Source organism: Neovison vison, chromosome X, assembly GCF_020171115.1.
Source record: "Neovison vison isolate M4711 chromosome X, ASM_NN_V1, whole genome shotgun sequence".
Taxonomy (NCBI): Eukaryota; Metazoa; Chordata; class Mammalia; order Carnivora; family Mustelidae; genus Neogale; species Neogale vison.
The window spans coordinates 105,789,647-105,921,051 of NC_058105.1; the positions used below are offsets into that span (position 1 = coordinate 105,789,647).

The following is a 131,405-nucleotide window of genomic DNA, read 5'->3' on the forward strand; positions in this document are numbered from 1 at the left end:
CAATAAATATCTGGGTTGGTTTTTCTTTTTAATATTTTATTTATTTGTCAGAGAGAGAGAGAGAGAGAGAGAGAGAGAGAGAGAGGCAGAGAGAAAGCACAAGCAGAGGGAGCTGCAGGCAGAGGGAGAAGCAAAGAGCTTCTTCAGCTGAACAAGGAGCCTGATGCAGGACTTGATCCCAGGACTGGGATCATGACCTGAGCCAAAGGCAGACACTTAACCTACTAAGCCACCCAGGCGTCCCTAAATATCTCTTTTTATAAATGAAATGATTGCCCTAAGATATGAACTATTTTAAATATGGCTTTTATCAAAGCTATTTTCCATTTTACTTTCTTTTTCTTCTACTTTTGAAATTTATCAAAAGAGCAAAGTAAAATTAGCTGAAATCCCATGCGTGAGAGAAGCACTCAACATCTCAGACTCTGGTTCACCCTTGTTTTCTGTGAATATTTTACTATAGGTTTCAATCTTCTTAACAACTTTTAAGTTAAAATGTCTTCGGACAAGAGCAAATGAATTTAACTATTCCCCACTTTAAAACCTTATTAACATTTGTGTGTTGAAATAAAAACAAACTTACCGACATACCATTTAATTTTTGTTAATAGGGCTCCAGGTATGGTGACAGAGATCATCAGGAGACAGAAAAAACATACTTGGTTGGCAACAAACAAGAAGTCACAGCCATAAAATGCATAGTTACAAGTTATATGTAAGTATGCCCCATTTTCTTCCTTTAAAAAATTCCTCATATAATCAAAAACATTTCCTTTACTTGACTCATTACAAGGGCATTTAGCCAAGAGCACCTCTTGCATTCAAAGAGTGAAAAGCAGCTTCACTTTTTATGAGATGGAAAAAAAAAAAAACACAAAACAGGCTATATTATAGTTTTTCAGCAATTTTAGTTTTTTTCAATTGCACCTTAGTTCAGCTCTTGATTGCCCTGATCAATTTCCAGTGCACTTTTCTTGTTGAATTATTACCAAGTGTATCAGTCTGTCCTTGGGGTCTTTCGCATTTAAAATTGCTACAAATACACACGAGCCACACAAATCCAATTCAAATGGTCTCAGTTTACCAGATTTCTACTTCATTACAGAGACTTTATGCATGGTTAAAAAAAAGTTCTATGGGCAAAAAGAACTTCAATTACAAATCTATCACTGAGGTAGTCACCCACTACTTATCTAGCAAGATGATAGCAGAGGCATACATTTGTTACTAACTTTTGGGAAGAGAAGATTTAAAAAAAAACACTATTTATTTGTCAGAGAGAAAGACAGCAACAGGCAGAGAGAGAAGCAGGCTCCCAGCTGAGCAAGGAGCCCGATGTGGGACCGAGCCCCAGGCCTCTGGGATGACCTGAGCAGCAGGCAGATACTTAACCAACTGAGCCACCCAGGCGTCCTGGAAGAAGGGAAGATTTAATGAAGGGAGGAAAAGAGAAGGAAGGACTAGTAAGTGAATTCTAACCTTTGTATCATGAAAGTTCAGGTCATCTATCTACATTGTCTGTGTCAATAAGCATCTTTTTGCTTTCAGTTCTCAAAGGTAAGCCAGTAAGCGAAGAATACTTAATTTCAGTGTAATAAATCATGATAGAATGAGTCCAAGGAGTTCAGACAGGCTAAGGTGTAGGATCATAGGTCAAGATTGATTTTAGAAGGCATGGAGAAGAAATTGGGGGGAAAGGGGGTGGCTACCATATGTATTATTTGGATGGGGCAAAGTTAGGCATAAACTTCCATAACACAAAGACATTTGCCAAATAGTCAACAAATCTTGGCTTCAAGTTAATCGATTTCCCCCAAAGTATCTGTGAATAAGTGAGGACCATTACCCAAAACAAGTTTTTGTGCATTGCTGTTTTTAAAAACCAGTTTGAAGTGAAAAACCTAAAGCTATTTCCTTCCTCCAAGTTTTAATCCCATCCAAAATATACCTGGTTTGGTTCACTCTCTGGAGCTTTTTGGTAGGCTTTCCCCCCCACAATTTTGCCCTGAGCTTTTAGTGCTCTGTTAAAGGGTCACTTTCTGAGGGGCCTCCTTAGTGACAGGAGACGTGAACTCCTGCTCAACTACACTTGCTCAAAAACCAGGACTTGCAGGATACTGATTTTGCAGGTATGTTGATATTTATTTTATGGACCAATTTTCTTCGGACCAATTTTTATAAATTTTGTGTTTTAAAAAAATATGTACTTTATCCCTACTGAGTGTGCATTGTTTCTATTAGATCAGATGTGATGGCATGGTTCAAATGGTCTGTATCCTTAATGATTTTTATCTTCTTCATACATTAAACTAGAATAAGTTAGTATCTTCCACTATGCACGTGGATTTGGCTATGAGTCTTTCATTTCTGTGAATTTTTGCTTTATGCATTTGGATTCTATTAATAAATGTGTATAAATTATAGCAATGATTTCTTACCATACTAAAACTTATAAAGATCATTAGGAAAAAAAAATTTGCAGAGTAGAGGGCTGGCTTAGTTGGTTGACCGTGTGACTCTTGATCTCAAGGTCAAGAGTTCAAGCTCCACCTTGGGTATGGAGCCCACTTAAGAAAAAATAAAAACAGATCTTTGGAAATTGTTTTTTTGGATTATACTCTGTTCTGTGTGTTTAGATCTGTTGGCTCACAACCAGACCGTAGTAAATAAATATTCTCCAGATCAAATCTATATTGCTAAAATAAGGATCTTTTTGAGGAGCTGCTCCTCCTTCAGTAAATTCAGGTGTTTCTCAAACTGCCAACTGTAGTGTCTCCTTCCGCTTGTCCGCACTTGGGGTAAAGGGGAAAGGTCCTCTCCACACTTCTTGGAAGAGGAAGTTTCCTTCCTTGTTAGTCAGAACACTGGACAGATGGGTGCCTAGGGCTTCCAGGTGGGGTCGTTCCTTCTGTGGAGACCTCATTCTTAGAGCAGAGAACAAGACAAGCCGGCAGAGAGCAGGAATGTTATGGTGTGCATGTGCGCATGTGCGCGGCAGTGGGACGGCCCACCTCCATTGTGTCTACATGTCTATGAATCTAGCTCCACTATTCGTTGGTTACAGGAGACACATTCTTGCTCCCCGTCCCCATCTGACCCCCCCCCAACAATAAGGTAGTTTGTGGGGCTCCACGCTCAGTGCACAGTCAGCTTGGGATTCTTTTCCTTCCTCTCTGTCTGTACTACCCCCGCCCCAAGCTAAAGCATAAACACACTCCCTCTAGATCAATAAATAACATATTTTTAAAAAAGATTTTTCTTTTAAACACACAATAACGAAATCAAGAGTAAGTTCCTAAAGGGAGTAAAGAAGACTCCTTGGAAATATGTGGTAAAGACATTTTCTTCTTATCTATCGTCATGTTACATGATCACAGATTTGCGAGCTTGGTTTTAATATTCTAATGATTCTTGCTTATAATCCCTTTCTCTCCATCCTTTTCTGAGGAGCCTTCTATTTTATCTCAATGCAAGAGAAAGGGGATCAAGAGAAGCAAGTTGTCAGACTAGAGCTGTAGTGGAGTACTGCTTTGAACTTAATCAAATATGTGACCTGGAACGGCTTCTACCTGGTCATTTCCGTCTGTTTAGTTTGCGCATCATGAGTCCTTTGAAGTAAACTCAAGCCACTGAAATACGTAATTTGTTATTTATAGCCCATTTAAAGCAACACCTGCATTAAGTTATTCAAATCTCGAACATAATGAAATCAAACTTCATTTTCTTTCTCTTTTTGTGAGCTTTCAGATACAGGCACACTTTCTTTTTTTTTTAAGTAAGCTCTATGCCCAGCAAGGGGCTTGAACCCATAACCCCAAGATCAAGAGTCACATGCTAGACCAACTGAGCCAACCAGGCACCCCAGCTACACCTTGTTTTATTGTGTTTCACTTTATTTCATTTTGCAGAAACCGCTTTTTTTCCCCTACAACCTGCAATTTTGTGGCAACCCTCCATGAATCAAGCTTATCAGTACCATTTTTCCAACAGTATTTTTCTGTTTGTGTCAGTTACATTTTGGTAATTGTATCAGTATTTTTAACTTCCACAATTAGTTTTTTGTTATGGTAGTCTGTCATGAGTAATTACAAATTTCAGATAATTATAGCTAAAAAATGCTGGACATTAAGTATGCAGATAGTTAATTTTAGGCCTAATGCTATTACACACGTAACAGATGACCACGTAGTATAAATTTAACTTTCATATGCACTGAGAAACCAAAAAAAATTCACCTAGATCTATTCTAGTATTTGCTTTATTACAGAGGTCTATAAATAAACCCACAGTACCTGAGGTATGCCTATACTGTGTTTTTTAATAGGTGAGAAAATGGTCTAGAAATAGTATCCTACAACCAACAAGAAAACTCACTTTCCACAAGAGGTCATTTTTCCTTTTAGCAGGTTTTAGCTAATTCTACTTGTGTGTTTGCTATTGACGGCACTGAGATCAGTAAGAAAGCAAGCTTTGAAATAATTGTTTTTTGGCCTAAGTTCTCTTTTCCAAACCTGCTCATGCACTTCTATCATCAAAGGCTAAGGAGAGGGCGCCTGGGTGGCTCAGTGGGTTAAGTCGCTGCCTTTGGCTCAGGTCATGATCTCAGGGTCCTGGGATCAAGTCCCACATTGGGCTCTCTGCTTGGCGGAAAGCCTGCTTCCCCTTCTCTCTTTCTGCCTGCTTGTGATCTCTTTCTCTGTCAAATAAATAAATAAAATCTTTAAAAAAAAAAAGGCTAAGGAGAGGATCTACAAAGGCTGCGAATCTCAAAGGTATTACGAGCAATTATGGCTTAGGTTATGACGTGCTGACAACACCTATGCTGTCAACACAACCCAAATTTACTTCCGGCCTCTACTCCCAGTGGCCACCTCTGGGGCTGAGGCTGAGGTACATTTCTTCAGGACACTTGGTTCTACGATCACTAGAGCAGGGGGAAAGAGTGATTCATTTAATGGCCGGTGGTAGACACCGTAACATAAAACCTGGGCAGTGTTGGTTGTTCTTATTTATACCCCATGAATTAGAAACAATGACACAGAATATATCCTTTGACTACAGCGGTATGAAAGAGCAACCATCTGCTTAGGGTGATCCAGATTGGGCGATGATATAATCCTAAGGCTGAAGTCACTTCCAGTCCTTGGGGTCAAAGATAAAACTTAAGGTTTATTCAATAAATACAATTTTCCCCTTTGCCAACAGCCTGTTTCTATTGCTTAAAACCAAAAGCTTTCACACCGAGTCCAAGGGTCTCCTAATCTGCTACCCCAGGTCCAGGCGGGTCAGTTACTAAGGTATACACGGTCATTTCACTCCAAAGGAAGTAAGTCACATAGAGATGTAGATACCTTTTTCTCCAAAACACTTTAATGTATATTCTTGTAGACAAGGAGGTTTTTCTGCCACTTAATTTTGAAGACTAAATCTTCCTTTATTAATGCCCTAGTTACAATAGTAGCTCAATGTTCTGAGTATCTACTATTTCAGGCCTTCTGCCAAGTGAGCCTATAGCTAGTTAAGTACAAGGCCCAGCGTCACAGAATTTGACAGTGGCATAGGTGATCTTCAGCCTTACCAGACTTAGAACCTAAACTTGAATTATGGTTTTCTAAATCTCAACCTAACCTAGACTTGTCTATCTCAAAACTAAAGACAAATGCCTTTTCTTCAGATTTTACTTTTAAGTCCTCTCTGTACCCAAAGTGGGACTCAAACCTCCCTGGTGGTCTAGTGGTTAGGGTTCAGCGCTCCCAAAGTGGGGCTCAAACGTACAACCCCCAGATCAAGAGTCGCATGCTCTAGGGACTGAGCCAGGCAGGTGCCTGACAGATGCAATTCTCTTTTCTCCCTGGGAAGACTAATTTTACTAAAAGATTTCAAAGCATGACAACTAGCTAAGATGTTCCCCCTTTCCAAGAAGTCAATGTGTATCCACAGACACACTGTGCCATTGTGCAAGCTGCGCGATCTGGCACCACACACCACAGGGCTGAGGCCAAGTCTCCCCCACCTGAACATCCGGGAGTGGGAGACACACCTCAGTACTGGCTGAAGAACAAGGGGAGCAGCCAAGTTGCCACAATTCCTGTCATTGCAGTTCAGAAAAGAACACGGAGAATGCTGACCTAGGCAGGCTCCTACAGGCAAGAGAGGACTTGTTTAAGTCTAGTCTTCCCAGAGAGAGATTCCAGCCACTGGGAAGGAAAACACACACAATACCAGTCTGGATGCAGGGAAACAGTAAGAGCTTTACCAGACCCATCCCTCCCCATAGACCTCCTGCTGCTCCAAGGCAACACTCCACAGGCTGAACTAGGAGGCAAAGCCTTCCTCCCCTAACCTCTCTCATGGTGGAGGAGAATGGTGATGGAATACCCTGCTATTCCAGAGGAACAAGGTGGGCGGTAAATGGAGAAACCAGTTGCTCTCCAGCAGTACTGAGGGTACACAAGTGGAACCCCCCTGATTGACAGCAAGGTAAGTAGAGAAAAGCAGCAGCTAAGAGGGGTGCCTGGGTGGCTCAGTGGGTTAAGTATCTGCCTTTGGCTCAGGTCATGATCCTAGAGTCCTGGGATCAAGCCCCACATTGAGCTCCCTGCTCAGTGGGGAATCTGCTTCTCCCTCTGCCTATTGCTCCCCTGCTTGTGCTCTCTCTGTGTCAAATAAATAAAATCTTTTTTTAAAAGCAGATAAGAGTATCCAAAATTATGAAAGTGACTCTGTTTACAGACTACATTCATCAAAAGTCCACTATTGAGCCTCTGGGGTTATCACACCTGGGGGTCTCCCTACCAGGTCAGAATACCCCCAATGTCCTGAGAACCAAACACACACTTGCACGCACTCTGCAACTGGCTTTGTGTACAGTCCTGAGTGCAGTAGCGCAAGAGAGCTGGGGTAGATACGGAGTGGCCTCGGGAAAACAGGCCCGCATCAATGGGTAAGGGAGACACCACGAACCTGAACTATAATGCCACCTTCTGGGAAACGAGAGACATTACTAACAGCCAGCCCAGGGAGTTCTCAGAACCGAACAGAGAAAATCTTAACAATTCTGCTGTAAAAAGGAACAAGGATAGATCAGGTAGATGCCTATCAAAGCAGAGAAAATGCCAGGTAACAGCACCAGCAGACAGAATAACCCATCCAAAGGCAACTAGCAAGGATTTAAGGTATCTGCTACTTCAAATGTGAAAACAGGGATATAAAACTACAGTAAGCATCAAGAGATTAAGAAAACAGGTCCTTGCCACAAGGTAATTGTTCAATAGTAAAGTTTTAGCGCAAGGGATTTAATCATCTAGATGATCAGGAACGCACAATGGCTGCTTGTGAAGAGACTCATGCTACAAGAAAACTCAGACAATGAAATCACAAAAATAAACATGTTCAAAATGAAGTATTTACCAGATAGAAATCATAAGGAAAGAACAATCAAAAATTCTGGGATCGAGTCCCGCGTCGGGCTCTTTGCTCAGCAGGGAGCCTGTTTCCTCCTCTCTCTCTGCCTGCCTCTCTGCCTACTTGTGATCTCTGTCAAATAAATAAAAAAAAACTTTAAAAAAAAATTCTGGAGCTGAAGAACTTAATGAATTAAGTAAAAGACACAATGTAAAACGTCTGCAGTAGAGTACAGCAAATTCAAGACAGAATAGTGGAGAAAATGGGATTTTTGAAGTAACAAAAACAATTTTATCAATTTTAAAAGATATTTATTTATTTGAGATAGAGCTAGAGTGAGAGAGAGAGAGACAGACAGAGAGAGAACACAAGCAGGGGGAGCAGCAGGCAGAGGGAGAAGCAAGTTCCCCACTGAGCAGGGAGCCTGACACAGAGCTCTATCCAAGGTCTCTGGCATCACGACCTGAGCCAAAGGCAGACATTTAACCCACTGAGCCACCCAGAAAAATCTTGAAAGGGAGGGGGGGGAAGCCTATGTAATCTGTGGAATTCCATCAAAAAAACATATGAGAGTAATCAGAGTTTGAGAAGGAGTAGAGAGGGAGAAAAGAAGGCACAAAGTTTAAAGAAATGGTAGCTGAGAACTTTCCAAAGCTAGGATGAGAACGGACATTCAAGTTTATGAAGCTAATAGGTGACCCCTTTATCTCAATGCAAAAGACTTCTCCTAATATATTGTAATGAAATTGTTAAAAATCAAAGATAGGGAATCCTAAAAGCAGCCAGGGAAAAGCAGATTGTCATCTCCAGAGGAACTCCCACTAGGCTACCAGTGAATGTCTCGGAAGAAAACCCTCCAGAACTGAAGAAGATATAACGATATATTGAAAGTGTTCAAAGGAAAAATAATCAGCTGAGAATACTCTACCTTGCAAAGTTATTCTTCAGATATATAAGAGAAATAACCAGTCTCCTAGACAAACAAAAGCCAAGGGAGTTCATCACCACTAACCATGCCTTGCAAGAAATGTTGAAAGGAGTTGTTCAAGGTGCAATGAAGACACTCATCAGTGACATTAGAACATATGGAAGTATCTAACACACTGGTAAGACTTAAAAACCTCTACATAAAAGGACGGTGTACTTAATGGTATTAAAAGGTCTAAGTATTAAAATTTAAAAGGATTAAAATTTGTTTATGGGGGTACCTGGGTGGCTCAGTCTATGAAGCATCTACCTTTGGTTTGGAACATGATCCCAGGGTCCTGGAATTGAGCCCCACATAGGGCTCTCTGCTCAGCCGGGAGCCTGCTTCTCCTTCTCTCTCTGCCCCATGCCCCCGCTCATGCTCTCTGTCAAATAAATAAAATCTTTTAAAAAATTGTTAATGAATAAACACTATAGAAGAGATGAACAAGGACATCAAGAATATAAAGAAGGGGAGCAAAAGAGTGAAACTTTTGTAGAAAGTTGCTGTCAGCTTGAGATGAACTGTTTTATTTATATGTTCTGTAAGCCTCAAGGTAAGCACAAAGACTTAGAGTAGATTCATACAAGATAAAGAGCAAACAACCTTACCACCAAAGGGGAAAAACATCACTTATTTACAAATGTAGACAGAAGTGAAAAAACAAAAAACAATAGAAATATGACATAACCAGAAAACACTTAGAGCACTATTAAAATTTTTATGAATCACTAATTATGGAATTCACCAATTAAAAGGCAGAGTGGCTAGATATATTATTAAAAAAAAAACAAAGACCCAACTATATGCTGCCTACTAGAAAATCCCTTCCGCTTTAAGGACATACAAAGGCCCAAAGGAAGAGATAAAAAGGATATTCCATTCAAGTAGAAACTAAAAATCAGAGTACAAATGACTATACTTTTATCAGCCAGAAATGCTAAAAAAGAGACAAAGAAAGGGTCAATCCCCCCCCCAAAAAAACGAGAGAGAGAGAGAGATCTGAAGTATATAGACATCCAACATCAGACCACAGAAGTCTATTACACAAATACTAACACATCTGAAGGGAGAAATAAATGTACAGTACTAGTAGGGGATTTCAATAGGCTATTTTCAGCAATGGATAGATCATCTAGACAGAAAACAAAATGAATACTAGACCCGAATGATCCATTAGGCCAAATTAATGTGACATTTACAGAACATTACATCCAACAGCAGAATACATTCTTCCCAAGTACATACATAATCTCCACGATAAACTGTAGAATGTCAAAAACAAGTGTACCAAATTTAAGTAGAGTCAAGTCATACAGGCTATCTCTCCCAACCACAATGGTATGAAGCTAGAAATCATGAAAGGAAAGCTAGAAAAAAAAATCGACCAGTATGAGCAAATTAACCACACTTAACAGCAAAGCCATGGAGAGCAAAGAATACTTTTAAAAACTTATACATTTAAACAAAACAAATCCAAACAGAAGCAAAGCATAACAAAAATGAGATGTTGCAAAAACTGTTTTCAGAGCAAAGTTAATAGGGCTAAATGTTCATATTAAGAAAATAGGAAGACCTTGAAAAACCTAACTTTATACCTCAAGGAACTAGATAAAGAACAAAGACCAAAGTTAGCAGAAGGAAGGAAATAACAAAGATCAGAGTGGAAATACAAGACACTTAAAGAAAAGGAAAAGACTCTTTCCTTTGCTAAGCAGAAGCTTTTGATCTTGATGAAGTCCCAAAAGTTCATTTTCGCTTTTGTTTCCTTTGCCTTTGGAGACATATCTTGAAAGAAGTTGCTGTGGCCAATTTCGAAGAGGTTACTGCCTATGATCTCCTCCTCCTCTATGATTCTGATGGATTCCTGCCTCATGTTGAGGTCTTTTATCCATTTTGAGTTTATAGTTTTTACTTTGCATATGGTTTAAGAGGAAACCCACAGAATGGGAAAAGATATTTCCAAGTGACACTACAGACAAAGGCTGATATCTAAAATCTATAAAGATCTCCTCAAACTCAACACATACAAAACAGATAATCATGTCAAAAAATGGGCAGAAGACATGAACAGACACTTCTCCAAAGAAGACATCCAAATGCCTAACAGACACATGAAAAAATGTTCATCATCATTAGCCATCAGAGAGATTCAAATCAAAACCACATTGAGATACCATCTTACACCACTTAGAATGGTCAAAATTAACAAGAGAGTAAACAATGTGTGCTGGAGAGGATGTGGAGAAAGGGGAACCCTCTTACACTGTTGGTGGGAATGCAAGTTGGTGCAGTCACTTTGGAAAACAGTGTGGAGATTCCTTAAGAAATTAAAAATAGAGCTTCCCTATGACCCTGTCATTACACTACTGGGTATTTACCACAAAGATACAGATGTAGTGAAAAGAAGGGCCATCTGTACCCCAATGTTTATAGCAGCAATGGCCACGGTCGCCAAACTGTGGAAAGAACCAAGATGCCCTTCAACGGACGAATGGATAAGGAAGATGTGGTCCATATACACTATGGAGTATTATGCCTCCATCAGAAAGGACGAATACCCAACTTTTGTAGCAACATGGACGGGACTGGAAGAGATTATGCTGAGTGAAATCAGTCAAGCAGAGAGAGTCAATTATCATATGGTTTCACTTCTTTGTGGAGCATAACAAATAGCATGGAGGACAAGGGGAGATGGAGAGGAGAAGGGAGTTGGGGGAAATCAGAGGGGGAGATGAACCATGAGAGACTATGGACTCTGAGAAACAAACAGAGGGTTCTGGAGGGGAGGGGGTGGGAGGTTGGTTGAGCCCGGTGGTGGGTATTCTGGAGGGCAGGTATTGCATGGAGCACTGGGCGTGGTGCATAAACAATGAATTATGGAACACTGAAAAGAAATTTTAAAAAACAAATAAAATATTTTAAAAAGGAAAAAAGAAAGAGATCAGAAAGATAGAAAAAAGTTAAACTGGTTTTTTGAAAACTGACTACCCTTTAGCTAAACTAAAAAAAGATTCAATTAAAATTACAAGTAAAAGAAGAGACATTATAACTGATACCACAGAAATATAAAGGATCTTAATATTATGAGCAATTATCTGCCTACAAATAGGACAAACTACAAGAAATGGATACATTCATAGTAACATACTACCTACAAAGACTAAATCAGCAAGAAGCAAAGTTTGAGCACATCAATTTCCAGGAAGAAGGTTGCATCAGTAGTCAGAGATCTCCCAGCACAGAAAACCTCAGGACCAGAGGGCTTTACTGGTAAATGCTACCTGATATTTAAAGCGTTCATACTAAACCTCAAACTGTACCAAAAAATTCAGTGAGAAAACTTCCTAACTCATTTACCAGGTAAATGAGTAACTTCCTAACTCATTTACCAGGTAAATGAGTGACAGCAAAGCCAGGTAAGGACACTAGAAATAGAGACCAACATCCCTGCTCAACACAGATGCGAAAATTCTCAACAAGATATCCATAACATTTACACACGTAAAAAGGAATATAGAGCACAAGCAAGGGGGCTTCATCGGTGAGATGAGACGCTGGTTCACCATACACAAATAAACATGATTCAGCACAATGAACCATAAAAATTCAGTCATTTTATTTAAATTTTTTAAGATTTATTTCTTTATTTGGCAGAGAGAGATCACAAATAGGCAGATAAGCAGGCAGAGAGAGAGGGGGAAGCAGGCTCCCAGCTGAGCAGAGACCCCGATGTGGGGCTCAATCCCAGGACCCTGAGACCATGACCTGAGCCAAAGGCAAAGGCTTAACCCACTGAGCCACCCACGCACCCCAAAATTCAGTCATTTAATACCGACATAAACCATTTCACAAAGTACACTGTCTTTTCATTGTAAAAACCCTCAATGGAATGTTATAGGAGAAACATAAAGGACATGAAAGACAAAACCCACAGTTACCATTATACTCCGAGGGTGAGGAGCTAAAAGTTTTGCCTCTGAGATCCGGAACACAACAGGGATGCCCCTTCTCACCCTCACCCTTACTGCATGCGGTACTGCAAGTTTTAGACTGAGTAACTAGTCAAGACAGGGAAATAAAAGTGAGGCAGGGGAGACAGCAGAAGAATCCTGAGCACACCTCCCCCCATAGAGGCAGCAATTCCATGTAATTCAGCTCCTTGAGCAGATGGCTGAAGACCACAAGAACAGCTCTCCTACAGCTGAAGACATCAAGAGAAGGCCACGGTGATAAGGGCAGAAGGGGCAGAGATGCATGAGGGAACCAAACCCTTGGCAGAGCAACCTACCAGCAGGGGAGCAGGGCGGGGGTTATCCCAAGCACTGAGGACCGAGGGGATCAGGCCTGCATACCCTTGGCCTAGTGGGTGGTGGTGGGGGGGCATCCTATACCAGAAAGATATGGCCCTGTCGGGTCTGGCTTTGCAAATCACTAGGGCTGAACTACGGGAGAGCTGCAAAGCTGGGAGGAAACGGCATGTGCGCACTTACAGAACCAGTACGCTGTGGGATCTGGTCCAAGAGCCAGCACAGAAGGAGAGTCTGAAGAACACATGGTTTCTGGGTGAAGGAGACTTAGGGACACATTTTAGGATGTTTGCTGGAGGAACAGGGATGTGCAGGAGCTTTATCTAGGAATGGAAGTGCTGACAGATGGCCTTTTTCTTGCCTGACCTCAGCCTCCCTGGCCAGACACAAGAACAAGGTGACAACTTGTCTCCACCTTGCTCACACTGTTTGCCCAATCCCGGCATGCTCCCCACCCCAACCAGCCCCCCACTCTCTGAAGCAGCTTCTGCACCACCACGCCTGGGCTCAGTCAGGCCACGGTCTCCTCCTCTTCCATCAGTGCCTACCACCACACCACATGTAGCAGGTGTTGGGTTATTAGGTTGTACACCCAGAACTAATATCACATGGTAGGTTAATTATATTTCACTATAGGAAAAAAAAGTGATAGGTTTAGGAACTGAGTAGAATTTTTTCTTCCCAAAGACGATATACAGATGGCCAGAATAGGTACATGAAAAAATGCTCAATATTATCAGAAAAAGGTAAACCAAAATCACCAAGGGGTACCTGGGTGGCTCAGTCAGTTAAGCATCTGTCTTTGGCTCAGATCATGGTCCTGAGGTCCTGGGATCAAGCTCTGTGCCAGGATCCTTGCTCAGTGGGGAGCCTGCTTCTCCCTTACCCTTTGCCAGGCACTCCCCCTGCTTATGTTCCCACTCTGTCAAGTAAATGAATAAAAAGTCTTAAAAAAAAAAAAGAAAAAGAAAAGAAAAATGTAAACCAAAATCACCACAGGGCGCCTAGGTGGCACAGTCAATTGAGTGTCTAGTTCTCGATTTTGACTCAGGTCATGACCTCAGCCCCATATCAGTCTGCTCACTCAGCGGGGAGTCTGCTTGGGATTCTCTCTTCCCCTCTGCCCCCCAGATGCATGCATGTGCACTCTCTCTCAAATAAATAAATCTTTTAAAAACTCATGATGAGGAGAAGGGAGTTGAGGGAAATCGGAGGGGGAGATGAACCATGAGAAACTGTGGACTCTGAAAAACAAACTGAGGGTTTTGGAGGGGAAGGGGGCGGGGGGTTGGTGAGCCCGGTGGCGGGTATAATGGAGGGCACATATTGCATGGAGCACTGGGTGTGGTGCATAAACAATGAATTCTGAAACACTGAAAAGAAATTTAAAAAATAAATAAAAATTTAAAAATCATGATAAGGGATCACCATATATCCATCAAAATGGCTACTATCAAAGAGACAAGAAATAACAAGGGCAATAAGGATATAGACAAAAGGGAGCGCTCATGCCCTGTTGGTGGGAATGTAAACTGCTATGGCCACTGTGGAAAACAGTATGGACCATCTCAAAAGTTAAAAATATAAATACAACATAACTCAGCAATTCCACTTCTAGGTATTTACCTAAAATAAACCTAACAATTTGAAAAGAATTATGGACCCTTATTTTAACAGCAGAACTATTGACAATAGCCAAGATTATGGAAGCAACCCAAGTGTTTATCAACAGACGAGTAAAGATGTAGTATTTATACAGAATGTGGGATTACTCAAACATAAAAAATAAGAATGGAATCTTGTCATGTGCTACAACATAGGTGGACTTGGAGAGTATTATACTAAACAAAGTAAGCCAGAGAAAGACAAATACTGGATGATTTAACTTCTCTGTGAGATCTAAAACACACACATACATACGCACACACCCACACAGAAACACAGAAACAGAGTCCAACACAGAGGACAAACTGATGGTTTTTCAGAGGGTGGAGGGTGGGGGAATAGGTCAGATAGGTGAAGGAGAATAAGAGGTACAAGCTTCCAGTTATAAAGTCAGTCACAGGGATGAAAAATACAGCGTAGAGAATACAGTTGATAATGTTGTTCCAACTGCACGGTAACAGGATAGCAGTCCTTACCATGATCAGTACTTCATAATGTATAGCAAAGTTCAACTACTATGACATACAGCCAAAACTAATTGAACTATACTTCAATTATAAAAAGAAATTTTTAAAAAATTGTTTAAATAGCAAAGTAAAATGGTCATGATTGCAGATGAGAGACCAGAAAACCTTCAAGATGCAACAGAAAATGGTTGGAACTAATCAATGATTTCAGCAGAACTACACAACACATCTATATAATATTATGTGATATATATTATTTATCTATATCATTTTAAAAATCAGTCATGTTTCCATAGACTAACAATGAAACCTCTGAAAATAAAACTAACCTATTTATAATAGCATCAAAAACAATACTTAGGAATACACCCCACAAAGGAAGTTAAAGATCTGTGCAACGTTAAGACTTTGAACAAAGAAACCGAAGATAAGCGAATGCCAAGAAAGATACCAGAAGTTCATGGATTGGAAATATATTACCACAGTGTCACTACCGCAAGCCACCTATAAATTCAGTATAATCCCTATTAAAATTCCAGTGGCATTTTTCAAAAAACAGAGTTAACTTAGCTAAAATTTGCCAAGAGCCACAAAAGACCCCGAGTAGTAAAGCAATCATGCCAAAGAACCCAACTGCAGACATCATATGTCCTCATTTCTTCCTATACTATAAAGCTAGAGTTGTTTTAACAGCATTAAAAAAAAGAAGATACAGGGGTGGGGCAAAAAAAAAAAAGATACATGATAAACGAGGGGGTTTATTTCTGGGTTCTATTTATCAGCCAACTAATACTTCACAAGGAAGCCAAGAACACTCGGTGGTTTCTTCAACAAACAGTATTAGGAAAACCAGATAACCACATGTTGGAAGTTTAAGTTGGACGCCTATCTTACACTAGTCATGAAAATTAACTCAAAATGGATTAAGAACTCAAAACTAAGACTAGATACGTAAAACTACTATAAGAAAACAGGGAAGATGCTTCTCAACACGGGTTTTGGCAGTGTTTTTTTCAGGTAAGGCGCCAAAAGTCATTAAGGACTACTACCACCAAGTGGGACTTTAGCAAATTAAAACATTTCAGCAAAGCAAAAATAACAAAAAAATGGAAAGGCAAACTATGCTTAGCATTATATCCTCAATGTCCATCCACTTTGTGGCAAATGGCAAGATTTAATGTTTTATGGCTTAGTAATATTTCATTGTGTGTGTATATATATGTCCATTATTATATACACACACAAAATATACACACAGCATGTTATATATATATACACAGTATATGTTATATATATATACACACACACAGTATGTATGTTATATATACACACACACACACACAATAAATCTTAATCCATTCATCTTTTTTAAACGTTTTATTTATTTTTAACAATTTTTTATTTTTTATAAACATCTAATGTATTATTATCCCCAGGGGTACAGGTCTGTGAATTGCCAGGTTTACACACTTCACAGCACTCACCATAGCATATACCCTCCCCAATGTCCATAACCCCACCACCCTCTCCCTACCCCCCTCTCCCTGGCAACCCTCAGTTTGTTTTGTGAGATTAAGAGTCTCTTATGGTTTCTCTCCCTAATCCATTCATCTTGATAGACACTTGAGTGGCTTCGTATCTTGGCTACTGAGCTAGAGATTATTAGGCTGAGTGAAATAAATCAGTCAGAGAAAGATAAATACCATGTGATTTCACTCATTGTGAAATTGAGCAAAGAAAGACAAACCCATTAAGAGATTTTTTAAAGATTATTAATTTGTTTGTCAGAAAGAGAGAGAGCACAAGCAGGCAAAGTGGCAGGCAGAGATAGAGGGAGAAGCAGGCTTCTCCTACTGAGCAAGGAGCCTGACGTGGGACTTGATCCCAGAACCCTGGGAACATGACCTGAGCCAAAGGCAGATGCTTAACCGAGTGAGCCACCTGGGTGTCCCAAGAGATTTTTTAAAAGATTTTATTTATTTATCTATTTGAGAGACAGAATGAAAGAGAGCAAGTAAGAGAGGACGAGCAGGGAGAGCAGCAAATGGAGAGGGAGAAGCAGACTTCCCGCTGAGCAGGGACGCCCCCCAACCTTAGGCTCCATCCCAGGACCCTGGGATCATGACCTGAGCCAAAGGCAGACACTTAACTGACTGAGCCACCCAGGTGCCACAAGAGATTTTTAAATACAGAAAATAAACTGGTGGTTGCCAGAGGGGAGGTAGATAGAAGGGTGGTTGAGATAAGTAAAGGGGATAAAGAGTACATTTATTTTGATGAGAAATGTATGGAATTGCTGAATTCTTATACTGTATACCTGAAACTAACAATACTTTATGTTAATTACACTTGAACAACAAAACAAGGTAACTTACTGAATGGTAGAAAATATTTGCAAACCATTTATCAGATTAGGATTGGATATCCAAAATGCATCCAGAACTCATATAACTGAACACCACCACCCCCAAAAAAATTTGATTTCAAAAATGGAGGGGTGCCTGGGTGGCTCAATCAGGTAAGGGTCTGACTCTTGTTATTAGCTCAGGTCCTGAGGTCGGTGTCTTGAATTCACACCCTGCTGGTTGTACAGCCTACTTAAAAAAATAATTAAAATACAAAATTTTTAAAATGGGTAGAGGACCTAAAGAGACATTTTTCCAAAGATGTACAGGTGGCCAACAGATACATGAAAGAATATCACCCATCATCAGGGAAATGCAAACCAAACCACAATGAGCTTTCACCTCACACCTGCTGGAATGGTGATCATCGAAAAGAAACAGATGTTGGCAAACATTTGCAGAAAAGGGAAGCCTTGCACACAATTGCTAGAAGCATAAACTGGTGCAACCGTTGCAGAAAACCATATGGTAATTCCTCACAAAGTTAAAAATACAACTAACACACTATCTAGCCATCCCACTCCTGAGTAAAAATCCAAGGAAAATGAAAATGTCTTGCTCAGAGACTAGAACTGTTCTGACCACTAAAATGAAAAAGTATGTAATGTGACAGAAGTGCTCATTATTGCTACAATTAGAGTCTAATTTCAATATATAAATTTATCAAATTACCATGTTTACACGTTAAATATACACATTGATGTAGGTCAAATATATTTAGTAGAAATGAAGAACATCGAAGGGATGCCCAGCTAGCTTAGTCAGTAGAGCATATAATTCTTGATCACAGGGTCCAGAGTTCAAGCCCCATGTTTCTCACAGAGTTTACCAGCCCCCATTGTTCAAAATGGAGGCAAAGTAAATACACTTTTTCTTAAGGAAAAAAAAAAGACATGAAGACAGCATCTAAGAATTATCTGTATTGACGTTCATTGCAGCACTATTCAAGATAACCAAAACTTGGCTACACCTTATCTTTCTATAATGGGATGAACACATAAAGATGATGTGATGTATACATACACAACAGCTTATTCAGCCATGACAAATGAAGAAATCCTACCATTTATGACAACACAGACAGACTTTGAGGACGTTATACAGAGTAAGTCAGATAAAAACAAATGATGTATACTATCACTTGTGTAAGAATCTAAAAAAGCCTACCTTGTAAAACCAGAGTAGAATAGTATTTATTAGGGGTAGGGGTCGGGGAGTGGAATCTGGGGAGATGGTATTTAAGGGTCCAAGGCAACTGATAGGTAAGTGGGTCCTATGCACAGCATAGTGAATACAAGTCACCCACGTCATTTTCTAAACTTCTAGACTAGCTCTCCGTTGTTCCCACCATCAAGAACAGTTATGTGACATGATCAAGAGGTTAGCTAATATTATGGTATTTTTCATACTGTAATATATAAACATATGAAATCAATATGTTGTATACCTTAAACACACACTGCTGTATATATCTCAATAAAAATATATTTTAAAAATACAGAAGTCCTCACTCTTCATATTTATTCATTTCTTATTAGGTTTTATTTTTCCATTCTGACACAGTGCTGGAAAGGGTAATACGTTTTTTTTAGCCTATGTGGCACGTGTAGTGATTGATATCTAGTAAAGAAGATCCAGAGGAAACATTCTGATGGACCAACAGCTTCTGCAGCTACTACCCATTTGCCTTTGATGAAAGCCCAGACTAGCATCAGGACTCCAGGGTGGTTAAAGTTGCAAATGCTTGCTTGCTATTTCTCAGGCAGTCCCTGCATTAAAGCAAAGTGTTTCTTTCACTGTAGCGAAGCAGTACATGTTTTTAAAGATTTTATTTATTTATTTATTTATTTATTTATTTGAAAGCAAGCATGAGCCAGGTGGGGAGAGGGAGAAGCAAACTCCCTGCTGAGCAGGGAACCTGGGGAGGGGCTGGACTCAGGGCTGGATCCCAGGATGCTGAGATCAGGAGCTAAGCCTCTGAGCTTAATGGACTGAATCACCCAGACACCCCAGGCAGGAAATGTTTTTAAAGTTGGATTTGGAATTCTATTTAGGTGAACACTGGACAGGTTTTTTAAAAATTAATATTGCTCACTAGCTACATGCACCTTTAAAAGTTCTCTTCATCCCAGATGGCGATCAGTTTTATTTAGTGCTCATGTTCAAGTCCTTGGTACGGGTTGCTCCTGAGGTTCAAGTTTATCTTGTCCTTTCCTCCACTTCCTTCAGCCGCAAAACATACAAGGGTCTTCCAATCAATCTTCTGTTTTGGCTGAAGCTATGTAGCAGTTAGTTTTTACTGCTTAACTTCTATAAAAGTCAGCAGCTAAAACCCAGCATATATTTAGCTCCCAGGACTGCGGGTCAGTGGGCAGATTCTGGGCAAGGCTACTTGTGTTGATTTCACTTGCTTCGCGCATGGCCAACTCCTGCTGCCAGCTGGATGATGTAGACGATGACCCCTTATGCCTGGCAGGTTGGTGGCTGTTGGCTGGGGTGCTGTTAGTGACAGGGCCACGTGGCTCCTTGTCCTCTGCAGGACAGCCGGGGGTTCTTCACAAGGCGTTCACTGGAGAGGCGCAAGAGAGGGCAAACCCACACTGTACAAACACTTCTCAAACCTGTGGTTGCATCACATTTTTGGTGTCCCATTGACCAAAGCAAGTCACACGGCCAATTGCCAGTCGAGGCGGATAGATCAACCACACTGGGAATGAAGGCAAAGATTTTGGCCATGTTTGCCATCTCTCGAGGCTAGCTCCCATTGTTTCCAGCATCTAAACTGGGTTCCCAGCGATCACTGGTGATCAAGTACTAGTAGCAGCTCATTTTTATTAAGTGTTAATGTGAAATAAGGGTTACAATCTTATCTCCTTGATGCAACCATCACGTAACTAATCTGACAACCTTTGGAGGAAGTGTATTTGAAGTTAAAGAACCAACAATGACTTCTAAGCAATCACCTCCTAGCATTTTATCCAGGTAATTGCACTTTCAAAATCTTTCATGAAGCTATTTAATCATCTTAGAGACCTAGAGATACATAGTCCTGAAACTACTTCTTTTGTAAATTTAGTCAATAATATTCCCAAGTGCTTTTCTACTAGGAGGCAGGGAGGGAGTTAAAATTGTTTGTGGAACAGACACAGCTCACTCTTCCTGTTGCAAAAGAGAGCAGTTTTGATTACTTGGTTACACTACATGTGTGCGTTTCACCAGAAATGCCTGCGGCTTCAATTTAAAACCCCTCCCAAAGTGGTAGAAGTGGCTCAGCTCGTATTATTTAATCTTCCAGCTCAATAAAACATTCTTATTTCCTCAAGCACGGATAAGGCCATCTGGAGCCCAGAATGACCAGACAAATGGCAACACTGGTTACTATTACTTCTCCTCAAGGAACATTAACTAAAACGTCCTTTTAACGTAAAGCATCTGGACCTATTTATCACTGTTTAACAATGTCAAGAGGGTTGCATCCCAGCCAGAGTACTGCATTAAGACGATGAGTATGCACTAGAAATTCAATGGGAAATCACTGCTGACATCTCTCCTTCCCTAACACTTAGAGCCCTAAGTCAGTGTCATGTGTGGCCAAAGATCCCCTATGAATGATTCCTAATTTTAGAGCCTGAAATTTCAAAATACACTGAGAAGTGGCTCCTAGATTAGACTCTACAGAAGCATATGTAATTCCATGGACACTGGGCCTTTTTCAGACCCATTGAAAGTTAAACACACACACCCACTCCTGAATTTTTGTTTTAAAGATTTTATTTTTTTATTTGATAGCAAGCGATCAAGCATGCACCTGAGTTGAGGTGAGGGGCAGAGGGAAAGGGAGGAACAGATTTCCTAATGAGCAGGGAGCTTGATGTGGAAATACACCCCAGGACCCTGGGATCATGACCTGAGCCGAAGGCAGACACTTAACCAACTGAGCCAGCCAGGCGTCCCTGAAATTTTTTTTTAAGTTTTATTTAAGTTCTCTCTGTACCCAGCATGGGGCTCCAACTCATGACCCTGAGATCAAGAGCAGCCTGCTCGTCCAACTGAGCCATCCAGGTGCCCTAAGGCCACTTCTGAATCTTGAAGGCCTGTAAGTAATGGACTCAGAGATCAGGTTTATGTTTAGAAAACTGGTAGAGTAGCCAGACTGGGGCCACTAGCTTTAGCTGGGTAAAAAAATAAAATAAAATAACCTCCTAACACAGGCCTAAATAAGCCATCATTTTATACTCATCATTCTGTAGGCAAGGCAAGTTACATAGCCAAGCACTCACTCAGTGCACCCCTCCCGAAGTGGCTCCCAGGAATCACAGGTGTGGATACAGAAAGGTGTGAGTAGCTCGGGGACCACTCCTGCAGCAATGCACTGCAGGACGTCTGTGAGCTACTTCCGAACGTGTGGCTTTTCTAGGACACCACTTTTTTTTAATACTTGTATACATTTGAGAGATGAAGAGGCTTTCAAGAAGGTTAATAATGAGGATGATCAGGGGTCAAAATAATATTTATCTTCTGTTCTGATTGCTACTTAGGCTTAAGAAAAGGGGACTTGAATTTATGCTCATTTCTCTACTGGTAAGAGTTTAGTGTTGCCCAAACCGAGAGAGATCTTTTTGTGGACTGTAGAGATATTCAGTAATTACGATCACAAGGTATTATCCCACAGAACTTCACCACTGTTCACAGATGGATAGCCATGAAAGTACTCATCTAAATTTTGTTTACAAATTATACAAAGGAAACCACGTAATTGATCATTGCAAGAATAAAGGAAATGTTGTTGGTTTTTTATACACAGTCTTATTTATCCCTTCAAAATCCTCTAATTAAATTACTCGTTCATTCCAGAAATACTTAGTGTATAACGTGCAAAAAATGCAGTGCAATTCAGATATGAATTTTTCATTCACTATCCCCTTCCTATCCCAGGCTTATGCATTCAGCAGTTCTTAACTCAGGAACTCTCTGTTGAATTTATTTCGCATGCAAGTGCAATCATAATTCTGCCCATCAAAGTTATCCAGTCATATTCTGGGTATCGGTTTTGTGTCAGGTACTATGCTAAGGGATTAGGGTGCCAAGGGGGAGCAAAGTTCCATACTTCTTACCCTCCAGAGTGTATAGTATAGCTGGGAAGACAGACATTCATCCTAGGCACCGCACCAACATGAGCACACTCAACCGTTGAACGAGACAGGACGTCAGTACAGTCCAAGAGGCTAGAACCTGCCCTAGGTCATCAGGAAAGGCTTCCCTCAGCAGGCGATGCCAGGGGGTACAGAAGAAGGTTGGAAAAAAAAAGTCCGTGGGGGCAAAACAGAAAAATTGGGGACACCTGGATGGCTCAGTCGGTTAAGCGCCTGCCTTCGGCTCCGGTCATGATCCCCATGTCCTGGGATCAAGTCCCACATCAGGCTCCCTGCACGGCAGTGGGCCTGCTTCTCCCTCTGCCTCTCTGCCTGTCTCTGTGCTCTCTCTTTGACAAATAAATAAAAATAAAATCTTTAAGAAAAAAAAAACAGAAAAATTCATGGTCAAAGCGACAGCATGCCACAAAAGGCTCTGTGGCTGTGGCACAGCCCATTAGCCGACCCGAAGGAAGAGCTCGGGCAGAGAGAGAGGCCTGTGGACGTGAGGCCAGAAGTGGGGGATGGGGCGGCAAAGGCCGGGAAAGGGAAAACCAGGGACTTTTCTGTTTGGGTCAATGTGAGCGACTGAAGGAGTGGACACAGAAGGGGGTCCTGTGCATGGTCACATTTGCCTGAAAATGCTCATTCTGTTACACCCGTCAGCAGATCCGAATGGGGCCAGGGGTGATGCCGGGAGAGGAGAAAGAGCAATCCCCGTTCACTCTCAGAGCAAGCCTGGACTAGGATGCTGCCTCTATAAATGAAAAACAAGGGAGGCATTTCGGATTTCTAGGAAGTAAAAACAGGAGAGTTTGGTGATGGATATGTGCAGGCTGACGGAGAGGAAGGCATCAAAGCTTTGCTCTGAGAGCAAATCCCCCATTTGGCTCCCCAAATGGCTCCATAATACCTATAATAAGGATTCTATCTGTGATCCTGCACCCAGTTGCCATGCACGGGTTACCTCCCGCCCCAACACACCACCAAGCAGCTCGGCAAAACCAGCCCGGCGTCCTACAATTCAACTGGATTCCGACACCATTTACGTGCAGACAGCGTGACATACCCCAGGTAAAGGGCTCAATCCCACTGGACTGCCACCCCCTCTACTCCAACCCCCCCTTCACATGCCAGTCACAAATCCAAGTCATCACCGAGCTTCTCACAGATCAGCTATAGACCAGAAGTTTCTAGAATCCCCTCCTCAGGTTCAATTCATTTGCTGGAGCAGCTCACAAAACACACAGAAACCATTTACTTACCAGGTCCCTGGTGAAACAGAAGAGGCTGTAACTCGGGAAGAGCCATATGTAAGAGACAGACAGGCCTGGCTATGTGGGAAGGGGCACAGGGCCGCCAAGCTCTTGGAGCCCTCAGAGCCCTCCCGTCTCCCTGCACCTCCAGCGCTCCACTATCTCAGAAGCTCTCTGAACTCCTTCCTTTTGGGTTTTTGTGGAGGCTTCAGGACCCAGGTGTGACTGATTAAATCATTGACCATTGATGACTGAGCGTGATCTCGTCTCCAGCCCTAAGAACATGATTGGTTCCACGGGCAACTCCATCTTCAAGTGTTTTCCCCAAACTCACCTCATTAACATAACAAAAGACCCCTTTACCACTCTCCTCACAGGAAATTCCAAGGGTTTTAGAAGCTCTGTGCCAAGGACCAAATATATTTGTCTTATTATAAATCACAATACCACACTACTGACTTGTGAGAGAGGGAAACGAGATTCTTTTATAAAAGACAATCCCGGAGGCGGCTGACATGGTGTATCAGTTTCTACTGGGTCATATCCTTCCCCCCAGTCATAATGGCTTAAAACAACAATCATTCATGGACTCACAATTCTGAACTTTGGCAGTCTGGGCTATGCTCAGATGGGTGCTTCCTCTGCTGCTGGCATCTGGGCTTTCGTGCACTGGTCAGCGATCTATGAGCCCTCAGCTGAGGGGACTTCCTAACTCTTCCACGGGCTCTCCTCTTCTGCAGGTGAGCTGGCCTTGTTGACATGGTAGTCTCAGGGCATCAGGCAAAAATAAAAGACGATATCCCAACGTGCTACGACTTTGGAAGCTTTTGCTTGCTTCCCATTTACTGTTGTCTTATTGGTAAAAGAAGTCACATAATCAAGCCCAGAGTCATCGTCCAAGAGGATCACTCAGGGGCAGGATAGAGCGAGCTGGAATCAAGCCAGCAGCAATTAATCAAGCAGCCAGCCACACATGGTTTTGAAGGGAATGAGAAATTCTTTTCAAGGCCTTCCAGCTGCAGTATGAATTAAATTTACATGACTCATTCACAGGGGAAGAAACCCAAAGTTTTATTAAGTGTGCATGGAGGTCCAATAATGAAATTGAGACCTGAATAAATGACCAAGGCACACAGTTTTTAATCCTTTGTAGAGAAAGACATAATAAATCTGTGAGAAATTGACAGAACAAAGAAAACTTAACTTTGGTACTGTGAATTAGCCAGGAATTCTAGACAGAATTTGGATTGTGGTAGTAAATTAGTAAAAAGTAACCAGGGTTGTTCAGAAAGCCTCTGGCCTCTAAATTCCCTACATCTGGCGATAACGATGTCTCTTTACTTCCTGGTACAGGGGCAGCTCCTTCCACATGGGAGACTTATTTCCTGCTTTCCTGGGATAGGGGAGGCTCTGAGCGTCCTTTCTGTATAGGTTGTCTCTTCAGTAAGTTTTACTAAAAATAACCAAGGGGTGCTGGGTGACTCGGTCAGTTAAGCGCCTGCCTCTGGCTTGGGTTATGGTCCAGGGTCCTGAGGTCAAGTCCATGTTGGTCTCCCTGCTCAGTGGGAAGACTGCTTCTCCTTCTCCCCCTGCCTCTTCACCTGCTCTGTCTCTCTCTCTCTCTCTGAAATAAAATAAAATCTTAAAAAAAAAAAGAGTCAGATGCTCAGCTGACAGCCTCTCAGGTGCCCCTTCTTGTTTTTTCATTTGCTTCTCTATCCCCCACTTTCTTTCTCAATCTCTGTCTCTCCTTCCCCTGCGTTCCCTCTCTCCCCTTCTGTGTTGAAAATGTGGTATTTAAAATCTTAAGACACAGTTTACTGTGTACAGTTTAAAGTTTACTGTGTCTTTAATAAATAATAATTTATTATTTCTTTGGCTTTTTATTTTCAATTTTTTCCCTGAATGATTTTTGTTTATCTGAGCCTTTTTTGATCCATTCTTTTGTTTGTGAAATTAATAGAGATACTTTAGCTTATTATTTCCACACTCATCACTGCCAGAGAGGTGGGTAAAGAATTTGTATGCCTAGGGGTACCTGGGTGGTTCAGTTAAGTGTCTGCCTTCGACTCGGGTCATGATCCCAGGGTCCTAGGATGGAACCCCAGATCGGGATCCTTGTTCGGCGAGGAGACTGCTTCTCCTTCTCCCTTTGCTTGCTGCTCCCCCTACCTTTGTGTGCTCGTGCTCTTTCTCTCTCTCTCTGCATCAAATAAATAAATAAAATCTTCAAAGTGCAAAATAACCAACAACAAAAAAGAAATTTGTATACCAAATTAAGTTATCAAGTGTATCACTCGCTGTGCCCTTTTTATCCTGGGTATATCAAGACAGTCTTTCCTTTTCTGATATTATTCACAGAGGAATGATCACCTTCTGTCCTTAAATTTAAATGAAAGTTCTGGACATTTATCAAATATACAGCACTTTCAAAGTCTGCTCAGGCTATTTTGTCAGTTATCTGAGAATCAGTGGCCATGAAGAGAGGCTCTGAAATCCCCCCAGAGAATCAGTGATTTTAAAAAAATGAATTACTCCTGGAACCAATAAATCTTCTGCAGTTGATGGGCTAGGACTTTGCTAATTTAGGGTCACCTACTTAGATCCAATTATGTGTGCTTTATGGATTAATAATAAATATTAATGGCAGAGGTTACTGAAGTAGAAAATAAGGGCTTGCAAGTAAATACACTTGCAAATAGTCATCATGGCGACTTCATAGAGTGAAAGTGGAAATAAGCCTGTGTCATAGACTAGAATGTGGAATCAAAGCTAACCCAGTAGGATTTCAGGGCAGTTAAATGACTGTCTCCTGTCCCACTACCATTTCTTGGTACCATTTCTGAATGTATATATTAACCAGTTTTGGGGTCCAGAAATGTATATGGCAGGACAACAGTTCATCATGACTGGAAGAGAGTCAGTGATGCTAAGAAGTCTGGTACAGTGGTGAAGAGCTTCACCTTGGCAGTCTGACACATTTGGCCTTGAATCTCAGTTCTTTTTTTTCTTTTTTTAGAAGTGAATGCATTTCTTTTAAATTTTATTTATTTATCAAAGACAGAGAGAGAAAGAGCACGAGCAGGGGGAGCGGGAGGGGCAGAGGGAAAAGCAGTGTCCCCGCTGAGGAAGCAGTCTGATGCAGGACTCGATCCCAGAACTCTGGGATCACGACCTGAGCAGAAGGCAAACGCCTAGTGTCCCCTGAATCTCAGTTCTGTTACATACTTGCTCTTTGACCTTGGGCAAAGCATTCAACATCTCTGGCTACCCCTAGGGATTTGAGATGCTTGTCTCTTCCGGAGGAAGATTCTAGTCACAGGCTCAGCGTCCCTGAGCACCATCTCACTACCTGTTCCTTGCCACACCTGTTCTCCTACAAGGCTTCTCAAGTTTTCTCCCCACTCCCTAATTCTTGGTAGGGAGAAGAGCCTAAAGCCCTCCAATCATTAAAAGGAAAAAAGTATACAGCAGGGAGAAAACATACTCCACCATTGAGGCAACGTATGCAGTCTTTCTACAGACCTGTGTGTCTCCCAGATTGCTTTCTTTCTTCCTTCTTTACAGTTCTTGCCTGGCCTCTGAGGACATTTGACATTTTGAGATGGGCATAGGGCATGAAGGGACCCTCTTCTTTTGTAGATCCTTTTGCTTTTATAACATTGTATCATTACTATTTTCCCTACAGACGTTTATTGTGCAGTTGTTCTGACACCCTTGTTCTGAGCAATGTGTATGTATTATTTAATTTACTCCTCATAACTCTAAGTAAAGGGGGGATTGTTATCTTTATGTTCTAGATGAGGGACTGAGGCAAACAAGCTAAACAATCAGACGGAGCCCGCACGACTCATTACTGTGCGTCAAATCCAGGCAAGGAGCCCAAGACTTTAGGTGCTATGTTCTTTCCCCCATTGCTTTCCTCCAATGTTTTCAAATGTATTTTCATTTTGAATTTGCTTTCAATTTGTTCTCTGTAGTTGCAATTCATTACTAAACTTTTTTTAAAAGTCAAACTATATATATATATATATATATATATATATATATATATCCAGGAGAAGTTAAAAAGTCCCCAACCCCATAGTCCAGTAGGAAAGCACTGTTAATAGTGTAGCGTAGGGGACCTGGGTGGCTCAGTCCTTAAGCATCTGCCTTCAGATTAGGTCATGATCCCGGGGTCCTGGCATCAAGTCCCATTCGGGCTCCCTGATCAGCAGGAAGTCTGCTTCTTCTTCTGGCTCCACCTCTGCTCATGCTTCCTTCCTCAAAAATAAATTAACAAACTCCTTAAAAATTTATTTTAAAAAATTGTTTAGTATAGACCTTTCTTAGGAACCTCAATAGTTTTCTCTGACCTAACATGGTCACAGCAGGAGAAATTCAGTATCATGGAGTTTATAACAGGATGACTGTAATATGCAGGAGCTATGTCGCAGAATTGCTCTGAGTTGTGGTAATTTCTGTTAACCTTTCTCACTTTACCTCAACTTTAAGGAAAATCCATAAGCTTAAAAGTGACAGAAAAGGCAACTCCTAGAAGATAAAATGGCCAATGGGCCTTCCTTCCCACCAAACTCTGTGGGAAGCTCAACACTCCAGTGACTGATCACCAGATACATGATGGAAAATCATTATCTAAGCCACCAGGAGGCCCATCATTCATAAAGCAGCAAACCACCAGAACAGTCTCTCTTGCAGCAAAAGGTTAATTTTTAAAATGCTATTCACTCATTCCATGATTCAACACATGCATAGTCAGCACCCACCATGTGGTACATGTGCTACTCCTAGGCATGGAGGATTAAAAACAACAACAACAAATCCCTGTTCATGAAAAATGTAGGTAAGGGAAGTAGATGACAAAGTCATTTCATAAAATCCATGTGTCAGATAGTGGTAAGTGCTATGGAAAAAACATAGCAGGGAAGAGAGTAGGAGTTTTGGATACACTTGCGATTTTGCTCTTGTGCTTTTTCCCCTCATTTAAGATATTTTCATCCATGGTCTCTGTTAAATATTTTATATGTTTAGCCCTTTTTATTGTGAGATATGATATAGATGCAGAAGGAGTATATATAATAGAATGTATACTCTCTCTATATAGTATACAATAGTATATAGTATACAATATAGTATATAATAGAGTATAGAGTATGTAGTCTAGTATATAGTATGTAGTTGAAGAGGCTATGTGTTGTTATAAAGTGAACTTTCACGTACGCATCACGAGCTAGAATGGCCATCATCCTGTAAGTTTCCCATATTATACCATCTGCCGTACACTGAATGCTTTTATCCCTCCCAAATTCCTAAGTTGAAGCCTAATCCCCAGTATGATGGTGTTTGGAGGAGGGGCTTTGGGAAAGTGATTAGGTCATGAGGGTGGAGCCATCATGAATAGGATTAGTGCCCTAAGAAAAGAGATCTGGGAGCTTCCTTGCTCCTTCTGCCTTATGAAGACACAGCAAGAAGTGTCTAGAAACCAGGCCTTCTCCAAACATCTATTCTGTCATGGGTGCCTTCATCTTGGACTTCCCGGCCTCCGGAACTGTGAGAAATAGATGTTTGTTGTTGAAGTCCCCAGTCTATGGTATTTTTTGTTATGGCGGCTGAATGAACGAAAGACATTACTCAACCATACCCTCTCCACACGCTCCCAGAAGTAACCACTATTTTGACTTCCTTGGTTATAATTCCTTAGCATTTTTAACAGTTTTAGTACCTATGTATGCTTCCCTAAAAAACAGTATAGCTTTTTGGATTTCCTCTTCGGTAGTCTTTCAGGCAGCAATGGGTAACTGATACACCCAGCTATCAGACCTGCAACTACCCTAAGTGAAATGCTCACAGTGAAGACATCACTAACTGAATCGTCTATTATTCATGATTTTGAGAAGATATTCATGTACATTTTGGTAATAATCTAAGTATATTTTACATTAGTAATCAAATATTTAATGGCAGAATTGGATTTGAATTTTTTTCCCTTTGATTTCAGAAATATCTTTAAGTCCATGTGATTAGAATGGCCAAGTTCATCTGCATATTCTAAAGTCAATAAATAACTCAAGCTGGTAGGAAAAACCATACCTGCCTTTCTCCACACCTTTTTCCAAGGGGACTAAAGTGAGCTCCACTAAAAACAATTTTAGGAACAAAACTCATCATTCCTTAACCTAGAAACCTGCAAGCAGAGACAAGAATAATATAGCTCTAAGACCATTCACTCTATTTCAAGTTAACATCTACTTACCTGGTTTGGATAAAAACATTGTTAATATCTTTCTACAGCAGAGCTCCAAGAAGACTGCTGGTGTAAGACAGTCTTTCACTATGTTTTCCTGCTTATACATTTTTATCATCTATACACACCCAGCTAAGTTGCTAACAGGACAATACAAAGCAAAATACCATTACTTCTCAAAGCTAAAAATTCATTCAGATTGTGTGATTCCAAAGTTGTTTATGGTTCTTCTTAGAGTAGTATATGCACAGAAATTTCTTTTAAAAATGTCTTATTTTTTTCCCCCAATTTATTTATTTTCAGAAAAACAGTATTCATTATTTTTTCACCACACCCAGTGCTCCATGCAAGCTGTGCCCTCTATAATACCCACCACCTGGTACCCCAACCTCCCACCCACCCGCCACTTCAAACCCCTCAGATTGTTTTTCAGAGTCCATAGTCTCTCATGGTTCATCTCCCCTTCCAATTTACCCAAAAGCACATACCCTCCCCAATGTCCATAACCCTACCCCCCTTCTCCTAACCCCCCTCCCCCCAGCAACCCACAGTTTGTTTGGTGAGATTAAAAGTCACTTATGGTTTGTCTTCCTCCCTATCCCATCTTGTTTCATGGATTCTTCTCCTACCCACTTAAGCCCCCATGTTGCATCACCACTTCCTCATATCAGGGAGATCATATAAAAAAAAAAATGTCTTATTTTAGGGGCACCTGGCTGACTCAGTCACTATAGCATGTGACTCTTTTTTTTTTTTAAAGAATTAGACTTTTAATCTCATAGTTGTGAGTTCAAGCCCCATGCTGGGTGTGGAGCCTACTTAAAATAAAATTTAAAATGCTTTACTTTATATAAAAAGAATTCAATTTCAAATATACATTACTTAGGGCACCTGACTGGCTCAGTCATTGGAACATGCGACTCTTAATCTCAGGGACACAAATTCAAGGCTCACACTGGGTGCAGAAATTACTTAAATAAATGAACAAAATTTAAAACAAAAATGAACAAATAAAATAGTCTACTCAAAAGACACCAAGGAATTAGGGTGTTATAATCGTTGGCTCAAAATTGTTTTGTGATTAAAGGAATTTAATCCTATTTGTACCTGAATAACATTAATATGATTACTGTGATTTTTTTCAAAGTAAACCCTTTGTCCCATACAACTGGGGAATGTTTTTGTTTTTGCTACAAAATATTCCATAAATTAGATTTCTCATCATTTTCTAAATTAAATTTTATTTTATTTGGATGCTAAAGTGCTTATGTTCTAAAAGCTGATGGATTTTTAAGAATATTTTCTTCTTAACTTTGTAAAGCTCAATATGTAAAAACCTAATGACAACCATTAAGAGTTAAACAAGATTAGTTTGGTATGGAGACAATAATCATATCAACATATGGTACGATGAACAAAATTTTGTCTTGATTTTACCATGTTTGTGGATGGTTGTAAGATTATTTCTTTATAATTTTCTAGAACCAAACAGGTGTAAAACAAAAACAATAGGAAAAAAGGTAATTTGACTGGTACCGGGAAAGGGGGCACAATTTTGTTTAGGAATTGTTCTTATTTTTTTTTTAATTTTTATTTATTTGGGAAGAGAGAGAACGCCCAAGCAGGGGTAACGGCAGGAGGAGAGGGAGAAGCAGACTCCCTGCCAAGCGGGGAGCCAGATGTGGGGCTCAATTCCAGAACCCTGAGATCATGACCCCAGCTGAAGACAGACGCTTAACCGACTGAGACACCAGGTGCTCTGGGAATTGATTGATTCTAACATGTCATCCCAAATGTCAATTATGAACCCATGTGTTTAAAAATAGCTTTCAGGGGTACCTGTGTGGCTCAGTTAGTTAGGCCACCAACTCTTGATTTCTGCTCAGGTCATGATCTTAGGGTCCTGAGATTGAGCCCCGTGTTGGCTCCAGCTCAGCTCCCTCTCCCTATCCACACCCCCCCACACCCCACCCCCTGCCTTGAGCTTGGGCTCTAAAATAAATCTAAAAAAATACAAAAATACCTTTAAAGAAACCAGGCTATAACTAAGACCTTTGTGAATACATTTAGGAAAGCATATAATGTGTAATTACCAGAGATATCCCACTTTTTAAATAATGGATAAATGTTAAAGTATAGATTGTGAAGGGAATTATAAATCTAATTTTATGACCTGAAAAAACTAAGGAAAATCAAGGCTGCAGGGACGTGTAAATGGATTTATGGCTTTGCTTAAGCCTTTGATTTTTATGATCCCCACATGAAGGCATCATGGACATCTCCCGTGGTCACCACACTGCTTTTATTTAACTAGGATTACGAGCAATGAGTACCTGAACTTGGTCAGTACATTACAGCTGACGAAGCGAAGACAGAAAAGCCTAACTGTGGAGAGCAGCGCCACCTAGGGGTTAAATTTGTTTCTAACAAGAAACCTGCTTTTAATAGCCAGTCACTGGATCCTGTTCTACAGGGCTTTTAGCAAGGCGATAAAAGATCTGGCTACAGGGGATGAACTTGGGGGAGATAAAGGAATCTTGTATGGTGCACATGGCTTTGTAAATTGTGACTGGATGTTTGAAACAACTCAGCAGAAATGGTTGAGCCTCTGTCCATGTTAGAATCATTTAATGTTGGCATTATGCATGTCTAAAATAATTCTGTACTTGAAAGCCCGCCTACTATGATCAGGTGGAAGAAGTCTCTGTTAGCACTTGTAGCCTCAGCAATTCTTCCAGTTGTGGGAAACAAATCTTTGGCTTGAACAAATAGCTGCTTGGCTCAACCAAAGAACGTGGGGATGCCTATGAAGACAGGATTTTCTTTCCTCAGTTTTGAAAGGCAACCTTCTTTCTGGGACGCCCATGCAGTTACCAGGGAGTGCAATTCAATTAGCCAGAGTCACTGAAGTTAACCAGGAAGCAGTAATAAACAGTACTGAGATTCAGAGCATGCAAAGCCCTGTGTACCATACCCACGGCCCTGTCCAGGCCTGGCATGTATTTGTGCCTCACTCTGAGGGAAGAAAAGGGCTTTGGGTATTTGTGCCAGAAGATCAGTGAGACTTCAGCCCTTTTAATTGGGAAGGCTTTTGGGATAAGCAAAACTGCACTAATGCACACTGAGGAATGGGTTAAGCATGAATGATTAGGAGAGCAATATGCCTTATCTTTATTATGAAGTATTTTAAGTACAGAGAAGATAGTAAATACATGTGTACTCACTGCTCGGAAGCATCAGAGCTTAAGATTTTGCTATAATGGCTTTAGCTCTTTTAATTTTTTGAAGAATCACAACTTTTCAGATTCTCTGATTCCACCTTCTCCCTTTCAGAGGTAACCACCCTCCTAAACTCGGTATTTAGCATCCCTATGCAAGTGTTATTCTTCTGGTTCACCTGTATGTGTCCATACACATGACACCTCATGTTGTTTTGTGTTAACACATCAAGTTTATGAACATTCAAGATCTCTGAAAACACTGCCTTAAACTTTGGGGAAAAAAAATAACCACAGACATCATTTTAGGATTATGGATTATTTTCTACTCTTCTAACCCATTTTCCAATTTTCTTAAGAGCAGTATTATTTTTACTTATTTCCAAAATAACTATTTGATTAAAAAAAAAACCCAGCACAGGAATGCTCAGATTTTTTTTTTTAAGATTTCATTTATATATTTGAGGAGAGGGGTTGAGAGCATGCATGAGAGAGCACAAGCAGGGTGAGTGGCAGAGGGAGGGGGATGGATGGAGAAGCAGGCTCTCCACTGAGCAGGGAGCTGGACAGCCTGACGCAGGGCTCAATCCCAGGAACTCGGGATCACCACCTTAGCCAAAGGCAGATGCCTACTATAGGAACAATAGGAAAAGAAGTCATTTTTTTCCTGAGCTATCCAGGCTCCCATTTTTCTTTTCTTTTTCTTTTTTTTTTAAGCAAGTACTAGGCTTAACTTTGGGCTTGAACTTGGGACCCTGAGATCAAGAGTCACATGCTCTCATACCAACTGAGTCAGCCAGGCACCCTAAGAAATGGTCCTTTTACTTATTTGACAGAGAGAGATCGTAAGTAGGCAGAGCAGCAGGCAGAGAGAGGGGGAAGCAGGCTCCCCGCTGAGCAGAGAGCCCAACGTGCGGCTCGATCCCAGGACCCTGAGATCATAACCTGAGCCAAAGGCAGAGGCTTAACCCACTGAGCCACCACAGAGCCCTAGAAATGGTCATTTTAAAAAGAGCTCCCTGGGAGGTACCTGACCAGCTCCATCAATAGCGCACAGGACTCTTGATCTCAGGGGCCATGAGTTCAAGCCTCACACTGGGCAAAGAGTTTAGTTTAAGAACAAAGAAAAAAAGAAAAAAGCTTCCTGAGCTGAGAAACCAGTGATGTAGACTGTGAACCCGCAAATATTCACTGTTCTTTGAATTCAATTTACAATGAGCTGAACAGGTATATTACAAACGAACCTATTGTTTCTTCCTTTAAGAAGCTGTGGTGGTAAATCAGCAAAGGGCTGAGGGTTTAAACAGTGTGGGGAGAAACAGTTTTGGGAGATAATGTACATATGAAATTAAACTGTTTAGAACCGGGGTCTTGTGGGCGGTGCCAATCGGTTGAGCGTCCCACTTAGTTTCTGCTTAGGGTTAGGACATAATCTCAGGGCCGTGACGTCAAGCTCTGCACTCATTGCGGAGTCCGCTTAAGATTCTTTCCCTTTCCTCTTCCACTTCTCTCTGCACTCTCTCTCTCAAATAAATCTTAAAAAAAAAAGAACTGCTTAGAATCTTAAGACATGACACCGTTGAAGGATTCCAGTTACAGAAAAATCAAGTTACTGGTAATTATGGCAATGTATTTTAGGTAACACTTTTGGAAGACTGCCTCTTTATTTATCAAGGCTTTGGGGGAAGCAGGTTAAATGCATCCTATAGTATTAGTATAGAATACATTCTATTGGACAGACATACATGGAAACCTCTGGGAAGGTGAATAGAAGGCCAGATCTTCCATTTCATCACAATCTTTTATGTATTAGTGACTAAATCATTTCCCGTATTACCAATATTAGGTACTTGAAAAAGTTAATGGAAGTGGAAGAAAACAGTTAAATTTAATAACCTCCATTTTTCCAAGGAGCCTTCCTTCTGAGGGCTCATTTCAGAGATTACAGACTCACATCCCATCAGGGACTGGTCACAGGCTGACTTTACATTAATGTAAATTAAAAACAATTTTGTTAAAAAAAAACAATTTTGTTATTTTAAACAAGCCTGTGGGCTGAATTTGCCTGTGGGTAACTAACTTACAACATCTGAATTCGTAACATTATATATTTCATTGATATAATACATATGCCATAAATACACCCCTTTAAAAGTGTGTAATTCAGTGGGTTTTAGTATATTCACCAAGTCGTACAACCTTTACCACTAATTCTAGAACGTTTTCTTCACACACCCGTCCCCCGCCAAAACCTCATACCCATTAGCAATTTCTTCTCTGTTCCCTTCCCCGCCAGCCCAGACTCAGACAACTAATAACCATTTGTCCCTCTATGAATTTCCTTATTTGGGTCATTTCCTATAAGTGGGATAACACAATATGTGGCTTTTGTGTCCTTTTTTCACTTTGTATAGTTTCTAAGGCTCAATCATATTACAACATGGATGTATCAGTACTTTATTCATTCTTTTGGCTGAATAATATTCCACTGTATGGCTATAACACCTTTAATTTGTCCATTCATCAACAGCTTGTTTCCTCTTTTTTGGCTATTATGAATAATGATGCCATGAACACTCATGTACAATGACTTCTGAATTTAAATTCAGAAATTTAAGTTAGATTTTTTTTTTTAGGTAGGCTTCATGCCCAGCATGGAGCCCAACGCAGGACTTAACCTCACCATCCTGAGATCAAGACCTGGGCTGAGATCAGGCACCCCTTAAATTAGATTTATAAACAACTAATACATTAACATGGGTCAAGATTACATATGCTAACAATTAATGCAGTTCAAATAGATATAAACAGTGAAAAGGTTTTTCTCACCCTTGTCTCCCACATGTCCAATTATCACTACTTTCTGTCCTCCTAAGTAAACACTATTAACAGCTCCTTAAGATGTCCTCACAGCATAGGCAAACAGCCTAGCTTTTCTTTTAATAGAAAGAGCACACTTATGCACTCCTCTGCACCTTACTCTTTCATTTTTTCCTGGATAGTTTCCATGTTTCTACAGTAACATTCTTTTCTAAAGCTACACATATTCTGTTCTGTGATTGTACCAATTTATTTACTTTTTAACATTTTATTTTTATGTAATTTTTATACCCAACATGGGGCTTGAACTCACAACCCTAACATTGTAAGAGCAGCACACGCCACCAAGTGAACTAGCCAGGCACCCCTTGAGCAACCTGTTTTGAACCTACCTTCGGCTTCTCAGAGTATTTACCTTTGCAGTCCCCACACATAGTTTAATGGGTCATTTTCACTAAATGGGATTTAAAGGAAAACCTCAGGAAATACTTTTGAGAGTTTTTTCCTCTGTGGTGTTTAGCATAGCTAGTATTTTATCATAAAACAGGAATTAAGGTAAGTGCCTATATAAAGTACAGGCCAAGTAGTAATCGAGTTGATTTACAAGTCAGTTTTCAGGGTGCCTGGCCAGCTCAGTCGAAGTATGTGACTCTTGATCTCAGGTAATCTTAGAGATTACTTAAAAAAAATGAAATCTTTAAAAAAAAGAGGCTTTTAACAGTTATTATTAATTATTATTCCTTATTATAGTAAGCTCTATGCCCAACATGGGGCTCAAACTCACAAGCCTGAGATGAAGAGCTGCAGGCTCTGCCAAGTGAGCCAGCAGGTGCCCTCAGAGTCACTCAGTTTTCCCACTATTACGTGACCTCATGAAAGTTGTCAGGAAAAAAAAAAGTTACTAGGTTGCAAAAACAAAGATCAAGCAGACGTCATTATTTCAGTATTTTTAGTTAAAATACGCTATTAAAGTTAGTCAAAAATAATTTCTGGAATCCTTCTACACTGTCGGTAGGAATGTAAAATGGTACAGTCACTATGGAAAACAGTATGGACATTCCTTAAAAAACTAAAAGAATTACTATAGGATTCAATAATCCCACTTCAGGTTATTTACACAGAAGAATGGAAATCGGGATCTCAAAGAACTATCTACACTCCCATGTTCACTACAGCAGTATTCACAACATCTAAGATACGGAAATAGCACAAAGGTCCATCAACAGATGAATGGATAAAAAAAAATGTACAAAAAAATGCACACACACACACAAACACACACACACACTGAAATATTATTTAGCCTCAAAAAAGGAGGAAACCCTGCCATTTGCAACATCATCACTAGACCTGGAAGACATTATGCTAAGTGAAATAAGCCAGACACAAAAAGACAAATACACATAATCTCACTTATGTGTGGAATCAAAAAAACCAAAAATGTCAAACTCACAGTTAACAGAGGATAGGTTGGTGGTTACCAGGGATTGGGGGAAAGCAGAGTTGCTGTTCAATTGCTTTAGTTAGTTACGAAAGGAGAAAATTCAAGAGATGTGCTGTCTAATGTGCCATCTACAGTTAACAACATGGTACTGTGCACTTAAAAATGCGTTAGATCTCATGTTAAGCATTCTTACTACACACACACACACAAAACAAAGGGACACAAGGAAACGTGTGGAGGGCATGCATTTGTTTATTACCATGATTGTGGTGATGGTATAATGGGTGTTGGCATATGTCCCAACTCCTCAAAGTGTATACATTATATATGTGCAGTTCTCTGTGTATCAATTTTATAGCTCATTAAAGCTGTAAAAATAATGTTTGTACTTTTTTTTTGTAGGTAGATACTATGAGTTAAATGCTACCTACTCTACCATCAGTGCTGTTAGTTAACATCTTTTTCTGCTGGTTTCTCATAAATACTTAGCATTCTTCATTCCCAACATGATACAAAACACTCAGAAAGCAAAGAATTAAGTTTCTTAAGTTTAGTGTTTCAAAAGAAACACTAAAAATTCTAAGATATTGTTACAGAAGCAAAGATGCATTTACTTCTTTTACAGATTAACGAAAGATTGAAGTTTTGGCCATCGGGTTAAGAGAATAATGGCACACTTGACTCCATCAGCAAACCCATAAAGAACAGAAAGAAACCAGTAGAAAGGCATGGCTAGCACAAGAGCCCCTAAGTGATCATGATTTCTGACCTCACCGGTTATTTTCTGGATGCTGAGATGACAGTGTAGTCTTTTCCAATAGAATGATTAAGGTGCTCACCATTTCAGAAACTACTTCTTAGGCTCTTGGTTAGTTCTTCAAGTGCTAACAGCTGAGCTTTATGTTTCCTGAAACATCCTTCTGGATTTAACCTTAATTTTAAGTTCTAGTCTATAAATGAGAAATGCAAGTAAGAATGAGGGGTCAATTTATTTTAAGTCATTTTATCATTAAATACCAATATGCACAGTTTCAAACATTTATAAATATTTCAATTTATAGAAAATTAATGGAATCTTAAAATTATCTGCACAGTGATTTAACAATTATTTACAATTAACTGATTTTGTAGAAACATAATTATGTTTAAAAGTACCCTCATCACAAAGTAATAATTTCACAGTACCTTTCTATAGTATTTTGTCACTCAAGTGGCAGCTGTAGCAATAAAACCCAAGTAGATTGAATAATTTAGAAACAGCATTACCAGAACTGCAAATGCAAGCCACCATTAACGCCAAACAAAACAAGACCTTTTATACTAATATATAAATATTTCCCCTTTTTCAGCACTGGTTGAAGAAAATATTAGGAGATAGTATTTTATTTGTGGTAAACAAATTAATTTTAGGATATTAAAAAATTGACAGTAAGATGCTGGATTAGGTAGGTTTTTATAACATGTATTTTGAGAAATTCTTGGTTTCACTGGAAGCCATTTCTAATTGCAAACCTTTCTTCCATTGTATACGTCTCTGTGATCCCAAATAGAAATTATACTTGCTTACAAGCAACTAATAACATATTTGGATACAAAGAAATTCTTGGCTTTATTCCTAAGGTTTTCTTCTACTTCAGTGTTTTTTGCTATCCCCTCTAAACAATCCCAAATATTTCCCAAATATTTCTAAAATTATGTCAAAGGAAGATAACCTTATATGGACTAGTGCTTGTTTGAAAACAATATTTACCATAGTATTCCACAGTTTTGTCTTTTTCCTTTTTTTTTAAAGACATATATTCAGCTCAAACAATTAAATAAAAAGGTAAGGTATAAGAAATATAGCTGAAGTCACGATAAGTACATTTTCTTTTATTGACTAAGAACATATACTTAAACTTTAAATGCTGGCTCTCTTAAGAAAAAGTTTCTCCTTGTAAATATGCATAACCGTTGCCCAAAAAGTATACAGTGATTTCCCCAAAATATTTATACACACAGTGGTCCACTTAAGACCAGCCCCATTATAACCTACTGAATACAATGTGCTCTGAATTTATAAATGGGCTACCCTCTGTATATAAAATATATAGGCATGTATGTTAGACACACAAGAAATATAAAAAGGAGAGATGAAAAGAAAAAGTGTTCTTCCCTGTAAGATCCAGACAGATATTCAGTGTATTAGTGAGATTATGTAAAATGTACTCTTAATTTATAAATGGGCTGCCCTCACTATATAAAATATATATAGGCATGTATGTTACCATCCAAAGTAAGAAATACAAAAAGGAGAGATGAAAAAAGAAAGGAAAAAGTGTCTTTCCCTAGAAGATCCAGATGGCAATTCAGTGAATGAGTGAGACCACGTAAAGTATCTGAAGAATTTCAGTTTTGGCAAATACCTTTCTGGAAAATGTCTAAGCTATGAGAGTACTCAATCTGCATTTTAAGAATTCCATAGAGGTGTCCATTTAAACATTTGGGGAAGATGTTGTGGCCTCCTTAATATGCAGAAAAGAGGACTTTTAGGGTCTTTTAAAAAGAAACGGAACAAAAAGCCACTCATTTTTAGCTGGTTAGTCAAGTGTGTGTAGTGCAGAGAACCAAATCCTAAGACCATCATCAGCATTTGAGTGTGTTTGATGAAAGATTCCAATGAAATGAAGGACCTGAATTCTTCCTAGATCTCAGAGGGAATGGGGCAGGACATGATGGCAAAGGAGGGGTCAGCCCCCAAGGTGGCTGGTCCAATCTTAACTCTTGATGTTAAAAAACACACCAAATGTTTCTATAGCATTCTTTCTGCTGCATTTTCTTTATTTCAAGCCACAGGACTACTTGGAGGGTCATGCAGCAAGTGGCTTATAAATAAAATCAGAGTCTATGAATAGTGTCACCACATTAAGAGACAATCGCTGGATTCTCTCATTAGGCAAAGAGCTCGCATCTTTGGAATCCGTTGAGTTGGTATCATTTATGGGATACCTAAAATGAGGGACAAAAACCACATGTATCAGTAACAACATACACGCAATTTAGGAGTTGAGGCAATGAAGACTATTCAATCACTTGAGCTACACATTCCACATTATTTCTAAATACTGGCTTCAGTTAAAATGCAAACAGATGTAACTAGGCCAATTCCAAAATTAGCAAATATTAACACTATTGTTAATTGCTTATCAAGGCCAGCGATTCCCACTGTTCTCAAATCTCAGCATATGTTACCAAGAGAGAGAACCTAAAGATGGTAATCATATCCATTTGGAAGCCTAGGAATTTAGACACATAATGTATCCCTTAGCTTAGAGATAAGCTACATGGCTCAATTCTGATAGAGAGTAGGACTTTTCATCCTCATGGTACCAAGGAGGAAACAGGAGGAAAAAAATCACTGAAAACATTCAGTTGCAATATTTTCCCCCCTTTCCAAACCATCATTATGTAGCAAAAAAAAAAAAACAAAACAAAACAAAACTCAGGATTATGAAAAAATGATATAGCATTTCCTGAAACAAGTCATAAGTTTCTTTGTAAACCTAAATTACTTATTTTTGGATTATCACAAAGTTTGGAAAATATTTTTGGGTATTCATTTTGGAGATTTTGGAAAATTACAATATTTGTACCCTTCCACCAAACATTCTCAAGAAGCAGAAAGAAAAAAGACATCTATAAATTCTGTATAGACTTATGCATCCAGAAGTCCTTCATAAGGTGAAAGCACTAATACCAACATAAGGTACTGTTTTTACGAAAGCAGATTTGAATAAACTGATCCCAAATATGAAGGATATGGAAAATGGTAGTCTAGTTTTAAGTTCTCACACAAGTAACTCATATTTTATCATTAAAAGATAATCTAATGTTCTGCTACTGTAAGTACTTTTCATTCCAAATTTACATATAGCTCTAAAGTAATGACATCAAGTTAAGGCTTGCCAGATTTCTACAATCAGATGTTCCTTCCGTTATCAATAAAGTTTACATTTTACATGTTAAACCCAGGTCAACATCTAATTAATTATGAGAAATAATTGAGCTCTTTCTCTAATTATGAAAAAAATTATGAAAAAAACATTTCACTTTCTTGGTAACATATGGGACAAGTCATTGCCACATAAGCTCTTAAGCCTCAATTGGAAGAAAAGTTGAGCTATCATTAGGAAAAGCTCCCCAGAACAATTATTACATTTAAATTATCACAGGTTATTCAATGTATTTCATAACATGCTAAGTAGTTTTATTTTTCTAATAAGCAGAAATTAATGTGCAAAAAATACTTCAGTTTTAAGTCTAACTCTCATTATTTTAGCAATTATTTTAAAACTTCATCTCACAAAATATAGTCTTGTAACTAAAATAAAAGAGACTATATATGTTTCACGATTTTAGAGTTTTCCAGAGACTCTGCTAACATACTCTGGTGGAAACTCTTAACCAGAACTGAAATACTTAGACTCGCATAGCAAGTTTTCTTGAGTTTAGAGAACTTACGTACGTTTGAGAGCCAATTAAACTGTCAGAAAATTATATTTGAACATTCATCTGTCACTCTGAAATTCTTTCATGTAAGCTTTCACAACACTTTCACTTCTGCTTCCTGCCACAGCTGACAGCAGAAGGCAGCCCCTCAAAGAAACTGTCATTTACTAACAATAAAAGAATTAAGCAGAGCCACAGTCCTCAATTCTGACTGCCCTGAAAGATTAATTGGTCTAACACATTAGACCTTTCATGGATTTTCCAGGTTCCTAAGCACAGGGAGAATGAAAAACACTAAACATTTTCTGCCAAGTTATACACAAATACATTAGTGCTAACTAATAAAATTGTCTAATTTAAAGAGTAACTGACCTGAGATGTACCTTGCTCCGATTAACATTACCATGCTACTCACTATAAAAAAGCCCAAGGGTAGACTACAGAAGATACTAGGGTCACCTGTGGTCATCCAAGTAGAAGGAATTCCAGTCAAGCAAACCAAAAGAGAGACACATAATTACAATATTTGTGTTAAGAATCACATGACAGCAAAACAAAATAAGTTATAAAAATAGTATATTCATAAAAGCTAGCAGAGTTATTACTTCAAATCAAAAATATAATCAATCTTGAAGGCTTATGACAGTTAACAAACAATACGGATAGCATGCCACAGGTAGCCAAGAACATAATACATATATAAACCCACATAAGCCTTCCACTGGCAAAGCTGAAGAGAGCTGATGGAGAACTTTTTGGGAGGCTGTAGATTTTTGCTTTTTTAATTCTTACCCCAAAGATACTAAATGAGCAACCCAATTCAAAGTAGAGATCCTTTAGCTATCAGATTAGTGTTATACTGGTCTAGTGAAAATGAACTTCAAAGGCTATTTTTGCTAAAATATTGGTTTTGTTTTCTTTTTTAACCAGAATGTGCTATGTAAGGAAATGCACCTCACAATTACTATTACTGCCCCCCCCCAATTACAGGGGTGCCTGACAGGCTCAGTCTGTGGAGTGTCCGATTCTTGATCTCAGAGTTGTGGGTTTCAGTCCCACGCTGAGTGCAGGGATTATTTAAAAATAAAATCTTAAAAACTAAACTGTATGAATCCATATATTCTAAAAAAGATTTTATATATGTATTTGAGAGACAGAGCACAAGCAAGGGGTGGGGCAAAGGGAGAGGAAGCAGCAGACTCCTCGCTGAGTGTGGAGCCCCATGAAGGGCTCTGATCCCAGATTCCTGAGATCATGACCTGAGCTGAAGGTAGGCACTGAACTGACTGAGCCACCTAGGCGGACCTGAATTTTTTTAAATCCATATATGTATGTATGTAACCTCTACACCCAACATGGGGCTCAAACTCATGACCCCAAGATCAAGAGTTGCAAGCTCTACGGACTAAGCTAGCCAGGAGCCCCATGAATCCAAATTTTTAAAAAATTGCCTGAGAATATGGTTGTGCTGATCTTTTCTAACCTAACTTCTGTCAAAATCCCTTCCTTTAAAGAATATTCTTTATACACATATGGTATTCTTGAATTTAAAAATTATATATTTATATTATTTAATGTTCTTTTAAAAAGCAGCATATTCAAAATTAACCTCCAAGTTTTAAGAATATACAACCACTGGATGAAAAGGCTTCACTGAAATGCAGCTAGTTATTTGCTATGGGCATAGTTTTTGATATAAACTGATGATAGTCATTTATCTGCCTTTTCAGGAGAGGCTTTTTTTTTTTCCCTTCACCACATATTTCTTTGCCTTAGAAGGCAGATTAAAAGAGGCATATAAACCATTTTCCTCCATTTTATCCCTGCTTTGATTATTTTTCAGATAAAACCGAAGTTTCTTTTTGTTTCCATATTTGTAGAGAACACATTTCGATTTGATTTTCAGAAAGGAACATATGGGGCGCCTGGGTGGCTCAGTGGGTTAAGCCGCTGCCTTCAGCTCAGGTCACGATCTCAGGGTCCTGGGATCGAGTCCCACATCGGGCTCTCTGCTCAGCAGGGAGCCTGCTTCCTCCTCTCTCTCTCTCTCTCTGCCTGCCTCTCTGTCTACTGTGATCTCTCTCTGTCAAATAAATAAATAAAATCTTAAAAAAAAAAAAAAGGAACATATATTCTTGCTCCTTCAGAGCAAGGTATCTGTTACGCTAAGTTCTTTGTTTTTGTTTTTTTTCCAGTTAGGCTAAGTTCTAATCACTAATTTCCTGATATGGCTACAGCGAGTTTAGTTTGCAAAGAAGACCCTGCATTCACAAGTCCTTACCAAATTAGGTGGTATTAATTAATTATTAATTTTAAATTTGTGTTGTATTATATATATATATTTTTTTCTCATGTTCAGTTAGGCAACAGGTGGCATTTATTTAATGAAAATATATCCCTTTTGGTCACACACACACACACACACACACGTTATTTGATAGCTGTGCATTTTAAACCAATTTGACCTGTTTCCAAAATGTTGTTTTAGTGTGTCTGGAGTGCAAAGCCAAGCTTATCATTTATGATGAGCTCTCTCTAAAACGTATCAGACTCTCAATCACTTCTACAACATTTTAAACACGTGTCAAAATGTGTATTAAAAATTGTTTACAAAATATTCAAATATAATTAGAAATAAGAAAATAAATATGACTGATTTTAAAGTGGCAACCTGTTTTGGAAATTAATCTAACATAGTATTCTCCTTAAAAATTAAAGCAATTTAAGGAGCATGGAAATACCAGGTAGCAATTCTAATATCCTTTCAAGATTATTAAAATAGGATTCTATCTGTACTGCTACTGTTATATATAGTTTACACTGCTTGAAGAAATACAATAAGCATGTCACTAATTGAATATAATTCCGATTTTATTATAGAGCCTAGAGACTCAGTATTATTCATTAGAGTGTGTTTCAAAAATCTACTAAAAATGTCTTCAAACTCTTAAATGCACTGCAGTCTGAAACAAAAACCAATGTGAAAAATCTACAACTCAACAGCAGAAACTAAAGAAATCGTGCAATTTTCTTTCATTAATTTTTTCTTATGTTTTAAATTCACTGAGAGTAAGGTAGACAAATTGAAAATGACCAATTGGTTTTATGGGAATTTTGCAATTAAAATTTGATCTTCAACTGCTAGCTAGTAAGAAGAGTGTGTGTGTGTGTGTGTGTGTGTGTGTGTGTGTGTGTGTCACACTGGGTGCAGGGAGGGACAAAGGGATGACTGTGCCATTTAAAAAATCCACCAAGTCAACGAAAACAGGACTTCACTGCTCATTAGCCATTGATTAAGGGCAACTAGAAAATAAATCAGGGTCCATGTTGTATCTTGCAAGCCAACTAGCACCAAGCTAGGAGAACTTATGATCAAGAAGTTTTGTTATAAAGGGTCTCAAAATCACAAAGGAGCTTAGTAAGAAAAGCTTTGCCGTCAACTTGGAAAGAAAACTACACAGAACAAAAGATTTAAAGAAAAAAGATATTAAGCTTATTTCGGAGGGAAAAAGCTTCAGGTAGGAACATCCAGGACTAAAAATACAGATCAGTGATCTGTGGTAATGGATGGTTCCAGAAGTATCTCCCAAAAGCCAAATACATTAAAAGTAATTCTATATGCAATTCTGGGTTGGAAGGCAGGTAATATTTCCTTTATAAGCAAACTCTTCTCCATTAAAGTCTATGTTTCAGTACATTATTGGACATTGTTCTATTTATTACATTCTAAATCTTCACTTAGCGAAAAATTTAAATATTATGGCATATAAAAGGAACGTTTAAATCTGTTTAATTATCAAGTACATAGTAAAGGCAGCTTAAGGCTGTCTATGACTGAATGGTTTACTTAAGCCCAATACCTTCCTACTTAAGTGACTGAAAAAAATAGTTTTCTATTTTCTGCCAAGAGTATTTCCCAATCTATTATGATACTTCTAATTTACTATTTGGTACATTTCTTCCTCTTTGACTCCAATGAGTTCTCATAATGTACATTCACTAAGAACTTGGAATCAGCCTAGGAGGTAGAGAAATATATTCTGAAATTAACCTAAGTTTTGGTTGGTTCAGGCTATGAAGACAGCCCCCCAAAAAGGTAAAAGGAGACACTTAAGTGAAAAAAAAATTAAAAAAGGAAAACTCTAATTGATTTTCTTTTTCATTGAGAAGAAAGAAATAATTTTACTTTTAGAAAGCTCAGTTACCCACTGAAGTACCAGGAAACTAATAAGGAAAAGAGAGGGCAGGATAGAATTAAGTATGTATCTATCTCATAATTTACATTTTATGTTTAGAACTTTAAAGTGTTTTCAAAATGTTAGAAACTCTGGACATATGATAATGCTTTTCTTCAGAGCAGCCTTACTAAGTGTAAATGGTTAGATACTTAAAGAAGTTAATTAACATACTAGGGCAAAGTGCAAGAATAATAAAAACATTTTTACCACTTTCTGAAGACTGAGTTGTAACCCAGCCCACTGACTTCATCACAGCTTTCTTCCATGTAGAGTAACGAATTTCACTTTCTAGAAATAGAAGGTAGGAAAAACACACATCTGAAAAGTAGTTTACAGAGATAGTCTAAGCACCGTACTTATGTTCACTCAGCATCTTCAACAAATTGTGATGCATTCAAATTGTGATGCATGGGGTTTTACCAGAACTCGGGTTTGGGAGAGATACCTACTGGAAAATGGAGGGGAAATTCAACGTCACGTGCAGGGTAAAGGGAGACTGGGAGCCGGGCTACCTATGAAGAGCAGGCAGGCCATTCACAAACAAGTGGTGATGGATTAGAAAGGGATTCCCATTGGATCTGTTTGCTCTTTCTTGTGGGGAGGAAGCAGGGGAAGCCTGTGGTACAGGGAAGGGGTATACTATAATGTGGAAAGACTAGAAGAATTATTAGTCCGTCTAGTCAAAGGACTTAGCAAGTATTGATTGCTCACAGGATTCAAACTGCATTCCTGTGATATAGGATTTTTTTTTTTTTACCATGGAAATCCATAGTAAGAGGACTAAATAAAAATGGGCACCACTGGTGTGTCCATCCACATGTACTCCTTCTAGTAACAGCGAGGCGTGCAGAAAGGTATCCCCATGAGGCTTCCTGGTCTTTCCACAGCACCTGAAGTCTGTGACACCTGGGCAATACTGCTCCAGCATTACTCGCTTCAGAAAGCTTTCCAGGGCCCCACTTATGTCCCTCCTTGGTCTTCCCACAGCACTTCCCACACATCTGAGGCTATGGGGCACCGCAGTGAACTGTCATGTCTTTATCTGCCTCTCCCAACATACACGAGTCTCCTGAAGGGCATCTCTATATTCCCACATCAGGTCAATTTCTGGCCTGTATGGGGCTCTAATAGAAGTTTGCTAGAGAATGAATTATTTATACCTAGGTACCCATCTCACACGTGTGTGTGTGTGTGTGTTGTGTGGAGAGGAGTGGGACTGTTGAAGGGAAGGACGATGACATGACTGACTAACTCTGGGCTAAGGCCTTTAAAAAAAGGCAAAGAAGGCTATCCTCAGAAATCAGGAAACGCTTCTGCACAAAATTTCCTTGCTTTAAGAATAGGATTAGCGGGGCGCCTGGGTGGCTCAGTGGGTTAAGCCGCTGCCTTCGGCTCAGGTCATGATCTCAGGGTCCTGGGATCGAGCCCTGCATCGGGCTCTCTGCTCAGCAGGGAGCCTGCTTCCTCCTCTCTCTCTGCCTGCCTCTCTGCCTACTTGTGATCTCTCTCTGTCAAATAAATAAGTAAAATCTTAAAAAAAAAAGAATAGGATTAGCATCGCAAGACCATATACTCACTCTAAATGTTGTTTATTTTAAAAAAATTCGTTTTTTTCCAGTGGTAGAAAATTTTTGGAGCCCCATTTAATCCAATATTAAAAAGTAAAAATTACTTACAGATAGAGTTATCAGATTTTGAAATAGATTTCTACATCAAGTTACATGGTATACTCTCTGACTGTAAAATTACTAGTGTTACAATCTACTTTCTTGCATGTGGGAAGGACTAAAATTAAGCAGTGCTGGCTTAGTCTTCCAGAAAATTTTTTTTTTTTCAAAGATTTTATTTATTTATTTGAGAGAGATAGACAGTGAGAGAGAGCATGAGCGAGGAGAAGGTCAGAGAGCGAAGCAGACTTCCCATGGAGCTGGGAGCCTGATGTGGGACTCGATCCCGGGACTCCAGGATCACGCCCTGAGCCGGAGGCAGTCGTCCAACCAACTGCGCCACCCAGGCGTCCCAGTCTTCCAGAAAATTAAAGAGAAATGCATTTGAAAGCTTATTTTCCAGTAGTGCAAAATCTACTTTGATGCAATTTTATATATAGGTTTTTAAAAAGTTATAAAATCAAATTTAATATATATAAAGCCTTATTTTTGTATTCATATTTATTTCCATTTAAGAAATGCACCACTGGGGGGAAAACATGCACCACCATATTTTAATAAGGTATTGGTCAGAGCCTGTGGCTTAGCTTAGCTGGTTAGGGCAGTGAATCAGGTATTTGAGGCTCATTTATTTACACTGATCATGTGTTAAAACTAGCTGGCAGCCTCCCCAACATCTGTCATTTCCTGATTTGTTAATTTTATCCATTCTGACTGGTGAGCGGTGGTATCTAGGGGAGCCCTCCTACACTGTTGGGGGAATGCAAGCTGGCACAGCCACTGTGGAAAACAGCATGGAGGTCCCTCAAAAAGTTGAAAATAGAGCTACCCTATGACCCAGGAATTGCACTACTGGGTATTTACCCTAAAGATACAAATGTAGTGATCCGAAGGGACACGTGCACCCGAATGTTTATAGCAGCAATGTGCACAAGAGCCAAACTATGGAAAGAACCTAGATGTCCATCACCATATGAATGGATAAAGAAGATGTGGTATTAAAAAAAAAAAAAAAAAGATGTGGTATATAGCTACAATGGAATACTATGCAGCCGTCAAAAAACTATGAAATCTTGCCGTTTGCAATGACGTGGATGGAACTGGAGGATATTATGTTGAGCAAAATAAATCAATCAGAGAAAGACAATTAACGTATGATCTCTCTGATACGAGGAAGCTGAGAAATAAGACAGAAAATCATAGGGGAAGGGAGGGGAAAATGAAACGGTGGGATCAGGAGGGAGACAAACCATAAGTGACTCTTAATCTCACAAAACAAAGTGAGAGTTGCTGGGGTGGTGGAGGAGGGATAGGGTGGCTGGGAAATGGACATTGGGGAGGGTATGTGCTATGATGAGTGCTGTGAATTGTCTTAGACTGAAGAATCATAGACCTGTACCCCTGAAACAAATAATACATTATATGTTAATAAAAATAATTTTAAAAAGTAAGAATTAAAGAAAATACAAAAAACCAAGGGCTCCTCAAAAACAAAACAAACAAACAAAACAAAACAAAACAAAAAAAAACCCTGGCAGACACCAAAGACATTCAGCTCCGTGGCTCATCTATCTCCCTTCTTACTTTCAAAAAAGACTGTGTTAGCAAGCTAGAAACGGTGTTATCCTTCTGCATGAAATGACTGTAAATAGAAGTGAATGGCAAAAAATGGGATTTTGGATTTTTTTTAGTAAGAAGGAACTATTCATATGCAGTGTACCCCAATATTCTTAGTAACCTATCTAAAAGAGTAGCATTTGCTATTTTACTTAGTTTCTGAACTCACGTATAAACGGAAAGGCAAACTCTCCTTTCCATGGTATACCATTACATTTAAATTTAGAAGAAATTTTAAGTCATCTCTCCACCCAACATGGAATTCAAACCAATGACCGCCAGATCAAGAGGTGCGTGTTTCTCTACTGGCTGAGCCAGCCGGGCACTCCTGCGTTTTCATTTTTTAAACATACCTTCAGCATTGATCTGTGGTTCAAACCGCTCCATTGTGACCGCTGACAGATCCTCGGGTTCGAGACTCCAAACGCCAACTCCTTCCGCGGCCCCTGCCGCCATGGCCGCTCCCAGGGCAGTGGTTTCCGGCATTGAAGGCTTCACTGAGGGAAGAGGGCGACATCAACATCTTTGCAGTTACATATGCCTAAAAATACCAGTTCTTCTGAAAGAAACATTACTCTCAGAATGTAACGGAATGAAGGCTTACTAACCTACTGGGATATACAGAATGTCTGCCTGCAGCTGCATAAGAATTTTGTTGTTGGTCATTCCTCCATCTACCTGCAAATGACTGAGTGGAATTCCACAGTCGCGGTTCATGGCATCCAAAATCTTAAATAAAACGATGCAATAAATGTAATTAAACTACTACTCCATGGTGACATCTCTGAAAATGGCAGTCTTCTACCCAAAAACCCTGAAGAGCTTCCCAAAGCCTACAGAATCAAATTTAGATTTTTTTAAAAAAATTTTAATAAACGTTATGTATTTATTTATTTGACACAGAGAGAGAGAGAGAGAGAATACAATAGGGTGGTGGGGTGGGCAAACGGAGAGGAAGAAGCAGGCTCTCCACTGAGCAGGGAACCCAACACACAGCTCGATACTGGGACCCTGGGATCACAACCTGAGCCAAAGGTAGCCTCTTAAAGCAACTGAGCCACCCAGGAACTCCTCAAATTTCAATGTCTTACTCTGGTCTCCCAAGCCTTCCTTCATATATTATACCACCTTCCTTCCTCACTACACCTCTGCACTCACCCAAAGAGCCAGCCACGCTCAAAACCCCAACTTTGCACCCTGGTTTCTTGCCTTGATACCTATGTTTGTGCTACTATTTCCTTTACCTAACATTTTCTACTCAATATCCCCCCGAAAGTAGAACACTCAGTGCCTGGCGGACGACAGGAATTCAGAAGGTCATGACAGCTATGAAAAAGGGGAGAAACTTGTATTTATTAGAAGAGACCTTAGGAAGGCTTAATTTTTGATTAGGTATTTAATAATGAAGCATGTAATAAATTTCCAGCATTAATATAGAATTCGTTTGAAAGTGATAAAAGTGGATGAAGGACAAGAAAAAAAGCCTTTATTACCTCCCGGGTTTGGAAACAAACAGCTTCTAATGCAGCAAAAGCAATATGGCATTTATTGGTGAACTGAGTAAGCCCACAGATGATCCTAAAAATACACACAAAGATTTTTAAGATTAGAGTGGAGCACACAAGTCATCAATCTGAAATGTCCTGAATATGGAAAGGTTGACCTTGGTAGACAGACAAGGTCAGGGGGGAAAATGCACATTAAAAAAAAGAAACAACTGGACATAAACACTGAGCAGCTTAGAAAGTTCCTCTGGTCCACAATCTTGCATCCACACAGGAAAAAGTCCAGGATCCAAATGAACATAAGACAGTAACGTAACACCGAATTAAAATTCATCTAGATGATGTCCGCTGGACACATGACTGGCAGAGGCCTTGAAGAAAAAAGATCGTGACACTAACATGGCTGTGGCAGGGGCTTATTGTCAGAGCTTTCTAGCTTCTTGCAATTTAAAGGTTCTGAAATTAATGCTCTCCAAACAGAAAAGGTTTCCTCAACACTTCAGAATCTTTTGAAAATAGACAGGAAACTAATAGCCAATTAGCTATTAGCTAATTTAGTAAATAAATCAAGACCTGTAAAAGGACACCTCATATTCAATTCTTACCCTCTTGCACTTGGCTCCCAGTAAGGCGCATACAACCCCGAAAACGCGGGGACGAAGTAGCAGCCGTAAGAGGTACCTACTTCTTTAGCAAGTTTTTCTAGTATTAAAAAAAAGAGAGAGAAATAAAAGTCACTCTAAAATATTCTATTACTTTAGTCAATAAGCACATCTGCATAAAGAATTAGGATCGGGCTTTTGATTTCTTTTTCACTAGTATAGTAAAATGTTCTGAATGAAAGACATAAGCTAGGGGCACCTGGGTGGCTCAGTGGGTTAAGGCTCTGCCTTTGGCTCAGGTCATGATCCCAGGCTCCTGGGATCGAGCCCCACATTGGGCTCCCTGCTTGGCAGGGAGCCTGCTTCCCCCCTCTCTGCCTGCCTCTCTGCCTACTTGTGACCTCTCTCTCTGTCAAATAAATAAATAAATAAAATCTTTTAAAAAAAAGAGAAAGATGTAAGCTAGGAGCAACAGAAACAAACTTCCCCACGTTGAACACCTCCCACTACAGTGTAACCCAGGCCAAGAAAAAAAGGAACTGGACTCATTTCATTCAGGTATTTTAACTCGTTTCCAGTATTTCTAACTGGCTGACTACGACATGAAGTAGCCTCCAGTGCAGCCCCAGTGAGAAGTGTGTTTCTGACTGTTTCACCTTCAGGCCGTCGTAAAGAACTAGATGAAAGAGTGGGGAGAGGAGTTCACAAATAATTATCCATACTAAAAATAGTCCTATTAATAGCTAAACGATAGGCACCAGGGCTTTACTGCTCAGTCTGAGACTTCAAGTTCTTTCTCATCAGGTAAATGTAACTGGACTACTTTACCTGCAAACTCTGGCCATCTTCGCTGTTCAAATTACGTGATTAATTTTTATGCCCTACCTTGCCAGTTTAAGAGTCACCACTAATTATATCAATCTGTTGTTTCCTAAATCTTCACAAAATAGTCTTTTATGTATAAATCCAACTCATAATAGGAATCCGTATCATTTAATGTCACACACGTCTCAAAGTACAAGTACTAACAGAGTGCAAAGGTAAAATATTAAAAATTTTCATTCTTCAGATTCTAACGTTTTGTTAGAACATACTCACCGATTTCCTCTGACGTCTTTATAATTCCAAGATTGTCTCTTAGCCAGCGAATAACAGCACCAGCTATAGCTACAGAACCCTACAAAAGAAAAGGAAGCCCAGAGAGAATGTATGTTACCACTGTAAGATTTTTTTGAGCATTTCTTAATACATGACACTCCAAGATGGATACCATTTAAAAATGTGAACTCTGGTGCCTTGACAAGTATCATAAATGAAGTCTACTACTGCAAACATAGTTTTACCAAGGTCATTAGAGAAGTTTTTTCATGAGAGAGGGCAAAGAAGTGAGCCTTCCAGCACACCCTTGAACCTATCCAATCTGCTGTTCCATGGACTGCTACCGAGCTATGAAGTAGATTGTCACCCAGAAAACACTTCTGCCTCATCTCCCGAGTTATCAGGAGAGGCCATATTAAAAGTTTTTTTCAAAAACATTTCCTCTAACAGTATATAATGATGATGATGATATTGTATTATTCATCATACACTACATCACTAAACTTTGATGTAGTTTTCCATGATTCATTGCGTGTAACACCCAGTGTTCCTAAATCAAGCAACAGCAACAAAAAAAGTGAGTAAAAAAGCTACCTACAAAGTAATTATTCAACAAAATCACTAAGGGATGGGAAGGTGGGGGCGGAGGCTGTGGCAATAAGGAAGAAAACATACGATATGGAGTCAGATGAACAGGTTTTGAGTCCAAACGCTAGTTTTTAACTGCTATGTGATCTTAGGCCAATTAGTTAGGCTTAGTGAGCCTCCATTTTATAACCTCTAAAATGGTGGTGACTATCAGAACACGTACTTAAACTACTATGACACTCAATATGAGCAGACAGGGGAAGGGTTATAAGTGAATGTAAGTATTAGCTTCATTAGTTTTCTATGTTAAAAAAGTATAATCCAAATTCCACTGGCTGAAGAATGGACAAATAAATCAGGTATATTCACACAATGGAATATCATTTGGTCATGAGAAGGAAAGCAGCTCTGCTGTAACATGAACCTTGAAAATACTACACCAAGTGAAAAGAGCTAGTCACAAAAGATCCGTAAGGTACACAATTCCATTTATATGGAAATGTCCGTAATAAGATACCACAGAGACAAAGAATAGATTAGTGGGTGCTTCGAGTTGGGGTGGTGCAGTTATTCTTCGGGGTGATAAAAATGTTCTAATGTTGGACTGTGGTGATGGTTGCAGGACTCTGTATACTGAAAACCACTGAACTGTAGGCTTTAAAAGGGTGAATCGTGTGATATGTGAACCGTATCTCAATAAAGCTATTATAAAAAGATCCTGGGTGGGGCCAAAAAAAAAGTACCAAGGGCACCCAGGTGGCTCAGTGGGTTAAAGCCTCTGCCTTCGGCTTGGGTCATGATCCCAGAGTCCTGGGATCGAGCCCTGAATTGGGCTCTCTGCTCGGCAGGGAGCTTGCTTCCCCCGCTCTTTCTGTCTGCCTCTCTGCCTACTTGTGATCTCTGTCAAATAAATAAATAAAATCTCTAAAAAAAATAGCTTAAAAAAAGTACCAGAACAAACCATTAGGAATTTCAAAGAAGGTTTTTTGTTTCTGATGTTTCATTCATACAGATTATTAATGTAAATTACTTCCAGAGTCATCCCAAACCAAATATCAGGTGAGGTTAAGTACAGAAAGCAGAATGTTTCTTTCTTTTTTTTTTTAAAGATTTTACTTATTTATTTGACAGAGAGAAATCACAAGTAGACGGAGAGGCAGGCAGAGAGAGAGAGAGGGAAGCAGGCTCCCTGCTGAGCAGAGAGCCCGATGCGGGACTCGATCCCAGGACCCTGAGATCTTGACCTGAGCCGAAGGCAGCGGCTTAACCACTGAGCCATCCAGGTGCCCGAAAGCAGAATGTTTCTAATCTGTTGCCTACCTCCCTGCCTCCAATTCAATTAACTAAATTATAGATGGCCATCCCTCCTTGCTGTCAACTTCCAGACTATAAACAAACTAGACGCGGAACACGAGGACTCGTTCTAGCATTCATAGTTTCTGTGAGAAGCTATATGTTACTGCAAAGCAGCAGACTGCCACAGTCTTTCTCTTTATACAGCAGCGTTTCGTTTTAGCTATAAAAAAAATTACTGAAGAAGAGATCTGACATCACCGGGCAAATTTAATGAGGCTTTAAAAATGGGGAAAAGAGCCCAATTCAACAAATACCTTGAAAAGACTCTAACCCACCGTCTCTGTGGAGAAGTTTTCAATACACTTCCTAGCTTTGATATGTCATGTATGTGTGTACTTAGTGGAATCATCAAGGAAAACTAAAGACTTTAGAATTTTCCTCTCAAATTTCCTTTGGAAGCAAACAATTCCAAGATAGTAGCTGTTAAAAACAAATAAATGTGTAAGATTTTCTAGACCAGCATTATTCAATAGAAATATCAACTACATATGTCATTTAAATTTTGTACCTACCATATTAATAAAGTAAAATGAGACAAGTTAAATAGTAATATATTGTGTTTACTCCAATATATTAACAATGCCATCACTGCAACATGTAATCAATATAAAAATTATTGAGGTATTTGATTTTTTGATACTAAGTCTTTGAAATCAGGAATACATTTACACTTAACACCACATCTCAGTTTGGACTAGACACATAATCCTAGTGGCTTACTGTATTGGACAACACAATTCTAGATACAATTCTAAAAACAGGTGTCCCTTTCTCCTTATACTCTCAAAAGACACTGGGCCTAAACTGTATCTAACCAAGAAATGCAAATATTTTCAGTATTTCTAGGTGAGTAAACTAATGAACTTCAAACAGCTGCTGGGCTACGAGTCTAGTGTAATGGTTTTGTGGTTATCAGCTAGTGGAACTTTATACTTTGGGAAACCAAATACTGATAAACCTCATTTCCACTGAAAAGGCAGTATACGATATGCTTAGATACTTTTTTTTTTTTTTTTTGGAGAGGAAGTAATTTGTTTTGGCAAAAGGAGTATCAAGGTTTTCATGAAAAGTAACGGGTCATGAGCCAGAGGGCATCACTTTGATTGAAACAAAAGAAAAAATATATAAAGCCACTCTCAAGGCTCCGGGAGAAAATTATTTTAAATTTGGTTATCAGGAGTATATAGATAGGAGTGTTTGCCTGTAAGCAAAAAAAATAAACTCAATATAAGAAAATAAAAGGTAGATTAAGAAGAGTCATCTGAGGGGGCCTGGGAGGCTCAGTGGGTTGAGCCGCTGCCTTCGGCTCAGGTCATGATCTCAGGGTCCTGGGATCGAGTCCCGCATTGGGCTCTCTGCTCAGCAGGGAGCCTGCTTTCCTCCTCTCTCTCTCTCTGCCTGCCTCTCTGCCTACTTGTGATCTCTGCCTGCCAAATAAATAAATAAAATCTTAAAAAAAAAAAAGAAGAGTCATCTGAAATAAGAATGTAATTTTGGTACCTGGACATAATACATGGTATTAGCTAGCCTTCTAAACAATTAATAAAACTGAAAGAAACCTCCAAATTCACAAAAGATGCTTTCTTCTGAATTCAGAGGCAGGGGATAAAGTGGAAGACGGTATAATGCTTTCAAGAAGGGCAGGAAAAAAAGGGTACAGGAAAAGAAGCCTAAAATGATAGATGGTGACAGTCTACTTGCTATCAAATAAGTTACCATCGACTACATCCTAAATATTAAGACCCAATACTTCAGTGTCTTGTCTACAAACATGAATGAACTCTACTTCGAAGGCTTGACCCAGGGAAAGGAGCATAGAAAATGAATAGCTGTACTCGAAGAAAGACATAATAGGAATGAGAAGGTGTAAAGAAAAATAAATGAAATGATGAATAGGACAAGAGGAATAAATAATTTAAAAACTAAGGGTGCCTGGGTGGCTCAGTTGGTTATGCATCTGTCTTCAGCTCAGGTTGTGATCTCAGGGTCCTGGGGTGAGATACACATAGGGCTCCGTGCTTGTGAGGAGTCTGCTTGTCCCTCTCCCTTTGCCCTTCCCCACCCTACTCAGGCTCTCTCTCTCTTAAATAAAATCTTTTAAAAAAACAACTAAATACATAGCCTGTTAATTGGAAGGCTAAAAAACAGGCTATCAGAAAAGCAGATTAAAAATAATGAAGTAGGGGTGCCTGGGTGGCTCAGTGGGTTAAGCCTCTGCCTTCAGCTCAGGTCATGATCTCAGGGGTCCTGGGATCCAGTCCCCCATTGGTGGGAGAGTCCTGCTTCTCTCCTTCTGCCTGCTCCTCCTACTTGTGCACCCCCCCACACACAAACAAATAAATAAAAATCTTTATAAAATAATAAAAAGACTCTCTTTCTCCCTCTCCCTCTGCTCCTCCCCCAAACCCCTGCTTATGCTTGTGCGTGTTCTCTAACAACAACAACAAAAGATAATAAAGTATATCTGACGTAATGTCATAGCAGACAAATATACTTTTCCTCAAGAGCTCTTTGCCATGAATAGTATCCACATAAAGGAAACGTCTCAGGATATGGCTTAGTTGTATGATACAAGGCAGTTACGGTTAAAATCAGTGGGTATGGAGAAAAAATTACGTAAAATTAAGATTATCCTCAAATTGCTTAAAATCATCCATTAGGCACAGTAAACATAGCTTTGTGCATGCGACAGTAATATGCATCTGTATATATAATTTATACTGTACTTAATTTGTGTTTAAGATTACAAATGCAAAATCTAACTCCATAGCATTTTTAATTACACAGAAGAGAGAACTGAAACCTAGAGTTAAACCGGGGACCATTATTTTTAAAATGTAATCTGTATTATTAATACTTCAGTAACAAGTTAGGAAATTAAGATAAAAAGGATTTACCGCTCAGAAAGTATACTTTCCAGGATATTACATTACAGAAGTCCATGAACAACGTTTACAGGCTATGGCAGACAGATCCTTAATTAAGGTGACCTTGATGGTCCCCACCTCCTGCCCATGGGGGATCCTCTCTCCTTGGGCGCAGTGGGACTTAGGACTTGCTTCCAATCAACAGCACATCAATGGTGATGGGGGACCCATGATGCAGGATACATGATTAAGCTACAAAGATTACCACGGCTGTTAAACGGACTCTCTCCCTTCCCTGCTGGCTTTGAGAAAAAGTACAGGGGTCCTCTGTTGGGGTCTTCATGTGAGATGAAACTGGGTGGCCTCTAGGAAATGAGGGCAGCCTTTGGCACACAACCAAGAAACTGAAGCCCTCAGTGCTGCAACCAAAAGGAACTGAACTCAGTCAATATCTGAGTGAGGGGGCCTAGAAGGAGACGGAACATTAGATGAGACCACAGCCTTAGCCAACACCTTGACTGCGGCTTTGTTGAGTCAAGTGGTTGTAAGCCACTTACCTTTGTGGTAAGACTGTTACAAAGCAACAGGTAACTAACATACAGGCTTATACCAAAAATGGAGTATCTGGCTTAAGAAGGATGAAAAACTCAGGGCACTTGGGTGGCGCTCAGTTCATGATCCCCGGGTCCTGGGATCAGGAGCTGTGTCAGGCTCTCCACTCACTGGGGAGTCTGCTTCTCCCTCTACTCCCTCCCATCCCCCGCCTGAGTTTTCTCTCTCTCTCTCTCAAATAAATAAAATCTTTAAAAAAAAAAAAGATGAAAAACTCTAAAAAGGAAATCTCAATACACTATCATCATCAATCATATCAAAAAAGAGATGGGAGAAACGACGTAAGAAACCAAGGGCGACTATACAGAAGTCCTCTTTGCAACTCCTATTTATAAAGACAAAAATGGCCTTGGGGGGCACCTGGGTGGCTCAGTGGGTTAAGGCCTCTGCCTTCGGCTCAGGTCATGATCTCAGGGTCCTGGGATCGGGCCCCGCATTGGGCTCTCTGCTCTGCGGGGAGCCTGCTTCCTCCTCTCTCTCTCTCTCTCTCTGCCTGCTTGTGATCTCTGTCTGTCAAATATATTTAAAGAAAATGGCCTTGGGATTTGGCATGTAAACAGTATTTACTGAGTATCTATTCGATGCCAGCCTGCTCCAACAGTGGTGAAGCAAACAGACAAGTACCGTGGCCTCAGGGAACTTGCATCTCAGTGACACAATACAGAATATGCAAGTCTCAAATCCTAAGTAATCTCAACGTCATAAATATTAAAAGCCCCTAAAGGATTTCTGTTTTGTGAAATAATATTTAGAAAAAGATAAACAACAGAAGGGAGAAGCACAGCTTAAGGAAGATGGCATCCTATTAACAGATGGCAGAGAAAAGGCAGACCTACTCAACTGCTCTATTTTGCTTCAACCTCTTCCACCACTAAGAAAGATTTTCTGGCAGGGGCATCCAGCTGGCTCAGTTGGTGGAGCATGTGACTCTTGATCTCAGGGTTTTGAGTTCGAGCCCCATGTTGGGTGCAGAGACTACTTTAAAAAGTCTTTAAAGAATAAAAAGGGGAAAAAAAGAATAAGAAGGAAAAATTTCTAGTGAACGAGTGGGACAAACTGAAGCAGTTTAAGAGGAGTTTTAAAGTCTTAGAACAACTCAAGGATCATGTGTCCCAATTCCTTTTTACTGATAATGAAAATAGGAACCTACAGAGGTTAACGTATCAGGACCAGATGAATCATATGCCAGGGAGGAGGGAGGAAAAAAAAGAATTCTCTTGGTGATGTCCACATCAGAAATGGTGAGTTTGCACTTTAAAAATCCCCTCTCTCTGTTCTAGACACAGAGGATAACAGGGCAAAATGGAAAAAGGAAACACTAAAACTTAAACACATGCTGACTCAAACGCAGAGCAGCGGTCGAGGGGTACAGAAACAGAAATGCACAACTGAGCAGGGCTTGAGACCACAAGCATAGGAGGTTCTGCTTCGGTTTTCTGTATGCATCAGGAAGCAGGAGTGGGGGCCAGGAGCCAGCTCCTCCAAGGGAAAGGGGTCCAATGTGGCTTGCTTGCGAAAGACAAGGATAGTATCAGCTTCAGTGCTCGAAGCCAGGTGCTAGGTGGCGCTCTCCTGCTTGCCTACGGAGAACTATTGGCTGACAAAGGCTATGGCTTAATAGAAGATGAGACGGGAAGTAAAAAGTCCAAAATACATGAAGAAATTACCACGAAATCAGTCGACAAGCCTTAATAGCTGGAAGAGAAGTCACTTTAATCTGACAAGGACTTTAAATAAGTCAGTGCTGGAAGAATTCAAAGAGATAAATTGAAGCATGATTTCCATTTTTGAAAAACAGCCATGAAATTATGAAGCAAAGAAGAGAGAAATAAAACAAGATAAGGTGGGTATGAACAAATACCAGTTAAAAATGGTGGAAATAAATGAAGCTACTGAGTCAAATTTAAGAGTATAATAGGTGGGGTCAACTCTAGAAGGAACAAGATGAGGAGACGGCGTTCCAATACACTGCACGTGGTAGTTAACTTGCTGCCTCCACTGAGAAAAACAGTCTGCAGTCCTCTACCCAAAGGGAAGATACACATATTCTATTCCCACAGCAAGATGGATATAGCAGAGGTATACAGAAATGTTCACAGCAGTACTTTTCATCAGAGACGAAAAGAAAAAGCAACTAAAAGGTCATCAACAGTTGGATAAACACTACACCATGGCATTTTCATACAGTGATGAAAAGGAATGATGTCAAAGCTCTAGGTAATACCACAGAGAATCTCAGAGATGTGATGCTGAGTGAGAGAAGCCCCATGAAAGAATATATACTGTATAACTCAGTCTCTCTCACCTTTGCTTTTCTCTTTTTAATATACAAAGTATTAAAAACATGAAAACTCAACTCTGGTTTTAAGGGTTACATGTATTTTTAAATAAAGATTTTATTTATTTATTTGAGAGAGAGCACGCACAGGCAAGTGGGAGGAGGGAGAGGGAAAAGCGACTCCCCCCTGAGCAGGGAGCCCAACTCAGGGCTCAATCCCAGGGCCCGAGATCATGACCTGAGCAGAAGGCAGGTCCTTGACTGACTGAGCCACCCAGGCGCCCTGAGGGTTGTACTCTCAAGTGCTGGAACTATAAAGAAAAGTAAGGAAGTGACTATAATAAAAGCCAGGGCACTGGTGACCTTAGGGGGGAGGGAGAGGCTGGGAGTTGGTGGGGCACACAGGTTCCTGGCTGTTGGCAGTGTTCTGTGTCCTGCCCTGGGTAGAGGATACATGGGTCTTCCCTTTATCATCATTTGTCAAGATGTACAAGTGGTATTTTATGCATCTTTCTGTACGTGTTTTATATTTCACAATAAAAAAGTTTTGATTTGCTTTATTTTTTAAAGGTTTTATTGATTTATTTGTCAGAGAGAGAGAGAGCAAGCAAGCACAAGCAGGGAGCTCCATGCGGGACTCAATCCCAAAATCTTTGGATCATGACCTGAGCCAAAGACAGGCACTTAAACGACTGAGCCACCCAGGCATCCCTGCTTTGTTTGTTTTAAAGAAAGAATTTGGGGGGTGCCTGGATGGCTCAGTGGGTTAAGGCTCTGCCTTCCGCTCCGGTCCCGAGATCGAGCCCCTTCTCAGGCTCTCTGCTCAGCAGGGAGCCTGCTTCCCTTCCTCTCTCTCTCTCTCTCTCTCTGCCTGCCTCTCTGCCTACTTGTGATCTCTGTCAAATAAATAAATAAAATCTTTAAAAAAAAAAAGAGTTTGGAATGTAAGGTAGGGAGGGAGGACTAGCCAGGGATGCAGCACAGAGAAGCAAGGGGATGAAAAATATATAAAAGAACCGAAACGTTTCAAAATCCATAAAATAGCAACTGCACAAAAGGCCGGAGGTAAGAGTAGAGTAACAGTGCTCAAAGAGATAACTGCTGAGGATTTTCTAGAACCGAAAACAGACTTCTATCTAATATATCCAATAGGAAAAGTAAAATCAAACCTAAACCCAGGCACATCATAGTAAAAGTGTAGAACATCTGCGATAAGAACATGTTAACCATACCCCCATCCCCAGAAGATAAGCCAGGTTTATCTCTAAGAGAAACCAAATTTAGATCAGAGGTCTCATTAGCAACAAAAATGGCCAGAAGGGATGTAGAAGAACACATTGGTATCACCCAAGATTTTATACCCACCCCAGAGAGAGGGCAAAATAACAACAAACCTAAAATGAACAGGCTTACTGCCTGAGGCTCTTAGAACCACAAAAGGAGGCCCTTCTGCAAGAAAAAATAGGGGGAGTGCCATAAAAGGTCTGACCCCCCCAAAATGATACTGGACACCAAAAAAATGATAAAATAAGCCCTTAGGTATGATTTGTTATCTACTGATAAGAAAAGAGAAATACTGCCTGCTTAAGAAAAACAGAGGGGCGCCCAGGGGGGCTCAGATGGTTCAAGCATCTGGTGCTGACATTCCTCCTGATCTCAGCTCAAATCTTGATCTCACAGTTGGAGCCCTGTGGGCTCTGGGCTGGGCAAGGAGCCTACTTAAAAAAAAAAAAAGGCAGGGGCGGGGTGGAAATGAAAACTTTAAAACTCAGTGACAGGATTGCTGGTAGAGGTGACAGGAAAAGCATTCTAAGTCATCATCATGGGTGGGACATTCAAATTACTAAACAACTATCAACACTGCTAAGAAAATATACAGTTAAGTAATACACTTTTTTAAAGTTGGCTCCACACCCAGTGTGGGGCTTGAACTCACAATCCTGAGATTGAGTCAGATACCCAAGGATGGTTAAAATAGTATCTACAAAATGTAAAGGTACCCAGAAAAGAAAAGAAACCCAAAACAATGATGACAGGAAATGCATGCTGCTCCTTTTAAATCAGCAGAGGGAGAATGCAAGATTAAAAGACTTAAGATGGGCAGCTACGGTTTCAGTTTTTAAGAACAGAGAGGAAGTTTTTAATACCTCAGACTGCCAACCCTACCAATCTGTCAAATTAAATAAATGATTATTAAATACACACTTTGTAAGCACTTACCAAAAATGGAAGTGGTGTGACCAAGTGGGATTAGCAGGAATTGACTGAGAAACAGTTCTACCAGTGTAGCTTTATGCTTTGCCCTCTTTTTTGGTTTGGTACAATTTTTTTACATGTCTGTTACTTGAAACAAAGATGATACAGGGGAAAAAAAGAAAAAATCCTATTTCCTACTGCGAACGTGTGTGTTGTAAGTGCATATGTTGTGGCTTAGGCAGGCTGCGGGGTTAGCAGACAAAGTGAGGGACACACCCGAGATGCACTGAAAAGAAATGGACTCAGGAGACTGGAGATGGCAGAGGAGTAGCCAGGTGTCTAGATTTTGATATCCAATAACCTGAATTTGTATCCTGGATCTGCGGCTAACTAGCTGTCGAAAGTTACCATGGCCAAGTGACTCCAATTTCACTTCCTCCTCTCAAATGCCTTGTGAGGACATAACAAAGCCTGTTGTCAGTCTCATCTACCATCCCCTTCAGCTTTAAAATTCTATGAATCTTTTATTCATTTATTTCTTTGTTTATTTTATTTTTTCAGTGTTCCAAGATTCTTTGTTTATGTACCACACCCAGTGGTGTGAAAAGATTCTATGAATGTTTTAAAAAATTATGTGAACCGAAACAAAACCTTAAAGCATATACTTGTTAAGTTTCCAGATGAGGCAAAACTGGACAAGTAACAGATTAAAGAGTGTCAAAGAATCTAGACTGTGTCACCGTAGGCTGAAATCAGTATCGTTAAATTTGACAGGAAGAAGCAAAGACTTGAATATAGATTAACAAAAGATCTGCAGGGGCACCTGGCTTGCTCGGTTGGTAGAGCATGTGACTCTTGATCTCGGGGTCATGAGTTCAAGCTTCAGCTTGAGTGTAGAGATTACTTAAAGAGGGGAAAAAAAAAGATCCACACCAATACAGAATGGAGAGGACGTGACATGACAATGAATCATTTGAAAAAGAGCCAGATATTTTAACATCTGCTCCTGGAGCCAATGATACGATGGGGTTTTTAGACTAAATTAATGAACTCTCAGGCTAGAGTAGCAGAAGCAGTGTTTATGGTCAGAGAGAAATAAATCACACTAGTGAGTACAAGTCTGATTACATGTAGAGTATTCTATTCCATTCTGGAAGATTCTGACAAATTGGAATACATGTAATGCAGTCCAGAACTAGAAAGCATCCAGAAACCGTATGACATCAGGGCACTGGAGAAGTTTATCTAGGAGTGGAAAGACCCAAAAAAGCAAAAGCCACCCCCTAGTATTTGAATGCTCTTGGCAACTGATCCAGGTCCAGTGGTACAGGTGTTGGTAAGAAGCAGTCTTTGGTGCTATCTTCAAACAGAAGATGGAGGGCTAGCAGTGAAGAAAAGAAGAAAAGGCTCTTCATGTTGAGAGGGAAGTGAAGATCAGGTAAGCCCTATCTAGGGGCCCTTTCCATGTTTAAGGCATCTGTAATTCTAGTAGACTATGTCCAGTATAAGGAAAAAAGAGAGCAGCTAGCTTCCTCAATTGCCCTAGGTAACTTTTAACACATAGTACATACTTCATGTGCCCAGCTCTGTACCAAGCACTTTCCACATGGGTAAACAGAGCAGGACAAGGCTTATAGGAATTCAACTTTTGAGAAATGATGTGATACCATTATTACATAACCAAATGTTTCCGAAGTGCTTCTATTATCCATAGAGAAGGGGGTGGGGGAGAGCACAGTGCTTAATGTCAGGAGGGGGGGCAAGAAAAAAATGGAAATAAATTCTTCATGCTCTAGGCAGAGCAACTAATAAAAAAAAACACTAATTTCAAAAAGACGTATATACCCCTATGTTTACTGCAGCATTATTTGTAGTAACCAAGATATGAAACAACCTAAGTATTCATCAATGGATGAATGCATAGGGATTATGTAAAGGGTGTGTGTGTGTGTGTGTGTGTGTGTGTGTGTGCGTGTGTGTGTCTGTGTACACATATATACATCTCTAATAAATATATACATATACATTATATATATAAATGAATACTGTGTTTTATATACATAGGAATATATATATAAGGAATATTGAGAATATGCATATACATACTATAGATCTATGGATAGACACGGAGGTGTTTAGGAATCCTACTCAGACATAAAAAGAATGAAATCTTACTATCTGCAACAACATGGATGAAACTTGAGGGTATTAGGCCATGTGAAATAAGTCAGAAAGAGAAAGAGAAATTTATATATTACTTTTATGTGGAACCTAAAAAACAAAACAAATGAACAAAATCAAACAAAACTCATGGATACAGAGAACCAGAAGGGTGGTTGCCAGAGGACTGGGGGGGGGGGTCAAGTAAAAAGAATGAAGGGAGTCAAGAGGTCTCAATTCCAGTTATGAACTATAAACAGAAGTCTTAACACTTGTGGCCAAATTATCATCAGACACTTTAAGAAACAAGCCTCAGTAAGCCTTCAGATCAACTGTATATTTGTACATTTCACGGGAACGATTTAAAATGAATTGTAAAGAGATGGCTTTGACAAATGTATCTAAGGGGAGGAGTGGGGAATGGGCTAAATGGGTGAAGGGGAGGAGACAGAGGCTTCCAGTTACAGAATCAGTAAGTCACAGGAATAAGAGGCACAGCATAAGGAATGTAGGTAGTAATACTATAATAGCGCCGTATGGGACACATGGGAGCTATAGCTGTGGTGAGCACAAATGCGTAAGCTTGCTAAATCACTAAGCTGTACTCCTGAATCTAATGTAACACTGTGTGTCCACTATATTCAGCAGCAACAACAAAAGACTAGGGGGTGTGCCTGGCTGGCTCGGTCAGTAGAGCATGTGACTTGGGGGTCAGTTTGAGCCCCACACTGGGTATAGAGATACTTAAAAATAAAATCTTAAAAAAAAGAATATATATGTGATTTGATAAAAAGAATACTGCTTCTTTCACCTTACCAATGAAAGTAATGGCTCTAATATAAATTCAACATTTCCTACAGACTTAGACTGATCTATTCCTACTAGAATTTACAAATGTGTTTAAAACAAATACTTCTACTGAAACATGGCATAAAATCTCCTCACTTTCTTTTCCAAATCAAAACTGGACACAAAACCTATTTTTATGGGGAGACACGTGAACAGAGTTCCTCTGGTTTTGCACCCAGTGGTTCTCTTTGGAACACTGGGGCATTGTAGTTATAAAACACAGAATTTTCCAGCTAACAGAAATACTTGGAGAGCAAGTCAAGCAGCTACAAGGTGCCGCAAGGACTGGAAAAAGAAACAAGGTGCCCATATACTCAAGATCTCCTGGGAGTCCTGTCCCCAGCTCAATTCCAAGTTCCTTCTACTCAACCAAAAGCCAAGAAAAAAAAAGCTGAATTTTTTTTTAGTCCTACATATTAAGATTAACCAGAAAAGGTGTTAGAAAGCATCATGATTTTCACTGGCTTTGATTCTTTGCCATACTACCCATATTAATTGAAAACTACTTACTTCCAAGGCATAATACACTGGTTTGTCTCTGCCAAGCTTATAAGCCACTGTGGTCAGAAGACCATGCTCAGAAAACACACACTGTAGGAAAGAGAAAAATATTTCAGTAGCCAGGAAAATAAAAAGATAGCAGAAAAGTATTTTTTAAAGCTAAGGTGACCTAAGTATAACAATAATTCAATAAACATGTAACAATTTAAAAAAGAGTCAAAATTACCAGTCTTAAGAACAACACATTTAAACAGTACAAAATGTTTATTCCTTGTTCCAAATTAGATTTGCATTAAGAATCTGACATAGCCTTAGTATAGATATCCCACCAACAATCAAAAACACACATAAAAATTTCCAAGAACCTAAAATAGTTCTTACTAGAGCCACTTAAATTTCGTGATTTTCATAATTTTTATTGAGCTCTAAATTAAACACTAATAAAGATTAAATAAAATCTGCAGATTAAGTAACTTAATAGCAAATTATACTCAAGCATTATTTATATGAAGTTAGAAAAGACTTTCAAAACCAACCTTGCGGCCTGTATTACATAGTAAGAAACAGCCCGTTCCATATCTATAGTTAGGGGAAGAAGAACAGTGTGACAAGGTTATTAAAAATAAATCATGAAACATCAATAATACAAATCATTTAAACTTGACATACAGTAAGTCATTATCTTAAAGTTTTGGACAATTTTCAAAAGTTTACAAGCATTACATATTCCTTTTGGAATAACGTTTTGTTTGAAGACTAAGTCTAGAAGACGTACTTCGTGTAATCCTAATGGAAAAATACAAGCATAGCATTTAGTGCCTAGTCACAATCCAGGGCTGTGTATAAAATACCACCAAATGACAACAAATTCTACATCCCAGTCCCAGTGACATTGCTTCTAACCCACGTGGAATGACGCATTTCACCCATGGGGCTGGCTGCTTAGCTCTGTCCTTAGTACAATTGTGAACTGCTATCTTCTGCCCTGGAGCGGGGAGGCTAGGACCAGAATGCGGGCAAGTGGAGATGGACCTCAGTGACCAGAGTGGCATAGAGAAGAAAGCTACTAAAGGCCTCACTTTCCCATTCTCTCCGCAGGGCAGGCCATTCTAACAGGTGGGAGGGTCAGAGCGAGAATGGAACGTGGCTGCCCTGGAAGAAGTGAATTTATTTTACGGCAGCCATATAAAGTACAAGCTTTGGACTCTGCAACAAGTCTGGCATTTGGATGTGAGTGAGTAGTTTTGACGTGTGCCAGGCAGAGACGTAATCCAAAGTGATACCAGTAAGGTTCACTTCCATGGAGCTGGCTGTGACTGTCACCCTTGGCGCTATACAAACCATTCTGCCAAGGCTTGGGATCCCTCCTCATGAGCCTTGCTGCTGTGCAATTTGATGTTCCAGCAGGTGGGAAAACAGGGAGCACTCAGTTTAGTGCCAGGCAGAAGGATCACAGCAGAAATCACCACTAGTAAGCACTAAGTCAGCAGGCCCCATCATGTGGGTGTAAAGCAAACAGAAACAAAGGGCAATTTTTTTTTTTTCTAGCAAATATTTTTCCCGGCACCACTGTTGTGAATAAGAAGTAACCCATGTCGGTCTATCTCTTTTCACTCAAATATATTCTTTGCCTATAGACAAACAGCCAACAGATTCAGGGAGCATGTGATTAAGAAGAATCTACATTTTTAAAGACACCAGTCAACTAAGATTATGTATGGGTAATAATACATTTATGAAGGAAAACACACAAATCACAATACCCTTTTATTTCCACAATGCTGGAAAAGCTATGAATTTAAGTTAATCTCCTTTAATAAATATTCTTTAAAATGATTATCTGTTTCAAGGCTTAAAAAGTTAATTACCTATTTCACATTTTTAAAGGAGAAGTCTTTACAATTTAGCCCCCATATTAACACCCTGCACACCGAACAACAGTATATAAGTCTGAAAGTACCAAACTGACACAGAGGCTCAAGGCATTTAATAAAAGTGAATTCTTAAGTGAGTATACTTCATATGTAATTAATGAGCATTATCAATGTATGAAGAGACTCTTGCTATCTATAGGCCACAATCAGCAAAGCAGTACACAGGCAATTATTTTCCTCTGAAATTTTATGATTTTTTTCTTCCCAGACATCAAACATACATGGAGCCTTCAGCATTTATATGGGCTGCCTATCCTTTCTCAAGATGGTACTGTGTTTAAGCATCCCAGAGAGATGTCTGACTTTTCTAACCTCTGTGGAGGCAAAGGCTGCCCACTCTCCCTCATGGAGGAAAGAGCCAAAGCTGGCCCACAGGAAGAGGGTGAATGGCCCCAGCCGAAGCCATGAGGGTCGAGGCTTCCTTTAGAATACTTAATGCCTCTGGGGAGAGAGGTCATCTATCTTAGGTTCTTGTCCTTAAAAGCAAAATTAAATGTTCCAATAATCCATATTCATTCACGAAAAATCAGGAAATACAGAAAAGCAGAAAAGAAAAATGAGAATCACCCATAATCCGTTCCTCGGCACCAAAACAGAGATGGGCTTTCCAGTGAATTCTGAGCTACCTGTCTTGTGCTCCCTGCTGAGGTTTGAAGAGACTGAGTCAATTCTCAGCCCCACCCTCTGCAACCTCTTTGGACTTCATTTTGACCATCGCTTCTCTCTCATTCATTTTACAACTCCCATCTGGTCTCACTCAGACTCCAAAAAATACAACGCACAGTGGCTGCGGAGGTACTTCATAAGCCCTCCCTGGCTTAGATTAACCTTCCAGGACTTGTGTGGTAACACTTCCACAGGAAGGCAGTCCAAAGAGGAGGAAAAACCAACAATTTTATACGGAACGTCCCATGTGCTCTACACCGTGCTAGGTACCTGACAGAGGAGAGAGACCCTCTGATTTACTAGCACTAGCATGCCTGGCAAAGGAAAAAGGGCGGAGGGGCAAGAGCCTAGTTTTCCAATGTGTCTGTTGACTCCTGGTGCAGCTGCCTAGAAGCCAGAAGAAAGAGGATGTTCCCAGACCTATGCTCACGCTTGTTCAAGCTCTCTCAGTCATAACCTCAGGATACCTTGATCTGCAAAGACTTTACCAATCTCCCCTCCTCCCTGACCAAACCTCACACAGATGATGTCACACTGCCACATGAGGACCGCTGAGCACGCCAGACCACAGGAGCTATTTATTAAAAAGGCTAGACATTCCATTATCCACAAAAGAAGAATTTAATCACTGCTGTTAACATTGATGACATAATTAGGAAATCCTCTAGAAAAAAATAAATGTAGATCGTCTCCTGCTCGGTCAATGTGCTTCTCTCCTACACAGAGTACAGTAACACAAGAGAGGTTCAGAGCCCCAGCTAAGTGGAATCAGATGGATCTGGGGGGAAAGACCACTTATTTCACTTACTAGCTTAACTACTCTGAACAAGTCTTCTTATCTGAAAAATGCAAGAAATCTTGTCGCTTAGATATGGGGCTTGTTACAGATTCCTAAGAAGAAGTAGTAAGGAGACAAGATTAGGAAACAAATTCACCAAACCTCTACTTCCATCATTCCTTCTACTACTTTTTTTTTTAAAGATTATTTATTTATTTATTTGACAGAGAGAGAGAGAGAGATCACAAGTAGGCAGAGAGGCAGGCAGAGAGAGAAGGAAGCAGGCTCCCTGCTGAGCAGAGAGCCCGACGTGGGACTCGATCCCAGGACCCTGAGATCATGACCCGAGCCGAAGGCAGCGGATTAACCACTGAGCCACTCAGGCGCCCCCCTTCTACTACTTTTTTTAAAGATTTTGTTCATTTCTTTGACAGAGATCACAAGTAGGAAGAGAGGCAGGCAGAAAGAGAGGAGGAAGCAGGCTCCCCACTGAGCAGAGAGCCCGACGCAGGGCTCGATCCCAGGACTCCGGGATCATGACCTGAGCCAAAGGCAGAGGCCTTAACCCACTGAGCCACCCTGGCACACCTCCTCCTACTTCTTGTAGAAGGAGAAACTCTAGGTAATGAGGAGAAAGCACAATGCCAGGAAAACAGCATTGAAAAATCCCACAAAAATGTATCTTTACAATTTAGTGAGAAAGACTAGGGCAGGATCAGTGTATGTGGAGAACTACAGTTCATTTTGAAATTTTTTCTTTAAGTTAAAAAAAATTAAAGATTTTATTTATTTGAGAGAGAGAGATAGCCAGTAAGAGAGAGCATGAGCTGGGCAAGGGCGGTGGGGGTTGAGGGCCAGAGGCAGGGCGAGAGAAGACCAACTCCCGCCTCCCCACACTGAGCAATGATGACAGCATCGCCAAAGAAACTACTTCTTTCTTTGGAAGAAAGATCATTCCACCTTTCATGAAAGGGAAACTGTATGACTTTGTTTTATTCTAAACAATTAAGAAGGAGCCTCGAACCTCAAAGCACATGGGAGAGTCTTAGTAAGCAATATTCTGTAATATTTGGAGAAAACTATGAATATTTTATCTCCATATTTATTTTTCCCAAATTACTCTCATAATGAATACTGGAAACTTCATATGTTGCAATGTCTTATTTCAGAACACTTTTTTAAAAAAAAGAATGTATTTATTTGACAGAGAGATAGAGAGTACAAGTAAGCAGAATGGCAGGCAGAGGGAGAGAGAGGAGCAGGCTCTCCAACAAGCAGGGAACCTGATGTGGGGCTCGATTCCAGGATGCTGGGATCATGACTTGAGCTGAAGACAGATGCTTAACCACCTGAGCCACCTAGGTGCCCCAAACATTTATTAAAGTATTCTCTACACCCAACCTGGGAATTGAACTCGCGACCCTGAGATTATGAGTCACATGCTGTACAGACTGAGCCAGCCAGATGCCCCTGAAACATAGTTTAAATCATGGCTCTTCCTCCCCTCTGCTCTGCCCTCCTCTACTCCCCACCCCCACCTAACCAAAACCATTAATGCTTTAAACCAAAATTTAGTTTCTGGATGAAAAATGTATTGAATTAAGATCTTTTCAAGCCTCAGCAGTATGTTTACATATGGCATAATGTATTTTATTTGAAGAAGAGAAGGAAAACTAAATGGCAAAAAACTTATTGGAACTCCTAAGCTATTGATTTTTAGCCTGGATGAACTTCAACAGGTTTTCCTCATTCAAATGACCAAAGGGATAAACAAACAAACAAATCACTACTGGTTTTGCGGTCTGTTTCTTCAACTCTGTTTCTTCAACTCACGTATTTTTGGCTTGACCATCCTGGAAGCACATTTGTCCCACCAATGCAGCAGACTGGTCCCCCAAACACTGAAAGAATAAATGACAATAAAGAACACTAAGACAGTACCATTACTTTCCCCTTTAGAGCAGCCATAGGATTTATTTTTCCTTTTCTTCTTTATCAAGGAATGAACTGTCTTGATTTATGCATTGATTCCATTTGGCCATTTCCCTGTTTCCTAATATCCCCTACAAGATATTAGATATGGGAAGGAAGAGTTAGAATTTGGTCAAAATGTTCCCAGTAGCCCACACTGTGTCACCTTAAGAACAAAAATCAGCCAATTCTGCGGCATTCACCTTTCTTCCATAGTTTCAGAAGGGGCAGACTGATTAAGATAGAGGAAGAAAATCCCCTCACATGGAAGCAGGTAGGGTTGGGGAAGTAGCAGGGAGAGGAAACTTACCCCAGATATTGGCACACCTTCCAAGGCCCCAGCTTTCTAATAAAATTTTAAAAAAGGATTATGAGTAATCACAAACTATTATCTCTACTAACACAACTGCAACAGGAATGAACACAAACAACAACATGCCAGAGCATGTGGGCAGACAAGACAAAGCAAGTGTTTCAACTACATATGTGGTTCAATGACAGATACGAGACATATTTCTAGAATGACAAGACAACACATGGTATTGGTGAATGGACGTCAAACACTGGGCTGGGAATCAGAAGACAAGGGGTCTACTCTTGGTTAGTTAGTGTTAAGTCCCTGAGCAGGCTGCTGAAACCTCTCTAGGTCTCAGTTTCTTGATATATAAAATGGAGTCTAGGTAACATGAATGCCTAGGTCTGATAGCTCTTTGTTATCGTTGCCATTAATAAGGAAAACTAACACATCCTTTAAAACAAACATGAATAGCTATCAAACTGGCATGGAACAGCCTCATTTTGGAACTATCAAACTGGCATGGAACAGCCTCATTTTGGAAGGTTATATTTTACCAAGTATCCTTCCTTATCCAAACTGCTTTTGAGAGAAGAAACCCAAGAGCATTTGGGTATTGGGTATTATTTGTTCATAGCCGACATCATTTTTCAAATTTAGATAGCAAGAGTTAATTTAGGTCACACATAGTGGTTTTATTTAGATCAAATATGGCTAGCATTCCAGAGGAAAAAAATGAGATTTAAGTGGCTGTGTATTTTACCAAACTTCATTTTTTTTTGAAAATTCTAATACAAAGCAATTTCTACTGGTATTAAGGAATTAGGGGGAAGGAACGTGATCCACGAAGTAGTGTGATGTACTAGGAAAAGGGCCAAAAAAACCTTTCTATGGACTGCCCCCTTGGTCTCCCACTGGTGAGCCTCTAAGAGCTTCAGATTCCCTATCTAGAAGAACAGAAGCTGCCTCACATAGCTACAGTAAGGAAGCAACAGCATATATGTGGAAACCCTGTACAAAATAGAAAACATCTTCTAGATGGTGGATATTATTTTATTTCTTTCATGCCTTCCGTTTAATTCAAGACCTCTCTTTTTTATTTACTGGATATACTCTTAGGAAACCTGAACCTGGATAATAAGTGAAGGGTACACTTCGTAAGGAACTGAAAGTGAACCCGTAGGAAACCGAGAGGCTGTCTATCTTCATATAAATACGAGAAGGCTTTGCTGACACTATGGAGGTATTATCAAACTACCAGCGGGATCTACTCATGTGCATTCCAGCACATAAAGCGCTCCTTTTCCTTCACAGGGGCGGGGGGTTCCTCTGGAGGATTCCTGGGAACATCCTCTGGTGAAGCATGCAGAAAAAGTGACAGTGCATTTCCAACTAACTAGTCTGAAAGGCTGGTCAAGTATCACTTATAATAGGCATTTAGGACATTTAAAAACCACATCTAATTTCCCTGTCAACGCCAAAGCCCAAAGCACATCACAACTGTACTTTGTCATGGGAGTATCAGAATTTCTCATTCCAGGAAACTAGCTTAGTCTTTTACTTTGAAACACCACTTTCAAAGTTTATGGGAACTTTATTAAGTTTATGGGAAACTTAAAAACAGACATGACTGAGTTTAAAGAAAACCTAGAGCTTGTCTAGAGCTTATAGCAATTTGGAGGGTCATGGAGATTCTAGATAAATCTGCTTAGTAAAGGGACTTCTTGTCTAAAACTAAACGGAAATGCACTGTATCTTTTCCAAATGAATGGGTAGCATAATTGGTGGGCAACCTACTCACCAGGCTATGAGAGATTTTCTATAGTCAGCAAGGGGGGAAAAGGAGGACAGAAGCACAATATTTTAAATACAAGAAAAAAACTAGGCCAGTAAATGCTTTTCCAACCATTCTCTAAAACTGTTTCTCAAGATAAGTTTTTTTCTCTGACCCAACGCAGTCTGTAGACAGCTATGAAGTCATCCAAGCACTTTTACTGCAGTTGCGCTGTGCTTCTCTTAGAAACTTCCATGAGCTTTAGAAGGCTTTTTTAGAAATGAAATATTTACGAACTCTGCTCAAGCTTTATCCAGAGCACTTAGTAATCAACTCTATTATTATTAGCTCTATAAGTACAGTCTCTATTATTTGTCATGAAATGTCTAAACAATGTATTTTTCTGGTAACTGGCCTTAGACATATTTTTAAATTTTATCGTAAATTCTAGATTTTTGTGCTCAAATACCAGTTCAAATCCTCCTGGAGGTTTTCATCCCTGACGTGTAATCAGAGATCCTCAATGATGCTAAGCACACTCTTTGCTAAAAGTAATTTTTCTCCCAGTTTTAGTGAAACCAAGAGTAAAATGTCCCTTATGGAAGCCAGTTTAATTAGCAATCACAAATCAGAAACAGACTCTTTGTTTTCAGTTTCTTTGCTAAAGTTTTGCTCAGGCTGACAAAAACTCTAATATAAAAATGTGGTCTGGCCATGAAAAGACATACAACAGGAGAAAGAACAATAAAATGTGAAGAGTCCTTCCTCTAAATTGTAACTACAAACTACTCAAGTTATTTCAACTAAAAGAATAAACAGGCTCAAACATTCCCATGCCACCCTCTATAGTTAATTATTCCATTAATACTTTGAAAGTAGAATAATTAAAGAACGGCCAATTAAAGTTTATGAAATATAAAACCAACTGGTAAAAAGGATTCTAAAATTTTTAAGTTATAGAACTATTTAAGCAGCACTAAATTCTTATTTTATATACTACCACACTTACAGAAAAGTCACAACTCTCAAACTAGAAAATGTCACACAACTGACTTTTGAATTCTGAATAGTAAAGTTTTTTTTTAAATGAATTTTTTTTTTTTTTTTTTTTTTTTTACCATTAGGCCATAGATCTCAGAAGAACTCCGGACATTTGGAAGAATCTTCATCGGAATTTCAAAAAATCTGAAAAACAGTAAGATAAGACTGGTTATATAACACTATTTTAAATAAAGATCTAGAAACATTTATATGTTTTTAAAGACAAAAATGTAAATAGCATTAAAAATGGACATATTTGAGCATGGACTTAAATAATAAGCCAGCAGAACATAGTTGTATGTTTGGGTATTTATCATTCTATATTTATACAAAGCCAATAAAAAACAGGAAGCACACAGAAAACAAAGTACTTTTTTTTTTTTTTAACAACGTACTTTCCTAAAGAAACCTAACTTCCTAATCAAGAGAATTTGGCCTGTTTGCTATATATTCAACAATAGTCTCTTTTTTGAATACACAGTATAGACTTATATATTATATTGAGATATCGACCAAGTTTGGTGTTTCATCAACATAAGAAAATGGTAAGATTTAGGTTATAAATAGTAAATAGTAATGGGAAATGCTTTTTAGGGCAAAACACAACTCACTCGCAGAGCTCTTTATCCCATTCCAGAGAGTGAATGTTGAAAAGCATTGTCCTACTTGCATTTGTTACATCCGTACAGTGGACCCCTCCATTGGCCCCTCCTGTCAAACTCTAGACAGAATAAAAGGACAGGTTAGATTTGTACTAATTTGCTATTTATTTGTTTACTTTTATTTTTAAAAAGATTTAAAAATATTTAGATTTAGTTGAGAGAGAGAGAGAGAGAGAGCATGTGAGCAGGAAGAGGGGCAGACGGAGAGGGAGAGAATCCTCAAGCAGAATCCCACTGAGCAACAGAGTCCAATGCAGAGCTCCAAATCAGGACCCTGGGACTGTGACCTGAGCCAATATCAAAAGTCAGATGCTCAACCAACGGAGGCACCTCCTAATTTGTAATTTAATTCACACGCTGTCAAGGGTCATAATCAGTAGCAGAGTGCATGAAGCAGGAGAATGGAATATGTCATTTAATTTTCTAGTTTTCAGCAGTGTCCAATAGAAATACAATGCTAGCTACATACATAATTTTAAATTTTCTAACAGCTACATTTAAAAATATAAAGATGGTAAAATTAATTTTAATAATACTATATATTTTATTTAGCTCAATATAGCCAAAGTACCCTTTTATTTATTTAAGATTTTATTTTTAAAAGTTTTTTTTCAAATTACTCAATATTGGGTAGAGATTACTTGAAAATACAAAGTTACAACCAATATGAAATTACAACCCTGAAATCAATAGTTGTATGCTCCAGTGGCTAAGGAGACCAGGCACCCCCCAAAACATCCTTTTAATATGAAAAATTATTACTGAGACAACTTACCTATGTATTTATTTATTTTATTATTTTTTAAAAGATCTTATTTATTTATGTGACAGAGAGAGACAGACAGCAGGGACAGGAACACAGGCAGTGGGAGTGGGAGAGGGAAAGCAGGCTTCCCACTGAGCAGGAAGCCAGATGTGGGGGCTCGATCCCAGAACCCCAGGATCAGGACCTGAGCTGAAGGCAGACGCTTAACCATCTGAACCACCCAGGCACCCCTATTTTATATTACTTTGTTATATTTTATTACCTTAATTAATGTCTACATCCAACACAGCTTGAACTCACAACCTAGATCAAGAGTGGCATGTTCTACTGACTGAGCCAGCCAGGCGCCCCAACATTTCACCTACTTAAGCACAGTATATATTTTACACTCACTGAACATATCGATTATTTGATATTTAATATCTGATATGGCTAGGAAGCAGTGCTTTCCCATATTTGAAGTGTTCGGTAGCCACACATGCTTATTAAGTCGCTACCATATTAGACAACAGCGTTCTAGTCAATTGGTAGTTAAACCGAAAAAAACATCAGTTTTGCTTTCATCTGTTATCTTTGGAAAAGGCAGTCTTACCACATTTGGCAAAATGAAATACATCAGTATGTCTGCCTCTTCAGGATCTCACAGAACTCTGTGCCGCTGTTCCTCTGTTTGTGATTTAGTTTTTTGGAATAACAATTCTCACTGGGTTGTGCCTACCCAAGTATGTATCCTGAAAGCAGAGTTTTAAAATCTCCTGTGTTAATACCCCCCAGCACTGCTGCTTTCTTTTGTGTGGGAGCAGTAAGAGGTAAGGAAGGAACAACAGAGCAGAAAAGGCATCTCAGAAAAAAAAAAGGTAAGGCATCTCAGCACCTAGGCCCCCACCCCGCAGCTAACTGAGCTCTCCCACTCAGCTCACAGGGGCCCCACCCTGCCTTACTCTGGTTTCAAACAACTGACTGTCCGAAGTATTTCAATGTGACAGGTATGAAAACTGCGGGCCAAGAGAGCACCAACCCCGGTGTGGCCTGGCCAAGCACAGGGAGGGCTGGGGAATGCACTTCTTCCTAGTGCTGGTTCTAGAAGATCTGCTCTGTGGATCTGGCAAGTGAAAAAGGGGACAATATTCCTCTGAAGCTCTCCTGAATGTTGAAAAGATAGTCACATCCTTACTAAAGTAATTACAAATGAAATGGTATGTGTGGGGATTTGCTTTACAATTATCTGTGGGGAGAAGCGTATGTGAGTGTAGCTGAAACAAGACTGGCCATAGCTGACTGCCGTGGCTGGTACACTATTGCACAGGTCCATTACACTATTCCCTCTCTTGGGTACAGTTGAAAATGCCCGTCATAAAAATAACAAAAGAACAAACAAAGAGAAAGGGGGAGAGAGAACATGTACTTTTGAGAGAACTCTGGGAAATGTCTAAAATGTTAGTTTCTACTCATCTGTGTTCAGCTTAGGCAAAAAGATTATACTTCAAAATTCTACTATGATTCTTTCATATTATGGCTTAATAAGAGACAGCTGCGTAATGCTGAAAGCAGCTGATAGCTACACAGGTGTTCTATTATGTTAAATAGTTACTTCCTTTAAGAAATGACCACTGGAAAAGAGCATATGATAGGCAAGAGGAAAAAGACTACCTAAACTATGAATTACTAATTCATTACCTAAATTACCTTTTCTAAAGATAATAAATATGAGATGTGGTTTTGGTAATCACCATCCATTTTTATGGCAATAAAGGAAGAAAAGTAAGGAAGACGTAGGCAAAAATGCCTTTTTTTCCAAAGCATCTATTTAAAAATTTTTGAGGAAAAATTCACATTAGATTAACCATTAATCAGTTCAAACAACACAACTCAGTGGCATTTAGCCCATTCATGATGTTGTGTACCCACACCTCTATCTAGTTCCAAGATATTTCCAGCACCGCAAAGGTATACTCTGTATCTATTAGCAACCATTACCCCCTTCCCTCAGACCCCTACAACTTCTATTCTACTTTCTTTTTGCAAAAATGCCTCCTAACCAGAGGCTGAAATGTTCTGCTGTCTCTCAAGTGGCTTTTCTTAATAATTTTGCCAGCTAACAAGTTTCAACTTGAGGTGCCTGGATGGCTCAGTTGGTTGAGTGACAAACTTTGATTTCGGCTCAGGTCATGATCTCAGGGTCATGGGAACCCACATCAGCTCCAAGCTGGGCATGGAGCCTGCTTAATATTCTCTTTCCCTTGCCCTCTGCCCCTCTCCCAGCTCATGCATAAACACACATGCGCGCTTGCAATCTCTCTCTCTCTCAAAGAAATAAATAATTAAAGCCTTTTTTAAAAAGTTTGAAGTCTTAGTAGAAAATAGAGAGAAGGCAAGACCATCTAAAAGAATTCTAAAAAACTTTCTCCATACTTAACATTATATTTAAACGTACCCAAATAAGCCATGAATCAATGGTCCCAAAAAGAGCTCTATCTTCTTCAACAGCCCTTTGAACTTTTCTCACATTGTCAAGGAGCCAACGAAGTTTCACCGCACTGAAGTAAGTGCTAAGTGGAAGGCCTGTCTTGGACTAAACACAGTCATGAAATTCAGCCAGCAAATTGAAATAAACACCAAACCAAGAACCTCATCAAATCGCAAAATATTCAATGGCCCTAAAGTCAGTCCCATGGTAATATGGATAAGAATAATTTTCCTATCTCATGGCACAGAAAAGCATGTTCATGAACAAAGATCAGCATGGTATGTTTGCAGTTCAAAGAGCATCTACACTGCAAGGTAAAGAGAAAATTAAATGACACAACACCCTATAATCCAGATGGTGACCAAGTAGATGTTAGCTTTTGTGTTATTATATACAGAACCTAGTCTGAAATTCTGCCTTTTCATTTTATATTTCATGAAAGTGAAAATTTAAACTATTAAAAATCAGAGTATATTAAAACAGTAACCAGAAAATTTTAGGTTTTAAAACACATGTAACAATATACTTGTATGTGTAAAAAATATAAATATATACACAAACACACATATTCAAATAGCGTAAGTGAAGAATAAAGTAGAGCTCAAGGACATGCCAGAAGAAAGCAACACTGAGTTGCTCTGTATTAAGAAAGTAGTTGCCTAAAAACTCAGCGAGTACATTAAACAAAGGGAGGGTGTACTGAAAAAAGGATAAATGCTAAATATAAAATACATATGGGCTTATCAGTCTTCCTTGAGAACAGATCAGATCCAACTCTTGTTTTTGTTAAGAGCTGATGAAAGAGGTTAAGAAGATACATACATCAAAATAATGCAACTATCTTTCCCCTCCCCCAATCCTTAGTTTCCTGGTTTATCCCCTAATTACAGTTAAGTGATACCTTCTTCCTTCTTATCTGCTATGGATATGTTTGGTAAGAAAATTCAGACCAGACCAATACTTCAATGCACCCTCTAAGTTATGACTCTTAACTCCTGGTTTTCTAGCTTTCCTAGAAAAAAATAAGACCGGTACTCAAAAGTAAGGAGAGGAAATAAGTTATGAGATTATTCCTCTTTGATTTGAAGGACCAAGGGTCATCCCACAAAGTCAACAGTGAGGTGGTTGATAGTATCTCCTTTTAATGATTTAGGCAGCAAGTTTAAAAGTTGCCTAAAATGGTACTGAAGTAGGGGGTGGGGTGGAGAGGGTGGTTGGGTTATGGACTTTGGGGAGGGTTTGTAATATGGTGAGTGTTGTGTAGTGTGTAAACCTGACAATTCACAGACCTGTACCCCTTGGGCAAATAATACATTATATGTTAATAAAAATAATTTAAAAATTGAAAAAAATAATTTAAAAATTGAAAAAAATGGCATTGAAGAGAAAAACATGCATCACTTGCAGCAAAGTGCAGCTGGAGGTGCGGGTGAGGGTTGGGCAGGGTGACAATGCAGAACAGAATAGGAAATGGGTAGGGGTATATTTAGGACTAGCTTGAAGTTATTCAGGGGGTGAGGGTAGGGAATGGTTTGTTAAATTGCTATAAATAATGGGATTCGAACCCTAGTTTCAGAACCAAGAGCCACTGTTTTAAGAGTCCCACTGACAAATATAAAGGGATATGCCAAAAAACCAGAACTTCTTTTGGATGGCAGGAGAAGTGGGCCTTGACCTTCGTAAGAAAAATACCTTGCCTGTTTCAAAAATTCTCTCTCCCTTAATTCAAGAGCTCTACATATGGACTGAATTTTACACACTTTCTGTCAGCCTCCTTCATATGAAAAAACAGGAAGGAGTTCCGTGAGAAGTTGGGAGTGACTTTTCTCTCCCTGAATCGCGATGCCTAAAAACTCAAAAGCATCCAGAATTTTCTAGAAAACAAGTGGGAGTATGGTTTAAGCCACTGGGACACTTTATAATCCCCTCCAGACTATCAACTTCAGAATACGAATCCTCTAATCCACCACAGGGCAAGAAGACAGAAAGGTAAATACTTGAGTTGTCCTTAACTGTCTGCAGAGAATAGTGTAACATATCAAATAACTACTGTGTAACAGGATGTAAGGCCCAATTAGTCTTTCAGGTGAAATCTCTAAATCTTTTTAAAAAATAAGCATTCTTATAGTATACTTTTGAAGAGATCTCTTACCTTGACAAAGTTATTATTTCCTGGAATTCTTTTACTAAGATTCTCAACGGTAGACTGGGTTCTTAGGTCAAGCCACACTATAGACCAAAATATAACAACATATATGAAAAACTTCATTTAAAAAAATCAGATCTTACTGAAATCACTGTCAAGGACAGGAGACTGATTAGTTTCCATAAGCAATTAAAATGCTGAGCTTTCAAAGGATTGAAATTAGAAAATTAGAAATGAATGGGCATATTGTTAGAAAAAAGAATAAAATTTATGAGGAAGAATTTAAAGCTTTTATGCCAAATTACAGACCAAGTTAGGAGAACAATACAAACCTGAGGGCACTCATTTGGTATTGTTTTTATAGGAAAAAAAAACCATGAAAAAAATGTTTTGGATAAGAAGTTTCTAAGAATACATGAGTACAGAGAAAATCTCCATGCTCCACAGGCCAGTTGCTAGGGGCGTCACACACAGGTCAGGATCACTGTACTAGGTAAAAGCAGGTACCTTATAAAACTTGGGAGCAATGTGTGACAAAGCACAGAACCTGGTACTATTTATTGAAGGAAAAAGTAAGATTCAGTCTCCCATGTATGAAATGCTTCTGTACATTACACTCCTCCATTTCAAAAGCAGGCTAGAAGCCAGAATTGTTAGAAGAATTATTTAAAGGTCGCCATTCTTGCTCCATGCTGGGTCATAAAAAATCTATTTTGGGAGATCAACATTATTTACACTAGTAAGTAGCGTCCACTTCCTGATTCTCTAATGAAAATATTTCTGTTCTGCTTCCTACAGAAGGCCTGAGAAAGAGAAGGTATCACACAGTACATAAAGCAACTGCGGAAGGTAACCAACAGGTCAGCGGAGTTCTGTTTGTCAGATTTAAGTTTTGTACTTAAGTTCTATCACTTTTAATCTATTAGCGGTCAGTTGGTATTTTTAGGCAGTGACTGTGCTCAGATGCCTCCTGCAAAATCTCAGGCCCATAGTTTATTTAAAGGGCACCAGGGAAGATAAAACAGGCTTGCCCACTTATACATGTGAATGCTGGCCACTTAATCGCATAGTTTGGTTCACCCTTTCGACTATTCCTTTCTACTCATGTAAAAAACAGGTTCTTTTCGGTAGTGATTTTTAATCAGTTCTTTGTAATTACTTAAATTGTCATTTCCCCTGAGTGCTGTCTGAGCTTATTTTGACAGTGGCTACTTCAAGACAAGAGACTGGTTTCTGGGGCACCTGGGTGGCTCAGGCAGTTGGGCGTCTGCCTTTGGCTTGGGCTGTGGTCCCGGGATCCTGGAATCGGGCCTGACATCAGGCTCCCTGCTCAGTGGGGAGTCCACTTCTCCCTCTCCATCTGCTTCCTCCCCCTTCTCCCCCCATTCATGCTCTGTCTCTCTCAAATAAATAAATAAAATCTTTAAAAAAAAAAGAGTGGTTTCTGCAGGTGTGAGAAGCGGCAAGAAAAGGCTCATCACAGCTGAGGAAAGAGGAGGCAGAGAGGGACGCCAGGGGAATCCGTGGTCTGTATCCCACATCTGCATTTGCTGCCTGTATTCCTCTTACTCCTGGGAACAGTATCTCAAATTCTCTTCAGGAAATCGTTCCTCCCTCAGTCTCAGGCACGTGGTTTGCCAGAGATTCAACCCTACCCCCAGCTCCAGGACCATGCATGTCCCCATCCCAGTGACTGGTTCGGTAGACAGTGTGTGGTCGAAGCAGCCTCCATCGGAAGCCATCCCAGAAGACTTGCAGGGAATTCAGGTCATATGGTCCAAGTCTAGAATCAAACAGCATCTGAACTAAGCTACTGTTTCACTACTGGTTCCGTGAACAAAAGAATTACTTTTTAAAACATTTTTCACTTTATTTAATTAGGGTTGTGTTTTCTATTACTTGCGCTGTGACTGATGGGAGCCATTAGCAGCAGCTGCATGGAGTTGGCAAGAACTCCCCTGTCAAGGGCACCAAAGCAGTCTGCTTTTCACAGAGGGGCCATATGGCGTGACTGCAACAAAGTAGACTTGCCTCACAGGCAACCCCAGCAGATGTTAACAGAAGTAATCGGGAAAAGGAGAGGAATTCAACAGAGAAGTTTTGAGTCTGTGACAGAATTAACAAACACATCTCAATTCTCCATGTTTCCAGCAACAACAGGCTGGGAGTTAAAAATCAACTGGGTGTGTTTTGACTACCTACTCTTAAAAAAGAAATAGGATGCATTAGAATGGAAAATAATAGAGTCTGCTGAACTCTGTAAGTATGTGAAACTTTTTAGTTATATGAATTTGATGAATCATGATGTAAAGTATGTTCCTCATCAAGGAACATGAACAAAGGACCTGAAAGTCATTGTTCTGGGCTGTTTAATGACTCAAAGCCTCCTAGATCAGGACTTTTCTGTACTTTAATGTAAATAATCACTAAGGAGCTTCAAGATGGACCCCATTCCCTGAAATTCTAGAAAAGTAGGTCCAGGGAGGGAGCCCAGAAACACACCTTTTAAATAGGTGCCCATCTTTTAAGCAGCACTGTTAAGACTCCACAGCAGCGACCCTCACCCAAGAAGCACACCAGAAACCCTTGGAAAAATTTGAAATCCCACATTCCAAGCCCTACCTTGCACGATTCCAGCTGCAGGTCTAGGCAAGGAAGGCCTGAGTCTTTCTACTTCTGCTATAAGCATCCCAAGTTATTCAGTATTATATACTAGAACTTGAGACGCTCTTTTCTAGGGCATGAACTTTAGGATATGCAGTTTGTTCCAGTCATTTCTTTAAAAACCAAGTGACAAACTGGTGACCAGATGGCTCTCAAGTCCCAGTGGCTCTGGGACTTAACTGCTCCTGGACAAAGCCCACTTATGTAACTGGGCACTTTACTCCTCACTTGAGAGCTTGCAAGGATCCATAGCAGAATCCATAGAATCAACCCCTCACCAAAATGAGTCAAGACACTGGACGTGAGATCAGGAGAGCCAAGTTCTAGGTCTTCTGATTTTGCCACCAACAAGCTACGTGACTCAAGCAAGTCATTTAACCCCTTGTGGCTTAGATTTCCTGAATATAAAATAAGGCAGTTGGACTAGATGGTCTCCGTAGTCCCTCTCCTGCCATTACTCCGTGATCACAGAAGGCTGGCAGATTCACTTTGTTTTTACAGCCCAAGAGTTTAAGGCAATTAGAATACATGGAACGAATTAGTACGACTGCCAAGGAGAAAAATGGTCAGTGGTGGATATACTACCAAACAATTCACGAATGCTCAAAATTAATTGAATTAAGAACAAAACAATTAGAAAACTCATTAAAGAAGCTAAGATGGCAGAATTAGATTTGCAGGAAGAGAGACCAAAAGCTAAAGAGAAGACCCCAAGCTGGACGACCAAGCCCCTTGTGTAGATAATTTCTGAGAACAATCGAAAGAAGCGCCAGATCCGCATCCAGCAGTGGTGGTCAATCTCCCCCAGCACGTCTGAGTCGGGAGGCCGGAGAGTGAGCAGAAGCCGGAGCACCAATACCTGAGGAAGTGCCAGCAGCCGGAACCGAAGAGCCAGAACGAACAACGGCAACTGGGTCGGAAGGGCCGGGAGAAACTGGAGCGGCTGGAGCATTAGGAGAAATAATGGCAATTCATGCTAGAGGTGGCCAGATTCAAGGTCTGCGTTCTGTCGTCGACCACTGGGAAAATGCCAGACCACATGGGCAAGTTCCCCAGAATGAGCATTTTCTACGCGTGTGAGCATAGAAAAAGCAGAGGAAGCGGCAGGGAGTGGATGGGACACGAAGGCAGGCCTGACGTCAGTCTCTGGTTCGGTCGACTTTGTCCGTGTGGACAAAGAGCAGGTACAGAATACGGGCTTCCACTTCTGGATGACTCATCCCTACCTCGTCGCAGAGCTGCACCCTGGCTAGCAAAGTGGCTCAGCGGGTTACTGAGTGCTCGCCCAGCCTGAGATGGGCAACGGCTGTGTGCTGCAGCAAGCCAGACTGCCTGGGCTAGGGGCACCCAGGAGCGCGCCACGGTCTGTTGGGGCGATTTACAAAAGATGGGAGAAGGCTGCTCTGGAAAGGCATGGCCCCAAGAAAGTATTTTCCTGATAAGGGTGGCAGGAGGTGAAGCCCACCGCCACAAACAGGAGAAGCATGTCCCAAGGGAGCAGGGAACTGGTAAGTTCCAGAGTAATTTGGGGGAAAAAGCAAGGAAAACCGATGCTAGGGAGTCCCGAACACTAGACAGCCTACTTTCATAAGGCATGTCCCTTATTTAGACCCAGTCGATCTGATTTATATGGTTCCAACCAGGGCGCCTGGGTGGTTCCATGGGTTAAGCCTCTGCCTTCGGCTCAGGTCTTGATCTCAGGGTCCTGGGATCAAGCCCACATGGGGCTCCCTGCTCAGCGGGGAGCCTGCTTCCCCCCACACACACACCCCGCCCCCTGCCTGCCTCTCTGCTTACGTGTGATCTCTCTGTCAAATAAATAAATAAAATCTTTAAAAAAAAACCATTTTAAATGGGTCAAACCATGAAGTGAGTAAGTTTAAAAAACCCACTTGGAGGATGTGATAAACTCTCATTTGTGTTAAAGTCCCATCCAATACAGATCCATTAGATTTGGTCTAGTCTGAGAAAGAACGTTTTAAGAGCGAAGAGAAATGCAGTCACCTCAACATCCACGGACCAGGGTCAATTTGGTGGGAAGAATTGACTTTGAAAATATTTGGAAATTTGTAACAGTTTTGATTAGCCAGAACAATTAAAGGGAAAAGTACCTAAGAAAAAAATTTAAAATCGACCAGAAATAATCGGAATTATTTTCAATGGACTGGAAGTGAAGGCAAATAGGGAAATCTCCTCTGGGAGGACTGACTGTGAGGAGGAGCTACCGGGAGGACGGGAAGGGAGTTGCCGCGAGGCCCCAGGTTAAGGGGCACACCCTAAGCAAGGACTGCTGACAGTTACACAAAGTATTATCAGCTCAATTCCCCCACAGAGACAGCATAATAGTCAACCAGATTTAACTGCTTTGTGTTATCACTTGCCAAAAGTTAAACTATTAATTAAGCTGGGTAAGAGGTCACTTGCAAAGGACAAGAGACTATAATTGATGACTGTCCCTCGCCTGATGACATCTTCAGAAATCTCACGTGGCCAAAAGAAAAATGGAGTGTAAGGGAGGGAGGTGATTTAAAACATATATTCGCCACAAGGTGGGGGGTACTAAAAACTATTTCAGCTCTTAGGTGTACATATGGCAACATACCAATGACTCACTCAAGTGTGTGTGACCCAGGTAAACTCTGCATTTTTCCCAAGAACACCTGTCGTGGCTAAATCAATGATTCCATTTGGCATTTCTGGATTAAAAAGACCAGCAGCCAATTCAGAACAGTAGCCATGGCTACCACTTACTGAAACCTTCTCATCTGCTAGGCACTGTAAATACTCTCTACATGTAGTAACTCACTCATTTTTAACTCACGTCTAAGAGGTCCACACTTAAATTGTTAAATTGTCTCCATTTTAACTGTCAAGGGAACAGGCACAGAATGGTAGTAAGTGGAAAAGCCAGGATTTGAACCCAGAGTCTGAATCCAGCATGAAACCCCTACCATGCAGGTAAGCCAGAATGAATTCAAAGTCTTAAATGGAATATAAAGAAATAGGAAAGATCAGAAACCTCTGAGTTGAAATCAAATCCAGTTTCTTTTTAAATTGGCCAGAGTTGAAGAATTCATTCATTGCAAAATACACAGATTTCTTTATAACCCCAGACTGAAGGAAATGTTAAGACATTCAAAGACTGGTAATAAACAACTCGAAATAAGGAGAAATTAAGTACATCTTGACCAAGCTGAATATTCTAGATCTTATAAAAATAAAAACATCTGCTCCTTTCCAAAGCAAAATAATAAAAACAAAACTACGCTTTTGTTGTTTAAAACAAGTGTGCTTCCAAGTTTTAGGTAGCTTGTCATTTAGGATTTTCTTTCATGCTGATACTCTGAAATATAAACCAATCCCAGAAAAGGTTAAAAAAATTGAGCTCAAGGTCCTTCAGTGCTTAACAAATGATTACACAGGTTTAATCACTGGCCCAGGGTGAACCAGTACATAAAAAGTAAAAAAGGCAAAGAGGATGATCCATGTTTATAACTGCATGAACAGTTGTATGTCATAGGGAACTTGATTTTTTTTTAAAGATTTTATTTATTTATTGGAGGGGCGGGGCCAAGCGGGGCTGTGCTGAGTGCAGAGCCCAACATGGGGCTTGATCCCATGACCCTGAGATCATGAACTGAGTCGAAATCAAGAGTCTGGTGCTCAACAAAATGGGCCCATGCAGGCACCCCTATTTTTTTTTGAAGATTTTATTTGAAGTAATCTCTATACCCAATGTGGGGCTCAAAATTACAACCCCAAGATCAAGAGTCACATGTTCACCAGCTGAGCCACAGGAAACTTTAAATCCAACATCTTAGGAAAGAAATGTTTGCCATACCATTTAACTGAAGAAAAATGGATCAGAGACAAATGATTTTTGTCAGTGGTTTTCTTTCATATACTAAAGGTCTTAAATCAGTGGCTCTTGCCTCCCAGGATGTAAGTCTTTAATATGAATAATAATACTTTGATATTAAAGCATGAGCTGTGCACTATAGAAAGCTACTGGATGATGCTGTGCACACCCATCCACTGTAATAGAGAATGACAACATCTGTCCAAGGAGGAGGGAAACAGTTGTGCCATTCTCATTAGGGCAGAATATTTCACTGGTAGCATCAGTGAAATATGCACAAGAAGATATTAAACGTCACTGATTCAAACCATTCCCCCCACTTCAGTAGTTCTGGCCTTGGTTGTGCCATTGTAGTTGTGCTCAGTTTCATCTGCAGTGTATTTGTAAACCCAGCAAGGTATGCAGACCACTAATAAAAGCTGGTTTTGGGGGTGTCTGGCTGGTCCAGTCATTAAGTGTCTGCCCTGGGCTCAGGTCATGATCCCTGGGTCCTGGGACTGAGCCCCACATTGGGGTCCCTGCCTAGTGGGAAGCCTGCTTCTCTCTCCCCTACTCCCCTTGTTTGTGTTCCTCTCTCACTGTGTCTCCCTCTGTCAAATAAATAAATAAAATCTTTTTTTTAAGTTGGTTTTGGAAGAAAAAGACTTGGAAAAATGGCAGGGGTTGGGGTAGAGGGTAGTCCTTGGAAAAGAATACTGATGAAGGGAACACTAAGAGGGAGAGAGAAAAGCACCACAGGGGCAAGGATGAGTGAAGACAGAGGAGAGAAGCCAAAGGACACAAGGGCCACAAAGGTCCTGCAATCCAGCCGGGTGGCCCATCGGAGTCAATGGCTACTTCATGGCCCAGCAACTGCAAAGCAGTGATGCCCAGTGACACTGCGCATTTCAGGTACGTCACCAATGTCTACCTCACAATTAACACATACATTCTCAAACTGTATGAAACAGGCCATCTGTGCCTCCATGGACTGATTTTTTAAGCTTTTTTTCTGTGCCTGTCACTGTATCTGTTACGAAAGACATCAGTAAACACATACACATTGCAAACAAGAAAAACATAGCCTTTCTCAGCTTTCAACTTCTTCATCAAATGTATTTCAGGTCCACTGATAGGACAGGTATTGGGGGGTGAGTAAGCTGATGGCTTCTTAAGGACTTCTGGACCATAAACCAGAAGGCCACATAAAAAACGCCATTTTTAAGGAAAAGAAGTGTAGACTGCTTCTCTTGTTGGCTTGTCTATAACAAACACTGCTCATAGGTTACATAATTAAGTAAAGAGAGATGAAGAGGACAGGCCTAGAGTGAAAGATTTGTAAGAGAAAGGCATAGGGGAGGGGGAGGGAGAGAGAGAGAGAGAGAATCAAACCCACAGACTGGTAGAAACAAAGACGAAGCTCAAAGACAAAGATAGGTGAAAATCTGATTGTTTCTACCAATCCCACCCTGTGTTAAGAGAAAGCTGCTGAAGATTTAATGTTGATATTCTCAACTGAGACCTGCATGGAGATATGACACCTGAGTGTTTCCCTGGGTGACATGAAATGGGAGGCAGAATCTATCCTTGTCATAACTGAGTAGTGGCTCCCCTTCTCAGCTAATTACTCCTTCCTTCTCCTCCTTTTCTATTCGCTTTCCCTTCTCACTTCTAGATTCCTCTCCTGAGCCATGAATCTCCAAGGCAAGCATGGTGACTGCCCAGTTCGTCACCAGCTGCCTAGGGCTTATCACAGAACCTGTATGTACACAGAAGGGCACTTGAACTTTTGTTGAATAATTTACCTTCATTCCTACAGTGATGTCATCTGTAATAAAATGAGACTTTCACCTCTCTGGTAATGACTTTAAGTCTCCATCTTACATTTGAACAATCTCTTTATACAAGAGCCACGAACCTAATTTCTCAGAAATGAGCTTTGATTACAAGTCTAATATTCACCTTGTTCAAAGAAGCCAGCCATTTTTCTCCCAGGCTGACAGCCATTTAATCTTAATTTCCGTCTGTTCTCTGAAGCTAAAAATCTTGCAGCCCTGCCCCCCACCACCCCTCGCCACCCCTTATCTTTATGCCCCATCTGATGTACTAACGTACAGGTTGTGACTTCCCTCAGAAAGGTCTTTCCAGTTTGCCTTCTCTCTACTGTCTTGGCACTAATCCCATCCACTGATTACCAGTCTCAACGCTTTTGCCAGATTTTTACGAGAAATGAATCTCGTCCTTTTTAATGTACTTACTTATTTGGATTTAAATGCCTTCTATTTGTCCTTCCTTCCTTCCTGTTTCACATTCCTTTTTCTTTCCTTTCCTGCCTTTTTTAAAAAAATCATTCAATATTCCTCCACTATAAATTCAATATTCCTCCTCTTGCTAATTATACATTATTTTACTCTCATTGCTTACCCTAGAGATTATTACAACAGGCATCCTTGACAATACAAGGACCTCAAAAACAGTTTATAGACTCATCTACCCCAAGTTCCTTTCATGTACAACTGTTGCCATGTCTTTTAATTCTTAATAAATTTTGAACCTCCTAAGATGTTACTGTTTTATGCCACCAAATTAGCAGTTTTTGTCTTTGCTTTTGTATTTCACCTTAATTTTCATGGGTACAGAATCCTAGATGAAGTTATGTTCATTTATCACTTTAGAGATTTCATTCTACAGTATTCAGACTTACTCTGCTACCATTGAAAAATCAACTGAAAGTCAGTGTGGGTTCTCCTGAATGTCATAACCTCTGGCTACGTAGTTTTTCTTTGTATCTTCAGGTCGCGGCATGTTTACATATGGCTTTCTGTGTATTTATCTTGCCTGGGAATCACAGTGCTTTCAGAATCTGTTTCTTTCATCAGTTTTTGAAAAACCTTACCGTTTCTCTCTCCTTTTCTCTTGGGATTCCAATTACAAGTATGTTAGACCTCCTCACCTTACCCCATCTTTCTCCCAGATTCTTTTCGGTTTTCTAAACCTTTGTCTCCCTGTGCTCGAGTCTGGATATTTACTTCTGATCTCTCTTCCAGTCAACTAATTCATCTTCAACTGTGTCTAATCTGATGTAAAACTCATCAACTGAGTTTTTAATACAGTTCCAGAATTTGTTTTTAATTTTCCAACTCTTGGCTAAGATGATCAATCCTGTCAAGGGATTCCTTGAACATGTTGATTATGATTAAAGACTGGTAACTCTAATATCAGGATTTCTTATGGGCTGGTTTCTAAGGTTATTTATTTCTGTTGGTTTTTAGCCATGTCTTGTTTTGTATGCTTAATTATTTTTTATAGAAAACTAGAAATCATATATGAAAAATTGGAGAGATAATTTTCCTCCAGGAAGGGTTCATTTTTGTTTCTGAAAAGAAGTTAGGCTAAGCGCATTAGCAATCTTAGATCACCATAATCCACTCAGTGCTTTAACTTACTTGAATCTGGGCTCTAAGTCCTGTGATGGGTAGTATGTTCCTACTTTACCTTACTTCAAGGGGTGGCCCTTCACAGTTCCAAGATTTTGCCCACATTTATCTCTACTCCTGCCAGCCTACCTTTTGCCTCCCTATTTCCATGAACCTATGAAAACGCTACTTAGCCTCAGATACTGCTATAAGAATCTACAAGTATTTCTAAGGAATAAGCAGCAACAAATGCCAGGATTATCTCTCTGGGCTTTCCCTCTCTCCGTATTTTGGTCCCATAATTCCTCACTGCCATGGGAGCCTTCCAGTCCCTCAGTTAGTTTTATTTTGTTTTGTACAACTTCTCAAGCTTTCTCAAGAGGTGCATTTGAAATAGCCCATTCCACCATATGGGAAGGTAACTCTCCTTTATTACTCATTTTGTCCCATGTTACCCAGTGTATGGCTTTCAGTGCCCTCCATATCCTCACCAACCCCTTTTTAACCAAACGAGAACACAGGCTTGAGGGTTGGAGAGAGTTATGTTCAAACTGTGGCTTTACCTCTACTTATAGCTATATGGAAATGGACAAGTTACGTAGCTGTTTCCCCCATAATTCATTTGTAAGAAAAGGCACGTAAAACCTGCTTTGGGATCATTGAGATTAAATAATATGGGCAAAGTGTTTAGCACAATGTGTAGTACACAGTAATGTTAGGACTTACTGAGCATTATCATCACTGCGAGTTCTATTAAAACTAATAAATAAGTCATCCTATCTGCAAATCGGATGTCTCTTGACTCTGGTGAGGTATGTTTAGACATTTTCACTTTCTTAACTTGTTCACACTAGTTTTCATTTTTCGTTTTTCCTAATGTAATCCAACACATTCTTCAAGGTCTAGGACGGTGTTCAAGCTCCCCCAACGGTATGTCCAAATTCAAAATCCATACTAACATGCACTTGCTCTAATACCTATTCATTTTAGCAGCATAGTTTATCAATGATTCCCTAATTTTGTGTTAGTCTCTTACCAAAACTAGGTTACAAAATGTTTATACAACTGGCCAATAACTCATACCCTCTATAACACACCCAGTATAGCACCAAACACACAAGTTCTCAGACAAGAGAGATTCTCAGACAAGAGAGATTCTGGCTGGATTCTCAGCCAGAATCCTGGCTCAGGACTGAAAAAAGTTCTTCGCATTCTACAAATGCAGTAGAAATTAGTACTGAAAAGCACACAGGATGGGGCACAAAGGGACAATGGTAGAAGAAAAGGAAACGAGTACATAAGCACATCAGAAAAGAAAGTATTTCTGATAAAAGTTTTACTTAAATCTTTTAAGTATAACTTCAACTAACCTAGTTGCATTATTTTAAAATGACAACTCAAAGTCCAAAGTTGCATTTTTACAATTCAAAGTTAGAGTTTAACAGGAACTTTCTGGTTCCTTTGAGAAGGTCCTTCCTTTTCCCTAAGGGGGGGGGGGGAGTAAAACCCTAACTAGTTCAAGAAGTTGGCAAATAGTGATCCGTGAAAGGGTACCCCCTGGGTATCAGTCATGAAAATTGTAATGTCCTGCTTTGCTTGTATTCAACATGATTTGCTCATGAGAATGAAAACAAAATAAAGATTTAAAACATGTACTTTTGTGTAGAAGACCTATGGTTGCAGTTCTTTGAACATTTCTGAACCTTTAATTCTTTTTATAACAAGTACGGAAGACAAACTAAATGGTCTCTGATAACACAGTAACATTAAATACCTTAATTTTTTATAAAGGTTTTTTCTAAAGGTTTCATGCTATTCTTACAAGGCACCAATTTAGTGTATTTTCTGCTTGAATATCACTTTCTCCCAATCAATACTAAAGTAACTATACTACTCAAATATTTATCAAGTAAAAAACAGGTCACTCAAGAAATCATCCCATCTCTGCTTCTGCCTCCATTCCCCCCCCTCACAACCTGGTATTTTATTGACAAAAACTTTTGTTTTGCTATTTGTGAACAGAATGATGCATTTCAGTGACAGTATTTACAACAAACTTCTCCTTTTAGCAACTGACAGTGTCATTTACCACCCAAATGTCACATGCGAAGAATATGCTACATTATACTCATGGTCATTCAGATTTAAGTAAGATGTGATACCTAATGTTGGTGTTATTTGCAATTTTGAGTTCTTGAACCCCTGCTGAAATAGCCTGATGTGTAGCAGTAGGAGCTAAAATGTGGAGATTTTATTTTCATAACCTCAGATGAGTCAATTCCAATTACTAGATGGGAAAAACAGGTATACAAGTACCTCACAGAGAGATGACTGTGAATATGTGTAATTTTGATTTTTCAGGGGAGGAGGCATGATCTCTTTTAGGCGTCAGAAAACAGCAGGGACTATAAAACATTTGTGGCAACGCTGAACCATTTGTATAATACAATCAATCAGGAAAAGGAGAAAGAGGTGATTCAAGGTGTCAATAAATACCTGACAGTGGCAAATAAGAGAACAACTCATTTTTTAGAGGACTATTCTGGTCATCCTATCCGAATATAGGAAACACGGCTGCATGCTTTCTCAGCCACACATTTCAGGGGGACAGTGCTTGCAAGTGGAGAAAGGCCTTGCATTTGACATCCATGAACAGCAGCTTACCCACAGCATTGTAGAGAGGCTCTCCGGTTAATTTGTCCCAGACTACAGTGGTTTCCCTCTGGTTACTGACACCAATAGCTTCAAAGAGAAGATTAAACAGAAGGGAATATAAATTAAACAAGCAGAAAACTACTTCAGGAGAATAGTTCTCATGTGTTTTTTCTAAAACAAGCATAACGAAACTTAATGATTTGAAAAAACACTTGGCACTTCTGTAGTGGCAATGAATATACTGTCCGTGAGCAGCTCTGGGAGAAGTAAACACCCACTGTCAAGTGCTTCTCTGTATTTCTGCAAGACTGCTCCCCACTTCATGAGCACACGATAACACGGACCCAGGTCTGTATCCAAACGAAAGGCTCCCAGGTGAACTTATAAAAAAGGGAATGCACTAATTTCAAATTTATAATACCCAATTTGTTATTCTATGGAGACCAATAATCACCTCATCCATTTACTGATGAACTGCTATAGGCAATTTCTCTCTGGGGGCACGCACACGCCTCCAATTTAAGAGAACAGCTACAGCTAAAATCCTTCACACTGGGCAACCTCCTACTGTGGTTCTTCAGAAATTGTTTTGTTTCTGTAATGTAATATGTTCTAAGACATATTAATTTGAATAAGGCATAAATACAACAATATATGATGGCATACACTACACTGACCTTCGCACAACTCAAACACTGTAGTCGTAGTTACTCTACGTAAAAATACTAACCCATGCCATTTTATTCAATTCAGCCTGATTCAGCTGCAGCAGAGGTTCTCAGACTCGGCTGTACATCAGAACCAACCAGAGAGCTTTTTTTAAAAAAAAATATCAGTGCCCAGGCCATGACCCAAACATTCCAATTTAACAGACGGGGATAGGATCTGAACATCAGTATTTTTCCTTTACTACTCTCCAAGTGATTCTACCACGCAGCCTGGGTTGGACACATCAGGCTGAAGGATCGAACTCTCTAGAGTGTAAGGTGAGAACTGACTTTAAAGGCTCTAGAATCAATAACAGGTCTTCCTCTTCAATGTCCCTGAAAACCATTCATCGTGTGATCATTCGGACAGCCCTTCTAGTGATAAAATACTACCTCTCCCGAGGCAGACCAATCTTTATTCACCAACTTTGTTATTTAAAAAAAATCCTCTTCCTTGTAGTTTTCACCTACAGATCTCTGCGACAGGCTTTGGGGATATATGGTATAAGGTTAATACTTCTCCTACGTGCAAGTTTTTCACAAACTTGAGGCAGCTATATTGCCCCCCACCCCAGGTCTTCCCTTTCCCTGTGTAAGCTAAACAGTCTAATTTCCTTCCACTGCTCCCACCATATGGCATGGTTTATTTATTTTTAAGTAATCCCTATGCCCAGCATGGGGCTCAAGCTCAAACCCCAAGATCAAGAGTCAGATGCTCTCCTGACAGAGCCAGCTAGGCACCCTTCCATGTGGCGTCATTTAAAATCCCTTCGCCGGGGTGCCTGGGTGGCTCAGTGTGTTAAGCCGCTGCCTTCGGCTCAGGTCATGATCTCAGGGTCCTGGGATGGAGTCCCGCATCGGGCTCTCTGCTCAGCAGGGAGCCTGCTTCCTCCTCTCTCTCTCTCTCTCTCTCTGCCTGCCTCTCTGCCTACTTGTGATCTCTGTCAAATAAATAAATAAATAAAATCTTTAAAAAAAAATTAATAAAATCCCTTCGCCACCACCCCTAGGAACATGCAACTTTCTGTCTGTACTGTTTCAATCGTACACCCAGAATAAAACACAATAGGAATGTTCTGACCAGCAGAGACCTGAGGAGGACCAATAGTTCCCTTGTGTTAAATAATCTTCTTTTTAAGCTCAAAACAACTCTTCATCTTTAAAACAATACACTAAAATCTAAATTAAAAAGTAATTACTTAGATTTTACTTTAAGGAGATTTTGTAACAGCAATGAAAACTGGCGTATGGAAAATGAACAATGTATGTACTTTACTGAAGTCTGTAATTGACACAGAACATAGTTTCAGGTATACAACAGAACTGGGTAGGTGTATGTATTGCGAAGAGATCACAATAAATCTAGTATCCTGTCAGCATACAAAGTTACATAATATGCAATACAATACTGCTAACTATAGTCACCACGCTGTACAATATATCCCCATGACTTACCTATTTTATGACTGGAGTTTGTATTTCTTCTCCCATCTCCCTTTTGCCCCCTTCCCAACAGTAACCACCGATCTGTTCTCTGCCTCTATGAGTTTTGTGTTGTTTTTTGAATTCCACATAAAAGTGAAGTCCTACAGTCTTTGTCTTTCTCTGACTTATTTCACTTAGCATACGCTTACGGTCCATCCATGTGGTCACAAATGACAAGAGTTCATTTTTCATAGCTGATTAATATTCCACTGGATATTCCATTCATCCATCAATGGACACTGTGGGTGCTCCTGTCTTGGCTATTGTGAATAACTGCAATGACCATAGGGGTGTATTTATCTTTTCGAATTAGTGTTTTTATTTCCTTTGGGTAAATACTCAGAAGTGGAATTGCTGGATTATATGGTAACTCTGTTTTCACTTTTTTGAGGAACCTGCATACTGTTTTCCACAGTGGCTGTACCAGTTTGCAGTCTCATCAACAGAGCCCGATGGTTCCCCTTCCTCCACATCCTCCCCAATGGCTGTCATGGTGTTTTTGACAACAGCCATTCTGACAGGTGTGATGGGATATTTCACTGTGGTTTTGATCTGTACTTTCCAATAATGAGTGATGATGAGCATCTTTTCAGATGCTGTGGGCCATCTGTAGGACTTCTCTGGAAAAATGACATTTCTGTCCCATGATCATTTTTTAATCAGACTGTTTGTTTGCTATTATTGAGTTGTAATTCTTTGTAATTCTGGATATTAACCCCTTATCAGATAATATGATTTGCAAATACATTTTCCCATTTAGTAGATTGCCTACTTTTTTGTTGATGGTTTCCTTTGCTGGGCAGAAGCCTTTTTGTTTAGTTTTTGGTTACTGATTCAAGTTCTTTGCTTTTGTTTGGCCTATTCAGGTTTTCTATTTCTTCATGATTCAGTCTGGGAAGACTGTAGGTTTCCAGGAATGTATCAGTTTCTTCTAGGTTGTCCAACTTACCGACCTATAATTGTTCATAGCATTCTCTTACGATGCTTTGTGTTTCTTTGGTATCAGTTGTAACTTCCTCCCTTTTATTTCTTATTTATTTGAGCCCTTTCCTTTTTTTCTTAAGAGAGTCTAGCTAATAGTTTGTCTAAATAACCTATATCCAAAGCAAATTTACTTACCAGAACAACTTTTCTAAAGGCACAGATGACGGACAGTCTTTACTTCAAGAAACTTCAAGGCATAGGGTAAAAGGAAGAGATTTGGGGGGCATTTCCTTAGTATCAGAAGACACTAATGTTTGTAGGAATCAAGATGGAAGACAAAGGAGAATGTGGTGGGGGAGAAGGGGAGCTAGAAATCATTTGGACATGGTCTTGATTCTTGTAGTGACAGGAGGGGATGAAATTAATGCATAGGTGGAGGGAGGAGCCTCAGGAAGACAAAAGGCTATTGCTTTCCTTGGGATGTGGGGAAGTGGGTAAGAGCTCTAGCTTAAGAACAGGAATAGGAAATGAGGAATTAAGCCCCCACAGCCTCAATGTTCTCTGTGAAGTAGAACACAAGGTTATTTGCTCAAATGAGCTCAAGCAAAATAAGATCATAGGGTTTCTGGCACTATTTAATTAGAGCTCAGACTCTGAAACCAGGCTGCTGGGGTTCAAATTTGAATTCCTGTTTCCTAGCAGCATGACCCTGGATCTCAATCTGTTTCATCTTCTGCAAAATGGAGGTAATAGTTCTCACTTAACAGGGTTACAATGAGGAACCCCTAGGTTAATGCTTATTACGATAGCGCCCAGCACATAGTAACTGCTCAATAAATGCTCCTTACTGCTTCCATTCACTGTCATCAATATTATTATTTTTAAGTAATTAATTTATCTTAGAGATAGAGAAAGCACAAGCAGGAGGGGCAGAGAGAGAGAGATTGAGACTCTCAGGCAGACTGCAGACTGAGCGTGGAGCCTGACTTAGGGGTTGATCCCATCTGAACCCTCTAATATTTGGTCACTTAATCGACTGCACCACCCAAGTGCCCCTCATTGTCATCAATATTATTCAGGAAAAGAGTGGACTAATAGTTGTAAAGCAGGACCCATAAAGGAATTGCCGAGCAGTACTGAGGCCAAAACAAAGGCCAGAGAACTCAGTGGGACCTCAGCAATAGAATACTGTGAACACAATAGTTTTAGTGACAACTTTACACTGTGGGGTCACAATGAATTCATGGTCCAGTAAAATCTCCTGTTCCTCCCCACTAGGTTAATTCTTGTTCACTTAGCTACAGTCTCTGAGTCACTATTCTCTGCCCTTTAGGCTACCCTTCTTTATTGGCTCACTCTTAACTTACATTCGCAATGCAATCTAGGGCTATATTCTATCTGACTCATTAGTCACAGGTTCCTCCCTGACCATTCCTTCTTTCCCTTCTATCTTAACTTGATTCCTTTGTGCCAAGTAACTACTGCTTTTCTTGCAGACAGTCAAAGTCCAGCAAAAGCTTCTCAGGAATTCTCCTGCAGCCATAAATACATCTCCTTTACTCGTTTCTACTCAGGGCACACAGGCTTTATGCAGTACCTCTGAACTTTTTCAGTGTTCTAACTTCCTGTCACTTTACCCTAAAATCCTCTGTACTTTTTTAAGGTTTTTTTTTTTTTAATGTGGAGCTTGAACTCCTGGCCCTGAGATCAAGAGTCACATGCTCTACCTTCTGTGCCAGCCAGGCACCCCTCTGTTATTTTGTTTTGTTTTGTTTTAAAGGAAATTTTCTGGGGCACCTGGGTGGCTCAGTTGATTTGGCACCCGACTCATGATTTCCACTGAGCTCATGATCTCAGGGTTCTGAGATCAAGCCCCATGTTGGGCTCCCTGCTCAGCGGGGAGTTTGCTTCTCTCCCTCTGCCCCTCCCCCCACTTGTGCTTGTGCATGCTCACTCTCCCTCCCTAAAATAAATAAATAAAAATTTTAAAGGTTTTTAAATTTTTATTTATTTGACAGAGAAGAGAGAGCACAAGCATAGGCAGGGGCAGTGTGGCAGAGCCAGAGGGAGAAGCAGGCTCCCTACTTGGCAGGGAACCCAATGTAGGGCTCAATCCCAGGACCTTGAGATATGACCTGAGCCGAAGGCAGACGCCCAACCGACTGAGCCACCCAGGCATCCCATAAAATTAGGCACTATTAAGAGAAGTGTGTGTGCTGGAACTAGCAGTCAGAATCCAGCTCCTTGCTCAGTAGGGAACCTGTTTCTCCCTCTGCCTGCCGCTCCCGCTTGTATGCTCTTTTTCTCTCTCTCTCCCCCTGACAATAAATAAAATCATTAAAAATGTAAAAAAAATTGTGCCTAATTTTAATTCTGTTTCCCTCAGAATTACACATTCAAGTTCTGTAATTCTCCACCCTGGTTTATCTCCCATTTAGGGGCATATATGACAGTTACATGTATAAAATATATGTAATTTCCTGGCCCCACAGTCTTTTAATTACAAGTACTATCATCAATGTATATATAAAACACAATGTAGTACACTGTATCTAGGAGGTTCATGCTTCACCTGTATATTCTTTCCTGGTAGGTATTTTTCTCAACAATGAGTGCTGCAAGTAAAATTAACTAGTTAAATGCTAACTTCACAATCTCTGGTTCAGTTTTGCTTGACATTGTCTGTGAAAAGTTATGACAGTTAAGAAAATATACTTAGAAAAAGCCTTTGTAAATATAGCTGGTTTTTGCCAACTGTTGGGAGAATTACGGACCACAGGCACACTTATTTAAAAATAAAACCAGGGGGAGCTGCCTGGGTGGCTCAGTGGGTTAAGCCGCTGCCTTCTGCTCAGGTCATGATCTCAGGGTCCTGGGATCGAGTCCCACATCAGGCTCTCTGCTCAGCAGGGAGCCTGCTTCCTCCTCCCTCTCTCTCTCTCTGCCTACTTGTGATCTCTGTCAAATAAATAAAATCTTTAAAAAAAATTAAAAAAAATATAACCAGGGGGTGCCTGGGTGGCTCACTCAGTTGGCCTTTTGCTCAGGTCATGATCCTGGGATCCTTGGATCCAGTCCCACATCAGGCTCCCTGCTCAGCAGGGAGTTTCCTTCTCCCTCATCCTCTGCCACTCCCTCTGCCTCTCCCCCTGCTCATGCTTGTGCTCTTGTTATCTCTCTCAAATGAGTAATAAAAAATATTTTTAAAATGTATAAAAAAGGGGCACCTGAGTGGCTCAGTGGGTTAAAACCTCTGCCTTTGGCTTAGGTCATGATCTCAGGGTCCTGGGATGGAGCCCCACATCTGGCTCTCTGCTCAGCAGGGAGCCTGCACCCCCCAACCCCGTCTGACTTTCTGCCTACTTGTGATCTCTGTCAAATAAATAAATAAAATCTTTTTAAAAATGTATAAAAAATACAAAAATAAAATAAAATAAAATCAGTAGCACCTGCCTGGCTCAGTTGGTAGAGCATGCAACTCTTTGATATCGGGGTCATCAGTTCAAGCCTCATGCTGGCCCTAGAGCCCACTTAAAAATTATTAAAAATAAAATACTAATTTATAATTGGAACACATTTTTAGGAAAAGAAAAAAAACGACCAGAAGTGAAATAGTAAGAGCCCTGGAGGAAGGCTTTGGGGCCACTAAAAAGTGCGGTGTGGGAAAAGGTCTAAAGCTTTGTAAGAAAAACAGCCTCTGAAAAATGTGTGCTTAACGCACGTTGTAACATTTGGAAATGAGATGCAGCCACAGCTGGGAAGCTATTTTGGAGAACAAGGTGCCTTTCTAAGACACCTGAGATGTTCTAAGACGCTGTCCCTGCCCGGAGTAGAGAGAAGACAGAAGTGAGTGTGGATACGTTCAGCAGGGCCAGGCAGCAGATGTGGGGGGTTTCTCTTTCCTCTAACAATATGGTAACTACATATGATACAAGAGAATTTAATCACTGAAAATTGTATGCTCTCGGGTTTTTTTATTTTTTAAAATTTTTAAAAAGATTTTTATGTATTTATTTGACAGAGATTACAAGTAGGCAGAGAGACAGAGGTGGGGGGTGGGGTGTGGAGCGGGGAAGCAGGCTCTCCGCTGAGCAGAGAGCCTGATGCGGGGCTTGATCCCAGAACCCTGAGATCATGACCTGAGCTGAAGGCAGAGGCTTTAACCCACCGAGCCACCCAGGCGCCCCTAAATTTATTTTTTAAAGTAATCTCCATACTCAAGCTAAGGCTCAAACTCAAGACCCCAAGATCAAGAGCTGTATGCTCTACCAGGCAGAACAGCCAGGTACCCCTATGTTCTCAGGGCTAAAGTGGTATATATTATGTTTTGCTTCTATCACAGGAAGACAAATGAAGAGTATCTGATACTTGAATTCTTTATATACTCTGTAGCTCCTTCAGTCCAGTCACAGGCAAACAGAGCTTCCCAACTCCTCAAGAAGCAGCCTATTTACTCGTCTTGGACTCCTGCGTGCTGTTGAGCTGGAGAGGGAACTTTAATTTTGGAGACACTGTTCATCCAGACTTGAAATCCACCAGGTTTCTGGTGGAGCACAACTAACACCAATCAAATGAGAATTTGCAAAAGAAATACAACCAGCTAGGGCCACCTGGCTGGCTCCATCAGGGAAGCATGCGACTCTTGATCGCAGGGTTTTGAGTTGGAGCCCCATGCTGGGTACAGAGGGATGTAAAGATTGCTTAAAAATAAAATCTTTAAAAAAGAAGTAAAATCTTTAAAAAAAAGAAATATAATCAGCTATGATAAATGCTTAATGATTTTTTAAAAAGATTTTTATTTGTTTGAGGGAGGGAGGGAGAGTGAGTGAGTGCACTAGCAAGGGAGAGGGGCAGAGGCAGACGCTGAGCAGGAAGCCCAATATGGGGGCTCAACCCCAGGACCCTGGGATCATGACCTGAGCTAAAGGCAGACACTCAACTGACTGAGCCACCCAAGCGCCCCTGAACTCTTAACATTAACAGCTAAGACTATCAATAAATTGGTCTTCAGCTATTTATTTGCTACATGGGAACTAAAAAGTGAAGTGGTTTGAAAAACAAAGAGAAGTGGTTTGTGAAGTTATCAGGATGGCTCAGGAAAATGAGCACTGGCTCACAAGACAGGGAAGTTGTGCTTTAATATTAACACTAATAAATAGCTACATGACCTCCAAAAAGTCCTTTTCCCTCATCCGCAGCTAGGTTTCGGTGACAGAAGATCTTTCAGAGCATCAGTGTTCCGCGAGCTAGACTTCTTTGTAGGCAAGCGAAAGTCTGGCCCTTGGCAGTGCCAATTCAATGAACTAACTTATAAAAATAAAATTTAGCACAACTGACCTGGAATGGGGGGGTATGGAACAGTCTCTATCTTGGCCACCCTCTGGTATTCGTTGAGAAGGAAATGCCGGGTCACTTTGGCTCAGGTATGGGTTTCACAAGGGCCAGACACAGAGGAGTGTAATTAGCTCAAGGGGAAGGCAAGGCACTTAATAGGAGGTATGCATCACCTTCAAAAATATCACAAAAACATGGGGCGCCTGGGTGGCTCAGTGGGTTAAGCCACTGCCTTCGGCTCAGGTCATGATCCCAGGGTCCTGGGATCAAGTCCCACATCGGGCTCTCTGCTCAGCGGGGAGTCTGCTTCCCTTCCTCTCTCTCTCTGCCTGCCTCTCTGCCTACTTGTGATCTCTCTCTGTCAAATAAATAAATAAATTCTTTAAAAAAAAATATCACAAAAACAAGAGAAAGGGGCGCCTGGGTGGCGCAGTGGGTTAAGCCTCTGCCTTCGGCTCCGGTCATGATCTCAGGGTCCTGGGATGGAGCCCCGCATCAGGCTCTCTGCTCACCGGGGAGCCTGCTTCCCCTCTATCTCTCTGCCTGCCTCTCTGCCTACTTGTGATCTCTGTCAAATAAATAAATAAAATCTTTAAAAAAAAAAAAAAAAGAGGAGGAAAAGTAATGGCACCCGAGCCTCGGGGTCTAGAAGGCCACCCTGCTGCAGCCGATCCTACCTATGAGAAAGGTAGAATGACATCAAAACCAAGGCTGATCATCCTGGAATCCACATCCTGAACGTGGCTTTAGAAGTCACCTAGATTCTTCATGTCTTTGGTATAGATATTTTGACAATGGAGTGTGCTACTGAATGCCACCTGTATGTTTAGGTCATTTAGGTTGTAAAAGCTGTGAGAACAAGGATAAAACCAGCTACTGCTTTGATGCACAGCTCATCTACAAGTTGGTGAATGTAACTCTAAAGGAATTCTGAAGCACTTCCACACAGATGGAGGGACAACCAAGGGTCGGATATTCCATTAATTTGTGATTCCATTAATATGTGTCTCCCTCACTTGGTTCTTAGCTACAAGACATTTGTGCTCCACTGTTTCCCTAGCATACCCAGCGCGTGAATCTGCTCAATAAATGGTTTTGATAACATTTAGTCTTTTTTTTAAAGATGTATCCATTTATTTTAGAGGGAGAGCACCAGCAGGAGGGGCAGAGGGAGAATCTGAAGCAGACTCCCCACTAAGCACAGAGCCCAAAGCAGGGCTTGATCCCACCACCCTGAGACCACGACCCAAGCTGAAACCAAGAGCTGGATGCTTAAATGACTGTGCCACCCAGGCGTCCCGTCCAGTCTTTTTTAAGTAAGTTTTATTCATACAAATAGATGAAAGTCTGAAAAAAAAATTCAAAGGTTCTCCTCAGCATCCCTACCAAAATAAGTAAGTAATTGAAGCTTCGACTCAGGAGTGTTAGTAAATCTCAGAGCCAATGTGATGTGAATCAAGGCACCATTACTCCAAACTGATGGCTGCCCTTACTTACGTAAGGTCCAACTAGCTAAGGGGGTGAATGGGCAGCTCAATGGGCGGAGTCTGCTTGAGATTCTCCCTCTTCCTCTACCCTTCCCCCTGGCTGTGTGTGCTCTCTCTCTCAAATAAATCAATCTTTAAAAACAATAAAACTACTTGGAATTAATAGAGATCTGTAGTGATCTCATATTCCCAGTTATTTCAGGGAGATTCTCTTAAAATGCTTTGATTCCAATCCCCCACCGCCAGCTGTTCCCCAACCTATCTGGGGGCTCCAGCAAAAACCCCAAGCATCATCTCTGACCCATCATTTCCCTCCACAGCACTACTCTATTACCCTAACTTCCAATACACTGTCAAATTCTGCCCCCTGTCTCGGCCTCCCCTGCCATCACTGTCAGTCAAGTCACTATCCTCTTCTCTCAGGACTTCCACAGCAGCCTCTACACTGGTCTCCCTGTGTCCATACTCAGACCTTCATGACAACCACAAAGCTCAACCTTGTAGTGAGGAAGCTATCTGCAAACTGCCATTCTGTCACCTTGCTTAAGACTTTTTTTTTTTTTCTGAGACAGTCTTAACCCTAACCCTATAATACTAAGAGTAACACCCAAACTCCTAGCCATGGCTGACAAGGCCCTATCTGTTTCCCCAATTTCTGCTCCTACTGAAACCCCGGGTGCACCTCTGCCCTCATCCTTCTTTTACTCCACTTTTGACACACGGGCCTTTTTCTGACCCAGAAATACACTAAGCTTACTCCCACCTCAGGACCATGCAGCACATGCTGCTTCCTTTTCCTCAAACTTTTTTCTCCTAGCTATTTCCATGGTTGGCCCCTTTTGGCTTTTGAGACCTTAGCAAATGTGTCCCCTCCTCAAAAAGGCACTCAACTGACTGAGCCACCCAAGCGCCCCTGAACTCTTAACATTAACAGCTAAGACTATCAATAAATTGGTCTTCAGCTATTTATTTGCTACATGGGAACTAAAAAGTGAAGTGGTTTGAAAAACAAAGAGAAGTGGTTTGTGAAGTTATCAGGATGGCTCAGGAAAATGAGCACTGGCTCACAAGACAGGGAAGTTGTGCTTTAATATTAACACTAATAAATAGCTACATGACCTCCAAAAAGTCCTTTCTAGTCCTTCTCTAGCCACCCAAACTCAAGTAAGCCTTTCCAGGCACACCCCACTGTATCACCCAGTTTGAGCTTCTGCATGGGACTTCTTAGTATCTGAGATCAGCTTGTAGTTGTCTGCTCTCATTGTTGGGCTCACACCCACTGGAATAAAAGCTTCATGAGAACAGGGACCTCATCTTCTCATTTACTGTCGCACGCTGGGTTCACACAGAGATGCTTCCCACTGCACAGGCACTCGGTTATGTGCTGAATAAAGCAATGTACAAATTTGATTGAGATAATAATACATGGAGAAAAATACTCTATTCAAATACCTTTTATGTTGGAAATATCAATATTGAGCTGTCCAAGTTTCTCACATGTTTTCTCTATACACTCATAGACAGACTGCAGAATTTCCTTAGGATCTTGTTCCACCCATCTTTGAACAAAAGAATGTATTTGGTTAGTCCACAAGAAAGCAATGCATGTGTCATTTATTTCGCTAGAATTGTGCACGTATGAGGGTGTGACTGGTGCATAAATCAACAAAAATTACATCAGGAAAGGAAAGCATCACCAATATTCTAAACAAATGATTGTAAACACCAGTCTATTCCCTTGTGTTTTCCTTATTCTTCCAATAGTAATTAATCATTTGAAAGATGGCAAGTAATGACCACAAATAGCAGACACTCTACCTACTTTAAATAACTTTTTCAAATCCAGTAAGAAATTAGTTCCCCAATTCTTTATATCCTGTGGCTCTGATGAATTTTAATAAACCATCTACATGTTTTCACTAGTTACTAGCTATTTCTAAGTAGAGTGAAATATATGTATGAGTCTTGGGATGGATGGACTGATTGATCTACTTATTTATTTGGGTATATACTTATTTATTCATGAAGCAAAAGGAAAAGAAGTATACTAATCTCTTTTGCCATTTTTCTCCCAAGTTATTCTGTGAGAATTTAGGGAAAAAATTTAAATTTCTTCCAGTAATTATCTCATGTATACAAGGGATTGCTTTCAGTTTTCAGGCCCAATGCCTGTGCCATTTTGGTAAGGTACGAGGACTTCAGAAAGATAGAAGTCTCATAATAAATGACACAGGAGAGAAATGTGGAAAAAACAAATGACAATTAAGGAAAACCACAAGTAAAAAGGACCCCAAATTTTAAAAATCCTACCCTACAATCTGCAAGTACAAGGGAATTCCAAGTGCCTTTTTTCTTGGTCTTCCTTGAGCTTGCCATGCTTTCCTGAGCTTTGAATTCTCTAAATTCTTTTTCTAAAAACCTAACTTCCTTCCACATATTTCTAACTTCTGTTTCTTTAAGACCCAGATGCTCTCTCTTCAAACTGCACTGGAATTAGGCCTGTGGATAGCCATTCTAATGTTGGTACCGTATCAATAGCTTTTACTATTAAAGTAATTTTCTAAAATGAAGGAGAACATTTTTCATGGAAAGAAAATACCAAAATTTGATAGGGCATCAAGTTTTTTATACTTTCTTAAATCCATTAAATTTTAAAGTAAAATAAACAGATCAAAAGTTCACAATTTCTTGAATTTTAACAAATGTATGTATCCATCTAACAAATACCCTAGCCAGTCAAGATATAGAATTATTCCTGTCACTCCTGAAAGTTCTTTCATGCCTCCTTCAAGTCAATCACATACTCCATAGACAACCAATTTCTGGATTTCTATCATCTTACTTTAGTCTCTTCTTGTATCTCAGATACAGGCATGTAGTATGTACTCCTTTGCGTTCAGCCTTTTTCATGTTTCATGGTACTAATACGAACCAACCATGTTGTTGCATGCATCAGTTTGCATTTTAAAATTTGCCTCACGGTATTTCACTGTTATTCATTCCACAGATGACAGACATTTGGGTTGTTTCCAGCTTGGGGTATTAGGAATAAAGCTGCTATAAACATTCATGTATGCCTTTCTATAGCCATATGCTTTCTGCTTTCATTTCTCTTGGATAAATTCCTAAGAGCAGAATCTGCAGATATATGGCTGATTTTGTAAGAAACTGCCACAGTTTTTCCAAGTGGGTACATCATAAACATCATTAAATTTTAAATAATACACTTAACATCTATTTAATCACAACTACTACATATGCACATTATTCCCAAGAAGGATGACTTTAGCATTAGATGGTAAGAGATATGAATGCTTACACTCCAATCAGCAAAGCAGTGTTTCACCAAGGATGGACGGAGAACTAAATGCTTTCAAAGTCAGTGCGGGATTTCCGATATTTAATACTCCTTTACTTTATTATCCCTTCCTTTCCTGTCAATGAATTCCCAAGTCATCAATCACTATTATTGCTGGGCCACCAAGGTATTACTTCTTTCCTTGACTAAAACCTCTCTCTCAAGTCTTCCCAGGAGGGGTTTGGTCAAGTTTGCTTTACAAGGCCAGAAGGTTTATAAGGCGAGATGGATTAATAGACGTGAGGTATCTTTACGTATTAAAGCAGGAAACCTACCCTTCTCTTGGAAACTCTTGTTTTATTTCCACTTGATGATGACTTAGTAGTTCGGCTGTTTTTGAATTGAAAACCTGAAAAACATATTACAATGTTAGGGTAAAAATGCACGTAGAGAGCAAAGGTGTTCAGAGCTTTTCAGCAAGAAGTTCTCAGTCACCAACAGAAAAAGTCTGATCAGTATTTTTTTTAAGATTTTGTTTATTTATTTGATAGACAAAGATCACAAGTAGGCAGAGAGACAGGAGGAAGTAGGCTTCCTGCCTAGCAGAGAGCCTGATGCGGGGCTCAATCCCAGGACCTCAGGATCATGACCTGAGCCAAAGGCAGAAGCTTTAACCCACTGAGCCACCCAGGTGCCCCAGTCTCATCAGTTTTAAGGCCACACAGGATGTTCTACCTTCTCTTCAGATAGAGTCATGATAAAGAGAAACCTATTGGACATGAAGCCAAAGGGACAATTCCTTACTCTTAAAACAAAATTCATTCCAGATGTAGGAAACTGAATACATCAACCAATTAATGAGGATGGATCTCAAGAGAGAATAGGAAAACCAAGAATAAGAGAGAGGCGGTAAAACGCTGATGATGACGTTGTAAGGTTCTATCCTGTTTCCATCTTGGATACAGAGACACAGAGTCATAGATGCCCACGCAGAGAAGGGCACTGCACAGATTCCTTCAAAGGGAAGCACAGCAATGCATCTAGCTCTCATAAAGGTAAAAACATAGCCCTACCAACAGGGCAAAAGTGTTTCCTGTCCTATCTGGCAAAGTGCTCCGTGTGACATACCTGTCATGAGTTTTTGACCTTTGGTAAAAACATTTAAATTTTTTTAAAGATTTTATTTATTTGACAGAGATCACAAGTAGGCAGAGCAGCAGGCAGAGAGAGAGGGGGAAGCAGGCTCCCCACTGAGCAGAGAGCCTGATGTGGAACTCGATCCCAGGACCCTGAGATCACAAACTGAGCCGAAGACAGAGGCTTAACCCACTGAGCCACCCTGGAGCCCCTTGGTACAAAACATTTAAACCAATGGATGAAAGCTACCAAAGAAGAGCTGTACAATCCTCCACAATTTTACTACTGCTAAAACAATACTCAGGGAAAAAAGAAAACTTAGGGTGCCTACGTGGCTCATTTGGTTAAGCTTCTCTGCCTTTGGCTCAGGTCATGATCCCGGGGTCCTGGGATCGAGCCCCAAGTCAGACTCTCTGCTTAGCAGGGAGCCTGCTTCTCCCTCTGCCTCAGCCTACCCCTCCATGAATAAATAAAATCTTAAAAAGAAAAAAACTTCACCACCTTTTCTCTTATACACTCTTTTTCACGTGCATGAACCTATACTTGAGTACCAGAGTCCTTAGGCTTTCAGAGTTGGGATTCCTATTTTAATTAAACTCAACTTCTGAAATCACTGTAATTACAGTGGAGAAGTTATATCCAATTAGTTAAGAAAGCGTTTCCATGCCTAGGTTTCCTGTGGGAGAAAACTACCTGCTCAGTGCAGTCTATGAAAGGGAAAGGAAGAGGAGAAAACACACCGTAAGCAGCTCCTGCCCTCCCTCCCCAGAACACTATCTTCCCTTTTGGGAGGACGTGATAAATACAACGAAAGGAAGAAGGTAAATTCTCAAGTCCTTGGAAGAGATAAAATATCCTACAAGTCAAAGGTTAAACTGACATGTCATAAATAAAAGGCACTTGACAGAATCCCAAATAATATCCGTCTAATTTACAACTTAGCATTAGGGTGTATCTCTAGATGTTCACTCCATGTGTTCTGTTTTATTTGGAATTATCTCTAGGGCCTAGAGTAGTACCTGGCATAGGGCTTACAATAAACATTTGTTGAATGCCTGAAAAAATATGGTCTACCCAGTACTTATTGGAAGAAAATTACCAAATCAAATAAGAAATGGTTATGTGGTAGAAAATCTCTAATAGGGAACCACAGTTGTATTATTTTTATCCATATTACTATGATTCCCAGGATCTACTCACAAATCCCCAAAGGACTCTGGGTTAGGAGACAAGGTGACCCTTCTGGTTGGCTGGATTCACAAAGACCCTAACAGCAGACCTGTGGGGCTCTGAATGGAGTAGGATCCCTGTTCCATCATCTAGTAGTTTTTACTAGGCTAACTTCAGGACCCTCACACTAATGGATTTGTAGGCCTTTGGAATAGGCAGAGAAAAAGGAAGGATTTTGGTAAATTTCATCCGGCTTATTAGACCACGATGCTGGTAATCACAAACCATCTGGATATAACAGGATGGAGCCTGGACCGCCTTACTCTTTCAGAGTTCTGAAACTGTGCAGAATATAGAGACACCATCTGTAGAGGTTTAGGAGCTGACCCTGTGCAACATTTCCAAATTTGTGGGACACTTTCTAGGTTTCCTATTTTTAGAATCAACTTGCTTACTACAGCATTGTCTAAGAGAAATACAATGCAAACACTTATGTAATTTTAAGTTTTTTTTTTCATTAAAAAAAACAGTAAAAAGAGGCAGGTAAAATTAACTAATGTTTTATTTAGGTCACTATAGCTAAAAAATTATCATTCTGACAAGTGATCAACAGCAAAAACTATTAATGAGACCTGCTAACTTTTTTAGAAGCCAAGTCTTTGAAATCTAGTATATATTTTATGCTATGGTCCGTCTCAATTTGGACTCACCACATTGGAAGTGGGCAATAGCCACATGTGGCTAGTGGCTATTGTACAGGATGGTGACATTCTGCAGTACTATTTTTCTCATACATCTAGGTTCACATGAAGACATTTAATGACTGTCCATTTGTCTGCAGATAGACAAATGTACGAAGAAGGCTAATGATGTTTCAAAATACTTTCTGCCTGGAGGGTTATGAACTCTATATGAGAACACAACGCCCAGTAGCAAATGCTAGTCTGATGTTTTCCAGCACATTCCAAAAGCTACTGTCAACCAAAGATGGCAGTGCCTATATTGCTTGTTTTATAAAAGTTCTAGCATAGTCATTTGTTTAAAACTCATTAGGTGGCAAAGGAGAAAAACCTCAAAATTGCAGATATTCCTCACTTTTTTCTCCCTTTTCAGATTTGAAATTCACCGAATTTAAAAGTCAGTTAAAACTTCAGATGCAGGGGCTCCTGGGTGGCTCAGTGGGTTAAGCCTCTGCCTTCAGCTCAGGTCATATCTCAGCATCCTGGGATCAAGCTCCACATCCAGCTCTCTGCCTACTTGTGCTCTGTCTCTGCCAAATAAATAAATAAAATCTTTTAAAAACTTCAGATGCAGAGCAGCACAGAGTCGTAGGCTTTCTTTAAGAAAATTAATTAAAAGGAACATTTGAAGGCACAAGGAATCTGTACTTCCTGGAAGACATCGCTGAGATCCTGTGAGCCCGTATTTTCAAAATATGCCGCTTACATCTCCAGGGCCCTTCAAGGCTCAAAAGGGACAGGGAGCTCCAGCTGAGCCTCTGGGCCACACCATACCTCGGATTTCACATTTTATCAACATTAGCTTCCAGATTTAGGCCCTCTCAGAAAAAAAGCTTAACAGGGCGCCTGGGTGGCTCAGTGGGTTAAGGCCTCTGCCTTCAGCTTGGGTCATGATCCCAGGGTCCTGAAATTGAGCCCCATATCAGGCTCTCTGCTCAGCAGGGAACCTGCTTCCCCCCCCCCACCTGCTTCCCCCCCCCCCACCCAACGCCTCCGCCTGCCTCTCTGCCTACTTGTGATCTCTGTCAAATAAATAAATAAAAACCTTAAAAAAAAAGAAAAAGAGGGGTGCCTGGGTGGCTCAGTGGGTTAAAGCCTCTGCCTTCAGCTCAGGTCATGATCCCAGGGTCCTGGGATCGAGCCCCGCATCAGGCTCTCTGCTCAGTGGGGAGCCTGCTTTCCCATCTCTCTCTGCCTGCCTCTCTGCCTACTTGTGATCTGTCTGTCAAATAAATAAATAAAATCTTTAAAAAAAAGAAAAAGAAAAAAGCTTAACAATGCAGTTCTAAGGCAAAAAACAAATGTATGACACAAACTGAACCCCATGGCCCTAACATGTACTTACAAAGTAAGCTCCAGAAGATTGGATAATAATCACCAACAGGACTAAACTCTGAGTTTTCTAATAAATGCCAGTTCAGTGCTTTTCCAGTACAAAATCATGCTAATACGAATTACGATCCTTTTGTCCTCCATTAAGTGTCAGCAAACAACAAGTTTTAGGACATTAAAGGAGAAAGGACACCTCACTCAGACCCACAGAGGTCAGAGAGAGGGGCAATTAAAAGGGACTTCAAGGCTAAGACTTAAGGTGGACTGGAAGGGAGTACGCGTAGGCCTAGGAAGGGATAGGAGGCTAGACCTAGGGGGGGAAAGCCCCTACCATGTGTCCGTGGGGCAGGAGAGAGGTGAGACAGTGGAGGGCTCCTGTCAGAGGGGGAGCAGCAGTGAGGATTGAAAGAAACTGAAGGGCATTGCTGAGAGAGATTTAATTTACGATACAAACAATTAGATGTGTCAAGGGTTTGCAGGGGGAGGAGTAAAGGAAATGGGGAAACTCATGGATGATGGGACAGGTTAGCCTTGGCAATGTTTACAAGACACAGGATAGGGTAGGAAGGGTCATTGTGAAACACAAAGGGGTTAACGAGATTGCAGAGTTCCATTTTGGATCATGTGTTGTCTGGGGTGTTATTTGGGCATAGACAGAGATATGCCCAGTGCGCAGTTGCTTCTATTTTAGGTGGTAAACTTGAAGAATTACAAACCTGGTTACAAACCTGGAACTAATAGATAGGTAAGTCCTGGAGCTCTAACACACACCACAGTGATTAGAGCCAACAGTGTTGCATTAAAAACTTCAAAGGTGCCAGGAGACTAGATCTTAACTGTCCCCGCCACAAAAAAAGAAATGATAATTCTGTGGCATGACAGAGGTACTAATGCTACCATGGTCATTGTATTACGATACATAAATGGATCAAACAACACCTGTACACATTACACTGATACTAGGTTACATGTCGGTTATATATTAATTTAGAAAGAGAGAGAGAGAAAGAGGTGGATCTGTTCTCAGAATTTGGGGTTGGTCAGAGAGGCGGATGAGAACTTCATGCTTGGTGTAACACGGAGGCAAAGAGCACTGGCCCGGGAAGTACACACAGCTGGGGGTACAGGGTCAATCACCAATTCTGCCCACGTCAGTGGTTTGACTTTAACTTTTTCTGAACCGGGGACGCCTGGGTGGCTCAGTTGGTTAAGCGGCTGCCTTCGGCTCAGGTCATGATCCCAGCGTCCTGGGATCGAGTCCCACATCGGGCTCCTTGCTCGGCAGGGAGCCTGCTTCTCCCTCTGCCTCTGCCTGCCATTCTGTCTGCCTGTGCTCGCTCTCTCTGACAAATAAATAAAAATCTTAAAAAAAAAAATCTTTAACTTTTTCTGAACCTTGACTTTTCCATCCATCAAAGGATCAAATGGAAGAATTTATGGAAATTATCTCACACAGGGCAGGCACATCCGCATCCAAATGACGAGACCTCCGCTGGTGCTGCCATGACTATTTTCATTACTATTACTGCAGCTACTACTGCCAACCAGCCGGCAGTCCAACTGACTGGTGGAGGTGAGGACTCAAAGCTACCGTATGCATCTCTAAGCCCAGATCACTTACCAGTTCCAGATTCTGTTTTATGGGGAGGGCAATTACAAACTGAAGAGAGGTTTAAAAAAAATAAAGGAATACTGACCATTAAAGTCCTTGAATGATACTAAGGGATGCCTGGGTGGCTCAGTCAGTTAAGCACTGGAGTCTTCAGCTCAAGTCATGATCTCAGGGTCCTGGGATGGAGCTCCCTGCTTCTCTTGGGAGTCTGCTTGAGATTTTTTCCACCCCCTTCTCCCTCCCCCTTGCTCCTCCCCTATTCCTGTGTGCACACACATGCATGCGTCTGTGTGTATGCTCTCTCTCTCAAGACATAAAAATCTCAAAAATTAAAAAAAAATTTGAAGAAAGAAGTGAATGTTGAAATTTAGCAGTGCAGGCACATAGCATACACACCCAAAACGTCACCACTACTGCTGCGGCTACTACTAATGCTTATTATTATTATTAGGGCTACTGATAACTATTGCCTTCAAGTGGTAGAATTAGAAGTTACCAGGTCTAGTCAACACTAAGCATAAATCATGACTCAATTCTAGCTTTGCAGGAGAGAGAGAGAGCTTAAAAAGTGAAGACACAAGGACAATTATTTTTATAAAAAACTATCTAAGAAGGACTTTCTGAAACAATGCAGGCATTCCTCATCTTAGGAGGACAGCGGTAAAGAGACAACATGCTGTCCTTACGAAGAAACTGTCCCTTGGGGTCCTAAGATGAATTCACTTATTCTTGCTCACTCATCCTATGACCAACAAAGCCATCATAAACATGCACATTCATTTCCCTCCTCACGTGATTTCCCCACTAGCCTACACTTTTACACCACACTCAGCTTCACTATGTGATAAAACATTTTCAGGAATGTAGGGGCGCCTGGGTGGCTCAGTGGGTTGGGCCACAGCCTTCGGCTCGGGTCATGGTCTCAGGGTCCTGGGATCGAGTCCCGCATCGGGCTCTCTGCTCAGCAGGGAGCCTGCTTCCCGCTCTCTCTCTCTCTCTGCCTGCCTCTCTGCCTGCTTGTGATCTCTCTCTGTCAAATAAATAAATAAAATCTTTAAAAAAAAAAACATTTTTCAGGAATGTAAACTCCCCCTCTAGAACTCTGTGATACTAAATAAATTTGAAAGACCTGAAATAAAAATCCTGGCTACAAATCTATTACATTGCCAACTTGACCACAAAAGGCATCCTGGCATCTTCCAACAAGCCACAGAAGTAAGGAAAAGACGGCAAATGACATTATATTTTTCTTTAAAACGAAACCATATTAAATATCATATACTATATCTAACATAGCGATAGCTGCCAAATTAGACTTTTTCCAAGACTCCGCAAATTTTATCCTTCCTAGTCTTCCAATCCTAGAAATCTAGTCAACACATCTGAAGGGCTCAGATGTCATCATGTAAGGAGCACCCACTACATACATGTGAAGTGCTGTGTTAGGCTTTGGGGAGGAAAAAAACAGATACTATCCTGCCCTTTAAGGAGCTCAAAATTGAAAGCTCTTAACATGCAATGCTTATGGGAGATAAGAGAACAAGAGGGTGGCAGCTCTGTGATGAGACCCTGTTCTTGCCATTTGTGTAAGGTGATAGGCAAGAAAATAAGCCAACCTGGTGGAAAAAAGAAAACACAAAAGAAACACAACTTATCACAACAGTGGCCTCATCCTACCTAGGAGCAGATTAGTTTTTACCAAATTTCATGAGTTCCCAGCCCCCTATGGGTGCTTAATAAGTATGTCTAATGAAAGAAGGAACGTGGAAATAGGTCCCTAAGCCTTAGGAGATCTCAAAGTCTGATGTAATAACCGGGGCCAAGGCAATGGTTCATGCCAAAACAAGCACAAACTATAGATCTAGCCATGTTTCGGACATGCGGGCTACTGGAACAAAATGGTTGTGCAACCCTTATCCAGGGTGACTACACCTGAGCCCTGCCCAGGACCCACTGAATCTGAGTCACCAGATGATCAAAACTAGAAAGACTTATTCAAAGGCAACTTTGTTTTTTGTTTTGTCTTGTTCTTACATACTGCAAAACAAATGTGTACATATATTTTTCTTGGTGAAGACTCATCTGTGATTGTACTCTGAATGGACACCTGAAAGCTGGGTAAGTGGGCTTCCCCAGCCTCTCACCTCCCCTTCACAGCGCTCCAGGCAGCCGGGAAGCAAAAGGTAGGAATTAGGAGGACAGGCTTCTGAGTGCGACAGAGCTGGCCTTGAATCCTACCTAGTTCCACCGGTTACTCTGTGACCTTGGGCACAGGAAAGGAGCCTAATAAAACTACCTACACCATGGTTGTTAGGAGGATTAAATGAGATAATGCTGGAAAAATCCTCAATTGCTGCATCTAACACCATTTCAAGTCACAACACATTCCAAGTCTTTGCTTTTTGTAACATCCAACTTAATCAGGGGGAAAAACAAAGTTACCAAATTAAAGAAGGAAGTTGACTGTTTCAGCTGAAACTTTATAGTCTTCTGAAGAAATGGCCCCTCCTTAAAACCTGTTACACTGATTCTCTTTCCAAGAAGTTCCTATTCTGTAATCTGAGTAATTATGTGCCAACCTCAGTTCACTTTCCTATCAGAGAAGTATGAAATTCTTCCTTTAGCACAAAGCCTATGCATAGGGTCGCAGGTGGGGGGACTCTGACAACTAGAAGTGTGCATGTTCTTCTAAAAAGGCAGGTCTACTATTAAAATAGAAGAAATTAAATAAACATACCCAAGTCAAGAAATTTTAAGATTTTTTGACAAGGTAAAAAAAAGAAGACAACAAAACTGGAATCAAATTTCAGTTTACCTATTAAAGAGAAATAAACATCTCTTCAATAAATATGTAGCAAGTGCTCCCTGTAGACAAAACACACGTTCACTTGCGGCGTTGACCAAGATGTTTTAAGGAACACAGAGACCAACAAGACTTCAAAAGAGGTCCCTGCTCCGAAGCAGAGCAGGTATATGATTTTAATACAGAGCAGGTGATAAGAGCTAGGAAGAGAGGTTTAAGAAAAGTAGTATAGGAAGGGGTAGAAACTCCAAAGTTTTGAGGAAGACCTGCTAGGAGATGGCAGTTAAGTCACCATTTGGAAGCAGACTGGAATTTCAGGCAGCAGATATGAGGAACAGGGGAGGAGGCAATTTGCTCGGATGAAAGAGCATGAATAAAGAAATCTTGTGTCCATCATTGGAGAAAGCTAACATTCCTATTACAGAAAAAGGAAGAAGAAAGCTTGCAGAGGTTATGGGTCTTATAAAAGTGGAATTAGGTATGCAAATCTGATGAATAATGGTCAGGAAGTTGTTCAAACACCTTTAACTTTGTAAGGTTCCTTATGACAGTTCACATCCACTGTATTCTTTCCTGAGAAGGTAAGCAACGAGTTCTGAGTCATAATTACAACACGGAACAAAACTACTGGAACAACTCCTGGGAATCACCTTAGGATGGAAGCACTTATTCAGCAAATCTATTATCTGTATTTTGCAGGGAGTGGTTTAGCAACCACTTTACTTACAACCAAAGAAGAAAACACTTTGCTAAACCGTTTCTAAGTTCTGTTCGACTTCACACATGACATCTAAATATTTTCTATACCTGTGAGGAATGCCTTCATATTTGTTTCTCAAGAAGCAGAAAACTTAACTGATCAACTTTTATGCATCATTCTATAAGCGGGATGGGAATCTGAATTTGCACCTTAGCATACTCAATGAGATCATGCCATACAGAGCCCCGTAAAGAGAACCCAGCTTCCGGGGGCTTAGGTTGTTCATATCACACACTGAACAAATTATTGTGATAACTTGCAGTTGATGAATTCTTTCCCCACCAATGCAGAAAAATGCCTCTTGGGCAGCAGAATCTGAGGAATGACCTACAATAGATAAGACTGCTGAGCTACATCGAAGTCAACAGTGAAGAGTCAAAAGGAAGACAAGCACAGTAAGGTTGGCTGCTAAAAAGGAAACCTACAAAGTTATGAAATTCTTTACCCATATTCACAGAGGGCAAAAGCTGTATAAACTTGAGAATAATCACCATGTTGAGTCTGGCCCCGACTGGGCTTTATGAACTAGTTGCCAACATTTAAGAGAAAGATTTCACTGAGAATTCTAGACTATCAGCTTTTCTTAAAAAATCTGAAGCTCTGGCAACATTGCCTGGTGTTCCTGGTTGGCAGCTGTAGGCTATCCCCTTTGGCCTGAGTCTGCTCTCTTCTACCTGGCTGGCCCCTGCAGGCATTGTGTGGGTAATTCTTAAATATAATTTCAAAAATTAACCCACCGTTAACAAACATGTCCTTTTTTTTAAAGATTTTATTTAACAGAGAGAGACACAGGAAGAGAAGGAATACAAGCAATGGGAGAGGGAGAATCAGGCTTCCTGACGAGCAGGGAGCCTGATGCGGGGCTTAATCCCAGGACTCTGGGATCATGACCTGAGCCAAAGGCAGACGCCTAACCAACTGAGCCACCCAGGCACCCCAACACACATGTCTTAATGATCTTTCTAAAATTGGGGAGATGGTAATGATAATTGTGTATTTTATATATTAATCAAATCCAGTTAGACAGATTATTTTACTTATGATTCAGGATTACTTTACATTTATATGAAAATAAGATAAAGTGAAAATAAGATATGAAAATAAGACAAAGTGAAACCTGCCCTGGGTGATCAAAAGATAAGCAATATAAGAGACAGTAGAACTACGTCTTGGTAACTCAAACCAGGGTAAGTCATTAAGGGAGACTCAAACTAAAATCATACTGAAGGCTTTTCACTTTAGACAAGAGAGACAAGTATCAAAATGAAGGCACAAATGCAGGTTTTAGTCAAGTGGTCAGCTCAACAAACTTGGAAGAAACATATAAACTTCATATATACTGTATACATATATACACAGTATACACACATACTAAATAACGCATAAAAATGATTTGAAGTAAAGACAGAGCTAAATAATCACTCAATATTTACATCAACCTCTTAAATGAGTCAAATGTCCATTGAAAGCTTGAGTTCTTAACCACCACTTATTTCAATTACTTTTATCTTACTAAACTCAGTCCTACATCACTTTAAGAACAAGTTTCCTAAAAAAAAAAAAAAAACAAGTTTCCTAATTGCACAAAACATATTAATAAGCAGAGTCCCTTAACTAGCACTCCGTTGTGATAAAACTGCTGTCATACATGGTAAATAAAAAGGAAAACAGAACTCTCCCGTCATTTTACGCTGTGAAGCACGGAGTAAACCATCTGTAACTGGCAAAGTATCAGAAATTGAAATTTTCCAGTCTCCAAAATTAAGTAAAGATGCCGGTAAAAGCAGAGTAGTGTGACTTTTTCCTAAGGTGTTCTGCGCCCCCCACCCCCCCCCCACGTCGTCATTCCACCTTCTGCAATTTCTGTGGGAGAGGATGACAACGCATCCCCACGCCAACACTATATTCGTTCTACTGCTCCAAAGGACGCCGTGTTAGTCTACCAAAACCGTGACACAGCTTTCGCCCCATCCAAGGACGTCCTGCGCCCCGCAGGCCAAATGCTCCTGGGAAAGCCCGCACTAGCGGTCAATGTGGCCACCTGTCCCTGGCTGCAGGCGGGCCGCTCTGCACGGATGCTCGGCGAGTCGTAGCTCCCTTTGGGGGTGGAGTCCCCTATTAGTAGGTGACCCGGCTCCACCACCAAGGCCAGGGCTGCTCAACTCGACCGCGGGGGTTGCGAGAGGCCGAGGTCCCCCAGGCCCACGCAGGGTAGCTCCAGCGTGGCAGGTCCCGGTCTGGGGGCCTTGGCCTCCACCCTGTGCCTAGCAACCGGGCCCGGGGTCGGGGAAGGCGCGGGATGGGGACTAGAATACCAGCCCCGAGGTCCCTGGGCTCCCGCCTCGGCTCAGCGCCTCCTCAAATGTCACCCTAGGCTCACCAAAAAGCGCGTTGAGCTGGTGCCCTGGTCCACTGCCCCCACCAGTGGCCCCAAAACTGCTTTCTTCGCGGCTGCCATGAAACCAGCTTCGGGTCAGCGGGCTATCGCGGCCCGTTTCCCCGGTGACGGCGGCGGGCGGGGGAGGGGCAGACGGCGAGCCGGGAAGGCGAAGCGGCGTGCACGGCAGAACGCTCGGACAGTGCTCCGGGCAGCCCCTTTACCCGCGCGGAACCCTATCACCCCGCCCCTCCGACCCAGACCCCGCCCCCAAACGCGTTTTCCACGACTCCGGGGGCGTGGCGCGGCGGGGGGAGCGCGGCCTGCCGGGCGAGCCAATTAGCGAACGCGGAAAGAGGCGGAACGCTCCGACAATCAGAGGGCGGTGAGACGTCACAGGGGCGGGGCCTGGGCGCGGCGGAGGCGGTGGCCCGCGCAGCAGGTCACGTGGGTTCCTGCGACCCAGCGGCCCAGCCATTCTGTTGCAGGGCCGGGGGCGGAGGCGGGTGCTGCCCTTTGGCTGGGAGCGCCGCTGGCTCTTGGAAAAGGGCACAACTCCCAACCCGCCCCCCGGGGCTTCCTTCCGCGAATGGGTCCCAGAGTGCAGAACTGCTGGGCCCTCTGGTGGGCTGTGCAAAGCACGACGTGAGTCGTTCTTCTCGACTGAACTGGTCAGGCCTTCCCGCTCTTCCCACGCCCCGCCCACCTCCCCTCTCCTTGCCCTGGATAATAATTCCCTGTGCGGGAACTCGCCCCATGTAGTGTGGCCTCCCGGAGCACAGCGAATCCCCATTCTTTGTACGCTTTTCAGGGACAAGGAACGCGGAAGTTCTTTCGGTTTAGCATCTAAGGGAAGCCTGTAGCATCAACCTCCTGGTTACTTCTGCTGACAGTCGGGATTCCAGCACCTCCCTGTCCTGATGCGCCCTTGCTCCTCACTTGACCTCGCTCGCGTGTCCCTTCCCTCCCACGCAATTTCCTCTCCAGAGCAGCATTAACTGCTCTACATTGCAAAGAGCGAGGAAAGGGGCTCTCTTATTTGACCTTGAATTTACCTTGCCAGGATCCTTTTGAGTCTTCTGTTTCAGGGGCTTTTCAAACTTTGAATCAAAACCCGCTGTGAGAAATAGTTGACAACTCCAGGTGTGTGTGTGTGTGTGTGTGTCCGCGCGCATGTCCGCATACATTTTATATTTAATACATGTATTTATACATAAATATATTTTATGCATATTTACGTTATTGAGAAATGCTTCTAAAACAATTTATCTTTCCATGTTACGCATTCTGCATTGTCTTATTCTATTGCATATCATTTTATCAGCAGAGTAAAGGAGGCAAAATTGAAAACAACAAAGGCCTTTATTTGGGGGCTCAGAATTGCAGTTCAGGTGCACAGATTCTGGAGAAATCAAAAAAGGGTCTTGGTCATGAAAGGAAAGCAAGGGGTTTTTATGAGCAAGAAGGAAGGGGTGATTGTGTGATTTAGATAAGGAAGTGAAAAAAACCTGTTACTTTGGTGCTAACCAGTGGAGGCACTTCTGATTACTATCTTATTGTTTTATTGGTGCCATCAAACAAAACTGTCTCTGGTATGTATTAATTCACTTTACTGGGTTCCTAGGATCTGAATGCCAGTTCCTGTGTTTAAACTTTATGACCAACTAACTGTATGTAAAACAGTTGCTGCTCCTGGCCTACTTCAAGAGTTCATGAGGTGGAAAGACAAATGGAGCATTTTGATCAAGATTTTTTTTTTCTGGAAAAATATCAGAGATCAATATTATTCCCCATTAACTGGAGTTTAAATGTTGTGTTCTGGACCTTAAGAGGCCTGCTCTGTATCTCAGGAACTAGTCTTTTGAAAATAGGTATATTAAGTTAAACAGTTGTGTCTCATTTAGGGAGGTGGTCTTGAAAGGGGGTTCCCAAAGTTAGGCCCATACTGTGCAAGCAATCGGGTAATTTTTTTAAAAGCCTCTCTGTGGAAACAAAAGAAAAACAAAAGAAAAAATGTTACTGGTTGGAGCAAATTATAAAACCATTGTGGTCCTGAGTGCTGCCAGTGAGATTTCTAGATGTCAAGTTCATACCATCTTCAGAGGGAGAGAGAGCCGGCGGTGGCACTCTGATAAATTTTCCTAGCTTGCAGTCTGAGTATCTCTGGTGATCTTTCTGAATGGCCCATACAGCAAAAGGCATGAAGACCGTCTAAACATGGGCTGTTGTGACAGTTTCTCTGAAGTTTATCTCAAGTTATCTAGCTCCAGTTTGCAGGGCTTCAGGAACGGCAACTTTTTTTTTTTTCAACTTTTTTTTTTTTAAGATTTTAAATATTTATTTGACAGAGACAGAGAAAGCAAAAGGGGGAGGGGCAGAGGAAGAAGCCGACTTCCTGCTGAGCGGGATCCCAGTGCAGGTCTGGATCCCAGGACCCAAAGCCAAAGGCAGTCGCTTAATCTACTGAGCCACTCAGGTATTACCAAAACAGCAATTTTAGTTCTCAGTGATTCCAAGTCAATAGAAGGAAAGAAAACTAGAAACCTTAGTTGGAGAATCACAGCCAGATATTTAAGGACACAAGAATTCAGGATCCAGCACAGTTTTATGGGGAAACAACAACTCTCAATCAGAACTAGAATCTAGTATCTGAATATGTTTGTTACTGCAGTTTTTTTTCCCCCCTTTAAAAAGAAAACCACAGGCCCAAAATGGTGTGACTTATGCCGAGTTCCCAAACTGGAACCTAATACCTAATGTAATTTCAGTTTCAATCTCCCCCAGAAATGTAATTTTTTAAATTTAAATTCAATTAATTAACATATATTATTAGTTTCAGAGGTAGGGGTCAGTGATTCATCCATCTTATATGATGCCCAGTGCTCATTATATCACCTGCTCTCCTTAACGTCCCCATCACCCAGTTACCCCCATACTCCTATCCCCCTTCCCTCCAAAAACCCTCAGGTTGTTTCCTATGATTAAAGAGCCTCTTACCATTTGTCTCCCTCTCTTTCCCTATGATCCTCTGTTTTGTTCTTAAATTCCACATATGAGTAAGATCATATGATAATTTTCTCTCTCTGACTGACTTATTTCGCTTAGCAAAATACCCTCTAGTTCATTCTACCTCATTGCAAATCCAGAAATGTAATCTTAACTGATGGGTCAGTCTGGAATTTTCCTCCTCAATGCCAAGGAGTCTGTCCTGTGGGACCTCTTCATTACCCCCCACCCAAAGGAAGAAGAAGTAATCTGCATGATAAGACCTTCTGCTTCTTCCCCCAAGGGAAAGTGACCCTGCCTAGAACAATCCTTTTCTTTTACTAATAACGTTCAGGCCCAACCTTCTTTCCTATAAACACCCTCCATTTTGTACAATTTCTCAAAGCTTCCCTCTATTCGCTAGATTCATGAATTATTTAATAAAACCAATTAGATCTTTAGATTTATTCAGTTGGGTTTTGTTTCTTAACAGTCTCTAAAATCACCCTCATTTCCACCAAAGACAGCTAAATGAATACTAATTTGTAAAATAAGTCCAATTTCAACACCTTGGCCTGATTCTTTTCTGAACTGTAGCAAGAAGAGTGATGGATTCTATAGCTTGTTTTAAATCTGCTTTGCTGAAACTTTTCATAAGCAATTTTAGATTGACTTTTCAGCAGCTTCCTCAGGCTAAGAAGCCAATGCCAATAACTTGCCATCAGACTTTCATATAATTAATAGCTATCGATTTGGGTGAATCCTCCCTTTTTGAGGTCCCCCAAACATCCTGAGTTTCCTGCACCTGCCAGGGAATGACCTTCCTTACTCATCTTGTAAGGCTGCAGGGAACCCTGTAAGCAAGGTATCAGGCTTATTGTTCCAAGGGGCTTCATTGGCTCCATAAAGTCAGCCTTAGTTCCCTAAAGCTATTTGGTCATATCTGAGTCTATGCACTTCTCTCTCAAATACAATGTTCCAGTCAAAGCCTTGGTAACATAACCAATGTTTACAATGGTGTTCTGTTACAAGGAGAGCAGATTCTTAATAAATTCTGCCAATAACTATAATTGCCATGAAAACAGAAATATTCACTGAGCTTCTAAACTCTGGAGGGGTCAGGTAGGGAGAAAAACACAAATGTTTCATATTTGTTCACAAAGGAATATTTAATCAAATTTCTGTTCATAGATCGCTTAAGAGGGAAAGTTTCCTTAAAGCTGGAAGAGCAAACATTAGAAAACCAGCAACATTTCAAACAAGACTCATAAAAACTGTGATCATCTTCCTCACTTTATTCCAGCGCATGTTATTAATTCTTCTTGTTTGAATCCACATTTCACACTAATTACAGAAATTCGTATCCTGTTCCGTCTTGCTATCAGAAACCTGTATTTATCAAAGGTCCTTTCCATGAATCTCCTTGAAGCTGAAACTCATTTGCAAGAGCATCAAGTATAAAACAAGAACTGTAAATGACAAAAGATTCAGAATGGCCATGGTTCAAGATCCAATGAGAGCTCCATGAGAGTTCATTACAATGCAGCTGACAAAGAAATGTGGTTATTTCTGCGACACACAACACTGTAATCATTTGAATTACAAGTGAAACATTGTACCAGGACATATTAAAACTTTAGGAATTTACTATTATTTCTAGAGCAGTTATAGTAATAGCAGTTCACCCATACAATATAACCCAAGGTTTATCATCACTTACCTGACTGTGCTTTGGCAATTTGACAATTTATTCAAAAAAGACTTAATTTAGAATTTTAATTGGGGGAAGTTTGTTAAAAATAACATAAGTTTTTAAAACATCTGCCTAAATAGGATCACAGATAATTATAAAACTTAATACTTTTTTTTTAAGATTTTATTTATTTATTTGACAGAGAGAAATCACAAATAGATGGAGAGGCAGGCAGAGAGAGAGAGGGAAGCAGGCTCCCTGCTGAGCAGAGAGCCCGATGCAGGACTCGATCCCAGGATCCTGGGATCATGACCTGAGCCAAAGGCAGCGGCCCAACCCACTGAGCCACCCAGGTGCCCCAAACTTAATACTTTTTTAATACTCTTAATTATTATCCAAGGTGACAATAAAAGATTCTAAAAGCAAATAGAGAAGGTTACGTAGTTGTTAACAAAACTTAGCTATTTTAATATTGAGAAGATCAGTTTCCTTAAGTAATCGAAGACCAGATAAAGACAAAACACCTCAAAAATTCAGTTTTCTTACCTGGAGTACTTTTTTACCTGGAGTAAGTCAAAGACAAAAACCTTTGTTTATACTTTCTTATTGGGAGTGGACCAATAATCCAAGAAAACTTTGTTGTTTTAACAGTGAGAGGAAATCAATTCTAATCTTGTACCAGTGTACCTTTGACATTAAAACTCATTCATTCCAGGGGCACCTGACTGTAGAGCATGCGACTTTCTTTGGGTCTTGAAAAAAACTCATTCATTCCAATTGTTGTCCTGATCATGCATAATTTTTTTCAAAGATTCCCTTTTCACAAACTTTCTACAATGTTCATTCTTACATTCAGATTTTGTCTCTGTGTTCCCTCTTTAAATAACAACCCTTGCTTTAGCAAAAAACTTTCTTTTCCCTCAACAAAAAACACACTCCGTTTCTCATATCTTTCCTTATGGAACACATAACATCCTACTTTCTTGGCATATGAAAATGTTTCCTTATTATTTCTAGTAGGCTAAATTATATTTAGTAGAATTCTTAACTTTTAGAAACCTTGTTTTTCTTTTTTAAGTGATCTCTACTCCCAACATGGCACTCAAACAAATGATCCTGAGATCAAGAGGTACATGCTCTATGAACTGAGCCATCCAGGCACTCCAGGAAACTTTAATTTCTTTTCTTCCTTTTTTTTAGAGAGAGTGTGCAAGTGAGGGGTGGGCAGGGGGTGAGGGGAAGAGGGAGAGGAGACAGAATCCTTTTTTTTAAAGATTTTTTTAAAAAATATTTTATTTATTTATTTAGTAGAGACACAGCAAGAGGGAACACAAGCAGAGGGCATGGGAGAGGGAGAGGCAGGCTCCTCACGGAGCAGGGAGCCCAATGCTGGTCTCAGTCCCAGGACCCTCGGATAATGACCTGAGCCAAAAGCAGCCACTTAACAACTGAGCCACCCAGACAGAGAGAATCTTGAGTAGCTTCCACACCCAGTGCAGAACTGGACTTGCGGATCTCTCTCTCAACTCTGAGATAATGACCTGAGCCAAAATCAAGAGTCAGACAGATAACTGAGCCACGTAGGTGACCCTGGAGACCTTAATTTCTAATGAAAACTAAGAAGTAAGCAATTGTGAACTGTGATACTAGCACACTTTTTCTTTTAAGATTTTATTTATTTTTTTTTATTTTTAAACACAATCTCTACTCCAATGTGGGGCTCAAACCCATGACCCTGAGAGTAAGACTCAAATGCTCTACCAGTCAATCCAGCCAGGCCCCCATCTTTTATTTTAGGATTTTTATTGTTAAGCAATCTCTACACTCAGCGTGAGGCTTGAACTCACAACCCTGAGATCAAGAATTGCACGCTCCACTGACTGGGCCAGCCAGGCGCCCCTATACCAGCATTCTTTAGACTGGCAAATTTATGAATACATTTCATAATTTTTAAAAACATAATGAACTCCTCAAGCTCAACACACACGAAACAGGCAAACACATCAAAAATGGGCAGAAGATATGAACAGACACTTCTCCAATCAAGACATACAAATGGCTATCAGACACATGAAAAAATGTTCATCATCATTAGCCCTCAGGGAGATTCAAATTAAAACCACATTGAGATATCAGCTTACACCCGTTAGAATGGCCAAAATTAACAAAACAGGAAACAACATGTGTTGGAGAGGATGTGGAGAAAGGGGAACCCTCTTACACTGTTGGGAATGCAAGTTGGTGCAGCCTCTTTGGAGAACAGTGTGGAGATTCCTCAAGAAATTAAAAATAGAGCTTCCCTATGACCCTGCCATTGCACTTCTGGGTATTTACCCCAAAGACACAGATGTCGTGAAAAGAAAGGCCATCTGTACCCCAATGTTTATATCAGCAATGGCCACAGTCGCCAAACTATGGAAAGAACCAAGATGCCCTTCAACGGATGAATGGATAAGGAAGATGTGGTCCATATACACTCTGGAGTATTATGCCTCCATCAGAAAGGATGAATACCCAACTTTTGTAGCAACATGGATGGGACTGGAAGAGATTATGCTGAGTGAAATAAGTCAAGCAGAGAGAGTCAATTACCATATGGTTTCACTTATTTGTGGAGCATAACAAATAGCATGGAGGACATGGGGAGTTAGAGAGGAGAAGGGAATTTGGGTAAATTGGAAGGGGAGGTGAACCATGAGAGACTATGGACTCTGAAAAACAATCTGAGGGGTTTGAATTGGCGGGGGGGTGGGGGGTTGGGGTACCAGGTGGTGGGTATTATAGAGGGCACGGCTTGCATGGAGCACTGGGTGTGGTGAAAAAAATAATGAATAATGTTTTTCTGAAAATAAATAAATTGAAAAAAAAACCATATGCCTTCTTAGAGTAAATTTCTCAATATAGCACAAAACATATTTACCAATAGACCTAAGTATCTTTAGTTTCTCTGTAACAGTCAAAAGTAAATAAGCTAAAAAAAAAAAAGCTAAAAAAAGCTAAAAAAAAAAAGTAAATAAGCTTATGTTTTAGCAATTAATGTTTCACTATTTTAACTGATTTGGAAATGATCTAGACTATCTATCATGTAATTTAACTTAACAAAACTCTAAGGTTTTAAGTTACCAAAAAGGATTTGGAAAAACTATTTAAGTAGACATAAATATTGCCGAAAAGCTCATTTACAAACTTTTATCTTACTTACATCTATTTATTTAAATATTTTTATTATGTTCAGTTAGCCACTGTATAGTACATAATTAGTTCTTGACGTAGTGTTCAATGATTCATAGTTAAGCATAATATCCATACATCTATTTAATTCACTTGTTCTTAGTAATTATGTTTAGATTAGTCATGAAAATTTCACAAGGCACTAAACAGCTAGCCATCACCTTTTAAGTTATATTCCTTGCTCATAAATTCTGTAACAGAGATAATATGAGCTAATTTGACTTTTGGCAAACCTAGGTAGAATAAAAGCTTTATATTTAATGCTGGCAACTCTAAAAACATACCTGCTTTAACTAAACCAACCAATTTCAATTAGCTTTTATATATTAAGGATTAATCTTAGATCACATGACTTGGAAACATATTTGGGTTCATTTCTATTACATCTCTGAGAACTTACTTTATATAATCACTAATTTTCTTTAAGCCAATTAAACAGAGCTCTTTTATAAATTAGATTTGGCCATACCCAGAGGTTAGTAAATACCACATGTGTATAACATCTATGAACAACAACAATAAAACACAAATGATAACCTTAAAGCTATTATTTTGAATTTTTTAGCCTGGATGGTCAGTCAGAAGAGCGTGGGACTCTTGATCTTGGAGTTGGCTGTGAGTTTAAGCCCCACGTTGGGGGTAGAGGTTACTTAAAAATAAAATCTTTTTTTAAAAAGTAGAGTAATTTTTTTAGCCATGAGACAAGTAGGATAATTCAGAACTCACTAGTTTATAAAAGAAAAATTGGATCCAAAGTGTTTTTCTGGCACATGGAATCAATCAGTTAAGGCTTCCTGCTCAGCTTAAACTTTTTCTGTTAATATTTGTGGAGAAGGCACTTACCATTTGTATCTGTCCTTGACAAGTAACATTATGGAAACTCTGGGCTGGATTTTGGGCAAGGGTGCTTCTAGAGCCATTTGTAATTTTAAAAAAACTCCCCCCTCAACCGAGTTTTAGGAATAGAGGCTGATCTACATATGAGTTCCCAGAGATATCACAAGACTTTTGAGGTAAATAGTGGATGTTTTCCGCTTAGTGAAAAGGAGAGGCTGAAGGATTTTCAGTTGTTTCTGGGGCTGTATTTCTAGTTTTGCCAAGATTTTTTTTCTTTTTTTTTTAAATATATATTTTTTATTTGATAGACAGAGATCACAAGTAGGCAGAAAGGGAGGCAGAGAGAGAGGAGGAAGCAGGCTCCCCGCTGAGCAGAGAGACCGATGCGGGGCTCAATCCCAGGACCCTGGGACCATGACCTGAGCTGAAGGCAGAGGCTTTAACCCACTGAGCCACCCAGGTGCCCCTAGTTTTGCCAAGATTTATAGATAAAGACCATAGCTTTTAATCCCTCAAGGAACTGTGTTGTGGCTTAAATGACATCACAGGTTGATCTACCCTTCTGACTCTGTTATCCTGTTTGCTTCTTTCCCTCTGGGTATGTAGCTCTAATTTTAACTTAGGGGAGAGGCCTTAAAATTTCTATCAGGTGCTGAATACCAGCTTCTAATCTGGCCAACTTTTGACTACAGAGCTGCTTTTTAAACATTCTTGCCAGGTAAATAGGGTCTGTAGGGACGAGAAGGAATTGATGAGTGCCTTGTAAGGGCCCCAGCTGAAAAGGGATAGGTAAGAATTTCAAAACTGTCATGGGATATGAGACATGCCTACCACTTACAGTGTTTCTGTATTCCCAAGAAGGGGGAAAGGAAGGTTGATGGGGCTTAACACTGGCAGTGTTGCTCCCATGTCTTTAGGGTGAAGGGGAAGAGTGGAAGATAGACTTCTGGGTAAGGAAAGAATTAAGTCACTGGAATAAAAGGCACAGTATACAGAATTCAGTCAATGGTATTGTATTAGAGTTGTGTGGTGTGTGGTGACGGATGGGATCTACACTTATGGTGAATGTAGTACTTGTTGAGTCACCATGTTGTACACACAAAATATTGTGTGTCAACTTCACTCAAAAAAAAAAAAGAGAGAGATAGAGACCTCATCTCACCCTCTTCCCAATAACATCTATTGGGTAGAAGTAAGGAAAGATCCCCTCTTGTCCTCAGAGCTGCCCTATTCTGTTATATGAGCATTGTTTCCCCACCCTGTTGTTTGTGTCCTTAGAGGGGAGAGTGCTCTTAGGCTGTTTGGGCCAACTTTGTCTTTTAGGTAGCAAAGGTGGAGTTAAATTTTTTTGGAAAAGTGTTTTCACAATTACTTTTGTCAATACCAAAGTATTGTTTAAAAGTTTTTTTCAAAAGTATAATAATCAAAAACCAGATTCATTTGGCCATTGAGTACGTTGTTGATTTGCTTCTCTAATCTATAGTCTTTTGAAAAATCTTAGGGATAGTTTTATGTAAATCTTGAGCTAGCTTAAAAGCTTCTGTTTTACCTATAGCTTTTCACTTAGAAAAATCATCAAAGGGCTTTGTCCAGCCTACTTTTCCCATTCATGCCCTTATATTCCCCTCACTTACAAGCATGTGTATAAGTTGATAAAGGTCAGAATTACCAGGTTTATACATCTGAATACCTAAAATGAATTCCTTAGCAAATCCTAGAAGGTCTTCAAGGGCATTGAGAAGGTCCTTTGTAGCAGCTCACAATTCTGCCTTGGTCCAAGGAATATAAATGATTGATGAAGTCCTACAACCTCCTTCATTAGGTTTAAGATTAGAAGGAGTTTGAATGACTGGAGCTCCAGAGGAACCTCCAGCTTGATATTATAGAATGGAAGTTCTATAAAACTAGGATATACAGGACAGCCTGGATGGTATAGTCAGGTAACTGTCTGACTCTTAGTTTTGGCTCAGGTCGTGATCTCAGGGTCCTGAGATCAAGAATCACATCAAGTCCTATGTCAGGCTCCATGCTCAGTGGTGAGTCTGCTTGGGATTCTTTCCCTCTGCCTCTCCACTCAAGTGCATGTGCTCTCTCTCTCTCTCTCTCTCTCTCTCAAAATAAATGAATCAATAAATGTTTAAGAAAATCCTAGGATATATGAGTGAAGAGCAGGAGGGAGAAGGTAGAGAAAGAGCAACATCTGTGGCAGTTTCTCAGAAACTTTTTTGGTTTTGATCATCTCTGAGGGAGGTCAGAGTTGGCTTTAGAAAGTTAAGTTATTTTGGGGTAAGGAAGAATGATTTAATTAGAATGATTTAATTTCTCAGAGGCCTCTAAATACTAAGTAAAATATGCTTCCTACTCAAGCTGCTTGGTCTCTTTTCTCTTTCCAGTTGTGCATGCAAATAGACTAATTTTGGAATCTCAGAAGATGCCAGGAGTGGCCACTGTAACACAAGTAGGATTGATCCAACAAGACAGAAACTTACAAGGAATGTCCCTATAACATACACCCAGCCGGGCAGGGGCTGCCCTCCTGCAGCAATATTCCAAACTGAAAACTCCATTGAGTAATCACCAGACAGAAGAGAGTAACTGTAGTTCAGACAGACAAAAGCCTACATGGGAAAGATACCCCAAACCTGGCTCTGAGCCTCAACCAAAAAAAAGGAAGTTTGGGAATAAGGGGTGGAGAGCTCTGGGCTGGCACAGTTGGTACAGCATGTGACTCTTGATTTTGGGGTTATGAGTTCGAGTCCCACCTTGGGCATAGAGCTTACTTAAAAAGAAAATTATGGAAACAGGGAGGTTTAGAACTAAGAGAACCCACCAGCAGAACCCTTAGCTTCTTGGTTATGCAAGTACCTTGTTCGAATCATGAGTCAGAGTGGTCCATCCCTTCGGATTCCATGCTGTTTTCACACCATTTATGTCAACTGAGAAAAGGAGGCAAAACTGAAAAAGAAGACAAGCCTTTTTTGATCTCAGAATTGCAATTCAGATGCACAAATTCCAGAGGAGTGGGAAAGGTGTCCTGCTCATGTGGGGAAAGCAAGGGGTTCTTATGAGAAAGAAGCAAGCAGTAATTACATGATTTAGACAAAGAAAAGAAAAAAAAACCTAGCAATTTGGTGCCAACTGCTGGAGCTGCTTCTGATCTCTACACTATTGATTATTTATTGGTGCCCTCAAACACACCTGTCCCTGGTATGTATTAATTCACTTTACTGGCCTCATATAATCTGAATGCCACTTGTTCTGTTGAAATTTTATGAGCAATTGCTTATAAAAGAATTGCTGCCTCTGGCCCAGTTTGATAGTTCCTTAGTTGGACAGAAAACTGGAGCTTCAAAAGGGAGTCTCTTGTGTCGAGAAATTGTATACAATTCCCCAATTTTTAAAAGATGCTGATTGAAAATCACTAAAATAATTACCATGCTGTCAATTTCAAAAGGACTCTACTATTGTTACTTTTTCATTTCCTTCCATCCTTTTCCCTAATCCGGGTTCTGGAACATCATTTCTGTTTTTCCCCCTCTACCCCTTACTCTATACCACACACACACACTCTTTCTCTCTTTTTTAAAGATTTTATTTATTTATTTGACAGAGATCATAAGTAGGCAGAGAGGCAGAGAGGGGGAAGCAGGCTCCCTGAAGAACAGAGAACCCGATGCAGGGCTCAATCCCAGGATCCTGAGATCATGACCCGAGCCAAAGGTGGGGGCTTTGAACCCACTGAGCCACCCAGGCGTCCCTATACCACGCTCTCTTGTCCATCTTTGTGTTTATAGTTTAACCACACTTGCTCTGGAAAGAAATTTTCCTATACTCTGTATAATTATCAGATTCTGGTATTCCCCATGAGGCCTGCTTACAGAAATGCTGGACTTAATAACTACCGATAAACTGGCCTGCTTAGGAGAGGAGGGCAGATGAATCAGTATTTCTGAATTTCCTGGAAGAAGACACAGACAGGCCTTCTGGCAAATGTACAGGACATAGGCTAACTTGCTTCTAAACACCACAAAAGGCATTAAATGATATGGATAAGGATTTCCTTGATTCTAGAAGGCGATAAAAAAGAAAGCCACTGAACCTACCATATCGATCCATTAAAAAAAAAAGTGACCATATTCCAACTCTCACATACTTTTGACTCTGAGATTCTAAGAGGACAGCAAATTATTTGCCTACCAGTCTAGTGGGATCAGAATTCAAACATTTTGGGGCGCCTGGGTGGCTCAGTGGGTTAAACCTCTGCCTTCGGCTCAGGTCATGGTCTCAGGGTCCTGGGATTGAGCCCCACATCAGGCTCTCTGCTCAGCAGGGAGCCTGCGTTCCGCCCCCCCAACCCTCACCTGCCTCTCTGCCTCCTTGTGATCTCTGTCTATGAAATAAATAAATAAAATCTTTAAGAAAAAGAATTCCAACATTTCAGAATAAGTGGGGCTAGGTGTACA

At 40.4% G+C, this 131,405-nt stretch overlaps 1 protein-coding gene across 5 annotated transcripts; it reads right to left on the reverse strand.

Moving 5' to 3' along the window:
* Nucleotides 1-38,305: 38,305 nt before the first annotated feature.
* GK (glycerol kinase) lies at nucleotides 38,306-118,385 on the reverse strand. Of its 5 annotated transcripts, XM_044235647.1 has the most exons (22): nucleotides 118,200-118,385; nucleotides 106,601-106,674; nucleotides 104,420-104,526; nucleotides 93,040-93,117; nucleotides 83,981-84,064; nucleotides 80,464-80,540; nucleotides 78,279-78,416; nucleotides 75,028-75,137; nucleotides 74,494-74,560; nucleotides 73,403-73,420; nucleotides 71,617-71,652; nucleotides 71,169-71,236; nucleotides 66,494-66,536; nucleotides 65,967-66,047; nucleotides 52,551-52,629; nucleotides 51,456-51,552; nucleotides 50,839-50,923; nucleotides 49,954-50,074; nucleotides 49,699-49,842; nucleotides 46,269-46,349; nucleotides 42,196-42,282; nucleotides 38,306-40,323 (listed from the first exon to the last, which is right to left on the reverse strand). In XM_044235647.1, exons 1-22 carry the CDS (start codon nucleotides 118,275-118,277, stop codon nucleotides 40,313-40,315), a joined length of 1,764 nt encoding a protein of 587 aa, XP_044091582.1. In that variant the 5' UTR covers nucleotides 118,278-118,385; the 3' UTR covers nucleotides 38,306-40,312. The 5 variants fall into 5 exon arrangements, with proteins under 5 accessions (XP_044091582.1, XP_044091584.1, XP_044091583.1 ...); XM_044235649.1 differs by lacking the exon at nucleotides 83,981-84,064 and having other exon boundaries at nucleotides 118,200-118,383; XM_044235648.1 differs by lacking the exon at nucleotides 73,403-73,420 and having other exon boundaries at nucleotides 118,200-118,383.
* Between the last annotated feature and the right edge of the window lie 13,020 nt (nucleotides 118,386-131,405).

Coding starts and splice junctions, on each gene's coding strand:
- GK (XM_044235647.1), bottom strand. CDS start 118,277: ATGGCAGCCGCGAAGAAAGCAGTTTTGGGGCCACTGGTGGGGGCAGTG. Junction 104,527..106,600: donor CAAGAGTTTCCAAGAGAAGG/GTAGGTTTCCTG, acceptor TTTTGTTCAAAG/ATGGGTGGAACAAGATCCTA. Junction 66,537..71,168: donor GATGGTCAAGCCAAAAATAC/GTGAGTTGAAGA, acceptor CCCTAACTATAG/ATATGGAACGGGCTGTTTCT.